Here is a 134674-nt window from a genome sequence, read left to right as displayed (position 1 = left end):
GCTTCTAGCTGACCCTAAACTGCTCCAAACAAGAAGATGATGCCAGCACTTGTTTGCTGCCCACACGGGATTGCCTTGTGGCTCATGCAGAGTTGGCCAGCTGTGGCTGCATGTTGCCTCCACCCTCTGTGATAAGCCACTGAGTCCCATTGACTCCTCCCCCATATTCTTTAGAGAGGAGCACTTGCAGGCCAACCATCTATTGCTTTTAGCATGACTTCTAAGCATCCTCATGCTAAGTGATGCTCTCCATGCCCAGAAGGAAGCTAAAAAGAAAGAAAATTTGAGAGTCCATCCCACCACACTATGCACCTCACAGGGGGCAATGCTGCTGCCCCAGCCCCAACGAGTAGAGGGGTGTTGGGTGGATAACACTGTGCTCACACTCAAGGGAGCATCTCAACATGCAGGCTCCTCCCTGGACACCCCTAGCACTTTGGTAGTTGGGATAGAGGGTAGCTCCTCCAAAACCCACTGTGGGAGGCCATGCCTGAATCCTACTATTCCAATTCTGTAGCAGGTGCTATTGGTGCTCCATGCCACATTGTTTTCCTTGTCTGACTTTGTATGCAACTCTGCAGATTTTCTGTCTCAAAACTTTCTCTAAAGCCACTGGGCTTTTCTCCACACAGGCACAGCAGTCCAGAAGTGCAGGGGCACAGGGACATGTTGACACTCTTGGGGACAACCCTCAACAAAGGAGGACAAACGTTGGAAGATAAACACCCTAGCCTCCTTGGAGGGACAGCTCTGAGCTCCTCAGAGAATCCCCAGCATGTATGGGCCCTAGTTGTAGGCCAGGTTCTCATGAACCTGAGAGTGAGTGCCTCCTTACTTTTGCACCCTAGGCAACTCTCTTGGCTCCCCCTAGTTGCCACCCTGTCCAGTTGCCCACAGCAGTAACTAGTTTTATGGGAGTTTCTCCCTTCCTTGGCCAATGCTCTCTGCTCCTTCACTATTGCTTCCTGGAATCATCTCCCAAATAAACTCCCTGCCCCCAAATCCTTGTCTCAGCTCCCACTTTGTGGGAACCCAAATTAAGACAAACCCCTCAGACATCTTCCTGCTCGGAATGAGGAAACCATTTTCCTACTGTCCACATCCCCATCTCCCCACCCACAGGCTTGCAGTAGATGGCTCCTGGATAAAGGGAATCTGGTCCCCTAGGTTATGGGAGGTGTCAGAAGGTCTCACCCAGAAGTAACACTGTCACCTCCAGCTCCCTACCCATCACCTGCATGCCTCTGACTGAAGAGATGGGTGAAGCTGCTATCTACACCCTCTCAAAGCACTACTGAAGACTGTGATTTTGGTGTTAACTTCCCTGCAACAAGTGAATCCCCACTTCCCCTCTCAACTCCTCTTTGTGGAATAAAAGGTTAATTACAAGCTCAAGTTCTAGCTTCTCACTGCATATCATAAACTGAGAAGATTCTCAATAAGTCTATAACCATCTATGGCCCCTTTTTCCATTAGTTTATTGTACTGGACTACTTTGGAATTTACAGTTTGTAACAGGACTCTCTAAATTGGGAAATTACCCAGTAGTTGTCATGGTTCCTTTTCCAGGCACACAACCTTACACTGAGTTGCTGTGGCCTTAACAAGTAGCTCAGCTTGTGCCACTCAGGGTAGCAGAGGACTACGGTGGAAACTCTCTGGCTTCCCCCTTGTTGTCCACCCCATAAAGAAGTCAGTGGACAGCCATTTGAACACGGTTTGGACAGTTGCCTGCCTATGATTGGCCAAAACTCTGTGATCACTACGAGAGTAGGTTATAGTCTATTTACATATCTGGTTAGTTCACAATGTACAGAAAAACCTTTAGGCTGAACTTAATATATGTAAATTAAGCTAAACTTAACAATTCCCCCCTGTTGGTCAATCTCCCAAAATTTGGTCAACCTCAAAGTTGAGAGGCTGACCAAAACTTTAAGCATTGACACCACTCTGTCACCACTGTAAATGGATTTATTTGGTCTCAGATCCCACTGAGAAATGCAGAACAGTGGGTTTTTATAATTTGGAAACCAGGAAACAGGATAATGGCAAAAAACTGGTTACTTCAGGTTATTTTTTATGAAAGTTAGAGCAGAGGGGATTTCTTTATTATGCTGGAATCTCCTGTTTTGAGGAGAAAAAAAACAAAACAAAACAAAACACTGGTCTGTTTTGGGATCTAGATGCTTCCTTAAAGTTTCAGTTTGATTACATGGCACTTAGCATGAGTGACTCCATTTTGGTTTGATCTGGTCTGTTGGGGCCTAGTCCACAAGCTCAGTCCAAAGCAATGACTCCCATAATTTTATTTAACGATTTCTCCCTTTTGGTCACCTTCTCATCTAGGTGAGAGTGTGACCAAAACTTAGGGCTTTAGCACTATTCCGTATTTGGGTTTACCGTATTTTTGGGTTTTCAGTCTCAGCACATAATCCATGGGTCATGGTGTCGTAATGATCACACATTTCTTTGAGTTTTGTCATTCCAGCTGAAGAGAGATCATCTGACATTCTACAGATGGCTACATGCAAACATTTGAAACTTTTGAGAGAATGCAATGCACCTAGGAGACCACTCTTATGACTATCAGGAGGGTTATAACAAGAGTTTGGAGTATGCTTCTTAGCCAGGTCCCCATGAACCAATGCAATTAAAATCAAATAGATCAAAGAATGAGCCAGAAGAAGAGTCTATTCGTTTTAACCAAGCAGCCTGTTCATCAATCCCCTGCAAGAAGTGTCAGCAACTGCAGATTCTTCCCTATTCAGCCAGTAGGTAATCTAGAGCAATTCTATTCTCTAGTACAACTTTGTCTAGTCTGTTCTGCAACCATAGCCTTTGCTGTAGAATCTGCTATAGAGCCTATTATGAGGAATTAATTTCTGATAATTGCTTCATTTATATTTATTCCAAACCATGTGAAAAGGGACCTAACAAATGATGCCCATGCAGAAGTGTAAAGGCCTCCCGGCAATGTTCTCTGTAACCTATGATGGAGGTTAAGAGGAGTATACCAATGTTCTGTTTCTGACTGATTATGGAGCAACAAATATACCCTTAAAATTCCTAGCCCACACTGGCTTTTCATCTTCCATCCATCAAGGCATAAATCTGTCCACATAAGGCCAGGCGCAGTGGCTCATGCCTGTAATCCTAGCACTCTGGGAGGCCGAGGCGGGTGGATCACTCAAGGTCAGGAGTTCGAGACCAGCCTGAGCAATAGCAAGACCCCATCTCTACTAAAAATAGAAAGAAAGAAATTATATGGACATCTAAAAACATATACAGAAAAAAATTAGCTGGGCACGGTGGCGCATGCCTGTAGTCCCAGCTAATCGGGAAGATGAGGCAGTAGGATTGCTTGAGCCCAGGAGTTTGAGGTTGCTGTGAGCTAGGCTGACGCCACGGCACTCTAGTCTGGGCAACAGAGTGAGACTCTGTCTCACAAAAATAAAAAATAAAAAATAAAAAAAAATAAATCTGCCCATGTATTAATATAAGGTTGGCTGTAAATTCCTCTAAAAATAAAAGAATATTTCATGGGTGCACACAAGGACCCTTTTCTAGTTGTATTGTTGTTTGTAGAGTCACAAGCAAGGAAAAATTAAGAGAGGTAAAAATTTCATGATGGCAGAGAAGTCTTGATCTGCGATCTTGGGAAAACTGTCCAAATCTAGGATGCCATTTGCTTCAGGGAAGAAACTTCTCTGGTTAGCTTTACCTTAAGGTCTCTGATGGGTGTACATTTCCAAGAGTTTAGAGCGGCCCTTTCTGAGTTGTGAGATTATGGATTCAAGGTGTGAGGTCCCAAAGTTTTGCTGCAGTGTGGGTGACAAGTGAAGTCTTTCTCTGATGTTGTTTTCAGAAGACCCAATCGCTGGGTTCTAGATTGTGAAGGATTTGATTGTCTTCAGCTGGTGGATCATGCAAAGCTTCCTTTACCTGATGAAAATACACTTTGGCATAATGCATTAAAGCCTTGTAGATGATATAGGAAGTACTATTATGAGGAACATAGGCCCTTTGTGACTATTTCGTAAGGGGTCACTTTATGTTTTCCACTGGAAGTGGGTCTGATTGTCATTAATCTGCAATATCTTTCACCAAAGCAATCCAGTCGATCAGTTACCTTTGCCTAATGTTATTGTATCTGTAACACCTTATTTAACTGTTTTACAACTTGTCCAGTAAAACAAGTACCTCTATTGCTGGAGATTTCCTCATGAGAGAAATATTTTCTAAAAACTTTTGCCCACTGTTATACCATTGTCCTTCTTGCATACATGGGAAAGCATCTATAGAACCAGAAAGCATGCATTGAAAATGGCAATTGAATAAAATCCTTCCGTAAGTGTTCAAACCGCTCATCAGGTAGTAGAACTGTACCTGAAGTTTTGTCTTCCCAGAATTACAGGTTTGACAAACATTGGTTATAAACCATTTTAGTGATTTATAACAGTTACCATGCCTGTCAAATTTAATATAATTTGGATCATTTTATCTCTTTCATGATGAGTCACAGAGTGCAGAGCTTTTAATAACGGAAGCTTTAAGGACTCAGGAAGGAGCAGGCAGCCATCCAGGCTGTCCATGAGTCCACACTTAACATTGGATTTATATCCTCTTAAATACAAATTTTGTTTCTCCAATTTAGGTACATAGTGCTGTATATTAAATGGGTTATCACAGGTGATTTAACTTGGACCATGGAGTTAATTTGAATTGCATATCTTAACAATTTCAGTACTGGCTGATTTAGCATTAAAATCTGACAAAATATTTCCTAGGTATTCAGTTAGCTTTTTTCCTGCTTGGGTTAGCAGTTTTATAAACCAGTCAGTCTCTCCATTAGAGTTCTGGAAATTCTTACCCAGTCCAAGTGATATAATCCTAAAGTTATCAGAAACTTATATTCGAGAGTGTTTGTCAGGGTCCTCTCTCTCCTTTCAATGAACCTCCCTGAATACACAACACTTTCGAATTGTAAATGCTTACAAAGAGATTTCAGAGAAAGCAATTAACTGTGGAAACAAAACTTAAAATGGTCATGGTTAAAGACACAATTGACAAGGAAATTTGGTTATTTCTGTGATAATAATTTAGCATAATAACCACAATTATAAGTGATAACATATACGAAGACATCAGAATTTTAAGAATCTCATACCATTTGGAATATATATTAATAATATATCTATAAAAATATAACTTGAAGAAGGTTAAATATCATTACTTATTTGACAATGCTTCCCATATAATTTGACATCTCAAATATATCTGTTTATTATCTCTCTTTTGGATGTGCAGGGGCATTTTGAAACATCCCAAAGTTAGGTTTTGGTCAAAAAGACTTAATTTAGAATTTGAAATTTGATTTGGGGAAGCCTGTCAAATACACTGAAAATTTAAAACACTTAAATCAAAATAGTATCACAGGTCACTGAAATAATAGTTATTCATTTAGCCAAAGTGATAATTAAAGGATTTTAAAAAGCAAAAACCTTTGACAGAGAGTGTAACAAAGTAGTCGCCCCTCCTCCCATAGATATGGAAGTGTAAAATTGAGAGTGGGGCATATGTAATAGGGAATGTCCTGGGGGGGAAAAAATGGCAAAAATATTTTCTGTCTCTTTGAAACTCCCCCCACTCTTTTTCAGAACCAAAACCTGTATCCCTGTGTCAGGCCACGAGGAGCAGGGGGAAGATCTTTTGTTCTTATCACAGGTGGCGCTAGCCCCCCAGGTGGGCAGCTGGTGGAGTTCACGGGCTTTGTCTTTGGCAGAGATGGGACGATCAGAATAGGTAACCACAATAGCCTAGAACTGAAGGGCCCTCCCTTTAAAAGCTCTATATTTCTGCCTATATTCAGGAAATTTGGATTTTGAGATGAGGCCTGCCATTTTTCCTCCTTTGCTGGCAAAGTAATCTCTTTCCTCCTCCCCAAAACATTTGTCCTCCTTCTTCTGATTTGGCCTTGTGGACGAGATCCGGAGTTTTCAGTAACAAAAGGAGAATCAGTTTTTCAAACAATCAAAAGACCTAATAAAAACAACATGAGACAGAATCTGTCTCTCTCTCCCTCCCCTCCTTTTTTTTTGCAGTTTATTCAAAAGGTGAACAAAAATGTTTTACTATCTCTTATTAATGCTACATGAAATTTTTGTTCAAAAGGTAAAATCAAATTTTATTTTTGTATTAGTGTATTATCAATACTAGAGTTAATTTTAATAAAACATTATAAACAAATCCATCCCATCTTAGCTTTCAACCACACAAGATTTCCATAAACTTTTTATATGTTCTTACAAATTTTTTTCTATTTTTTTCTTTCCCCGACTTCTTTTATCTATTTAGATTTATCTATATCACTTTTCCTTCATTTTGAGACAGGCTTTAAATAACTAGACAGCTCACATTTCCTTTAACAAAAACCACATCCTCATGTCTTTTTTATAACCTTCATCACCAAAAACACATCTTACTTTCTTCATACACTCTGTATATAATATTGTTTCTCTTATATCTAATAGTTTTAACTACACTTATTAACTACAATTTTAATTCATAGTAACCTTAATTTTCTGTGAAAAGCCTAGGAAATAGGTAACTTTGAACTGTTTTTTGTATTTGTAAATGAAAAGTATTTCATAATTTTTTAGAAAGATGTTTCAGTTTTTTTGTTTATTAACAGATCTAAATATATTTAGGTTGTCTCTACAATACAAAAATAAGATGCCAAAGTACATAAACTTAAACATATGTCTACTTAATGTTTTAGTATTTCAACTTACTTAGAAATGACTCAAACCTTTTATGATTATCTATTACGTAATTTAACATAACATGGCTTTAAGATTTTCAACTACTAAAAAGAATTTTGAAATGAAAAACTAATATCTTCACCAATCATCCTGGGTCCCACATGCCCCCATGATACCCAGGATGGCAATGAAGGGTAGGGCCTGTCTGCGTCCTGAATTTACACACCAGATATAAAGCTCAGGATAGAAGATAGAGCTGTGTAGATTATTCCTGGAGGATATGACCCTTGCCAGCATGGCCAGGAGGCATAGTTAGACCAGGAAGAATGGGACCATATTGAACTTGTCTCTGCTTTGGGGCTGACAGCCCAGGTTCTGAGGACATGCATTTGTCCCCAGGCCCAACCATGTCCACCTGTCCAGGCCCCAAAATCCAGAGGCTCAAAACCAAAGACAAGCTCACAGTACAATATTTGCAAGGTTTCAGGGAACCCCAGCAGACAGCCTTTACAGCTTTAGCTCACAGACAAATCAAGCAAATACCAAGAATATTACAGAAGCAGCAGTTTTATGCCCTTAAACATGTAGCAGAGACAGCATAAATCTGTCTGACAGTAGACCCAGGCAAAAATGTCTGAATTGTATTTAATGCTGACACAATTCTAGAGAATTTCCTATTTTATTTTACCAATAATTTTAAAACTAGCTATATTTATCAAATATTATCTTAGATCACATAGAAATATCACACACACATAACGCATATAGACATAAAAGACACACAGACAGAAACATGTCTCATAGCATTTATAAAGATTTTTCGTTTGCCAGCTTGCAAATGGTTTTTCTTTTCCCTGTTCAGACTATCAACCTTCCAACTGCCTATTTCATTGCCTTAAGCACCTGTTAGCTAGGCAACCCTAAATATGCACTTCTAAAGGGATGACTCAGGTAAAACAAGATAGAAAAGTTATATCTCAAAAGCACAGAGCTGAGACTTCAAGCATAAATATTATACCAACATTTGCTCAAACCAAAGGAGGGTGTAGGTAAAGGCCCAGTTAAGACAAGATGGCAAGGAAAAGCACCCTAAACAAAGATGACACTTGTTATGTAAATTTAAACTAATGGTCAGAGTTTCTAGTGACTAAGTCCTCCCTCTCTTCCTGGTGCACAGGCAGACATTCTTACAAATGCAGACATCCTTCATAGATGTAAATTTCTTTTACAAAAGAGTTTCAAAATAGACAGCTGAGTACCAGAAAGGTGTATTACGGAGACTGATTTAGTTCAATAGGTAGTGTTTTTAACTTAACTTTTTTGTCTTAACTAAACTTACTGAGTTCAAGGAGGAGCTCACTAAGGAATAGAGCAAAAAAGGCATTCTCTATGCCTGGACTCAGCTGGATAGCTCTTAAAAAGAAGCAAACCTATTTTACCTGAGGGTCTACCTTTCACAAACACTTTATCCAGTTTTCTTTTAGCCTTTGGGGAGAAATAGTAACTTAGCAAAAAGTTAAAAGATTTACTTTTTCTTATCAATTAGTTGCTTAAACTTATTTGCTTTTTGTAAAGAGTCTTTTAAAAAACCCAATAAAAATACTGAATTTTTTTTTGTTTTTGAGACAAGTCTTGCTCTGTCACCCAGGCTATCAGAGTACAGTGGAGCTATCATAGCTCACTATAAACTTGAACTCTTGGGCTCAAGCAATCCTCCTGTCTCAACCTCTTAAGTTGAGAATATAGGAGAATATAGCTGGGAATATAGGCACTAGGAATATACCACCATGCCTAGCTAAATTTTCTTATTATTTTTTGTGGAGATGGGATCTTGCTATGCTGCCCAGCCTGGCCTCATGCGATCCTCCCACCTCAGCCTTCCAAAGTGCTGGGATTATACCACACCTGGCTGAAATCTTCTGTCCACCCAGCTTACCATGTAAATGAGACAGCAACCACCTTGAACCATGAAGTGTTAGAAGCTGTGAATTAGGATGGTGGATTAGAAAGACAGAATTGATGGGTCCCTGATGAGCAGAGTCACCACACTCGGTCAAGACTGCCTATTTTCAAAATTAATTCACACGAGGAAGAAGTAAGCATCTATTTTGTTTAATCCCATTATGGTAAAGTTTCGTTAAAAGAACCTTATGTTAGCAGATCCACAGGTTTGGGAACTTAGTAGTGTACTGGGCAGCAGAACCTTCCCACAGCAGCAGTTGAATCTAGTTTGCGTTGTTCCAACACTTGCAGAACCAACCTTATCACGCTTCTACTCCCAGAAACACCTTCACTAGACAGCCAGAATCCCCTCCTTAAAGCCCAAGTTTCAGCTCAGCTCTTCAGGGCCCCTTTTCCCAGCTCTTTGCTTTATACCTCCAGCTCTATCTAATTATACCTGCTTCCTGTAGTTGCTACCTCTGTGATAATGTTCTCTTTTTACCTTTTCAATTACCTAGTTAACAGCTTAATAGCTAGTTAATAATTCTTTAAATTAAATTATCTCTATTAAAATAAGTAGTGAGGACTTCCAGCTTCAGCTGGGAGATACAGAAAGCTGAAAAGAGCATTGCTCCCACTCTTACAAGAAAAAAGCTAGAAATTAATGACTTTCTAATCCATGAGAGAACTGAGATCACAGGGAAAACAGTTAACCCACTATCTGGAGACAGACAGGCTCCTACAAGCTGAACAAGACCTGAACATTTGCTTACCTGGAACACATGCTGCTGAACACCATATAAGCCAGTGAGAAGACTCAACCAGAAATTTTTAATGAATTGTGAAAGACAAGGGTGAGGTAGCATGAAAGTGTAAAGCTCTTGGGGAGTGGAAGACACGCAAATAGGGGGGTTCACGTCCTCTTGCATCATTTTACTCTAGCAGCCCCCTCTGACACCGACAGGGAGGATTGGCAAGAGTCTTGGTAAAGTTCCCTCCACAGTGCTGCCTGGGGAAGGGGAACAGCAGCCACTGTCAAAACTCCACCCAGACTCATGTTCCCTATCTCCCCTAAATTAAAAAAAAGCCCTAGTCTACAGGGGAAAGGCAACAGAATGATAAACTGAAAGCACTGGTGAAAACCCACCACAGCCAGGGAAGACCATAAAAAAACAAAGCCAAACAAAAACCAAAATAAAACAAACCAGAAAAAGCCTCTGTCCTCATGGGAGAGGAGCAGAAGCATATGCAAGGCCTGATGTTATATGGAGAGTCAGGAACACCTTTGGAAGCCACAATCCAAAGTCTCAGTACCTGCCTAAGACTAAGGCTAAATCAATACATCAAAAACTATTTCCCTCCCCTGCCCCCTATGCCATGCTAACAAGTGACATGAAAAATAACAGTGAATACATCTGAGAGAGCTGAAAGAAATTAATTCCCTCTGAAGACCAGCAACAAAGGGAAAAACACAAAGCCAAGTGAGGAACAACCTTTAAACCTAGCCCAATTACTGACTATATTAACACAAATGCCCACACTAAAGGCCTAGCAAAAAAAAAAAAAAAAAAAGCATGTTCATCTCCAAGCATAAAAATATTTACCCCAATGTCTTCTGACCTATACAATATATCCAGCTTTCAACAAAAATATTGTGAGACACACAAAATGGCAAGATAAAACATGGTCTGAAGAGATAATGCAATAATCAGAACCAAACTCCCATATGACACAGAAATTGGGAATATCAGACTGAAAACTTAAATTAAGTATGAGTAATATGTTAAAGGCTTTAATGGAAAAGGTAAACAACATGCAAAATCAGAGCAATAATTTCAGTGGAGGTGGAAACTATAAGAAAGAATCAAATGGAAATACTAGAAATCAAAAACACAATAACAGCAATGAAGAATGCCTTCAACTTATGCATCAACAGATTCGAAACAGTTGAAGAAAGAGTCAGTGAGTTTAGAAATAGGTCAACAGAAATTACCCAACAGAAGCATTAGAAGTAACTCTAACAGTTTATTTGATTGGTTAACTGAAACTTGGATTCAATAGTGGCGTACATTTAATGAGGTTGAGATACTAGAATTTCTCTAGCATAATACTGAGGAGTTCACTAACATGAAATATGAGAGTGGATTTACTATGTGTGACCTGCACATCAACCCTTCCAGTATACCCCTCAAGATAGCCAGAGGACACTCCCTTCTGTAAGGCATTAATGAGGGGAGAACCAGCATCTTTGAAAGGCTCTGTAGTGGCTCTCCCAATTCAGGCATGATGATGGTATGTGCTGTCATTGACCTGGGCTCTATGATTTCAGTGGGACGATGGAATTCCAGAATAGCAGAGGCTAAAAGGCAGTGTTTAGCTACCTTAATTAAAAGATAAGAAGAGTGCACTTTTATGATAACGGAAGGCAGGGAAGAAGAGATAATCAAAATATTTTGAAACATAGGGATCTTTGAGGATGGCTAATTGATCACAATGCCTCAGGAATTAAAGAGATGAGAAGCCTACTAAAATGCATTTGATCTATTTAACAGGAAAAACTCCAGATCTAGTGTCCAGAAACATAACTTATGTCACTGCAATAAAGAGTCATAGCCTCTCACCAACTCTCTAAACCTTAACCAGTTCACAAACTGAGATCCCTTTTATTGAAGGGGACACAAGATCACCTTGAGAAAGGACCCTGCAGAATTTCTATAAGTATATACTATAAATATGCCACCAGGCTTTTTCCAAAGGGACTTGCATTCATTTACTATAGTAACTGTGCACTGGAAGAAAGGAAATATCCAGACTTTTCAGGATTTAAAAGAGACTGGCTCTGAATAGACACTAATTCTTGGGGACCCAAATGTCATTATGCTCTAAGTGAGAAAGTGGAGGCTATTGTAGGTCAGGTGATAAATGGAGCTATAACCCAAGTTCAAACCACAGTGGACCCAGGAGATCCATTGACATACTCCATGGTTACTGGATCTAGATATGTGTAATCCAATATAGTCACCACTAGCCACCTGTGGCTATTTAAATCTAAACTTCCATTATCACATTATCACTGAAAGTTGTATAATATAGCACTGATCTAGACCAGGGGTTGGCAAACTATGACCTGGGCCAAATCTAGCCAGTAGCCCTTTTATTTTTACACATCCTATGAGTTAATGATGGTTTCTACCTTTTTTAAAGGTTGAGAAGGAGGAGGAGGAGGAGGAGGAGACAACAAACTATTTGACTTAACATAATGGCTTCCAATTCCATCCATGTTTCTGCAAATTACAGGATTTTGCTTTTTTTTTTTATGGCTGAATAATATTCTGTGGTGTATATATATGCCACACTTTCTTTATCCATTCATCCATTAATGGACACTTAGCTCAATTTCATATTTTGGCTAGTGCTTCAATAAACAAGGGAATGCAGATATCTCTCTGGTATATTGATTTCTTTTCTTTTGAATATATACCCATTAGTGGAATTGCTGGATCATATGGTAGTTCTATTTTAGTTCTTTGAGGAAACTCTATACTGTTCTCCATAATGGCTGTACTAATTTACATTTTCACCAACAGTGTATGAGAATTCCCCTTCCTCCATATCCTCACCAACATCTATTATTCTGTCTTTTTCATAAAAGCCATTTTAACTAAGGAGAGATATATCTCACTGTGGTTTTGATTTGCATTTCCCTGAGGATTAGTGATGTTGAACATTTTTCATATACATGTTGGCCATTTGTATGTCTTCTTTTGAGAAATGTCTATTCAGATCTTTTATCCATTTTTTAATCAGATTATTTGTTTTTTTTCTATTGAGTTGTTTCAACTCTTTACATATTCTGTTTGTTAATCCCTTGTCAGATGGATAGTTTGAAATATTTTCTCTCATTCTGTGGATTGTCTCTTCACTTTATTGTTTACTGTGCTTTTCAGCTTGATGTAATCCCATTTGTCTATTTTTGCTTTTGTTGCCAATGCTTTTGAGGTCTTACACAAAAAAATCATTGCCCAGACCAATGTCCTAAAGCATTTCTCCAATATTCTTTTCTGGTAGTTTTATAGTTTCAGGTCTTAAATCTAAGTCTTTAATTCATTTTGACTTGATTTTTATATATGGTGAGAGATTTTCATTATTCTTCACATAGTTATCTTTGGTTATCTGGTTTTCCCAGCACCATTTATTAAAGATATTGTTCTTTATCCATTGTATGTTCTTGGCATCTTTGTCAAAAATGAATTGGCTACATACATGGGAGGCTGGGACAGGAGGATTGCTTGAGACCAGGAGTTTAAGACCAGCCTGGTCAAAGTAGTGAGACCTGTATCTTTTTTAAAAAAATAAAAAAACTAGCCAGGCATGGTGGCACATGCCAGGAGGCTGAGGAAAGGGGAGCACTTGAGCCCAAGAGTTTGAGATTGCAGTAAGCTATAATTGTGCTGCTGAAATCCAGGGTGGGTGACAGAGGGAGACCTTGTAAAACAATAAATAAAAAAGAAAATGTTTTGGCTGTAAATGTGTGGATTTATATGTGGGGCTTATGTTTTGTTCCCTTGGTCTATGTGTCTGTTTTTATGCCAGTACCACGCATATTTGGTTACTGTCACTTTTTAGTGTATTTTGAAGTCAGGTAGTGTGAAGCCTCCAGGTTTATTCTTTTTGCTCAGGATTTCTTTGGCTATTCAGGGTCTTTTGTGGTTCCATATAAATGTTAGTATTTTTTTCTATTTATGTGAAAAATGTTATTGGTATTTTGATAGAGATTGCATTAAATCTGTAAATTGCTTTGGGTATTAATAGCATTGTCATTTTAACAATATTAATTTTTCCAGTCCAAGAGCAAGGAATATACTTCCATTATTTTGTGTCCTCTTTAATTTCTTCCATCAATGTTTTATAGTTTTCATTGAATAAATCTTTCATACATTTGGTTAAATTGATTCGTAGGTATTTTCTATTCTTTGCAACTGTTATAAATGGCATTGCTTTCTTGGTTTCTTTTTCAGATTGTTCACTGTTGGCATATATAAATGCTACTGATTTTTGTATGTTGATTTTGTATCCTGCAAATTTTACCAAATTTGTCAGTTCAAATAGTTTTTTCTGGAGGCTTTAGGTTTCTCTAGATATAAGATCATATCGTCTGCAAACAAGGATAATTTGACTTCTTCCTTTCCAGTTTGGATGCTCTTTATTTCTTTCTCTTGCCTAATTTCTCTGGCCAGGACTTCTAGTATTATGTTAAGTAAAAGTGGTGAGAGTGAGCATGCTTGTCTTGTTCTAGATCTTAAAGAAAAGGCTTTCAATTTTTTCCCATTCAATATGATGTTGGCTGTGGGCTTGTCATATATGACTTTTATTATTTTGAGGTATGTTGCCACTATACCAAGTTTCTTGAGGTTTTTTATTATAAAGGGGTGTTGAATTATATCAAATGGTTTTTCAGCATCTAATGAAATGATCAAATGGTTTTTGTTCTTGGTTCTGTTAATATTATGTGATTTGTGTATTGAAACTTTCTTGCATCCCTGGGATGAACCCCCCTTGATCATGGTGAATGATTCTTTTAATGTGCTGTTGAATTTGGTTTGCTAGTATTTTGTTGAGGATTTCTGCATCTATATTCTTCTTTTTTGTCGTATTCTTGTCTGGTTTTCATATCAGGGTAATGCTGGCCTCGTAAAATGGGTTTAGAAGTATTCCTTCCTCTTCAAAAAGTTTTTGAAAAGTTTGAGTAGAAGTGATATAGTTCTTATTTAAAAGTTTGGTGGAGTTCAGCAGTGAAGCCATTAGGTCTGGTCTTTTCTCTTACAGGAGACTTTTTATTATGGCTTTCATCTCATTACTTACTATTGGTCTGTTGAAGATTTCTTTCTTCATGGTTCAGTCTTGGTAGGTTGTATGTGTTCAGGAATTTATCCATTTCGTCTAGGTTTTCCAATTTGTTGGCCTGTAAATGTTCATAATTATCTCTAATGATTCTTTGTATTTCTATCATCTCAAGTTTTTATTTCCCCTTTTTTGCTTCTAATTATATTTATTTGGGTTTTCTTTCTTTTTTCTTAGTCTAGCTAGAGATTTGTCAATTTTGCTTATTTTTTCAAAAAATCAACTTTTCATTTTGTTGATCTTATGTGTTTTTAGTCTAAATTTCATTTATGTCTACTCTTATCTTTATTGTTTTTCTTTCTACTAACTTTGAGTTTGGTTTGTTCTTGCTTTTCTTTTCCCTTGAGGTGTATAACTACATTGTTTATTTGAAGTCTTTCACTTCTTTGATATAGGCATTTATTGCTATAAACTTTCCTCTTAGTACTGCTTTTTCTGTATCTCATAGATTTTTTTGGTACATTATATTTTCATTTTCATTTGTTTTAAGAATCTTTTTAATATCCTTCTTAATTTCTTCATTGACCCATTGATCATTCAGGACCATATTGTTTAATTTCCATATGTTTGTGTAGTTTCCAAAGTTTTTCTTGTTATTGATTTCTAATTTTATTTCATTGTAGTCAGAAAAGATACTTCATATAACTCCTACATTTTCTAATTTCTTGGGATTTGTTTTGTGGCTTAAAATATGATATATTCGGAAGAATGTTCCATGTACTGGTGAAATGAATGTGTATTCTGCAGCAGTTGGCTGAAATGTTCTGCAAATGTCAGTTAAGCCTTTTGATCCAGTATGTAGTTTAACTCTGAGGTTCCTTTGTTGATTTTACTGAGAGTGGGATATTGAAGTCTTCTACCATTGTTGTATTGCAGTCTATCTCTCCCTTTAGATCTATTAACGTTTCCTTTGTATACTTGGGAGCTCTGGTGTTAGGTGCATAGATATTTATAATTATTTTATCCTCTTACTGTATTGACCCCTTTATCATTATATAGTCACCTTCTTTGTCTCTTTTTATAGTCTTTAACTTATAGTCTATCTTATTTGCTAGAGGTATAGCTGCTCCTGCTCTTTTTTGGGTTCCACTTGCATAGAATACGTTTCTCCATCCCTCCACTTTCCATCTATGTGTTTTTATAGGTGAGGTGGTTTCTAGTAGGCAGCATAGAGTTGAGTCTTGTTTCTTAATCCATCCAGTCACTCTGATTTTTTTTTCCTCAGAATATTACAGGGGTACAAATATTTTGTTTATATAATTTGCTTTTGTACAGTTTCAGTCAAAGTTATGAGTGTGTCCATCGCTCAGATAATTTGCATTGTACCCATTAAGTGTGAATTTATCCATCCTTTCCTTCCCCCTCCCACCTGCTTGAGTGCCATTAAGTTTTATTTCCATATGTGCATGTAAGTGTTGATCCATTAGTTCCAATTTAGTAGCAAGTACCTGTGATGTTTGTTTTTCCTTTCTTGCAATACTTCACTTAGAATAATGGTCTCCAGTTCAACCCAGGTTATTACAAAATTAGTTCACCCTTTCTTATGGCTGAGTAGTATTCCATGGTATACGTATACCACATTTTATTAATCCATTCATGTATTGACGGGCACTTGGATTGTTCCCACATCTTTGCAATTGTGAATTGTGCTATTATGAACATTAAGAGTACAAGTGTCTTTTTTATAGATTTTTTTTTTCCTTTGGATAAATACCTAGTAGTGGGATTGCTGGATTAAATGGTAGGTCTATTTTTAGTTCTTTGAGGTATCTCCATACTACTTTCCATAGAGGTTGTACTAGTCCCACCAACAGTGTATAAGTGTTCCTTTCTCTCTGTATCCACACCGGCACCTGTTTTGAGGGGGCTTTTTGATAAAAGCCATTCTCAGTGGAGTTAGCTGATATCTCAATGTGGTTTTAATTTGCATCTTCCTGATGATTAGAGATGTTCACATTTTTTCATATGTTTATAAGCCATTAGTCTAGGTTCTTTTGAAAAGCTTATGTTCATGTCTTTTGCCCACTTTTTAAAGGGGTTATTTGATGTTTTCTTGCTGATTTGCTTGAGTTCTTTGTATACTTTTGTTATTCATCTTTTTTTTTTTTTTTTTTTGAGACAGAGTCTCACTCTGTTGCCCAGGCTAGAGTGAGTGCCATGGCGTCAGCCTAGCTCACAGCAACCTCAAACTCCTGAGCTCAAGGGATCCTCCTGTCTCAGCCTCCCGAGTAGCTGGGACTACAGGCATGCGCCACCATGCCCGGCTAATTTTTTCTATATATATATTTTTTAGCTGTCCATATAATTTCTTTCTATTTTTAGTAGAGATGGGGTCTTGCTCTTGCTCAGGCTGGTCTCGAACTCCTGAGCTCCAACGATCCGCCCACCTTGGCCTCCCAGAGTGCTAGGATTACAGGCGTGAGCCACCGCGCCCGGCCTGTTATTCATCCTTTATCAGATATACAGCCTGCAAATATTTTATCCCATTCTGTAGGTTGTCTAGTCACTCTATTGAATGTTTCCTTGGCTGTGCAGAAGCTTTTTACTTTAATCAGTTCCCATTTATTTATTTTTTGTGTTGCTGTGATTGCCTTTGGGGTCTTCTTCATAAATTCTTTGCCTAGGCCAATATCTATAAGAGTTTTTTCCAAACTCTTTTCTAGAATTCTTATAGTTTCATGCCTTGTGTTTAAGTCTGTTATCCATCATGAATTAATTTTTGTGAGTGGTAAGAGGTGCAGATCCTGTTTCAATCTTCTACACGTGGCTATCCAATTTTCCCAGCACCATTTATTGAATAAGGATTCTTTTCCCCAGTGTATATTTTTGTCTGCTTTGTCAAAGAACAGATGGCAATATGAGGATGGTTTAATATCTGGGTTCCATGTCCTGATCCTTTGCTCTACATCTCTGTTCTTGTGCCAGCACTATGCTGTTTTGGTTGCTCTAGCCTTGTAGTATAGCTTGAAGTCTGATAAAGTAATGTCTCCCAACTTATTCTTTTTGTTTAAGGTTGCTTTGGCTATTCAGGGTCTTTTCTGGTACCATACAAAGCATAGAATTATTTTTTCTAGATCTGTGAGAAATGATGTTGATATTTTAATGAGGATTGCATTGAATTTGTAAATCAGTATAGACATTTTAACAATGTTGATTCTGCTGATCCATGAGCATAATATGTTTTCCCATTTGTTTACATCCTCTGTGATTTCCTTCCTCAGTGTTTCGTAGTTCTCCCTGTAGAGGTCTTTCACTTCCTTGGTTAAATATATTTCTAGGTATTTTATTTTCTTTGTTGCTATTGTGAAAAGCATTGAGTCTTTGATTTGATTCTCAGCTTGACTGTTGTTGACATATAGGAATGCTACTGATTTATGTACATTGATTTTTTTAACCTGAGACTTTGCTGAATTTATTTATCAATTCCAGGAGCCTCTTGGCAGAATCTTTGGGGTTTTCTAGATATAAGATCATATATCATCAGCAAAGAGTGATAGCTTGACCTCTTTTTTCCCCATTTAGATATTCCTGATTTCCTTCTTTTGCCTGATTCCTCTGGCTAGGACTCCCAGCACTATGTTGAACAGAAGTGGCAACAGTAGACAACCTTTTCTGGTTCCAGTTCTAAGCAGGAATGCACTCTGTCTTTTAAGGGGAGAATTGAGTCCCTTTACAATCCAGTGTTATAACTGATAAGTAAGAACTTACTACTGCTATTTTGTTGCTTATTTTCTGGTTGTTTTATAACTCCTCTGTTCCTTCCTTTCTTTCTTTCTTTCTTTCTTACTGTCATCCTTTGTGGTTACATGATTTTCTCTGGTATTTTGTTCTAATTTATTGCTTTTTATTTTTAGGGTATCAGTTACAGGTTTTTGCATTGTGGTTACTATGCAGCTTATAACAAGTTATTTTAAAGAGTGACAGCTTATCTTACAAAAAAGAACAAAAACAAACAAAAAACTATTAAAAACTCTACACTTTAACTCCATTCCCCTGCCACCTTTGACTTTGCCTCAATTTATATGTTTTTATATTGCTTATCCCTTCACAGGTTGATATAGCTATTCTGTTTATCATGGATTTGTCTTTTAGGCTTCATACTAGAGTTATGAATGGATTACACATCACAGTTACAGTATTGGAGGGTTGTCTTTGTATTTAATTTTATGAGTGGATTTTATCTCTTCAAATGTTTTCTTTTTGCACATTGGTGTTTTGTTTTGTTTTGTTTTCCCTTTAGCATTTCTTGCAAGACAGGTCTGGTAGTGTGGTGAATTCCCCTAGCTTTTTTTGTCTGGGACTTTATCTCTCCTTCATATTTGGAGGATAGCTTTGCTGGATAAAATATTCTTGTATGGAAGAGTTTATTTTTTTATTTTTCAGCACTTTGGAAATGTCATGGCGGGGTGCGATGGCTCACACCTGTAATCCTAGCACTCTGGGAGGCTGAGGCGGGTGGATCGCTTGAGGTCAGGAGTTCGAGACCAGCCTGAGCAAGAGCAAGACCCCGTCTCTACTAAAAATAGAAAGAAATTATCTGGCCAACTAAAATATATATAGAAAAAATTAGCTGGGCATGGTGGTGCATGCCTGTAGTCCCAGCTACTTGGGAGGCTGAGGCAGTAGGATTGCTTAAGCCCAGGAGTTTGAAGTTGCTGTGAGCTAGGCTGATGCTACGGCACTCAATCTAGCCCGGGCAACAAAGCAAGACTCTGTCTCAAAAAAAAAAAAAAAAAAAAAGAAATGTTATTCCACTTCCTCCTGGCCTATATGGTTTCAGTTGAGGAGTCTGTTACCAGATGAACTGGAGTTCATTTGTATGTTATTTGCCTATTTTCTCTTGCTGCTTTTAGGGGTTTCTCTTTGGTCTTGACCTTTGAGACTTTGCTTATTATATGCCTTGGAGTAGTATTACCTGGGTCAAATCTGTTTGATGTTCTCTGACCTTCCTGTACCTGGATATTTATATCTTTCTTAAATTTGGGAAATTTTTCTTTTATTATTTCTTTGAATAAGCTTTCTACCCATTGGTCTTGCTCAACTCCCTCTTGAACACCAATAATTCTTAGATTTGGTCTTTTGAAGTAATTTTCTATATCTTGATCTTCATTCCTTTTCATCCTTTTTTCTTCTTTCTCCTCTGATGTGTAATTTTAAATAACCTATCTTCAAACTCACTTTTTTCCCCCTCTGCTTGATCCATTCTGCTTTTGAGAGCCCCAGTAAATTTTTTAGCTCAGTAAATGTACTTCTCAGTTTCAAGGTTTCTGTTTGATTTTTGTTATTATTTCCATTTCTTTGTTAAATTTATCTGATAAATTTCTGAGTTGCTTTCCTGTGTCACCTTGGAGATCCCTGACTTTCCTTAAAATTGCTATCTTGAATTCTTGGTCAGAGAGTTCACATATTTCTATCTCATTAGGATCAATTATTGGTTCCTTGTTTTGTCCATTTAGGGAGGTCATGGTTCCTTGTTTGCTGTTGTTTCTTGTAGAATACATTTATGTCTTTGCATTGAAGGATTATTTATTCTAGTCTTCTCTGTTTGGATGGTTTTGGTTTTTATTGTGTATGTTTTCTTAGAGATTCTTTATAATTTACCTGTTGAATTTCTTATATTTTTTCCCATCAGGTCACTGCCTCCTTTTCGGCAATAGATGGCACCTTGAGTCCAGATTGGCCTCAGCTCTACCAAAATATCAGAGCGCTATCCATACAGAATGAAGGAGGTCTCAAAGGGGATATCCCATCATTGTAGAAAGGCTGGCTAGGGATTTGTACCCAGGGGACCTGTGGAATATGTCACCTACAGTGTGGTGCTGCAACAGCCACTATGATTTCATGTGTCCTTTGACCAAGTTACAGAGCAGAATTTTCAGGGCTGGGGGTGGTATTCCTGCCTCTCCCCTTTGTCTGTGCCTGTCCTCAGGGATATTTCTCCCTTTGGGCACTCACAATGCTTCCTGTGGGTTGAGGCAGGGTCAAGTCTCCTGCCAGGAAACCCAAGATGGTGGGGAAGCTAGTTGTCCAACTCAATCTCACTTTTTTCAGTATAGACCATGAGCTGGGGGACATTTTCCATGTGCTTGGTTCTGGACAGATTGGGAGAGAGGAGTCACAGATATGGAAATTCAATTCTCTTACCATCTGCTCAGAGTTTTTTCACTGTTCTGTGGCCCTGGGAACTTACCTATCTTCATATTTTAATTTCGAGATATTTCTGATGATAATCTCAGTGGTATATATTTGTTTTCTGTTTTCTGTAGGGGGAGGAGAGTGAAGCCAGCTTGCATCTATGCCACCTTTATGAAACCAAAAGTCCAAGACAGTGTTAAGAAAATGAAAAAACAAGCCAAATACTGTCAGAAAATATTTTCAAAACACAAATACAGTAAAGGACTTGGATCCAGAATATGTAAAGAACTCTCAAAACTCAATAATAAATGACAATATAAAGAATGGACAAAAGATTTGAACGACATTGCACCAAAAAATAGATACAAGAACAGCAAATAGGTACACAATAAGATGCTCAACATCAATAGTCACTAGGGAAATGCAAATTAAAATCACAATGATATACTCTTAAACACCTAGCTAAAAGTTTAAAAGACTGACCACATCTTGGAAAAGATGTGGAGGAAATGGAACTTACCACTGCTGGTGGGAATAGTGCAACCACTTTGGAAAATAGTTTGATAATTTCTTAAAAAGACAGACATACATCTACCATATAATCCACCCATTTCACTCTTTGATATTTACCCAAAAGAAAAGAAAGCCTATGTTCATTCAGAGACTTGGACATAAATGTTCATATCAGCTTTATTTATAATAGCTAAAAGTAGAAACAACTCAAATGTCCATCAATAGGTGAACAGATGAACAAATTGTGATACAACCATATAATAAAACATTACTCAGTAATGAAAAGGAATGAACTATTGATACATAAAACAATATGGATAAATCTCAAAATAATTAAGCTTAAAAGAGTCAGATCAAAAAAATAAAAATATATAGTATTATCTTATTTTTATAAAACTCCAGAGAAATGCAAACTAATGTGTAATGATAGAAAGCAGCAGATCAGTGGTTGCCTGGTGATAGCTGGGAGGAGGGCATGCAGGAAGGGACACAAGGGAAGGATTGCAAGAGGGCACAATGAAACTTTTGGAGGCAATGGATATGTTTACTACCTTGATTGTGGTAGCAGTTTCATGGATGTATACATATGTTAAAATTTACCAAATTGTAGACTTTAAATATTACCCTATGTGAATCATAAAAAAGAACTCATCACAGTAGCTGTGATCCAAGGATCAGTGTTTTCGTTGTCTATTGGTATGTAACAACTTAATGGTCTTAAACCATTAAGACCAAAACCTAACGGTCTTTTAAAAAATTACCTTTTAATTTGCTCATGAGTTTGTGAGTTAGGAATCTGGGCAGGGCTCAGCTGAGTGGCTCTTTTGCTGTATGTGGCATTGGTGGTGGTCATTCACTCAGCTGCATTCTTCTGGTGGTTGGGATGAGCTGGAAAATCCAAAAAGGCTTTATTCACATGTTGGCATCTCAGTGCTCCTTCAAATGGACTGTATCTCTCCACATGGCAATCTTGAGCTTCCTCACAGCATGGTGATCAGACTTTCTGTGCTTCAAAAAATGAAGGGAGAAGCTGCAAAGCTCTTAAGGTACAGTCTCAGAAATCACATGCCAACACTTCTGTTGCACTCTGTTAGTCAACTCAGGTCACAGGGACCACCCAGATATAAGAGGAAATAAAACATACCCCACCTCTCTGTGGGGTTTGGCAAAGAATTTTTAACCTAGTACAATCAGGAAGCCACTGTAACAGCTGCATATTGCTTATTTATACTAATAAATCCAATCACAAGTCACTGGATACTAATGATGATACAGAAAAGCCCAACAGCTCCCTGACCATACTTGCCAGGAGAAACAGCCAAAGTAATAGGAAGTTGGTTTCTGCTTTAAACCTGCTACTCAAATCTCGTACTAGCACATCTAATTGGTGGAACCTAAATTCAAATCTAGACATCTGTCTGCGAAAGAGTCTGGGAAATCTTGCTAACCTTCTGGCTTGGGTACAGAAAGGTGCACTAGGAGGATGTTGGAGTGGAACCTGAGTGCCTCATCCATTCTGTTCATCACAGCAGGGATAAGGGCAGTGTTCGAAGCATCAAACAGCTCAATTTTGCCTCTTAGTGTGATCCAACAAGTATGGACCAGGCACGTGAGCCAAGAGGCAAATGAAGGGCCACTCCCCGGTGCGCACCCCAGAGGCTTGGCTGCAACCATAGGACAAGGCATTTCTACTGGGTGTTCATCTGCCTGGGAGGGGCTGTCCCAGCTGGGGAGCTTAGATAAAGGTATTTCAGGAGAGGTTTAGACCCTGGGGATGGATGAGAGCTTTTCAGTAGAAACTTCTGAAAAACCAAAAGGCAAGCCCAGTGGTCACCCTGATCTTCCCCTAAAAAGGTCCACTGATAAGGATGTGGCCCTGAGGGTGGCCTGGGCTGAAGCCAGGCTCCCTGGGAAGTGTGGCCAATCTGGCCCCAACACTCCCTTCCCAGAATGGGAGCCGAAAGGGTCTGTTGCCTGCAGTGCTCACAAATTACAAGGCTTCCTCCATTCAACAGCTAAGTCCAGAGCAGCTCCACATGCCCACAGTGCACATTTGGGATGCCAGGTCCCCAGACCTGCCCCCAAGGACCCCAGCAACAGCCACCACCACTTACAGGCCCTGGGCAGGTCACTGTCGGTGCCCAGGCCTTTCTCTCACCATCAGAGCAGTGAGGAGGCTGGAGTGGTTGACGATCCGCCCTGGCAGCCCGGATGCTCCGTGCCGGGGAGAGTGGGAGGCAGCTCTTCTGTTCTCCTGTCAGCGTTCACTTGAGAAGCCTGCACTCTAGCCCCTGCCTCTTATCTCTTTCAGAAGCTGATATACTTGCAGACAAGAGGCAGCTTTTGTCAGCCGCTGCCAGTTCTGAGCATTTTCTGGCCCGAAGCATTGACTTCCAGTGAAAAAAACCAAAGTCTTCTGAATTCTCTTGTCAGGTCTGGCACCTTTGTTTATTCTCTTCCCTTGGGAGTGTGCAGGTGGCATGGGGTAGGCGGGGACAACCAGGACTCTTGTCAGTGCACAGAGGGAGGGAGCCCCAGGCAGGGGGAAGGCACCAGGAGAGGCTGAATCTTTCCTGGAGTGCCTCCGTCATTCATTATAGCCACATTCTTGCTGAATAGTAGAGGTGGAGCGAGTGGAGGATTTCAGAATCCCACGGCTTTTCTGGGGAAACTGAGGCCCAGAGCAGTCTCCCAGCTAGTCTACATAGCACTGGAACTTAAGTCAATGGCTCTGCTGGTCCCATGTCCAGTCCTTTTTCTGTGTCTGTGGCATTTTTATTTTGAAGAAGCTGTGGATGCTGGAGGAGGAAAGGAGCTGGTTGGGGGTGGCAGGGGGTGGCGGGGCTCAGGAGTTCCCCAAGTGTGGGACAAGTCCTCATTCACTAGCTCCCTCCCTGTCCTCCACCACCGAAACATTGGGGAGAAAATGTCTCATCAAAATGAAAAACAAAACACTCTTTTGTTTCGAAGTCCAGACTCCTGTTTCTGGGCAACGAGAGCCTCCAGTTCAGGCTCACGTGCAGAGCAGCAGAGACGGAACACCTCAAACGCAGGGACTGTTCCAGCAGTGGCTCTGACCACCGCCTCTTTAACAACCACAGTCACCGCGGGTTTCTCTCCTGCTCACACGCCCACCCCACGCACTCACACCTTCCTGAAGGAAGCACCATTTCTGTTCCAAAAGGTAAAAATGCCTTCTTTTTTGTTTTTTAAAATTTGTACTTATTTATAATTTAATTTACATTCAGGCAAATTCATTCTTTTTGGTGCGCAGTTCTGTGAGTTTTGACAAATGCAGAGCCACGAGCCACCACTTTGGGTGAGACGCAGAACACCCCCGCCCCTCCCCTGCGCCACCCCTGTGGAGTCAGCCCCACACCCAGCCCCTGGCAACCACCCGTCTATTTCCTGTGCCTTTAATTTTGCCTTCTCCAGAATGCCACACAAATGAAATGATAGCGTACATGTGACCTTCTGAGGCTGGCTTCTTTCACCTAGCCTAACAAATTTAAGATTCATCTATGTGGTGCGTATCAATAAAAATGCTTCTTAAAGAAGTATAAAAATAAAATGCTGGTGGAAACACAGTGCCCAGCCACAACTCCCAGCCAGCAGGAGCCTCCAGCTCTGAGCACAGCTCACCAGCTCCTCTGTACTCACATCACCTCCCTCCATCCTCAGCCCTACTCCTGTCCCTGACCTGCTCACTCATCTCAACATGCAGCCTGCCCGGAACCCTAAATTCCCAGCCCTCCCACCAGCACCCACCTGCTTCTGAGGCTGGCACATGGGGCCACACCGGGTGCTCCAGAAGCCTCACGGGGCTCCTTGACCCTGATCCACAAAAGAAAAACACAAATACCTACAGGGCCGGGCACATAATGTTAATAAACATAATACAACAAGGAATGGTAGGGACAAAAGAGACGTGGAGAGGGCATGTCCCCAATAAAGACATTCACATTATTATAAACTCTTTGACACACTCTTCCTGTACCCATCCCTTGACCCCAAAATACATCCATGGGCTGAATCCAGGCACCAGGCTCTGAATCTGCAGCCTCTGAATAATGTCTTGCCCCGACCCTCTTGCACTACTACCCCATCGCACTGATGTTAACTATAACAGAACGCAGGACAGCCATCCCACTTTCACGGAGGTGGCAGAACTCAGAGTGACCATATGTCCCCAGCAGAATGTGGTGGAATGTGGGGAAGAGGTTGCCCTATGTGGACTCGGGATATTTCTGTAGAATATGCTCCGAGCCGACACATCTGTCAGAAAGGCCGCTGCGTGGAAGGGATAATGCCAACACAGCAGCCTGTGCCTCTTACCCGACAGAGCTCGGGCCGGGCAGGCGTGTAGTATACAGACTCAAACACTGGCTCTTCCTTCCCTGTCTTCCGTCTTGCATCCACCAAGAACAACACACGCCTCCACATGCACCCGAGGACAGAGCGCCTGCTGCGGTGAGCTGCCCAGAGCTGCTCTCGGGATGGAGGTCCTGTTGTCCCTGCAGCTGCCAGGCTGCTGATGGCCCCCAGCGGAGCCCCTTTCTGAGCACCGCCCTTGCCCCGCGGGAGCTGCCTTGCCCAAGGTGACGGCCTCTCGTCAGGAGCAGCCCACGGCCAATGACCGGTTGAAGCGGAAGTAGAAAAGCTCGCTCACCCCCCTCTGGCCTCAAATTGGGACAACTCTGAGGGGTCATTCCAGCTCCACAGCTTCTGGAAGGTTTGGCTGAGGCCTTTTTTGCAACTGCATTAGAGTTCAACCCTGCTTCCCTCTGGTCCTGACGCGTGTTGTTTCCAAGTGCACCCGTAGAAACTTGCTGCATGCAAATATCCACTTCAGAGTCTGTTTGTAAGGAACACAATGGAAGGCAAAGGGTGAATAGGCTTTACATAACATGACTGTCAAATTCAATCTGTAAAACCTTTATTCCATTTTTAAAACACTTTCCCATATGTTACTTCATTTGCTCCTCTTAACGACTCAATGAGGTGGGTAGATAATGATCCCATTTTACATATGGGTGAAGTAAGGTCCAGAAAGGTTAAGTGTCTAATCCAAGGTCACATGGACTATAAGTGATGAATCCAGTGTAGGCTTCTGGTCCTGCAGCCCTGCTTCCTGGTCACTACAATGGCAGATTGATGGGCGAGGGACTGCATTTTATAAAGAGGAGATGGGCTAGGTGGTGGCAGGAGCCAGCTGCTATGGACAGCTGTGCTTTACACAACTTTGGGGTCCGATGCACAAGCCTAGCCATCAGAGATTTATGTCTACTTTCTCTCAAGCTTCCAGCAGATGGCAGTCAAGTGTCTTGAGGAAGGGGCGGCTCTTTCTCCTTTGCAGGCCGGCATCATTTGGACCAGCGGGGGCCTGGCGGAGGCGAAGGTGATCTGAATTGGGCTCCCTGACTGGTCCCTCAGATAAGAGCATTAACTTGTCTATTATCCAGGGGAAAAGGTGGGAGCCGGTCACCATCCCCTTTAGGAAGCAGGTCATGTCCTTGCCTTTGACCATGAATACATTTCTATTTTTCCCTGCTCCTTCTAAGACAGAGGGTCTCAACTGCTCAGGCATTCAAAATAAAGCAAGAATGCTGACAACACATGAGGGTAGCATCGGATTACTATTTTAAATTGTCTGGGGTAGAAACTCAAATGCAGGGCTTTCTTTAATCTATGGTGAATTGAAGACATTTCTTGAAACTTCACTAAAATCACAGTGAAATAATTTTAAAAGGCATAAACCCTACAAGAACACAATGTATGCCACAGGAGCCAACAGTAGATGTGACAACAACTTTTTGGAAATTTGAGCAGTAACTGCCTTGGCAGAGTGGGGAAGTCGGAATTCAAAGTGCCTGCAGAGGGAACAGTGCCAAAAGAGAGCAAGGCGTGCCCACCCTCCCTGAAACCCTGGAAAGTTCCCAGGACTCAAAGCATTGGGTGCCTTTGAAAATGGGTGACGAAGGGTGAAGCTAAAAGTAGGAGAGTTGGTAAACAGTCTGTATTAGGAACAACTGGGCTCCTAGGTCCCTCCCCATCCAACAACAATCTGGCCACAAATAGCAAAGAATCCTTTCTTATACATTTAAACAAAGAGTAAGAGAGAAGTAGGAAGGTATTGGTTCTGTGGTTCACTGTCTTTAGGGTCAACATCTCTGCAAATCTCCTGGCTTTACCTTCATGGCTGAGAAAGGTTTCATCAGCTCCAAGGTCATGTCCTCGTTCAAGGCAGGGAGAAGCAAGAAGAGGAAAGACAGCAGATACAGCTGCTCTGATCCTCTTTAATCAGGAAAGCAAATGCTTTCTCAGAAGCTGCTCTTCCCCAGCAGAGGTCTGTGTATGATCCTTGGCCATCATCGAGTTAAATGGCCACCACTGGGTACAGGGAACACTGCAGAGGCAAACACTCAGCTTCACAGCCCTCATGGAAGAGGCAGGCAAGGAAGAAGAGGGATGGAAATGAATGTGGAGTGGGCAGAGGTCCTTGACAGGTGAGCATGTGGATGATTAGACAGTGTCCAGTATCAAAGGTCTTTTCTCTCAGGCTGGTCAGTTTCTCAAAGTGAAATTCTCCAACCTCCTGCGTAGTGGGAATGTGCACATAAGAGCCAGAGTTCCAGCACCCAGCAGAAGCAGGGAACCAGGGTTCTCACTAGATCCCATACTTGCAGTAAGGCTCCCTGCTCCTGCTTCCACTGTAGCAGATGCCCCCTCCCAGAGGCCAGAGGGAAGCCTGCCTGGGGGAGGACCAACCTCCAGCTGGCAGGGCTGGGGAGGCATCTCTGGGTCTGCTGGCCTGTGGGTCACCTTTACACTGAGCCACCTGCTTTCAGCCCCAACCCGCACCTCCACCCTCTAAGATGCCTCCTGTCCCTGAGCATTAGGGGTTTCTGAGACAACGCTTGCTTCTTTGCCCACCTCCAACTCAGGAACTAGCAGAGTGAAGAGAACAGAAACGCAGGCAGTTACTACTCTTCCGTCCACTTACCATCTTCAATCTGTCTCCTCTAAGAGAATGGATAAAGTATGGTAGATGCATAGTACAGAACACTCTGCAGCTATCAGAAGCAAAGAGCTAGCTGCCTACACCACACCATGGAGAGAGCTCAGAAGCAGAGTGTTGAGGGAGAAACATAAGAAAAGGAATGAAATCTAGAACAATACCCATTTATATAAATGAAAAGCACACACACATAATTGGCCAATAAACCATGAAAAAATGCTCAATTTCATTAGTCATCAAGGAAATGCCAATTAAAACCACAATGTGAAACCTCTGCACACCCACTCAAGGGGCTAAAATGGAAATGACAAAAATACTAAGTGTTAGAGGATGCAGATGAACTCACACATTCACTGCTGGTGGAGTATATATTGGTAGAACCACTTTGGAAAACTGTCTGGCCATGTCTACTAAAAGTGAACACATGCTAGCCCATGAATCAGCAGTTCTACTCCCAGGTATGTACCTGGCACAAATGGGTACCTATGTTCACAAAAATTCATGTGCTAGAATGTTCACAGATGTGCTATTCATAGTAACCCCAAACTAGAAACCACCCAAACACCCATCAGCAGTAGAATAGATAAATAAATCTTGGTATATTCATGGAATATACATGGAATCCTACACAACGAGAAAAAGTGAACTACAATGAGCAGCAATGTGGATGCATCTCAGGAGCATAAAGCTGATTAAAAGAAGCCAGATATGAGAGGGTTTGCACCATATGACACCATGGTAAATAAATATCCAAACTAAGCGAAACTAGCAGAAGGAATTCAACATGAGCGCAATAGTTAACCCGGGGTGGTGATGGAAGCCCAGGCAAGAGGACTTCTGGGGTGCTATAATGTTTGGCTTCTGTGTGCTGGTTATACGGATGTCTTCAACTAGGGGAACCCCATTTGTGCCCTCTTCCATGTGTAGATTCAATAAAAGTGAAATATAAAAAGAAAAGCCTGAGGCAGTCAAGAAAGAAAGCACATTTGCACAAACAACGATACTACGATACTACGTATTTGAGGACCTTTATCTGTTAGAGACGCACCTGTGTGGGAGGGAGATGGCAGTGAGGGGTGGTAGCAGGGGGAAGAAATAAAATGAAATAATACAAGACGGGATGTGCAGGGATCCCCAGCAACAATGTGCTTAACCCAAATTTGAACTTGGGGGGGGGGGGTGGGCAGAATAAAGGAAATTCTAGTTTTCAAAAAACCTTTGATTGTTCTCTGACTGCTGACTACGTGTTCCTCTTACTGCTTTAAGTAAGTAGGGTCTGGCAAAGAGAAGGACGCAACCAAGTAACTGGGATCTTGGCGAGGGCTCCTTGTAGGAGGTGCCCATCTCCAGACGTCTGATGCCCTTTCCCGCACTCTACGACCTCTCTGGGACCACCAGGCGTGTTTTTAGGTCTGAATCTCCACAGGGTTAGAGCTCTGGTTCCTCATTCCCCGGGCTTCTCTCCCCTTGTTGGAATCCCGGTGCATGCAGGCCCAGCAGGCTTAGCCCACCTCTCCTGCTGGCAACATCCGTACTAAGGAGGAACGTGAAAACCCCACCTCTGCTACCAGCTCCCACCCCCAGCAACCCTGTCTGCTGCTTGGCCCAATGTCCCTTTGCAAGTGTGAATCTCCATTCTGGGGCCCAGGAGCCGGTGGTGGAAGATCTCAGGGAGGGGAGGACCATCCTGCTACTGCACTCTCCTCCCGCCTAGTAGGTGTGACTTGGGAAAGGCGGTCCCGAACCCGGGGCTGAAAAGTGGACAGTACCTGCACTTCTCACTCTGGCCGCTAGTGGGAGCTGCTGGACAACCTGAGGCCAGTCAGGCGCTAGAGCTAGAGAACAGATCTGTCCATCTGTCTGTCCACCAGACACCCCACCCAATTCAGGGCCAGAGGGTCCTGTGTCCTGAACTTTCCCGTAGACTGACTTTCTTACTGATTCCCTCTTGAAAGCACGGGGAGCCCCTCTGTATATACGTAAGGGGCTCTCAGGGACCCTGGAGCCCCACACTCAGGTCCCAAAGGGATGACCCCGTCTCCCCTTCTTGGCCCCTCCTACCTTTCCAAGATCCCCATAACAGAGAGTCAAGCCTCAGCCTCTGGGCTCCGGAACTCAGCATCTCAGTGCCCTCTAAGACCTCAGTACCGTTTTGCCTCCAAGAGTAGTTCCTGCTTTATAGGAGCCTTGAAAATTTGACAGGAAAATTGAATGCTGCTGGGAAAAAAGACAAAGACTGTGTGTGTGTGTGTGTGTGTATACACGCGTGTGTGCTCCTGTGATGGCTCTGGGCAGTGGCCACCACACAGGGAGAAGTGCACTGTCCCTTCCAATGATGTTACTAGCCTCCAGACAAAAGGTGGTGGCCTGTTTAAACAAGAAGTGTGCTCCTATGGGCTCTATGTATGTTTCCCTGTAGGTTGGCTGGGGTGTGTTTGTGGGCCGGGGTGTGCATGAACAGTTGTGTTTGTCATGTATGCCTGTGTGTCCACATGTGTGCTGCTGTCTCTCGGGGTGTGTGCACACCTATGACATTGTCAGTGTGACAGACTTTGTGTGTACATGTGTCTATTTCACCGTCAGTATGTGTGTCAAGGAGCAGGCTGTATGTGGCTCAGGAGGTGGATGTACGTACGTTTGCGTCTGTGTTGGCGTGGATGTGTGTGTTGGTTGCATGCTCGCTTCTTTCTGTCAGCATGTGTGTCAGTGTGTCCACGTAGGTGTCTACCATTGTGCAGATTTCTGTGCCGTCACTATCTATCCAGAGTGTGGCTCTGTGTAAGTGTGCATCTCTGTGTCAGTGTGTCAGTGGATATGTGTCTCTGAGTCATGTAGGTGTTGCACTGAGTTTGTCAGTGTCTGCCTCAGTGTCGGTGTGTGTCCGTGTGTCTTTCTGGGTCTGTGTGGGTGACCGTGTGTCAGTGTGTTTCTGTCTCAGCGAGTCTGTCTCAGTGCAGGCGTGCGTATGTCAGTGTCTCTCTCAGCATGGATGTCTGTATGGGACCGCGTGCAAGTGTCAGTGTATGTCCGTGTCCACGTGGGTGGGTGTCTGGTGTAGCGTTCCCAAGTCAGTGAGGGGGTGGTGTGTGTATACTCTGGCGTGTGCCGGTGTGTGTGCCAATGTTTGTGTGCCTGTCCATGTCCGCGTGGGTGGCTATCTGTGGCGAAGCGTCCTCGGGTCGGTGCGTGTGTACCCCGGCGTGTGCTTGTGTCTGTGTGTCTGTCTGCCCGTGTCTGCGTGGGCGGCTGTCTGTGGTGGGGCGCCCCCGGGTCAGTGTGGGGGTGTGCGCCCCGGCGAGTGCCGGTGTGTTCACCCTCTGATCGGGCGGAGCGCCACGTGCGGAGCCCTGGCGCGTTGCTCTGGGGCGGAGCCAGCCCGGGGCCCCAAGCCCCAGGCCGAGCCCAGGCGGGGCCCGCCCCCGACCCCGCCCCCAGTCCGAGCCCGCGCCGCCCGCCGAGCCCAGGAGCCCGAGCCGAGCAGCGGAGCCGAGACGGCGGCGGCGCCCGTGGGATGCGGGGATCGCGCCCCCGGGGCCGCTGAGCCTGCGCCCAGTGCCCCGAGCCCCGCACCGAGCAGAGTCCGCGCCGAGCAGCAGCTGCCCACCCCGGGGCCGGGCCGGGGGACCAGCAGGTGAGCGAGCGCCCCCGCGCCCGGCAGCCCCAGCCCGGCCGGAGCCCCCTCCGCCTGCCGCCGCCCAACTTTCCTCCCCGAGGGCCGGAGCCTCCAGCCCCTGCGGGTCCCTCCGATGCCCCGGGTTCCCCGGGCCGCTCCCTCCCCCATCAGTGCCCCCGGGGGTGGGAGGGGGAGCAGAAGGGGCGCAGAGCGGCCTGGCTGGAGGGGATCTCCCGGGCGGGAGTCTCTAATCGCCGCGCGCCCCCCTCCCCTTCCCATTCCTTCCGGGTTTCCCTGTGCGCTGTCGAGGGCCGGGGGAGGGGGAGCTGCGGCCCCAGCTTCCCGGCCATCCCTGGCGCAGGCTCCAGGAGGGTCTGCGTTTGGGACTCGGATTCCTAAGGCCGGAGACCCCAAGGTCAGAGTGGCGACTAGACGCGCAGTGAATGTGGTTCCAGAGAGCGGGGGACAGGGGGAGACTGACAGAGCAGGGCTGGGAATAGGGGAGGAGGCCAAGCACCCCCTTTCTTTGGGCCCGCGGAAACCGTCCGCTGGGGTTGTCCTCGTGGGATGAGATCTCTGCGCGTTCTGACTTAAGAGAGATCTCTGTGCGCCCTCACGGGGGAGATGTCTATGTGTGTGTCCTATCTCTGCGCGCTTAGACCACGAAGAGATCTCGGTGCCCTCTGACGCCGTAAAGTGGCTACATCTCTGCCGGCTGGTCTCTGTGCACCCTAAAGGGGGAAAGATCTCTGTGCGCTGAGATTGGGGAGAGTTCTCTGCCCTCCTTGCTCTGAGATGGACAGATCCACGCGCCCTCATGAGGGGCGGCTTTCGACCTCTGTGTTATTTGATCGTCTTTGGTGGCGCCCTGGGAGGAAGTGGGGGAGCCTAGTCTTGTCCCAGGGTTCAAGGGCTGGTGGGGGCCCGAGGTGTGGGGAGTGGTAGTGGTGGTGGGGAGGGATGTGGGGTATAAGGCCCTGGCAGTAGGCCTGCCTTGGAGACACCTGTTGGGGGGCAGCACATAGCAATCGGGAGGCCATGGCTGAGATAATAGCGGGACTCTCACTCTTCTCCTTGGTGCCTTGAGCCCAGCCTGGGGCCATGGGATCAGTCTCCTCCTGAGGTCCTGGGCTGGCATTCCATTCCCCAGATCTCTGCTCACCTCCTGCTGAGACCCCAGGCACCTGTCCCAGTGAGCCTAGACAACACCACCCAAACAGGCCATATCAGGGCACCTCAGCCCTTTCCCAGGTTCCCACCACCTTTCAGGAGCTAGAGGGATACTGAGCAGCAGAGACCCTGGCCACTGGGAGCCCAGTCCCTTGCTGCTGCCCTTAACTCCATCTCCTTGACCTTTTCTCCACCTAGTTAGAGTTGGGCAGGTTGCACATGAGTGGGCAGTAATGAGTGGGAAGGTGGAATGCGGATGGGTCAGGCTGCTGTCACAGGAGCATGGGGAGGGGAGGGTCAGAGCACAGCCAGGATGTGGAACACAGATTCTATGCTAGAATGCTCAGCCCCATGCTGAAAAGAGCCCCGTTAAACCTTTAACTCTCTCATCGCTGCCAGTTGTGCACGTGGGGAAATCAAGGCCCAAAGGGGATTAAGGACTTATCCAAGGTCAGCTAGAGAGTGGGTGGGGTGGGGGCACCACTCAGTGTGAACATCCCTTGAGATCTACTTCCTGAGAGCCAAGTCAGCCTAGAACTGACTCAAGAGGATCTAAACAGAAGGGGAACTGGCCCTGGGGTGCCAGGAACCAGCATTCAGCCCGATGTGGCATGGGCAGCTGCTGTGTTCTAGGGTGGTTGGCCTGTCTCTGTGTGGTGATCAAAGCTCCTCTGGAACAATTCCAGGATTGACTCACTCAGCATAAAGATCAAGCTGGAAGGAGTGGTGGGAAGCACAAGAGACAGATGGGGATGGCAGAACAGGGGAGGCTGGTGCCCGGGCAATCCAAAGAGAAGGGAGTCCCGAGGGCAGCCTGGGACAGTGGTAAATAGCAGTCTCTGTTCTGTTCATAGGAGGCTGGTTCCTGCTGACCCTTGGGAAGGTTATTGAAGGATGTGCAATGATAGAAGTGTATCCCCAGAGCCCACTCAAAAGAGAAGTGACTACCTTTGGCTCAGAGAGTCAAGGTTTTCTAACAGAAATAACCATCCACTGGGTTTTGAAGGGTGAATAGGAGTTTTCTAGGGAAGAGCAGTGCAGTCCAGCCACAAAAACCAAAATGTACAAAAGCACAGAGATGCGAAATAGCACAGTTATTTGCTGAGTGATTCATTGGGTCCCATGGTATGAGGTAGAGAAGCGCGGAGCTAAAGCCAAGGTCACAGTCACAGGGGCCCTTGTGAGCTCTGCCCAGGAATTGGGAATTTATCCTCAGTAATGGTACTAAAAATAGCTAACATTCACTGAGTGCTTTCTGCAGGCCGGTCTTTATAAGGCTCATCTCCCTGAATCCTTGCATCAACTCTGGAGGTGGGGATGGTAACAAGGGCCATTTTGCAGATGGTGAAACTGGAGGCCTAGAAAGGTTAAATAGCTTGCTCTCTGTCACACATCTACTGAGTAGCAGAACTTGGGTTTGAGCCCAGGTGTCAATATATCTGCCCTGTGCTATACCACCTCCCCAGCACAGACCATGGGTGCCATCAAAACAAAAGTCTTTCGATTAAAGGAGAGGGACTGGCAGGCTGCCACAGATAATAGAACCCGTGGCATTCCACCTTCCTTCTCCATTCACTGATATGCTGTTCTTCCATCCTTAACTTCAATGGCTCGCCAAGTGACATGTGCTGCCCCGTATCACTCTGTGAGAGGGGGAAGGGGCAACTGAAGTTTGGGTTGGCAAACTTGAGGAAGAACAAAGAAGTGATAGATGTTTCAAGGTTCTGATTTGAACCTGTAGTGCCTCCAGGGAGAGATGCCAACATCTAGCAGGTAGTTAGAGGAAGGATCTGGGAAGGAAGTGTGTTAAAGAATGAGATCGGGCTGGAGGTGGAAACTTAGGAGAGGCTGGTCATTGGAGCCATGGTGTTGAATGAAAGTGCAGACCTCTGATTCTCAATCCTGGTGACATTAGCATCACTGGGAAAGCTTTAAATAGAAATACCTATGCTTATGCTCCACCCCCAGACATGCTAATTCATTTGGCTCTGGGATGGGGCCTGGGCATCAGCAGTTTTGAAGCGCCCAGGTGATTCTACTGGGTGTGTGTAGAGGGTGAGAAGGAAAAGGGTCGAGTCAGGAGCCCAGAGGCACTGCAGCAATCGAGGCAGGAGAGGTCTGCGCAGAAGGCTGGGAAGGAGCAGCCAGAGAGGTAGGAGGAAAGCCAGGAGTGGGAGGTGTCGCAGAAGGCAAGGCGAGTGCATGTCCCAGGGAGGCGGGGAAACCCCTTGTTTCTTTCTGCTGAGAGACTTAAGAAGATACATTCTGAGAAGTTCGTGAATAGATAGAAAAAGAATGAATAATTTAAAAAGAAGTGTCTATTAGACCGAGCCACGGTGAGGGTGCTGGTGCATTCTCGGCGCCCACGGAATGTGGTGCCCAGTGCACACGGGTTCTCGTTGAATGAATGAATGACTTGGTGGGAATGGGAGCCAGGCTGGAGTGGGTTGAGGAGTGAGCAAGAGGTGAGGACGTGGGGACAGCATGTGTAGACAGCTCTTTCAAAGAGTTTGATGGTTGGAGAGGGAGGAGAGAGATAGAAGGGAGCTGGGGAGGGGTGCGGTCAAGAGAGGGTAGTCGGGAGAGCCCGAAGTGGACCCTGCAGGCATGTGTGTCCGTGCAGCGCCAGCGCCCATGTGTGGGCGCGTGTGGGGGAAAGCCTTTCCCTCAGAGCAAGGGGCCGGAGATCTTGCCGGCGGGGTATGCTGTTGTTAGGCCTTGGCCAGGGGCCGTCAGGGAGGCCCAGGGCGAAGTGACGCTTCCTGCGCATCTCTGAGGGGGAGATTGTGGTGGCAGGAACTATGATTTCTGGTGAAGCTGGGGGCAGGAAAGGGAAGGAGTCCTTGCTCTGAGGAGAGAAATCTGTTCCAGAAAGCTGTGTTTGGGGACGAGATGAGGTCGTCTACAGCAGGTATCCAGGGTGATAGAATTTGGAGGGGAGGAGCCAGAGTAACAGTCCTGAGGCAAAATACACAAGGGAGCCGAGGTGGGCAGCCGGTGGCCAGAGGCTGGACGCTGTGGGAGCGGGTGCCCTAGAGGGATGGCAGAGGCGGCAGAGTGAGCCTGGGACAGGATGCCCACTGCCTGCTGCCAGCCCAGGCCGGCCCAGTGCAGAGGGCTGAGGCGGAGTTCAGCTTGGGGTAGTGGGGAGAGCTGGACAGGACACCCAGCACCTTTGTGCCATGGAAGGTTCTAGACAGTAGACAAGACAGACCTAACAACTGCTTTCATGGGGTTTGCATACTAGTGGGGAAAGACAGACTAGGTGGTATTAAGCAGATAACTACAGAAGATAATTTTAGATAGTGACCAGTGCGATGAAGGAAATAGAGCAGGATGACGTGATGGAGTCACGGCAGTGGCTCCAGACTGGCCGGTCAGGGAAGGCCTCTTGAGGGAGGAGACTGAACTGAGACCTGAATAACAAGAAAGAACCAAACCTGAGGGGATCTGGGGAAAGAATGTTGAAGGGGAAACTGCAAGTGCAAAGGCCCTGAGGCTGGGACAAGCTCTGAGGGCTGGCTACTGTGGCTGGAGCCAAGGGAATGGGGTGGGGATGGGGAGGTTCCCTGCCTCTGTTTCTGACCCGCACCCTCTGGGTGGACTGCCCCTTCAGACTGCCCCTAGGTTATGCACGGCTTACACCACTCGCCTTGGCTGGCAGCAGTTCCTGGGAATGAGACTATTTTTAGACAGAACTCTCCTCTCCGTGGGCCTAGAACATACCGTGTCTTTTTAAGATGATCAATATGGAATGACGCTATTTATAGAGACCCCACGTCAATTCCTGGAGTCTAGGACCCCCCAAAAGAGGGAAAATCCAAGGACCAGGCCTTGTGGGGGTGGGCACCACAGCTGGCAGGACACTCGGGCCATCTAACTTATAGATTCTTTGAAATTTGTGTCACCTCCTCTGCAGTGCCTGCCCTGACCCCTTCCCTACAGAGTCACGGCCATGGGCTGAGGAGCCAGGTGCCCAGAACCTCTTCATTTTCCAGGGGGTACCTGGTGTGCCTCAAACCCCAACCGAAAATTTCGTTGTGATTTTTGAAGCCAGAGTCTGGTGGAACAGTTTGTCACCTCTCTTGTCCATTCCTTCCTCTGCTTACTATTCTGGAGGAGCAGAAAGGGATACTGAGGACCCTCAAGGCCTCCCCACTTCACCCCAGAAGCCAGAGAGAGAGACCTGCCCAGGACAGGGAGAATGCAAGTTTGGAGTTAGGGGCTCAGCCTCCCTGGTGGGAAGTCAGTGTGGCCCAGAGAAGCCAGGGGAGGCTGCCTGGAGGAGGTGGGATTGCAGCCCAGCCATGGAGGATGCACAGAATTTGGAGAGGTGAAAGGGATCAGATGGTGTCTTTGGACCTGATGTTGGGAGAGAATGTTTACGTTCTGAGGCTTGAGTTCTTTCTCTCCTCTTCAGTTTCTTCTCCTGATTAAATCTCCCAGGGAGGCAGTGGAAAGTCGTGTCCCAGGGGAACATTAGCGGAGTGGAGGGATGGAGCTGCTCTTGCAGCATTGGTGTGGGCCCAGGAAGGTCCCTCCCCCCTTGGAAATCCCTCTGTCGTCATCACCAAGGGTTTTGCTGCCCTCCTTACAGCCCTGGGGCCGGTGCTGGTCACCTCCCTAGGCTCAAGGTCACAGGGATGTGAGCAGAGCTCAGCCCAGGACTTCCCATGCCCTTGCCCAGGGAGCCCCTGTGCTTTCTGGGAGTGGATTTAGAACAGGAGGAAGGCTTCTCCTGGCATCAGGAGGATGGTGAACGCCTTTCTGGCGGGTATGAATTCCTCGAAGGCCTGTGTGAAGGAAGGACCTGGCTCAAGAGGCAGTTTTCAAAGAGATGGCAGAACAGGGAGAGGTAATCTGGCTTCAGGCACCACGTCAGTTCTCAGGCTACATTAGCCATCCCCCCACACTCAGGTGGGCTGGGAGGTACCCCGGATGATCTAAGATGGGGGGAAACATCACACCATGGGAGGGACCAGCCCAGCCCAATCAATGCTCCCTGCCTGCCCATCAAAGCCCCAGCCTCATCGACCAGGCTGAGAGCAGGAAAGTAGCCCTGACAAGCCCCTCAGAGCCAAGGTGCCTGCCCGGGACTGTGCAGCTCTGCTGCCTCTGGGTGTATTCCCTGGAAGCACCCCAACCCCTGAGTCCGTTCCCTGCTGGGCCCAGGGCCCCACCCGAAGGAGGCTGACTGGCGTGGGGGTGCAGGGAGGGTGAGGGCCAGAGGCCGCCCACCACAGCCAGACCTGAGCGGAAGAAGGCCCAGAAACCCAGCTGGCCATTTGCAGCGCCAGCCCCGCCACCGTGCTGGTCGGATGCAGCACAGACTGCCAGTTAAATAAAGCGACAGCTAGTTGCCAACAGAACTGGAAACCCAGGGAAAGCCCCCACTCGCTTGCTGAGCACGGGTGCCTATTAGATGTATCATTGCTGAGCTTCTGTTTCAGGAACTGCCTGAAGGAAGGAAAGAAAAAAACTCTTTAAGAATCCCTTGGGGCCTACGGTCCCCAGAGGTAGCTGGACTTTCAGGTCCCTTCCAGTCTTTACCTGGTATGATTGAATTAGGACTTGTCCTCAGATGGGTTATTCGTGTTCACAGTGCACTGCACAGGTAGCTTAGGTGGCACTTGACAACAAAATAAGATAAAAAACAATCTCAAAAACATTGCACTGAGCAAAAACCAGCCTGACACAAAAGAGCCGATAAGGTAAGATTCCATATATGTGAAGTTCTAAAATAGGCAAAACTAATCTATGGTGATAGAAATCAGGGCAGTTGACTGACAGGCACAGTGGAGAACATTCTGGGCTGAGGGGAACGTTTACTATATCAATTGGGGTAACAGTTACACAGGGAGCATGCATTTATCAAAACTCATCCAACTGTACACCTAAAATCTGTGCAATTTCTTGTATGTCATGGACACTTTTGTGGCACAGATTTAGTGTATTGGTGGACTGGCTTTTCCCCCTCTGGGCACCGAAAGGCCCTAGAGGATAGGCCTCCCAGGTTTCACTGAGGGCATTTCCAGCTCCCTCAGTGCACATAGTAGGTGCCCCATAAGTGCCCCAGTTGCCATGGCATCAGTGCGCAGTTCCCCTGTGAAGCCTTTTTCCAGCTCAGGTACTGAGAAAAATGAATTGGAAGGAACCGGGCTAGAGAGAGACTTCGGATGCGGATTGCTGTCTTTCGGGCACCCCTGTGCCATGAGGGTGTTTCCTGGGCCACAGGTGGGCACTTTCTGGCCTGACTATGTTTTGTGTGGGTGTGGCAGAGATGGTCCGGGGTCTGGAGCAGAACACCCCTGGTGACTGAGCCGGCTCTCTAACTCTGGGCCTCGGTGGTCTCAGGTATTAGATTATTCAGGTCCCCACCCTGGAGAGCCCGGGCCTGGGGCAGGGCCAGGCAGGCCTTGGCTGACAGTGCAGTGCCACTCAGCACAACGTCATAGATCCCCTGTGCACGGACCTGTGCATGGGTCAGGTGGCTCACAAGCAAGACCCGGGCCTGGGGAAGGGAGTTGCTGTGTGCCCCGTGGAGGGGGATCCTGAGTGACCGGGGGAGTTTGAAGTTCCCCTGGCCTGGCACCCAGACACTGCTCAACAGTCAGTGGGTTGAATGAGCTACCACCGTCCCTGACCCCCATCCTTACTGTGGGGAAGGGGCCCAAAAGAAAAAGCATCTTTAGGGGAACAGAGTAGCTACCCCCAGGCCAGTTTATCTTTGGGAGGTGAGCTAAATGCAGGGCTCAGGCCAAAGGGCCAGCTCTCCCCTCAGCGCCCACCTCTGGAGGGGGCCTCGTCTCAGGGACCCCTGTTTCATCCCTGCCTGGGGAATCACTTTGCAGAGCCGAGCAGCAGAGCTACAGTGGGTGGGGTTTTCCTGTCAGCTGAATTAGCCTCAGCTTCAGCCTGGGTGTTGGAATAAATGAGATGCAAATGCATGTAAATGAGGGCATCCCCGGCTTCTGGGGTGGGTGTGTTCGCCTCCGCCTTTGGGAGGGATGAGGGTGATTCTGCAGGACTTCCCAAGATTGCAGGAGGCCGGGGATCAGGACAAGAGAAGGACAGGCCCCTCAGACTCTCCCACCTCCCCCAGAACCAGGGTCTGGACTGGACAGGGTTAATGCTTATGCAGCCTCAAAGGAGTGGAGCCTGCAGGGAGCCGGTTAGCTGAGGCCGTGCCTTTGATCTGGGAGCAGGGACCTGAATACACAGGCCACCAGCACCAGCTGGCACCCCCGCCGAGCCTTTGTCCAAGCTGTTAGCCCAAGAGAGAGCCGAGACTGTGCAGATAATTGCCTGGGTGGGAGGGATGGTCTGAAACATGCTGTCGACCCCACCCCTCCCTTTCCACATCCCACCATCCCAACCTGTGGCTTGGGCCTCCACAGCCACCCACAAGCACTGCCAGAAACCAGGGATCCTTCTACCCACCCCCCACCCTTCTTACACCTCCCCAGCCCCACCCCCACCCACCACCCCCAGAGGCGGGCCTGCCCGGCCCCAGAGCAGGTGGAATTCTGTAAGGGTTTAGGGCCTGGTGGCTGGAACTCTGTGGCAGTGCCATCCAATAGAAACATAATATGAACCGCAAATGCAAGTCATGTATGCAATTTAAACTTTTCTAGCAGCCACATTTTAAAAAATAAAAAGAAGCCAGTGAAATTAATTGTAACACATTTTATTTAATCCAGTATAATATATCTTGTTAAATATTATCTGTTTAATGTAGTCAATATTAAAAATTATTACTAGTTGGCATTCCTTATTGTGCTAAGCCTGCACACATCAATCCACACTGGCCACATTCCAAGCACTTGGTTGCCACACGCCATGCGGTGCATAGCCAGGGAGCCACACCGTCCACCAATTTGGAGAGGAAAACTGCCGGGGAATCGGTTCTGTCAGAGAAACTGCTGACTCTTTGGACATGGGCAGAAATCGGCCAGGTCTCCCTGGGAGCATCTGCCCATGCGTGGGCACTCGGCTGTGTAGGGGGAGGACCAGCCTCAGATGAGGCAACGGGGTCAACTCAGCCTTGGCGTGAGGGTCACAGACTTGCTCAGTCCAGGCAGGTGGGCACAGGGATGCCACAACCCTTCCCCCAGCTCTCTGTGTCCTCAGAGGCGGGAAGCAATGTAGTGCAGCGGTCAGGCTCCCAGGCCTGGCTTCATGCAGACGGGGCTCACTTCATCTCTCTCGGAGTCACATTTCCCGTCTGTAATGAGGATAGTAACCTCCGTCTTCCCAGGATTGTTGCAAGCATGAAGTAAGGTGATCCACAAGCAGCCCTTAGTGCAGTGCCAGGCACGTGACGAGCTTGTGACACTGCTGAGACGGCCCTTGGTGTGGTGCCACCCCCTCTCAGAGGCAGGGAAACTGAGGTCCAGAGGGGACCTCGTCACGGTGTCAGTTTGTGTCTGGGCGATAGGACTGACCCAGCACTCATTTGTCCCTTCGTTCCCCAGGCCCTGCTGTGGGGGGCGAGGGGAGAGGCAGGCGTGGAAGCGGACTGCTGTGCTCTGGGATGAGGCAGGTGGGGGGATTCCAGTGTGCCAGGAGCACAGGGGGACGAGCCAGCCGGGCAGAGGGCCGGTGGGGGCGATGGGGAGGGCGCTCTGAGCTGGATCTCTTGTAAGAACAATAAACAATAATGCAACAGTAGCCACAGTGGCAGTAGCGGCTGACATTCGTTATGCACTTGCTGTGCGTCAGGCATACACGACTATGAGTTTTATGCCTCACAGCAGCCCTGTGGAATAGATTCTAGTATTAGTCCCATTTTACAGATGGGAAAACTAAAGTAGAGAAACATCAATTAATTTTTCCACAGGCAGAAGGCAAATAAGTGGCCAGGGCCCAGATTCACGCGGGCAAACTGGCTTCCAAGCACAGCCCCAACCACTTCCACTCCCCTGTCCCACATAGAAACTGGAAGTCTTGAAGAAGGGCAGTGGGGAGGCCAGAAAGGGAGGGAGAGTGGGTACGGAGCCGGGTTCCCTGGCCCGGGACGTTTCCTTGTTGCCAGTCTCTGCAAATCTGGGTGAATTTCCGTGCCAGCCACCACGGAGTCTCTTTGCTGATGACTTTTCTTCATTTCCCCATAATCACCTGTTGATTTGGGATCTGACATCTTGGGAAGAAAAGTATTCTATGAAGTCATTTGTAGCACCATGTACACAGTGGGTGCTGACTAAATGCTCACTGAATCATCAATTAATAAAATGAGTCTGTGAGTTGAGGTGTTGATTAATTAACATATTCTCAAGGAGGAAATGCAATTGCTTTACAAGGGGCCTGGCAGTCCTGATGCAAGATTTAGGGAGTGAGGCCCAGAGTGAGAGAGGTCTCTGCATTTGGGCTCCTGTGGATGGCTGGGGTAAAGTTCTACCTTGTCAAGCTTCCCCTAATCCCATTCTCCTGTCCCTGGTGGTGTTAGTCTGGAAGCATCCAGACTCTTCCCAGTGTGCCCCTCCAGTCTAAGTGGACAGCGTGGACCCTGTGCTCACCTGTGGAGTGTGACCAGGGTGTGATCAGGGAGTCTCTGGCTTCGAGAAGTCTCTTCTTCAGCACTGAGGGGCAGGCAGAGGGGAGTGCGGCGGAGCCAGGCAAAGGTGGACTGCATGCCTGGGGCCCGTGGGACTGCAAGCCTGGGGTGGCGGGTGCTCCAGCCCAGGTCACCTGGGCTGCAGGGCAGGAGAGAGGAGCACAGAGCAGAGGAAGACGGCAGAGATTTTCTAGGAAGCCTGGGACCACTTCCACAGAGTGCTTTGCATAAATTTACATGGCAAAGAATATTCTTTGCATGCTGTGTTCCAGAGGCTCTGATTCCAAGGCGACCAAAATGCCAGAGTGATGCTAAAGAGTGCCTGCCTTTGGGATCAGGGATGGGAGTGGGCAGGAAGCAGGAGAGTCATGTCAATTCGTGCCTCACCCTAGGGTGACCAGCAGCCCTGGTGTGTCCTGGGCTGAGGGGGATCCTCGGATACAGGAATTTTAGTGCTAAAACCGGGAAAGCCCCGGTGAAAACCCGAATGAGTTGGTCACCCCACATCCATCCCCACCCCAGACAGTCCCCATGGCTGCACTCGGGCTGCCAGGCGGTGTATCCCACATCATAGCACCGTAACCGTCGTTGACTGAGCACCAGCTGTGTGCCCTTTGCGTTCAAGAAATCCTCCTTCAGGAAGGCCGATTGAGAGGACAGCACGGAGATCCCAGTTTCTGATGTGAACAGTCAATAATCTCCCCCACGGCGTCTCTGCCCTGATGTGAACAGCCAATACAGCCCAGTGGGTAGGAGGAGGGACCGCCCCTGCCCTAAGAAGAGGCTTCCATGCTGTTGGGGAAGACCTGCAGAGGCCAGGAAGGGGCCAGAGCTGGGTGCGGGGCACAGAAGAGGGAGGTCAGCGTGGGTGGGTGGGCAGTCAGAGAAGGTGTCCTGGGAGGAGAGCAGGAGGTGACTCTGCCATCGTCAGAGAAGGTGTCCTGGGAGGAGAGCAGGAGGTGACTCTGCCATCGCACCAGGCGGGGAGAGTGTGTGGGAGTGTCTAAGTCCTGGAGTTGGGGGCTGCACCGTGCGATGGAGGCAAAGAGGGAGGCACTGCCGTGGTCCACACAGGGGCGAGGAGGCTTGTCCCAAGGCAGTGGCATTGGCATGGCGATGGTGGTGTTGCGTGAGGCTTGGGGGTTGGGGCCGGTGCCAGAAGAAAGGATGTCAGGAGGAACCAGTTTGAAAAGGAGGATTCCCATCTTGCCCCCACTAACTCTCAGGAGCCAGCGGGACCCAGGGAGGAATGTGCCCGGTAACCAGAGGCTGATGAACTTGGTGCAGGATGCAGTGGGGGGGGGGCTAGAGTAAAGCAGAAAGGACAAGGGAAACTGGCCCAGTAAGAGTGGTCAGTTGGAAGCAGCTGCCCTGGCCTGTTGGGCTGGTGCAGAGGAAGAAGCTGATACAGATGGAGCAGCTGTCCTGGGCACGGGAGAATCATGAGGTGCTGGCATCTAAGGGGAGAGTGGCTGTGGTCTTGGAATCAGACCAGGTCCAGCCTCCCCTGCGCTGTGCGAGACAGATGCCTCTTGTTCACGTGTTTGCCTCTACAGCCTTCCGCAGCTGGGCGTGAGTCCTTCCCACAAAAGCTGGGGTCTGACCTCCTCCTAGGCCTTAGGGGTGAGGCTGAGGCTGAGCCCAGAGCATCCTCAGAAAACCCCTGAGCCTTCCTCAACCTGGCAGCACCGGAAACCCTGCAGCCAGGGCTTAGCCAGGCTTGGCCGCAGCAGGGCGTGGGCCCTGAGCTGCTGAAGGAAGGGCAGGGCCAGAGCCAGGTGCAGGCGGCGGGAGAACAAGGGAGGAACGGATCCTGCCCGCCCACCAGGAGCCGCCTGCGGGACCCAGAGACAAAGGACGCTCCTGGTGGGTTTACTTTGGAACCTGAGGCAGCCTGGCCCTGGGGCACAGGGAACTTCATCTGGAATCTGCTTTCAGCAGCTCCCCTGGGTGGCCCATACCTCTCCCAGGCCAGGGCCCCAAGGGTGTGGGTGCTGTGCTGGAGGCCAGCTGGGTAAGACCCTTCTTAGGACTCAGGGCCTCATCTCCAGGGCTTGAGATGGAGAAGATGGGGAGGGTGTGGCAGTGCTTGGACACATGAGCCTAGACATCTGCTCCCTGGTCTCTGTCTGTCCCTGAGGACCTGGGACCTGGCTCCGGGAGGTCTCTCTGCCTCTCCCACTGTGGGACTCAGAACAGGATTTCTCAGGCCTAAAAATGGGGCAGACTGGGGTCCCAAGGCCAGGCTTTCTACTGGGAGAGTCTTTCGTGCTATTCTCCACCCCTACCCAGAAATGACACAGAGTCCAGATGAGTCAGAGCCGGCAGCCAGAGGAGAGGCTGAACCCGCTGTGTGGGGAGCACGGTGAGAGAGAGCACCAGAGAATCCCGGAAAATACAAGGAGGGTCACCTCGTCCACCTTCCTCACTTTCCAGATGAGAAAGCAGAGGTGTAGGGGGGGCACCCCAGAGTCAGCAGCTGAGCAGGGACCAAGCGGGCTCTTAACCTTTCTCATCTAGCTGGGTGAAGCCCATCTCAGAATTGCATATTTCAAGACAAAATAAAATGCATAGGATTAAAAAGGAAACCAATTGTACTGAAATATAGCTCTCAGAACACTTAAAAACCAATTTTTGATAGAGTAATGTATGTGCTTCTTTATTGATGCTTTGAATAATAAAATCTAGCGGTGGGTCTAAGTACTATAATTTTGAAGTCTTGATGAGCATTAGTGATATCTGAGATAGCAGCAGCAACCGTAATGGGACAGGGAAGTAACTGCAGTTTCTCTGGGTCGCAGGTACCGACCGCTAGCACTTCTGTTTCATTACCTACGTTCATAATTGAAGGAAATGCTAAATTTGAGTTAGAGGTTAAGGAGGAGATGCGATTTCTCCTCTGAATCCTTTCCCCACCCCTCCAAGGGGTCTGTTAAGTGCCATTAAACTACACAGACAGCCTGAACTCACCTACTTGAGTTAGCAGTCAGGAGAGTGGCTCCCTGGCGAAGGAGGGGAGTTAGTGACCGGGAACCTGGTCTAAGAGACAGGGAGGAGCCTCCTTCTTTGTCTAGGTGCTGGTTACCAGGTGTGTTCATTTGTGGAAATTCATCCACCTGTGTGCTTCTGTACACCTGTCTACATGAGCCATTTATTTCAGTACAGATTGAAACATTGTTACGAGAGCAGACCCGTGTGCAGGTGCAAGCTTGCACGCACTCACACACACTTGCCAGTGTGCACTAGTGAGCCTCTGCAGGTCTATGGACGTACACGTGTCCCCAGAGCCCTTGCAGGCATATGGACACAGATGGGTACAGTGAGACAGAGAACTCTATTTTTAGGAAATAATTCCAAGCAAAAGAGGTGGCTTCCCAATTCACAGAACTAGTGATTGCTCACAGTGGAGAGGGTTGCCCTGCAAGAAGCTGCTGTCATCCAGGCTGGGTTTTTTTTAAAAAAATAAAAAGACTAATGATTGCATTGTTTTTTGTAAAAATAATGCAAGCTCATCATGAAGAATTCAAGTCATGAAGAAAAGTACAAAGAAAAATGTTTAAAATTACCCAAATTTCCATCAGCAAAAAAAAAAAAAATCCCCATTCACATTTGGCGATGAGTATTGTGTTACAAATGTCTGTCTGTTCACTCAAAAATGGAAGGTAGACAGGGAAATGCTTTTATAAAATGGGAACCTACTCCTTCACCTGCTATTTTTAACAAAGATGTTCCTTTAACTTGATTGAAACAAGAAAAAGATGCAGAGGATGGAGTGGCTCTCAAAGTGCAGGTCCTGCGACTTCTTTCCTGCTTCCCTTCACGCATGCCGTGCCGCACTTCCCTGGGGATCAGAGGTGCCCTTTGGAGGCCTGGCTGTATTGTGTTTGCTCACTGTTTACCTGTCCCTTGGCCAGGTGCCTGCTTCATGGCAATCCACTGTGCTCAGGGCTGCGGCCCTGAGGTGCAGGCCCTTTGCTAGCCATGTGCAGGGGTTGGTGCAGCAGTAGCTCATTGGGGTCATTGGTGTTTTGCAGGAGTAAGATCAAGGCAAAGCTGGCCCTTGGTTGACAGAAAGGGATTCTGTCCTGGCAGAGATCTCCAACAGGTGTCCTCCCTTTCCCCTTGAGTGGGTGCCTGGCCATTCCTGGGTTTGATGTGGCAATTAGCAGACACAGCCTCCCGGCTTGGTGTCACATTCAGGAGCTGCTCCAACCACATCCTGTTTTGGTGGGTCAGGCGGGAGTGCATTCTTCTCCCTCCGTGTCATGGGCAGAGCGTGTTCACACCAGGTACTGGATCACTGGGGGCCACATTCTCCCAGTTTGGCCTCACACGCATGTGCCGGCTGGATGTCCTAGTTGATGAGTGGTCACCATTTTCCGGTTCTACTGTCACTTAGGATCAGATTTCATTTGTTCACATTTGGGAGGGGAGGAGCAAGGAGCAGTGTGAGGAGCCAGAGATGCTCCATCAGCATTTCCTTTTTTTTTTTTTTTTTTTACAGTATAATTCAATTTATTGCTAGACTTTTATCTGGTTGTTAAAAAAATCTGTACGGATGCATACATTTAACAGCGGGGGGTGGGGGGTGGAAGGCAGCCAGAAGAGTAAGAGTTATCTTCAAGTTACCTAAAGTGCCAGGCTAATTTTATACGATATTTTAACCTTTCCAAGAAAGCGAAATAACTCAGATGGGCAAGGAAAACACTTCTCACCTTTTGCACCAGATTGCTTTGGAGGATGTACTCTGGGGATTCCTTTGAGATCCTCTCATTAGGGGCTCTACCCTAGCTGTGTACACCAGGGTGCCAACATCTGGATGACAACCCCCAAATTGTTGTCCAGCTGTTTCCAGAAACCCACAGGATTTTCCTGTGTCTCCATGTCAAACACAGGTGTTCCATCAATTGACACCTCCCGTGCCCCAAGTGAAGTCTGGGCAGCCTCCCCTGCACAGGCACTTGGTGCTTTGGGGAGACCAGACAACGTCACCCACTGTTGGGTCCCGCCACTCAGGCGAGGAGTCTGCCTTCCACAGGCCTCCGGAGTTTCCTCCAGAAGTGCAGGATTGAGAGGAGGAGCAGGATTTGTGCCTTCTGATGTCCTTACTCCTCACCTGCGCTTGTTCATCATTCCTTCAGTCATTCCTTTGTTCAGGACCAGCTCTGCTAGGGATCCGGGATTAAAAGATGACAGCCCCAGCCCTGCCCCATGGGGTGTCCTTCCTCAGCCCAGGGTGTGTTGACACCAGCTGTGGAAGTGTCTCAAGTGATGACAGTTCAGGAACCCAAAGGCGCGAGCATTTCCTTTTGTGCTGAGTGGTGCAGAGCAAAGGTGCTTTGATGACACAGTCGGTCTCGCCTGTTTGCATTCAGACGTGCTATTGTCCGGATCAGAAAGGAAGGGTGATCTCGCTGCCCGTCCCCATGCACGCCCACAACCGGGAGGGCTCTGGGTTTACCCAGGCCAGCGTGGGCCAGATGTGCCTGTGGAGTGGTTGGCATCCTGGGGTCTGGAGCAACTTGCAGACGTGTCCTTCCCTGTCCCAGCACAGCCACTCCCCAGCAGGCCTGGCCCCTGCCCTGGCCCTGGGCGTAGCATCAGGTGCATTGTCTGTGTCTTCCAGCTTCCCCACAGGCAGTGTGAGCAGAGCCTGTGCCCAGAAGCAGGATGAGAAGATGGCAAACTTCCTGTTACCTCGGGGCACCAGCAGCTTCCGCAGGTTCACACGGGAGTCCCTGGCAGCCATCGAGAAGCGCATGGCGGAGAAGCAAGCCCGCGGCTCGGCCGCCTCGCAGGAGAGCCGTGAGGGGCTGCCTGAGGAGGAGGCTCCTCAGCCCCAGCTGGACCTGCAGGCCTCCAAAAAGCTGCCAGATCTCTACGGCAACCCACCCCGAGAGCTCATTGGGGAGCCCCTGGAGGACCTGGACCCCTTCTATAGCACCCAAAAGGTGACTGCCACCCACCCCCCACCTCGCCTCCCCTTCCATGCAGCTCCCCATCAGTGGAGCGGACGGAGGGGGCTCTGCTTGGGGCGGGTGCCCCTGGGCTTTGGGGGGATGAGTCACAGGTGATCTGTATTCCAGCCACCTTAATTTTGGAGTTCTGCAATTAAAGATAGGAATTATGCAGCCTGAGATGCTAGTTTGGTGCTTTGAAGAAAAGAGAGGCAACACCAGTTGAAGTCCTGCCTCCTGTGGAGCACCGTCCCTAGGAATCACCTGTGGTTCGATTTGCACCCCTGGAGGACTCCTCCCCGTCCCATGGTGTGTGTGTGAATTAGAGTCAAGCCGAGTCCCACCCTGAGTTTGGGCCTCAGAGCACATCATGTAGTCCCCTCCCCTAACTAGGGACAGCATGTACCCCCATACCCACCCCTCTGGCAGCATGGAGAAATCACCAGCCATTGGCTGTGCCAGCTGGCTCAGACTGGGGCCACAGTGGCAGCTCCCTGGCCCTGTGGGCAGCAATGGGACCAGGAAGACCAGTGGGAGATCTGCAGGGGGCAGAGTACTGGGGGCAGGCGGGTTCTGCCATTGTCCATCCTGAGTGTAGGGAGAGGAAGTGGATTTTGTCCACTAGGACAGGGTGACTCAGGCTTCCTCAGCGTGGCTCCTACCAAAGAGGTGACTACCCTGCCTGAGCCCCCCGCCCTGGCCCCTGCTCTGGCCTGCATGCCCCAGCCCTGCCCTCGGCCAGGCCACGGGTATACAGGGCTCCTGTGGGGGCTTGGTCTCGTCCCCCGGCTGCCTACATCTGCAGGCCTCATGCTGGAGGGAGGCGGATTTGAATCTGGGGGAGGTCTTTCCCAGAAGGCTGAGTACCAAGGAGGCACTCGCTGCTCATATTATCTCAGTCGGCACCAGGCTGAGGAAGGGCAGGTGGGGCGAGTGAGGTCAGCGTGAGGGTGAGGGTGCGTGCGAACGTGAGCACGTGGTGGGTGTGAGGGTATGTGGCTGTTTAAGGCCAAGAGCCTGAGGGTGACATGGACACATCTTTGCCTGAGTGTGTGCACACGTCATGTGTGAGTAGGTGCAGGTGTGAGGGAAAAGCCCACCCAGTCTGCATAAACAGCAGGGAGAGGAGGCCGTGAGCCGAGTCCTGCTCCCAGGCTCCCAGCTGAACCGCCCCCTGGTTCAAGTAACTCAGGTGTGGTCAAGGTCGTGCATTGGGGCCACAGTTGGGGTCAGAGTTAGGCCAGGAGGTAGGATTAGTCAGGGTGGGCAAGCCTAGGTCGTGGTTGGTCAATAAGAATTGGGTTGGGGTTCAGCCACTGCCGGTAGTTAGTGAAGGTTATGGTGAGAGGATGGGTGGCGATTAGGCCAGACCTAGCTGGGACAGGCAGGCGTCACGGCAGGTGGACCTGACTGAGGTTGGGATCATGGTGGGGCTGGGCTTTTGAGGGCTGGTGGCAGTTGAGCCTGGGAGGAGCCAGGGACACCTTCTCTTCTGTCCCTGTGTCTGGGAGTGCTTGCACAGCAGCTGCAGGGAGGATTCTGGCCTCTACCCTTCTGTTCCCACTTACTGACCCTCGGCCTCCACGCCTGCAGTCCTGCAGGGTGACAGAGGCAGAGCTTTCGGTCCTAATCTCTCTGGCCGACTTGTCTCCCCAGCCCCAATTAAGTAGATCCTTGTCCCCCCAGCTCAGTCTGTAGAGAACTGAGGTCCCAGAGCTGTGCCCACCGCACGCCTGGGCAGGTGGGGGTGGGCTGCTGTGGCCCAGACTGGCGCCGCACGTGCACGTGGCTCAGCCTCCAGCACCCGTCCACCCCGTGTCTGTAGTGCCCTGTAGAAAGGCATCTTCGGGAAGCTCAGGGAGGGGCCCCTTTGGGCTGCTCATGATCCCCCCAAGAGGGAGACACTACGTTGTTCCTCTGGGGTGGGGTGAGGCTGACGTTTGCCCTGGACTCTGGGAGACAGGGCCCTGGGGACAGCCGTCTCCGAGGCTGGTTCCGTCCTTTCCTCTTCCCTTCTCCCCACCCATAAGTCTTCCCTGCTGGCCCAGCCCGCCCCAGCCATAGCCTCACTCCCTCCTCCCAGGGGCTGGAGGGAAGCCGTGCAGGGTGGGCAGGGGTCAGCTGAGGGAGACGGGGAGGGAGGGGGCATCACTATCTTCTGGGCCTCTGCTGTGACGGCAGCCAGGCAAGGGTCATGAAAGGCCCCTTCTTGTTGGGACTGTAATTTTGAAACTAAACTAAATCTCAACCAACCTGACATTCCCTTAAACTAGACCTCCCCTCACCCACCCGTGGGCAAGGCAATAAGGATCCACTGACCTGCTGAATGTGCCCCTGCTGCCCGCCTTCCCCCGCCCCTGCCCTCCCCAGCCCTCTGCCACAGTCCCCGGGCTCTGAGCCAGCAGCTGCCCCCAAAAGCCTCTCTCCACAAAGACCTAATGCCACTCTCTGTCCACAGACCTTCATCGTGCTGAATAAAGGCAAGACCATCTTCCGGTTCAGTGCCACCAACGCCTTGTATGTCCTCAGTCCCTTCCACCCCATCCGGAGAGCAGCTGTGAAGATTCTGGTTCATTCATATCCTTTGCAGTTAATCCCTGCTGGGTGCTCCCTGGGGGCCCACACTGGAGATGTGCACAGGGTGCTGTCCCCCACCCGCACCCTAGCGTAGGGCCGAGGGTGGTGCTGAGTTTCCTGCTGGGCCTCCGACAGGCAGCACGGTCATTGCCTGGGAGCTGGCTGGAAATTAGAGCCTCTGACCCTACTCCAGACCTACCAAGGGATCAGCATCTGCATTTTAATAAGATCCCTAGGGGATTCCTGGACACATGGAAGTTTGAGAAACCCTCCTCTGATTCTTGTGGGGAAGAACAGCCTAGAAGCTAAGCTACTGAGGATCCCAGAAGAAATGAGACCTGTCAGTGTTCCCTGGCTCTGACATGGGCTCCAAATGTCCCCTCCCACCACACACCCTGGGCCCTCCTCCTCCCCACCCACTCTCAGGGACCTTCGAGCAGGTCACCAGGGCTCCACCAGGGAAAAAGCGTTTCCCAGTAAAGAGGCCTCCAGTTTATTCACACGTGGGCATCTTTCAAGGGAGGCAACACTTGCTTTTTGATTAGGTGTTGACAAAATGTTTGCAGTTTTAGAGTATCTCAAAGAACTCTGGTTAGCGTCAAATTATATAAACCACAGCCTAAAAAAGCTCTGGCCTGCGGAGGGGAGCTATCAGACCGATGCAGTATAACGGGGGATCTGGAGAAGCCCTCGCTCAGGCAGCATGTGGCATGGGGCACCAGGACCTACTCACACCTGTTCTCTGGACTTCAGATGGGACCTTTCAGGGAGGGCAGTGCCAGCTGGGAGGCATCAGTATTTTACTGTGCGGGCAGCCCTTTCTTTGGCCAGTGGCAGCCAGCTCTGCTGTTAATCTAAGCAGTGCTGCCGGGCTCCGCAGCAGGACTGACTGTGGGTCTGGTGGGCTGGCCTGACAGCTCCCCAAGGTCCCCCAAAGCCCCTACTCTGAATGGGCCTTTTCTGAGGCCAAGAAAAAGATGTCACCCATTAACCTCTGGACAGGGCAGGAGGCTTCAGGAACACAGCTGCCTAGTGAGGGACTAACTAACCAGGACTGAGACTGACGGGTCAGGGGCTTTTCCGATCCAGGCAGGGACACCTGTGCCCCATTGCCTGACCCTAACCCCACAGGTTAACTGGAGGGGCTGGGTGCCACTTTGTTATCTGCATGCAGACACACAGTAAGATGCATTCGTCCAACCTCAGGTCTGTTCTCCCTCCTCCAGCTCACCCCTGCCTTCCATGTGGGGGTCCTGAGACACATGCATGTCTAGGGAAACCCTCCCCCATGCATGCTGTGGCCATGGCTTCAGCAGAGTGGTCTCTAGGGTGGGCAGATGCTGTGGAGAGGGGCTGTATTCAGGGGCTGCGTGTCATTCACAGCTGCATCTTACTTTGTGGGACTGAGTGCTTCTGGATTTCATGTGGAGCCATCCTGTGACAGTTCCTGCACTCCCTGTGGTGTCAGGCACTTAGCTGGGCACCCTGGGGGTATCGAGCTGAATAAGACCCAGTCCTGGCCCCTTGGGTATTGTACAGTCCCCTACGAGTAATAAGGCAGCTACACAAATAGCTGTCATTCCTGCCAACACGTGGTCATGGCCTGGTGAGGACAGAGCAGTAGGGGGAAGAAAGGTGAGCTTCTTTCTTGCTCTGAGCCTGCCTGTGGCTTCACTCCAAGGGCGTGGCCTCTCTGAAAGCATCCTCCAGCTCTCACCTGGGGCTTCTCCTCCAGGTATCTAACCAACCCAGCTCTGTTTGGCAGCCACAGAAGCCTCCAGGGAGGCAGCAGCCCCAGGGCTCCAGCAAGGCCCTGGGCTGGGCGTGGGGCAGATGCGAGGCCAGGGAGGCTGTGGGGGCGCTCGAGCCTGGCCAGACGGTCCATTGAGCAGTCGCTCTGAGGCTGGGAGGTGCTGGTTCCACCTGGCAGGACTCGCCCTGAGGACCCTGATCTGACCTGTGTCCCCCAGGGCAGCTGCCCCAGGGAAGTGCTGAGCGTCAGTGCGGCCCTGTACTGGGCTCCTGGTGACTGCCTTGACGCTCCGCTGCCTGGGGATGGGAGCACATTGCTGGCCCTCAACAGCGCCACGTAGTGGGCTCAGCGGGCACTGAGGGGAGAAGAGGCCTAGGTCTGTGGCGCTTGGGAGCAGCCCCTCTGCACCCTTGAGGCTTGACTTTCAGGGCGTGGTGCAAGGATGGTAACATCGGCATCCTGGAATCTTGTAGAAATTGCCGAATCCTGTCCCCCCCCAACCTGTGTTTTAGCGATGTCCCCATGTGTACACTGCCGTAGGACGATTGTTGCCAAATGTCAGTCTGTGAGGGCCACCTCAGTCTCACCTGGGAGGTTTGTTAAAATCAAGATTCCTAACCCTTTCGAGACCAGAATCACCGGTGTGAGGCCTAGTAGTCTGCAAGCTCACCATGCATTTTTTTATTGAAATATACTTCATATACCATAATAATTTACCATTTTAAAGAGCACAATTTGGTGATTTTTAGTATATCCATAAGATTATGCAACCAACACCAGCTACTTCCAGAACGTTTCCATCACCCCAGAAGAAACTCTGTACCCATCATGAGTCAGTATGCATTTCTAATGAACAGTCTGATTCTATGTTTTGAATTCTGAACTTTTGCTCTGCCTAAATTTTTATATCCATTCAAACATGTACTAAGTCCCACATGTGCAAAGTTTTGTGCAAGGCTCTTTGGGAAGGGCAGGTGGAGCAAAGACAAAAAGGGAAACGAGGCCGGGCGTGGTGGCTCACACCTGTAGTGCCAGCAACTTGGGAGGCTAAGGTAGGAGGATCATTTGAGGCCAGGAGTTCAAGCAACATAATGAGACTCCCTCTCTAAAAAATCTTTTGAGGCCGGGCGCGGTGGCTCACGCCTGTAATCCTAGCACTCTGGGAGGCCGAGGTGGGTGGATTGCTCAAGGTCAGGAGTTCGAGACCAGCCTGAGCAAGAGCGAGACCCCGTCTCTACTAAAAATAGAAAGAAACTATATGGACAACTAAAATATATATAGAAAAAATTATCCGGGCATGGTGGCGCGTGCCTGTAGCCCCAGCTACTCGGGAGGCTGAGGCAGTAGGATCGCTTGAGCCCAGGAGTTTGAGGTTGCTGTGAGCTAGGCTGACGCCACGGCACTCACTCTAGCCCGGGCAACAAAGTGAGACTCTGTCTCAAAAAAAAAAAAAAAAAAATCTTTTGAAAAATTAGCTGGACATGGTGGTGCATACCTGGAGTCCTAGCTACTGAGGAGGCTGAGGCAGGAGGATCCCTTGAGCCCAGGAGTTCAAGGCTGCTGTGAGCCATGACTGTGCCAGTGTAGTCCAGCCTGGGTGACAGAGCAAGATCCTGTTGCTAAAAAAATGTAAAAATAAAACAGAGTAACCTGGTGACTTGTAACAACCCAAGCGCTCACAGACTGTAGTGAGTGCACAGTGGTACAACTTGGCTTGCTGTCTGCTCTATGCTTGCAATGCATCCCTGGGAAGTTGCCGAAAAAGTAAATATGGGCATGTAGAATGATTTTTCTGTCCTATGTATTTTTGTTATACTGCTGCAGAATGTGTTCCTGCAGGGATTAAATAAAAGAAACCAACTGAACTCCACATTCCACCGCAATCGCATTCAGAGAGGCCTCACGTTCACACCAAGAAGCATTTGCTTTCCTGGGTGCATAGGATCTGTTCACAAAATCCTCCCACGTTTCTCTACCAGATTCAAATGGGCAATCAAACCGTGTGTGTGTGTGTGTGTGTGTGTGTGTGTGTTCATTTAATAGCACAAATACATGAAGATGCACCCCCCCCCACACACACACACACAGTTAATTCCCTTCTCTTTGGGAGTTTTTCGATGCCCTGGGATCTGTAGACTTAGAAAGCCCGAGTGTCGGGCACTCCTCATAATCCATGCAGGCAGTCCTCGCTGGCATTTTAATCATGAGGCTGGGAGTGGGTGTTTGGGGACAATGACATGACAAGATTGAAGATGTTCAGCTGAGCTCAGGCCTGGAGAGCTGGCCTTTGCCTCTGCCCACACAAGGGACCAGTGCGTTCATCGGCCTGAAATTACCAGGCATTGCAAACAGGTGTGCTCTGGCCAGAGTTCAATTGACTCATCTCTCCAGTGCTGGCTGTGTGCTGGGCTCCATGGGGAACCTGGGTATGCTTTGGGCAGAGTCACACGGACCAGGGGCTCAGTGTGGTAGGAAGAAGTCTCATACACATGCATACAGACACACAGAGGAATGACTGAGAACTGTGTGAACGCCATGCTCGGAGCCAGGCGAGGACTGTGAGCAGTCAAGTGGCAGAGAGATGAGAAGCCACCGAACCTCACCCTGAGCCACTGCTGTGTCTGGAAAAGACAAAAGCCAGATAGACAGCTCCTGTCACTGCCCACTGTGGGACCCTGGCCCTGGTGGCAGATTCAGAAGGGCTGTGTGCCCCGGCTCTTCCCTGAGTCTGGGTGTCCTAGTTCTCACCTCTGGGTCCAGCCAAGTCCTCCTGTCCAAGGCAGCCCGTCCACTCTGCTGCAGAGGGACCTGTTCTCCACTCTAAGGAGGGCTGTGAGTGGTCCCCTAGAGCTGAGAGGGGCTTGGCTCTACAGAGAGTGGTCCCTCCAGTCCTCAGTCCACCCGCTTCACCATGGCCAGCTGGGCTGACTGGTTGCTGGAGGAACCCTGGCACACCTTTGATGCTTGTCTACATGCCTCCTCCAGGAAGCCTTCCTGCCCAGCCCAGCCAGAGGTGTGTCTGGTTTCTCATAACATCCCATGGCAGAGCATTTTGAGGATGTGACTCCACTCTCCCTGGCTGCCACCCAGGGCCAGGCACACATGCCCAGGTAGGGTTTGCTCTTACAAATGACAAATAATTTCCCCCCTCCTCCTGGTGGTAATCTCCTCGACTTTGCCAGAGCCCTTTACTTCGTTTGGTTTTCATACCGCCAGTGGATGGCAGAGGCCAGGTGTGGACCAGCATACCTGCTTGGCAGGTGAGAGTCTGAAGCAGTGTGACTCACGCAGGCCCTCCAGTCTGGAGGCGGGAGAGTGGTCCTTAATGTCACCGTGCAGGGATGGTGCAGCAGGGGACTCGGAGTAAGGCCCAGATCAGGACAGCCGGAGCTGGGGCTGGCTCTGCCATTGATCAGCTTTGTACCCGGAGTAGTTTCCTGCGGCTGCCGTAACGAGTTACCACAGACTTCATGGCTTAAAACCAGACAAATTTATCATCTTGCAGTTTTGGAGTTCAGACATCCAAAATGGTTCTTTCCTCATCATTGGGCTAAAATCAAGGTATCAGCAAGGCTGCGTCCTGTTTTGGAGACCCCAGGGGAGAGTCTGTTTTCTAGGCTTTTCCAGTTTCTGGAGGCCATCTGCGTTCCTTGGCTCCTGGCCCTCCTTATCTTCTAGCCCGCAGTGGCCTGTCGAGCATCACCGCACTCTGGTTCTGACCCTCCTCCCTCTCCCCTCCGTCCTTCATTTATAAGGACCTATGTGATTACACTGGGTCAAACCGAATAATCCAGACTAATCTCCCCATTTCAAAATCCTTAATTTAATTACATCTGCAAAGTCCCTCTCGTCATATAAATGAGCACATTCACAGTTGCCAGGTTTCAGAGTGGCCATCTTGGCGGGGGGGGGCGTCATTCTGCCCACCACAGTGACCTTCAGCTTATCCTCTTGGTGCCTCAGTCTTACCACCTCCTGAGACGGAGACAGTCCCCACCACATAGGGTTGTTGGGAGAATCGAATTAGTTAATGGACACAGAAAGCAGAGCCTGGCTCAATACATATTCACTCTTAGCATCACCATTTGCATATTTCAGGAATCATCTGGAATTCTCAGTAGACTGTTTAGCAATGGATCCACCGGGATGAATTAAGATTGGTCGAGGGGCTTGTTAACCGTCTGCCCAGTGAGGAAAGCCTTGGCGCGTAGCCCGAGTGCAGGCCGTGTGTGTGTGTGTGTGTGTGTGTGTGTGTGTGTGTTTGTGTGTGTGTGTGTGTGTGTATGTGAGAGAGAGAGAAGGGGAACCGAGATGAGTATCTGATCCTGCCTTGGAAGCTGGGGAGGGAGATAAGCCTGGCCACGGAGACCCTCACACAGGCAGAAGGCTGGGCAGATACCAAGCTGAGGGAGGGACCCCGGGCCTGGAGTGGTGCCCTTTGGCCAGGGAGAAATCGAGGCTTCCTGGAGCCCTGGCATCAGAGCTGAGCGGTCCTGTTGGCCCAGCCATGGTTTGACTAAGGGGGGATTCTCAAAGCCTGATTCCCTCTCATCTTAGAAGAGAAATTGGAGAAATAACCATAGCTGGAGGCTGGGTGTGGGATACTGATTTCCCGATTGCCTGGATTCCCTAGAAGGAGGACCAGAGGCGTGGAGGGCGTCTATCTGGTTAGATTCCTTAAGAGGCCTCCCCCAGCCCCCGTGCCCAGCCAGGGCGGTCAGCACTCTCGCTTGGCCTGGTCTCCCATCAGGCGAGATGAAGCTGTGCTGGGGAGGAAAGAGGGAGCCCCTGGAGCTCAATTACTGTGGCTCCGGGTGACCTGTGGGAATCGCAGGTTTGCAGCTTTGCATATGGGGCTGAGGCTGGGCCGTGTTGTGTCCCTGGGGGTAGCCACGGGGAGTGGGAGGCCCAACCTCTCCTCTGGGGCTGAGGAGGGGATTTGTGAGGGCAGCACATTGTCCCTGCTCCGGGCCAGGTCCCTGGGGCTGCCCCAGCCCACCGGAGTCCCAGGGTCTGCCCCTTGCTCCTCTGCAGGTCTCGCAGAGGTAGCGCAGAGGTGAGGCAGGGGTGATGCAGGGGCGGAAGAGATCTGACTAGATGGAGCCTTGTCCGGCCTGAAGCAACAGCCAGAGTCAGGGCCAGAGCCTGGGGCAGCTCAGCTCAAGGCCAAGGGCCCACAAGGACGGCCAGGGCACAGTCCCGGCATTTGAAGAGCTCCCCTTTCAGTGGGAGACAAATGGGCATTGCCATTCAATGAGCATCCACAGCCAAAAAGAGGGGTGCTGGATACCCTGGGGGTACAAAGGGCTAGGGGTGGGAGGGGTCCTGCTGGGGGGCTTGTGAAGGTGAGCAGGGGTTCCCTAGGTGGAGAGAGGGCAAGAGTGAAGGGCAGTGCAAAGGAGGGAGCAGCCGGAGAAGTGGCCTTTGCCTGCTCAGGGCCCGGGTCCTGACCAGGTCTGTAGCCCTTTGGTGGCAGAGCAGTTCTGCAGAGAAGTCCCAGGCAAAATCCTAGCTGGGGCTGCTCCCCTAGAGGTGGAGGAGAGAGCTTGGATCCCTGCCACCTTGGCCTTCCCCTCCCCAAGGAGCAGTTTATAAATGTCTCCCTCTGATGTGACCGAGGACAGCCCCCCCCCGCCCCCGACTGTGGGTAAACACCTGGGGGATCTGGGGGTCCGCTTTCCTCCCTCCCCTCCCAAAGGTGTGGTGTCAGGTGTCTGGGGCCTCTTAGGTACTGTGGAGCAGGGCAGGGGCCCAGCTGCAAGTGCTGGGGAGGGGACAGAGACCAGCCTCAGTAGAGAGGGGTTGGCATGGACTGGCCACAGCCCCCGTGTCTCCTCGGAAGCCCTCTTTTATAGATCTGGCGGCACTGGCCTGGCAGTGATGACCCCAGAGGCAGGCCGCCCCCGTGCTTGGCTTTCCTTGACCCCTGCGCCACGCTCTTCAGCATGCTCATCATGTGCACCATCCTGACCAACTGCGTGTTCATGGCCCAGCACGACCCTCCCCCCTGGACCAAGTATGTCGAGTGAGTATCTTCAGGGCCTCTCCCCTCCACCTGGCCCTCTCCCTTCCTTCTCCACCCTGTGCCATAACCTCTAAAGTCACCCCAGAAGAGAGCTGTGTCCCGGCCCACAGACTTACCCACCGGGAGCAGGGGGGCTCCTTGCTCAGCCTCTACCCTCTTTTGCCTTTCCCAGTCCTGCAGTGGGCTTTAAGTTGTGCCCTCGGGGAGGGGGGGGGAGCCCTCCATGTTGGCACAGTGGGGGGTTTCTCCGTGCCATTCTTAAGAGGACGGAGGACGTTAGAGAAGGCTCTGAAGTCACAACAGTAGTTTACTGAGCACTCAGTGCATGCCAGGCTCTGCCATAGAGCAATAAACATCATCTCCTTTACCCTCATGGCCACACAACAGGGTGGGTACTGCCACTATCCCCATTTGACAGATGAGGAGACTAAGCCCTAGAGAAAAAACTGACCTGATGCTGTGCAGCTTGGAGGTGTGGCCGCCGGGAGAAGGCCTGGGGCTATCCCCGCTTCAGTAATACACTCTGCCACCTTTTCCTCCAAGTCCTGCCTCCTACCACCGTGTGCACAGTTTTAGAAAACTGCTTCTGGTCTGTGCTTCCCAAACAAAAGTACCTCACCTGGAGGTTCTCAGCAGACTTGATAGGCCCTTACTGCATTTGGCTCCTGTTTTCATGGGACCACCAGAATGTCGGGGCAGCCTCCCTGACTAAATACAGCAGCTTGCCTGGTCGTTCTCTGTGCTCACACAGGACCCAGCAGCGCTGTCGGTGCTGGTGTGTCCAGCTGCTCTGAGACCTGGGGTGGGACCCTCCCCTTTCCAGGCCTGTGGGCCACAGTCCCAGCATCCAGGCATTTTGGATTCCCAGGCTTCCCCAGGCAGAGAGAACAGCTTCACACTGGAACAACACCCCAGTCTAGCCCAGGGTAGCCCTGCAGGTGGTGAAGATGGGCCATGCTCCTCCCGTTGCTGGCCACTAAGGACCCACAAACTCCACCCTGTCCATACTGTCATACATACTGTCCTACAGCACAGACCCCATGGCCACCATATGCCTGTGGCACACATGGACCCCAGGGCCAGGGTGAGGAAATAGATAGGGGGTCTCCTTGCACCAAGACAACCGAGAGAGAGTTCAGATGGGCACATGGCAGCCACTTGGTCATACAGGAAAAACACACGGGAAGATGGGTTAGGTAGCCACATGTTTAGAGCAAAGCTCCATCCCCAGCTCTGCCAGGGGGTGTTGCAGACGGCCCTGCCTGACAGCGCCTGGCCAGGGGAGTTGCATGGGGCTCACACCATGTGGAGAGCCAGGCCCGTGGCTTCAGCCTCCCTGAGAAACCCGCCGGCCTCTTCTTCCCAGGTACACTTTCACCGCCATTTACACCTTTGAGTCTCTGGTCAAGATTCTGGCTCGAGGCTTCTGCCTGCATGCATTCACCTTCCTTCGGGACCCGTGGAACTGGCTGGACTTCAGCGTGATTGTCATGGCGTAAGTGTCTCCCTCGCTGTGCTGTGCTGTGCTGTGCTGTACCAGGCCAGGCCACACCGGGTTGGGGGTGTGCATGCCCCTAGGCCCTGGGCCACCCGCCCTTCTTGGCTTCCCCACTGCAGTCCACATGCGGCTTGCACACAGGCTGGAGGAAGACAGGGTGGAGGCCCTCTGCTCATCCCGGTGGGGAGAGACAGGTCCACAGCAGCGCAGCCAGGCCTTGGTGGTCAGGTCCCCTGGCTCGTCTGTGCCTCCACGGCAGCCTGGTGCTCATGGGACATCATTAAGATTCTGGGTTAGCATCCTCTGCCCTTTCCACCAAGAGAAACCAATATTCCAGCACTGACCTGGATTCCAAAGTGATTAAGAATGAAATCTCAGTAAAGCAAAGGAGCCTGGAGGAGTGACCAGGCATCCCCAGGAACTCACACCAGGTACCCCGGTGTATCTGCTTTCTCCATGTTTGGCACATTTTAAAGCACCTGGTCACTAACAAAATGCAGTGGGTCCTCACACCAACTAGAGAAGTAGGCTGGATGAGGGTACTTAGCCCATTTTATAGAAGAGAAGACTGATGCCAAGGATGCAGAGGGAGCCAGCCAGAAAGCGAATGTGACCCCAGGCCTGCTGCAGCCCAGGCTGAGGCCCAGCCTCCTTGCCTAGGAGGAGACCCTCGCCGAGGGCCCAGTGTTGAGGTGGCACCCCTCCCTGGAAGGATCAGGCAGCAGACGCCAGGCTCTGGTGAGAGGACTGACTGAGCAGGGCGGGCCGCCGTGCAGACGTCTTGAGCAGGAGCTCCGCCATCAAACCCTTTCTGAAGGCTGAGGACACAGTGTGTGCAGGGCTGAGCTCCGCGCCTCGGCAAGGGTCATACTCCCTGCCCTTCCAGCCCCGCAGTTTCCCCACGTGGGAAAGGACAGTGCTGGGCTTGGTGGTATCAGAAGCTCAGTTCAGCCCCCACTTCCTAAGATTCTTGGATTCACTGAATCCATCTATTCATGACAAAGTCTTTGTTTAACTCCAGACGTGAGCATCCCTGAGCTCAGCCATGCTGTCAGGGAGAGAGGACAGAGAGGGAAGCTGGATCCTGCTGATGGGCATTTTCAAGCTAGATGGAGAACGTGGTAATTCAAAGGTGCATCAGAACCTCTGTTTCTAGCTACACTGTTTGTGAGCCGACTCCAGACCTCCATCTTATGGGTGGGAAAACTGTGTCTCAAAGAGACAATACCAGCCGGGCGCGGTGGCTCACGCCTGTAATCCTAGCACTCTGGGAGGCTGAGGCGGGTGGATCGCCTGAGGTCAGGAGTTCGAGACCAACCTGAGCAAGAGCAAGACTCCATCTCTACTAAAAATAGAAAGAAATTATCTGGCCAGCTAAAAATATATATAGAAAAAATTAGCTGGGCATGGTGGCGCATGCCTGTAGTCCCAGCTACTCGGGAGGCTGAGGCAGGAGGATCGCTTAAGCCCAGGAGTTTGAGGTTGCGGTGAGCTAAGCTGATGCCATGGCACTCACTCTAGCCCCGGCAACAGAGCGAGACTCTGTCTCAAAAAAAAAAAAAAAAAAAGAGACAATACCCCTTGCCCCAAGTCCAGTGTAAGTGTAGGCCTGGGTGGAGCTGTGTGAGCAAAGGCAAGAGTGGTGGGAGTTGAAGTTACAGGCTGTTGGGATGGGGGACAGATCGTACCATCCACCTAGGTCATGGTCAGAGCCAGGTGTGTTGGGAGCCACTGGTAGCCAGGAGAGGATCATGGCCAGAACCAGGGTCCAAGTGGAGAAGGGGAGAACTGCTCAAATTCTGGATGCACTTTGCAGGTAGGACCGACAGGAGACTCCACAGTGGGTTTTGGTTGGAGCAGCTGCTGGGTGGATGACATTACCATTTGTAGAAATGAAAAGTTAGAGGGAAGCGCTGGCCGAGGGAGGAAGGGATCAGAAGTCTGGTTTGGAATGTATGATGCTCGAAAGCATTCAGGGTGAGATATTGAGTAGGCAACTGGATATACCAGTCTGGAGTTCAAGAAGAGTCCAGGGTGGAGATATAAATTTAGAAGCCATCGGGATACAGATGGTATTTAAAGCCAGGAGTCCGGATGTGATCACCTAGGAGCGAGTGCAGCCTGTGGCCTGAATGTGTTGTGGGGCACTCCAGCGTCTCCCGGGCAGGAAAGAAGACGGCACTGAGGGAGCCAGCCAGGGAGGGCGGAGGAGAACCCAGAAAGAGTAGTGTCCAGAAAGCCCCCTGGGGAATGTGATTCCACTGGAAACACAGCACAAGGAGGCTGGGGAAGATGATGACTAAGAATGGACTGTTGGGTTGACAGCGTGAAGGTCACTGGTGCCCTTGACAAGAGGGGTTCCACTGAAGGGACGACACATACCTGGTTCAAGAGGGTTTGAGAGAGACAGTGGAGGAGAAGACGTATGGCAAGGACAGATGTCTGTTTTGTGGGGTTTGCTATAAATTGGGACAGAAAATGGTGTAGTTGTCAGACGAAAACCTGGGTCGAGGGAGGACTTTTGAAGAAGAGTGATGTCTCTGTTGGCTGGTGGCAATGATCCAGTAGAGGGGACACTGCAGGAGCAAAGCCCTGAGCAGGCCCCAGCAGGTGGGAATCGGTGCTGAGTGGAGCATCCACCCGAAGAGCAGGGCAGACGGAATTTCAGGTGGAGAGGGAGGTAGATTGGTAGAGCTAATGATGAGAGGTGAAGGAATTTCTCTTCTGATTGCTTCTATTTTCTCAGTGAAATGAGAAGCGTAATCATCAGCTGAGAGAAAGTGGAGAGGCAGGTCTGAGGTTCGAGAAGGAGGGAGAACGGTTTGTGTCAGAGCTGGGAGGTTGTGCTGACTTGGGAATGCAGTGGGATTGCCAGGCCAGGCCTGGGCTGTGGGGTGCAGGGCAAGGATCCGTAGGACCCTCAGGGCTGGGTGTCCCAGGAAGGGAGGGGGCTCTGGGCAGGGAAGGAGACGCGTCTGTCTGAGCCTTTCCTACCTCCCCATCCTGGAGCCTGAGCAAGACAGTAGTACCCTGGAGATGGTCCTGGACCCCAGGGAAAGTCGTCACCCTGGGCCAGGCTTTGGCCTGTGCTCAGCCTGTGTCTCTGGGAGATGCTCTGCGTGACCTCAGGCCCACAGCAAGTCCTCCTGTCCTGCCTCGTGGGAGAATCCTGGTCTCATTCCCCAAGGAATTCTGTGGGGACCCGCTCCTTCTGCTCTGAATCTCAAAGCAGGTGTGCCTCCCGCACCACGGCCTGCTGGCCTTCACGCTGTTCCAGAACCAGGTGACAAAGCAGAGCAGGGCCTCAGAAGCTCAGACAACGTCCAGTTTCCAGGCATCTCATGGAAGTAGAGCATTCACGTCCCGTAGGGCTGCATGGACCCACTGGAACGTCAGCCTTGGGGTCTTGGCTGCACTGACCCGGCAGCTTTGATTGACAGTGATCCTACCTTATGAAAATCAATTGATGACTGCTTCTGAAACGCATCCCGTTATAGATGAAATGGTTCCATGACACGCAGCTCCTAAGATGATCGAAAAGAGTCTTGGGTGGCAGAAAAGTTCAATTCAGTGAAACTCCCTATCTACCCTCCATTACCCAGATGGAGAAACTGAGGCTTGGAGAGAACCCACCACTTACCCAAAATTACAGAATGAATCAATAGCAACACTGGGACTAAAACCTAACTCCCAACCATGGGATGGATGGAGAGGTACTCCAAGTCTGAGGTTTCTGGCCAGGTTTCAACCTCATCCTTCACCCCACCCAACTTAGAGTTTGTGAGAGGGCCCAGGGTAGGGGTGCTGTGTGCCTGCCCGGCTCAACTTGCACCCCCCAGCCAGAGCTCTTCCTGTGGCCCCCCTCACTGCTGGGCATTACCTGCTAGTTAGCACAGCCTCCCACCTCCTGGGGTTGTTATGGAAACCAAACCTGGAGGCAGGGAGGGCAGAGAGGAGGGGTGGCAATCCCCACTGTAGCTAGCAGTGTGGGCCTCACCATCGCCAGCTAAGGGTGGGGCAGAAACGAGGCGAAGGTCTGCCATCCTCGTGGTTCCTCGGCCTCCAGAAAGGCTCCCCCTGTGCTGGGGCTGGTGAAGGGGTAGCATTCTCACCCACCACCTCTTCCTGTGCCAAGGCCGGCCATCCCTCCCCAGCTGTCTGCCCCTGGCCAGCAGCTTGGCTGTAGTGGGAGTAGATTGACTTGGAGGAGGGTTTTGCCAGCCTGAGAAGGGCAAAGCTCTATCCTCCCCAACGCACATACATGCCACCCACCCTCACCACCTCTGAAACTGGCCCTGTGCTGTACGAAAGGTTCCTCCTGGCCTGCCACACTGAGAGGCCCCAAGAGTGGCCTCAGTGGGGGCCTGGAGTCCCAACATGGGAAGCAGCCAGTCACCAAGTTCTGGGCACAGTAAAAGAGACAGCAACTGCCATGTCACAGACGTGGTCCAAGACACTCTGTGCCCTCACCCAGCCCTGCTCCTCCTTCAAGACTTCCTCTAACTCATGGTTGCTTTCCTATACACACACACACACACACACACACACACACACACACAGGCCCATCATCCCCACTCCTGTTCCCAGCCACTTGTCTGGCTTTGCAAGCCTGCCAGGAGCACAGATATGGTCCTCCCCTATTCTGTCACCAGCCTGTCCTTGTCACCTTGGGATCCCAGCTTCTCTGTGCTTGGCATGAGCTGCCGAGGAGGCAGACGATGAATGGAGGGCAAGCATTGCCTGTGCTGGGGGCACTGACAGTGGGGCAGGCTCTACACCGGGACAGGCAGATACAGGCAGAGCCCAAGCTAGAGATGGGCAGGGTGTTCATTGGAGACACCAGGGGACAGACTGGGTCTGTAAGGGACAGGAAAGAAGCAAGGATGGCCAGTTCCCTCTGAGCTGCACAGCACACCATTCACTCCCTGTAACCAGAAGAGACAGCCTTAAAACCAACATCCTGAGCAAGGGAAGCTGTCGGCCCAGGCCACACGTGGTTGACCTGCGCCAGGAGATGGGGCCCAGAGCCTCCAGCAGGCTGGAACCATGGCTTCCGTGGGATGGTAGCAATATTCCAGGCCCAGGCCGGGCGCGGTGGCTCACGCCTGTAATCCTAGCACTCTGGGAGGCCGAGGCGGGTGGATTGCTCAAGGTCAGGAGTTCGATACCAGCCTGAGCGAGACCCCGTCTCTACTAAAAATAGAAAGACATTATAGGGACAACTAAAAATCTATATAGAAAAAATTAGCCGGGCATGGTGGCGCATGCCTGTAGTCCCAGCTACTCGGGAGGCTGAGGCAGTAGGATCGCTTAAGCCGAGGAGTCTGAGGTTGCTGTGAGCTAAGCTGACGCCACGGCACTCACTCTAGCCTGGGCAACAAAAGTGAGACTCTGTCTCAACAAAAAAAAAAAAAAATATATTCCAGGCCCAGCCTGACAGTCCTGTGGCAGCACCAGGTCTGGATGGAGACTGAGAAAAGAACCTCTCAAGCCTGAGAGAAGAATGTGGGACAGAGGCCTGAGGGTCTGAGCCATCGTGGAGAATATAATAGCTATCAAAAGTTGAGAGGGAGCTTGGACCAAATTAACAGGTGTCTATGGGCCAGAACAAGGGAGGTGACTTCTGCTCCCCAGTGAATGATGGGGCTTCCTCTAACCGCTGCACTGGAGAAAGATTTGCAAGATGAAATGAGTCTGGGAGATGGAATGGAGCCACACCAGAGAAAGGTCTGGTATAGACAGAGGAAGGAAAGCTCTGGGCATGTGTCTGCTGACTTCCCATCGCTGTAGGAATATGGGAGTAAAGAGGGAGCAGGCATGGTCCACAGGACCCATGAAAATGGAAGGGCCTCTCAAGTGGACATAGAGGAAGCTGGTGTCAGCCTAGTGTCAATGAACCAGGCTGGACCCACTGACCCCAGGACATTGAGTCCCTGAACTCAGTGTGCTGAGTCCTTTCCTATAGACACCCATAGCCTGAGGGAATGCAGAAGCTCTGGACAGAGTGGAAGGGCCTGGAGACCCAGCCTGCCCAGCAGAGTGAGCCCAGATGCACTGTCGGCCCCCCTCACGCTGACCCGCCACCACAGGGCTCACATCCTGGCTCTGACAGCACTCACGCCCGGATCAGACACACTTGCTTAAACATCACACACCCTGAGTCCAGTGTCCTTTGTTAAACACCAGACACCTTCGGTTAAATGTCAGATACCTTGGATGTGAGGCCTTTGGTTAAATATCACAAGTCACTTGCCACTGTCCCGACGGTCACACACTGTCCATCCACCTCTCAGACATCCTCTTGGTCATGTGGCCCATCCACAGCATGTCCTCACACTCTGCTTGGGCAGGTCCCTGCCCCCAGAGACCAGCTCCTTCCTCCTGTACTGGTGGGGACCAGAGATGGATGACTTTCCGAGTTCCAGGTGGGGCCCCCACGGCCACTCAGCCCTGCTGAGCATCACTTGGACCTGAGCAGGACAGAGCCCAGGAGAGCTGCCACCTCCCAAGGCCACTCCTGCAGAGACTCAGGGCCATCCCTAGAGGACACCAAGGGGCGGGGTGAGACTGGAGGTGGGCTTGCTGAAAAGGAGCCAGTGCCACCCTAAGGCCCCTCATCTTACTGTGTTCTCTTCTTGGGCTGCCCCTGGCCTGTGAGTAGCTGAAGAACAGATATTCATGAAACCTGTCTTCCCATCTTCTAATGCCTCTGTCTTGGGAACTGTGTTTCTTCTGATGAGTACTCAGGCCACCTCCACTTCGTGACTGCAGGGACTCCTGACCACTCCCTGCACAGAGAGATTTGTGGTTGGAACGAACAAGGGCAGCCCTCAGAGGCCCAGCCACCCTCTGTGCTGGTCTCAGCCAGGGCTTCAGGCTCCCACGGATCAGAGCAGCCAGGCATGAGCTGATCACAGACCACAAAAAATATGAATCAAAACCAGGACCAGAAACCCATTTGCTGCCTGTATTGCCTGACCTGAGCCTCCTGGGAAACAGGGCTTCCCTCTTCACTCCGATCTGTCCCCGGCCTCAGACCCGTATATGGTTTCATGCCTTGGTCCCCAGTGGGGTGGAGAATGTGGCAGAGTGGTTGCCTCTGGGTGCTGGGTATTCATGGCACCATCACCGAGAGAGCTTGCTGTGTGGACGTCCTTAAGGCACCCACGCTGAGGTCGCGTGTCGGCAGGGTTGAAATCAGGAAGGAAGCCTGGGGGAGGCCCTGCCACGGCCAGCCACGGCCTCCCGTGGGAAGGGGAGAGGGAGTGGGCTGGTTGGGGAGGGCAGCAGAGGTTCTGCTTTGTAATTCCCAATAACTGTGGTTTGATTCTGCAGGTATGTATCAGAAAATATAAAACTAGGCAATTTGTCGGCTCTTCGAACTTTCAGAGTCCTGAGAGCTCTAAAAACTATTTCAGTTATCCCAGGTAAGATGCCCGGGTTTGCCTGGCAAATCTCAGCTACAAGTGACTCTCTCTCTGTCTCCCCCCACTCCCTGTCCTCCTCTGACCGTGTGTCTCCTATTGGCGTGTTGTCATTGTCTCGTGTGTGAATTTCCCTTGTTACAGATACACAACTGAATTTGTGGACCTGGGCAATGTCTCAGCCTTACGCACCTTCCGAGTCCTCCGGGCCCTGAAAACTATATCAGTCATTTCAGGTGAAAATCAGGTTAAATGCCAAGGCTGGAGGGATATGCCTGGGCCTTTCCAGCCACCTGGGAGCCAAGGCAACCCTCCAGGAGGCCCCTTCGAATGTGCCTGTCACCAGAATACCTTTTCCAGAGCTCAGATGTGGGGCTGTCCCCCCAGAGCCTCAGAATGGGCTTCAGGCTGCCCACCTTGGCAAAGCCCACTCTCACAGACACCAAGTGGCACAGAGCACTCCACTGGCTGTGTGGACATCCTTACACTGAACCCAAATTCTTCCAAACTGAACTCAGCTATTTGAATAGCTAAAAGCTTGTACATGAATTGTTTCAGCCTGAGGTGTCATCCTCTGATCAGGAAACCAAAAGAACTATTGGAGGGAACCATGTACACACCCAGAACAAAAAAGGAAAACTCCGGCATGGTCTTTTATGACCAAGTGCCAGTCCCTGCCGTGTGCTCCCTCTGGCGATATATGCACAGCCGGAGCCACAGCCCCAATTTGTAAGACGGAGTAATCTGTGGACAGGCATCACTGGGCCTTGGCGTCTAACAGCCCTCGCTGCATGGTGCGGTAGAGGTTTAGCAAACCGTGCATGGTAGCCTCAGGAAGAAATTCTCCTTGACAGATGTTGGCAATTGTACCTAGGAAATCTTCTAAGCCCAGATGGCCTCTCTAGAAACCATTCTGCCCATCCATCCAGGAAAACTCTCAAAAGACTTGGGTGATTTCTGAGCCAGACTGTGTGATGTGCCGGTGCCTAGGTTGAATTTTACCCAGGAGACTGCCCTGTCCTAAGTCTTTACTTCCTCTCCCCAGGTTCGAGCGAATCCAAACTCAAAGATCCTCCTGTTTGGAGGAACTCGCTCTGGAAGGGCAGTGCCCAGAGGCTCCTTCCAAAAGGCTTTTCTGAATGCAGCCCACTCAGAACTGGGGAAGGCTGTTTTAAGAAGGTGGCTGGGGACAGGTTGCTTGCCACCGTTGTGGGGAGGTGTCAGAGCTGCAGGAAGCATTAGTTGACTGGATGGTAACATCTACTCCTGACTTGGAATGCTCGTGGTTCCCGGGCCTGGGGCCTGCATTTGGCTATCGCTGCCCCCAGGGCATCGGGCCTCTGCCCCAAGCATCCTCTGTAAGGAATTCAGACTCCTCCTGGTGGGGCTAATTATCTTATAAGTAAGCCCCCAGCTATGCTGTGTTCAGTCCGAGCCTTCGGGCCTATGAACCCCGCATGGTGTATGTACAGGGGCTGCTTCTCCCCTTGGCCCCCCACAAGTGGCCCAGACTCCTGCCAAGGGCTAGCAGCAAGGGGGGTGGTGTGTGCCTCCTGCCACTCCCGTGGAGCCATCCCATTGAGACGGGTGTCACAGACCGTGGTGCGCGTGCACTCACACACGCACACTCACACACGCACACACACGTGCTCAGAAGCTTCACAGTCTGTCCTTGAGGGCCCCAGGGACAGACTCACAGGCACACCCCCCACCAGAGTAGATAAACACACCGACCACAGGACATAATAAAAGTCATATTCCAGCCTGTTTTATATACAAAAAATGACGAAGGGAAATATTTCTCGGTCCTGGGAGAAAGGGGGAAGCCCACCAGCCTCAGCCCGGCCCTGTGAGGTCTCCTCAAAGCTGCCAGCAATGCAGGGAGGATTCCAGACCCCAGAAGTGGTCACTAGCAGAGTGCCACGGTCAGCGTTATGGAAGCCTGGGGAGGAGGCACCTTCTGAGCTGCGTCTTAAACAGCCCTCATCCTCTCCGTACCGCAGCCTCCTTTTCCATAAAATGGGACTGAAATCAGAATGGCCGGTTTCCAAGGGCTGCTCCACCCAGCCTGTTAGGACTTCAGTGGCAGGAGGATTTCCTGGCTGCTCCCCCCAGAACTGTCCCTTTCTGGATCTCTTTAGAATCCTGCAACTTCACTGCAGGACCATTCTTGCCAGAAGTGAACTCTCAGCACTGTGAGAAATGTTCAAAGGGGCCGGTTGCCCTCGGCCACTGTCCCCACAGACCAGGTCAGGGGTGCCTTGCCGGCCTTGAACGGGACACTTTAGGACAAAGAGACTAGCCTGACAGCCAAGGCAGAGCCTGGTCTGGGCAGCGAGCTGCTGCCCACCACCCACCTTCACTTTGTGCCCCTAGAGACTGGGGCGGGGTCTCTAGACCCAGGAAGCAGAGCCAGACACGGCCCACCAAGGGGACTAGGAGCTTTGCCCCAACGAGGAGTTCTGGGCTCTGCAGGGCTCTGCGTCCCACCAGCAGCACCACTCTGGGCCCAGACCCCTGCGAGGTCCGCCCACTGCCCAGGCAGTTGCCAACATCTGCCAGGACGATTTCCACAGAGAACCTTGAGTGCCTCTGAGCCCCTGGCGGGCGGTGGCATTGGCAGCACCGCGGGGAGGCGGCCTCTCCTCCCCCCGCGTCTGCTCCCCACTGCCGCCCTGCCTCTGGGTCACAGGCTCGGCAGCAGCAGGCACTGCCACGGGTGCTCCTAACACATTAACCGGCTGGATGATGGATGGATGGAGCTTAATCTGAGATCTGGCCGCTTGGGAGAGGGGCAGGAGGGGCAGGCCCTGCGCTGGCAGAGGTGCCCCCTCGTTCCCCATGCTCTGCTCGCTCTTGTCCTAGGACGGTCGCTAAGGGTCAGACTGGACGCGTCTACACGTGCTTTTCTGTCTTTCTGCTGTGTGGTGCTGGCTTCCGCAGGGAGCTGAGCTATGCAACTAATAGGTCACAGCCTCTCAGCTGTGGGGAATGGGGGGGACAGGGAGGATCCCAGAGGGACAGGGCAAGCAGGAAGATGCCATGTAGGTCAACCCCTCCCCTGCCCCGAACCTTCCCCAAAGGGGCCCAAGCCAGAGTAGGCCCCTTAGGGCATTACCCACCATGGCTCTGCCAGACCTTCCCCCCACCCGCTAGCACACACGCATACACCAGCCCCGGCCTAACCCCAGACCCTGGGTCCCCAAGTTTCCTTCACACAGTCAAAATGTCATGTCATCACAGAGAGCTGGTCCCAGCAGTGGAGCAGGAGGACCCCCTACCAGGAATGCTGTGTCTCTCCCCATCTCGGGATCAATGTTGAGGTCCTTGCATTGCCCTGGAATGGGCTGGACCTCAGTCCCCTTCCCTGTGGACCACGTGAAAAGGGGTGGGCCTGGCATACCTCGGGACCAGTCCGAGGGGGACATGCTCTGAGTGTGTGTTTCCTCAAGAAAACAGCATTTTCCGCAAAGAGGCCCAGGCCCCCTCTGAAAATGCAGGGCCAGACTAGACTGCTGCCCGAGGAAATTAGGACAGAACGTAGCTGGGAAAAGGAGGGGTTGGGCCCCAAAACTCCAAGAGAAGCCTCCCTCACTCTGTCCCCACGTCAAGGTTGCCCACGCTGGCCCCACCCAGCTCAACTCAGGACCCCTGGGAGGCCCAGTGCCCTCCCTCGGGCCCGGCCCCCCGCAACGGAGTGCAGAGCACAGCGCTCCAAGCTCGTTCTCGCCCTCCCCAGGCCTGAAGACCATCGTGGGGGCCCTGATCCAGTCTGTGAAGAAGCTGGCTGATGTGATGGTCCTCACGGTCTTCTGCCTCAGCGTCTTTGCCCTCATCGGCCTGCAGCTCTTCATGGGCAACCTGAGACACAAGTGCGTGCGCAACTTCACGGAGCTCAACGGCACCAACGGCTCTGTGGAGGCCGATGGCCTGGTCTGGAAATCGCTGGACCTCTACCTCAATGACCCAGGTACGGACTCGCTCTGTGGCCAGGGAGGGCTCTGGGAGACAGACCATCGGCGTAGGGGCACCTTGCACACAGGCCTCACCGGAGGGCAGGCCTCCAGGTCTGAGCAAGCCCTACCTGATCCCTGGAGGCCCAGACAGAGGACAGAGGGGAGCAGACTGAGGCCTGCCTGGTGAGTTCCCAGGCCAGACAGGGAAGCAATGCTTGAACAACGGGAAGGATGGAGTTAGATGGAAAAGAAGATGGGGGAACAGCAGCTGTAGCATTCAGAGGTGAAACTGACCCTGGACTGTTGGAAGGGCGAGGAAACCGGCTGTCTGCAGGGCAGTGTCAGCTTAGGGAAGGGCGGACATGGGGCCTGGGTAGTCGCTGAGCTTCAGAGTGGAGCCCACGCACCTGGCCTGGGATTTCCCAGTCAGCCTCAGTGTTCTTCGCCGGGATGCTAATTCCGTACATGTGCACCTCAGAACCGTGCGAGAAGGTTGGAACAAGCTCAGTGATTGTGCAAAGTCACGTGAGCCCCACGTGTGGTGTCACTGCCCGTGTTTTACCTTCCATTCTCGTGAAGGAGCGGCCAGCACCACTCTTGACTCGCACCATCGGTCTGTTTCAAAGGTAGACACTGGAGCAAGGCAAGATTCCAGGCCACAGGGACCCCAAGAGCCATTCTGCAGTTAGGGCCTCTTACGTACGCTAGCAATCCACTCTGGAAAAAGAAATGTAGAAAATCAATGAGTAGATTTGCTTATGGTTCAGCTGTGGCCTTACAGCAGTGGTTCTAAAACTTCCATGTGCACCAGAGTCACCTGGAGGGCTCCAGAAAACAAAGACTGCTGGGCCCCACCCCTGGAGTTTCTGAGTAACTGAGTCTGGGTGGCACTTGGGAAGTGGCATTTCTAATCAGTTCCCAGATGATGCTGATGATGCCAATTCGAGGACCACACTTTGAGAACTGCTGCCTAAGATGAGGGCAAGTAATGGGGAATGATAGCCAGAGAGGAGAGGACAAATGAGGGGGTCCCGTGTCTCATCCAGTGCAGCCCCAGCCCCATCTGAACAAACCACAGTGTTGCTACGGTGACTGTGGCAGGCATCCCTCCCACCATTTTGTGCAATGGAAGGGATCCAGAGCTGGGCAGCAGCCTGCCAAGGCCACACAGCAACTCAGCGGCCAAGCTGGAACTCTGCCCAGATCCTTGCCTAGTGGTCAGGGCCCCCTGAGTGGTTTGGGGCAGGGTGCAGAACCTCCCTGTGGGGACAGCTGAGGCTCTGCCCAGGACTTCCTGTCTCTTCCGAGCATGTGGGGACACTGGCAGCAGAATGTCTGCAGAGGAGAGGAGGAAGGCCGGTAGAACAGGCCTGGCCAGGCAGAAGGCAGGGGACAGGGCAGAGGCAGAGAACAGCAAGGAAGACCACCATTGGTAGAGACCAATGTCTCTACCTCCCCAAAGCCCTGGGCACAAGGCGGGAACCCCAGGGGTCTGGGCCACACGCGCCCCCACCATCTGATGTTTCTCTTACAGAAAATTACCTGCTCAAGAATGGCACCTCCGACGTGTTACTGTGTGGGAACAGCTCTGACGCCGGGTATGTGGCACCCACCACCCAGGGTCCCCTTGCCCAGGCTGGGTAGTCTCCTGGTGCTTTCCCAACTGACCGTGCTTTCTGTTTGTGCCCCTGACCCCAGTGAGGCCTTCTCTTGTCTCCTTCCCCTGCCACGACCCTGGCAGCTTCCCCACCAACCCCAGCACAGAGGAGACAGCTGGTAAAGAAAGGTTGGGGACAGACCTGCAGGGATGGCCAACAGAGTCCCAAAGATGGGCTGGGACTGGGGGACAGCCCAGGATGGCCTACAGGGCCCCTACCAGCCCAACCCTGGTTCTGTTCCCTTCCAGAAGCTCCCCAGGGCTGCTCCCTCCCACCCCAGTCTTCCCTTCCTCCCATCTGTCCCTCAGGGGTAAGTGCAGCCAGAGCAGTCTGGCCTCTCCCAGGAGCCACGAGCAGCTTCCAGGGCCCTGTGCACACAGGACAGGGGCAGTGTGGCTGTGCCACGGGCTGGGAGGGCGATGGGCACACAGGCTCACCCTTTGGGAGCCATGCTCTGTGGAGTTACAGTCCTACATCTCTGAGGGTGAAGGTCCGGAGCCCAAGTTTGCTGCCCCCGTCCTATTGTTACGGAGATTGTCTGGAGGGCCTTGGGGCATTAGCACGGTACAGAGGTCCCTTGGCTGCATCCTGCTACTTGCCAAGTCGCTGTCTCTGTCTCTATCTCTCCCTCTCTCTCTCTCTCTCTCTCTCTCTCTCACACACACACATACACACACACACGTGAATCCAGCCCAGCAGCCTCTCTCTGGATCAGAGGCTGTCGCTTCCAGCTCTGTGAACTGTGGATCTGCCTCACTGAACCAGGGCCTGTGTGCAGTCATGCACATGGGCTCATGGCCCTGCCTTTGCGCTGGGTTCATTCTGTCCAGCTCAGCTAAGCCTCACTTCTCCCTCCACCCCTGTGTGCTGCGCCATGCTCAGCTCCCCGTGGGAAAGATGGGAGGAGACGTGAGCCACTTCCTCTCTGTGGGGAGAGGCAACTCACACAGCGGCTGGGGATGGTGTGTCATGTGGGTGGAAGGGAGCTGGATCGCAGCTAGTGGAACACAGATAGGTAGGGCAAGAAGGAAGACGGAGTCCTGGGTGGGAGGCACAGCAGGAACAAAGTCAGGGAGGCAGAACCCAGCAGCGTGGCGCTGGGTTTGTGAGGCTCAGCCTCACGGAGCAGTGGGGCATATCCCAGGGAGACAAGTCAGGACCAGTGAGAGTCTTAAGGGCAGAGGACCCCTTACAGCATGGAACAATCTCTGTATCTGGCCACAGGACATGTCCTGAGGGCTATCGGTGCCTAAAGGCAGGCGAAAACCCTGACCACGGCTATACCAGCTTCGATTCCTTTGCCTGGGCCTTCCTCGCACTCTTCCGCCTGATGACACAGGACTGCTGGGAGCGCCTCTACCAACAGGTGCGTGGGTGCCCGGGCCAGCAGAGGGATGCCAGATATGGGCTCAGGGTCCAGGCTGCACAAGTGACTAGCCAGAAGTGGCCCCAGCAGCCTCCTCACTGGCAAGAGCTGTGGAGGGGACAGGGGACAAGGACCCTTGTATCTGAAGGAGAGTTGTTTAACAAGCAAAGAAATTTTCTTATTGCTGGTGACCAAATACCAATCCCTTCATATAGGACATTGGCTACTATGTGAATGGGACACTGCTCCACCCCATAGGATGGAATATTCTCCCTCTCTAGGCACAACATTCCCTCTAGTTGGGTGGGACATTCTGCCTCCTTCCATGAGTGGAACGCTGCCCCCTGTATGTAGGTGACTCTCCTCTGTAGGTTAGCCCACATCCCTCTCTATAGGTAGGACGTGCTCTGCCCCACTCCTGAGACTGTGGCTGTTTGAACCCCTGGCACAGCCCGATCGAGTGACTTGGAAATGCCATAATCTAGAAGGGACCCCAGTGGGATGACCTCTACCCCCTTCCTCCCCCAGACCCTAAGGTCCGCAGGAAAGATCTACATGATCTTCTTTATGCTCGTCATCTTCCTGGGCTCCTTCTACCTGGTGAACCTGATCCTGGCTGTTGTTGCCATGGCCTATGAGGAGCAAAACCAAGCCACTATCGCTGAGACTGAGGAGAAGGAAAAGCGCTTCCAGGAGGCCATGGAGATGCTCAAGAAAGAGCATGAGGTGGGTGAGCAGTGCCACCAAGGAGCTTCCAAACCAAACCCTTCACCTGGATGTGGGTGCCTGTAGGCACGGTGCATGCTGGGTAGACCTGGTGCCTGTAGGCACGGTGCATGCTGGGTAATGCTGGTGCCTGTAGGCATGGTGCATGCTGGGTAAAGGTATTTCCTATGACTGTGATGTCTTCTGGGTAAAAATTTGGAAGCTGTTGGGTAAAGAAAGTGCCTCTTAGGTGCCTGCTAGGTAAAAGTGGCGCCTGCTGGCTAAGGTAGGCCCTATGAGTGTGGTGTATACGGGTAAACTTGTTCCCTGTGGTCATCGTGTCTTCCAGGTGAAGGTGGTGCCAGCTGGGTAAAACGGTGCATGCTGGGTAAAGATGGTCCCTGTGAGCATGGCGCATACTAGATAAAAGAGACCGATGTGTCCCTGGACATAGTTTATTCTGGTCAAGGGATGCCATCTGGCAAGATACCGAGGAAGGGCCACGGTCAGAAAATAAACACCAGTGATGCCACCCTGGCCACCCACAGGCTCACCTTGTGGGGCAAGTGCTCTGTGAGGTTATGTTCCCACACCTCTTGAGTGTGAGGGCATCCGCAGTCCCCTACATGGTGGATGCTGCAGGCTGATTACAGAGCAAGCTATTAGAAGCCAGGCTGTGGGCATCCACTTGTTCTTCTCACTGCCCCGTGCCACCTCCTCCAGCACCCTTCTAGCCAGCTGAACCTTCTGGAAGATCCCATGCCCTCTAGATCTGCCACTTCCCCTGCTCATCCTCACCCCTCTCCCACCATTCCCACACACTCCCCTTTTCAAGGGCTGCCCATTTCAGCCACTCCTCTTCCTTCCTGGATCTTGATCTTTCTCAAAATATTCAGGGTCTGTCTGAGCCTATCTCTGTCTGATGCCCTCATTTTGGGGTAAGTGAGCAAGTCCACGTACTGATGGGGAAGACCAAGTCACTGAGAGTTGCCTGGACTGCCTAAGCCTGAGGCTGCACAAAGTCTCAACGACCAAAAAGACATCCCTTCCTCCACCCTTTTTCAGGCCCTCACCATCAGGGGTGTGGATACCGTGTCCCGCAGCTCCTTGGAGATGTCCCCTTTGGCCCCAGTGATCAGCCATGAGAGAAGGAGCAAGAGGAGAAAACGAATGTCTTCGGGGACAGAAGAGTGTGGGGAGGACAGGTTCCCCAAGTCGGACTCGGAAGATGGTCCCAGAGCAACGGTAATCCCCAGCCGAGGTTGCGGCCCTTCCGGGTGGATCTGGCATCAAAAGCCCATCGTGCTAGGCCTCTGTACAGTCACAGCCCCTATGGTTGCTCCCAAGGAGAGCAGCCCTGGGCTCTCTCCCAGCCCTTCCCGTTTCCCATGTCCATTCTTAGAATGGAGAAGCCTAGGCAGAGGGTCAGGGTGGGTTTGGGTGTTATGATATCCCCATTCTGGGGCCAGCCCCCAAGAATTGGGGCTGCAGCTGGGGGACGCCCTATGGTTTGGATTGTCTGGAGCCCAAGAACATGTCCGTGTGAGTGAGGGGCACAGCTGAGTGCCCCAGCTCCTGCTCAGGCCAGGCCTGTCTGCAGCACCAGGAGCCTTCCTGCCTCCCTCTCCCTGCCTTAGCCCCACCCTCAGGCCCAGATGAGCTTCAGGCTGAAAGCCCCAAAGGCTTAGACTTAAGGTGAGTGAAGATCCTAGAAGATGCAGGATTACATGTCACCCTACAAGCCTCCCCGCTAAATATACCCACCTCAGCCCACCTAGTTCCTGCGTGGCCTGCAAAAGCTCTCAGTGCTCTGAGAAGTTGAGCTGGGTTCCGTGCCACAAGAGATAGGCTGGGAGCATGTCGTGTGAGGAGCTGTCGTGCTCACGTCCCCTCTCCCTGTGTCCTAGAATCGCCTCAGCCTCACCCACGGCCTCAGCAGGACTTCCGTGAAGCCACGCTCCAGCCGCGGGAGCATTTTCACCTTTCGCCGGCGAGACCTGGGTTCTGAGACAGATTTTGCAGATGATGAAAACAGCACAGCAGGGGACAGTGAGAGCCACCGCACATCACTGCTGGTCCCCTGGCCCCTGCGCAGGCCCAGTGCCCAGGGCCAGCCCAGTCCCGGGACCTCAGCTCCCAGCCACGCCCTCAATGGCAAAAGGAACAGTACTGTGGACTGCAATGGGGTGGTCTCCTTGCTGGGAGCAGGTGACCCTGAGGCCACGTCCCCAGGGAGTCGCCTCCTCCTCCACCCTGTGATGCCGGAGCGCCCCCCAGACACGGTGAGCCAGCCCCGAGATGCAGGCGCCAGGGCAGAGCTGGTCTCCCAAACTGGTCACTAGTGCCCAGTCCAAAAATACTCATCAGATATTTATCGAGCACCTAGTGTGTGCTGGGCTCTGGGGGTGAATAAACCTATAAAAAAAAAATCTCTGCCCTCACAGAGCTTCCATGCTAATGGCAGCAGACTGAGAAAAATCAAAGAAAGAAGAAAAACGTGTGTATATCTGTAGTACATATGGCATGTGATGGTGCTGAAGAAGGATGATAGTTAAATACTTCCCAGCTGGTAAGGCACAGCGCTGAGAAGCCACGCTGGCGCAGGCCCTGTGCCGTGCCAAGTGATTCCCCCTTAGAGCTGCTGCATTATGGGCAAGCAGTCCAGGGAGCCTGGGAGAAGGGCCAGAGTAGTGAGGGGACACTGAAGGGGTTCTGGGCAACAATTATGCACCAAGTTTGAAATAGTTCAGTACTTTACCAAGTAGTAACTCAATATCAGCCCAGGTAATAGGTGCTGAGGCGGGGGGAAGGGGAGCGGGAACCCCTGTTCTTTAGGAGGCATTTAAACAAAGAGCAGAAGGAGGTAGGGGTGGGAGCCAGGCTGCTGTCTGGAACTAGGAGAGGTGGTAAGAAGAGTGGTCGGTCAGCACCCAGACTCCAGAGACACACCGGGTTTGAATCCCAGCTCAAAACTTACTAGCTGGAGGGTGTGGGCAAGTTACCTTACTTCTCTGTGCTTCAGGTCTCTCATCTATAAGATGGGTCTAAAAACCCACCTCAGGATTGTGAGTGTCACATGGGTAAATACGGGGAAAGGACTCAAGACATACATGAGCAGTGTGATATTGTTACATCATAATACCATATCCTCATTACCGTCAGCTGGGGAAGCATGTTCCAGGCATAGAGAGCAGCACGTGCAAAGGCCCTGCGACAACGCGTGCCTAGCCTGTTGGAGGGAATGCCATGAGGTCACTGTGGCTAGAACAGGGGGAGTGAAGGAGAGAGGAGTTGGAGTTATCCGGGAAGGGACTGGCCAGATCACGAAAGGCCAGTCAGAGCTTTGGTCATTCAGTCAATCCAGTGACAGACCGATGACTGCTCAATCAGCCTTCAAGTGTCCTTGCTGACCCCTCCCCACAACACAGCGCCCAGAGCAGCCCACCCAGGAAGAAGCCAAATGTCTGGCTCCGCCCCCACACCTGAAAGGAGGTGGAGGAGGGCAGACTTTCTGAGGAAGCTGGGACTGATGGACACTTGACAGGAAGGTGGAGGAGGAGCTGAAGCTCCAGCTCAGGCTCTTGCTGGAGCTGTGGGACTTTGTACAGGTTAATAAATCTCTTTGTGCCTCAATTTCCTCATCTGTAAATAAAAGTCATACTCACGTCAGTAGGTTGTGGTGAGGAGGGTTCAAACAAGGTCGGGTGCTTAGACCAGTACTTGCCTTATGTTCAGGTCATGGTTCTTGTCTATTGATATTACTGGTTTGAGCGAGTAGGAAGGAGTGAAGACTCCTGTGCACGTGCAGGATGCCTGAGGCCTTCACCGTCCTCTGCAGCAGGGTGCAGAGGGGAAGGACATGGTGCCCATGGGGCCAGACCACAGCCTCTAGGTAGGGCTGGGGAGGCCCGGCCCACCACCAGCAGGGTTCCTGGCTTCCAGGAACTCGAGCCACCCAGGTCCAGCCTCAGCCTCAGGGATTCAGGTCAGCAGCCAGGGGCGCTAATAGAATTTCCTAATCTCATTAGGGAGAAAATCATCTCATTGTGTTGCACACGTCAGGAGGAATCCAAGTTCAGACACTTCATTACCAGGAACTCTGACTTCACCCATTCTCACTTCTGTGGGACCCATTTGTAACCTTAAAGGGATTAACAGGCCAAGACATCTGCAAAGTTAAAGGAATTAGTGAACCAAGATGGAGACATCTGAAAAGTCAAAGAGATTAGCAGGCTGCAGGCCCCTGGGAATGCCTTTTCTGCTTCCCTGCCGGGTCCCCAAGGAGACATTTCTGCCAGGTTCTAGTCGGAAAGCAAAGCACAGTCGGGCGCATGGTGGGTGCCTCACCGACACAGGAGTGGGAAGGAAGGACCGGCCAGAGGCAGCTCATGTTTAGTTTATCCAGATGGGAGGTCGGGGGAGGGGTGGGCTGAAGATTTACTTTGTCCCCTGCCTGTATAAGACTGCCTGGTCCCACCAGCAGTGTATGAGTGTTCCTCTCTCTCCGCATCCACGCCAACATTTGTCGTTTGGGGACTTTTGGATAAAGGCCATTCTCACTGGAGTTAAGTGATATCTCATTGTGGTTTTGATTTGCATTTCCCTGATGATTAGAGATGTTGAGCATTTTTTCATATGCTTCTTGGCCATTAGTCTATCTTCTTTTGAAAAGTTTCTGTTCATGTCCTTTGCCTACTTTTTAATGGGGTTATTGAATTTTTTTCTTACTGATTTTCCTGAGTTCTATATAGATTCTAGTTATTAGTCCTTTATCAGATGTATAGCATGCAAATATTTTCTCCCATTCTGTAGGTTGTCTATTTGCTCTCATGATAGTTTCTTTGGCTGTGCAGAAGCTTTTTAATTTGATCAGGTCCCATTTATTTATTTTTGTTGTTGCTGTGATTGCTTTTGGGGTCTTCCTCATAAATTCTTTGCCTAGGCCGATGTCTGTAGGAGTTTTTCCAACGTTTTCTTCTAGAATTCTTATGGTTTCCTACCTTAGGTTTAAGTCTGTTATCCACCGTGAGTTGATTTTTGTGAGAGGTGAGAGGTGCAGATGCTGCTTGTAGCTCCGACTTGTGGGGTGTAACGGCAATATATGTAACCTAAACATTTGTACCCCGTAAAATTTTGAAATAGAAAAGAGTGCCCAGAAAGCCCGATGCAGGTGGGAGAAGCATACTGAATTGCCATTCTTTTTCTCCCTCCACACATCACATCTTCATCCTCACTTCCCCCTGGTGGCCTAGCAAGTTAGGAGCAAGGCTAGAACTCTAACCCAAGCCTCCTGATTGATCCGCAAGTATTTATCCATCCAATATTTATCTGGTGCCGGCCTGCTGTATCGAGTGCCAGGCAGTGTTTGAGGCTCCAGGGGTATAGCAGTGACCTCTTGGAGTTTACATTGTAGGCAGCAAGACAGACAGAAACTGACAAGTATTTTCAGGTAGCAATAGGGTCATGTTTTAAAAAGTTGCTAAGGGGAGGGACGAGGAGAAGGGCTGTTAGAATACACAGGGAAGGCCTTCCCAAGGAGGTGACATTAAAATTGACAGGCAAATTATTTTAGGGAGCCAGCCACAAAGATATGGGGGAATGGTGTCCCAGGTAGAGGGAATAGCAGGTGCAAAGGCCCTGAGGAGAAATGGGAGTGACGTATTCAAGGGATGAGAGGAACTGGCAGGTCTAGTGTGCTGGACACATTAGGGAGGGATGTGGGTTTGGTGAGTTAGAATTTGGACTGTGCAGGGCCTTCTAGGCTATAGAAAAGTTTGACTATACACTGAATAAGGTGGGGAGCAGTGTGGTCAGGGGAGTTGTTGAACAGAGAAGTGACATTATTGGATTTACTTTTGAAGGGAATCCCCTTCTGCTATGCAGAGCATAGAGAGAAGAGAAGAGAAGAGGCCAGTTGGGAAGCTGTAGCGGGAGTTTTAGAAAAGAGATGGGGAGAGCTTGCAGTATGGTGATGTATCAGCCAGCGAGTGCCACCATGATGCTATGGAACAAACCACCCCAGAAGTCAATGGCTAACAACAGGCCTTTATTCTCACGCTCACGTATCCGCAGGTTGACTACAATTTGGCAGGTCTAGGTGGGGCTCGGCTGGGCAGCTCTGATCCAGAGTGCACGTTGGCTGGAGTAGGTGCCCTGCTGGGGGTTAGGCTCAGGGCTGCTCCCCGTGTGTTTGTTCTGAGGCCAAGCGGTAGCAGCTACCTGGGGAAGCTCTTTCCGTGGAGGATTCCTGGAGCACAAGAGCAAGGCACCGAGCCCCAGCCCCTTCGAGGCTTCTGTTCACATCCACTAACACTGGCCAAAGCAAGTCGTTCACCACAGGGGCAGGGAAGTCTACTTCACCCACAGCGCAAGGGGAAGGAGAGGAAACATTTGCTCAATGATAACCCAAACCATCGTAGATGGTAAAGAAGGAGAAGGAAGAAAGTTGGGAGAACGTAAGACGTGCTTGTGAGTTAAGCTGGACAAATTCATGGTTGCATTGGACCTAGGTCAGTACTGTTGCCTCAGCCACCACAGCCGTCTCAGGTGCCTCTGCTTGAATACTTCCATGACCAGGAGCTCACTACCTCCCTAAGCAACATTTTGGAGCAGTCCCACCTGCGGCAAAGGTTGACCTTAACTTGAGCCCGGATTTATTTGGTGCCCACCCCAGGCCTGGTTTTGCCACCCTGGGTAGCCAGGGTAGCCCATCTTCCCTCTGTCCTACGGATATTGTAGAGCCTCGCTATTGCGTGCTCAACAGCCCGATCCGTTCAGCAGGCCCAGCTCGGCGCATGGGCTGTGGCCATGCAGGGCCCTGCTGACATGAAGGCTCTGTGGGCCCTCCCTGGTTGTACAGGGACTTCTGAGTAAGCCTGCAGAATGCCTGACTTCCACCTCCCTTCATCAGAGCACTCCACCCCTCTGTGTTAGGTCTGGTTCTTTAGAAAAATGGTGCATGCACATTGAAAACAAACCCAACGGTGCAGAAGTACACACAGTGAACAGGGACTTCTCCCTCCTTTTCCCCTCCCCACAATCCCATTCCCTAAATAATGATTTGGTGTGTATCTTAGAGATCTTTTCCTTGCTTTTTCATCAGACTGTCTTCGAGATGCTCCTCCCACGGGAGTACACACAGAGCCACCTCATTGTCTTTATTGTCTGTGTCAGGGTCCAGAGTTGGATTGTATCTATACTTGATTTTAATATTCTATTGATGGTTTGTTTTTTTCTTGCAGTATTAGGAACAGTGCCTCAATGAACATCATTTATGTACATTGTTGGTTCATGTGTATCATTACTTATGAAGTTGTATTACTAGACGAGGAATTGCAGGGCCTATTTAAAATTTTCTTGGTAGATCCAGCCAAACTGCCTCCAAAAAAGACATGGCTCCCACCAGCCATGTCTGAGCATTGTGCTTCCTGCTTCTATTATTGGCATCTTAGAGCATGTTAGTTTTGTTTTTCTTTTTTTTCCAGCTGCTTTATGCTCTTGACTCCAGGGAGCTTGTGGTCAATTAAGACTTCCAGATCATTTTTGCATGTACTAATGTATGTGACACCACTAGCTCAGGAAGGACCTGTGATACATGTAGTTTCCTGACTACACTCAGGAATCACTGCTGATGAGAAGTTGTGAAAAAGAAAAGAGAATGAAGGAGATAATTGTTGGCAGGAGGGGTGGGGGGACTTATTAACTGCGGGGGAGTTGGGAACAGAGAAGCCCAGCATCCAGTGTCCCATCAAGACCTCCATCCTGTCCCCCTGTGGCCTCCCCAGACTGAGTCAGGGGCTGGGGGCAGGACCCCCATCCCCCGGCTGACACATATCTCATGGTCCCACCCAGACCACACCGTCAGAGGAGCCAGCCGGGCCCCAGATGCCTACCCCGCAGGCTCCGTGTGCAGATGGCTTCGAGGAGCCAGGAGCGCGGCAGCGGGCCCTCAGCGCAGTCAGTATCCTCACCAGCGCACTGGAAGGTCAGCACCCCACGTGTCGTCCCAGCTCTCCCGACTCCTGCTCTGGGCACCTTTCTCCCAGCCTGAACCAGGCACCCCCTGTCTGTCTTGGTCTGCCTCGGATATCCCCACAACTGTCCTAGACTTTTCTGTCCTGCCTAACCTTGTATGAGCCCTGCCTGTCCTTAGGTGTCTTCTCATCTGTTTCACCTTGTTCTTTCCTGGGCATCCCCATGTCTGTGTTTCTTCCAAACACTCCCACATCTGTCCTGGCCTGTCCTAGGCTCTTATCGGTCTCATTCCGTCCTCTCCCAAGCATAGCCATGTCTGTCTAGGACCATGCTGTTCCGGGCGTACCCATGCCTGTTCCGGCCAGTTCCCAGCCATTCCCCTATCTACCTCACACTATTCCAGGCATTTCACGTCCGTCCCACTGGTCCTGCCCTAGGCAACCCCACATGCCTTCCAGTCTGAACTCGGCACCCTCATCCTATTTCCTCCTGTCCCTGATGTATTTTCATCTTTTCTTGTCTGTCCTGGGCATCCCCCCATCTGTCCTGACACATCCCAGATGTCCACATCTGTTCCTACCTGCTCTTTCCTGGGTGTTCTTATGTCTGCACTTACCTGTCCCAGTTACCGTCTCATCATTTTCAGCCTGTCCTCTCCTGACTGCCCCACATGTACGTAGGACTGCTGTCGCAAGTGATATATTTGTCCTAATCTGTCCAGTCCCAGCTCTCCCACATCCGTCTTCATCTCCTGTCCTTGTGGCCCTCGTCTGTCATATTTACAGAGTAAGGAGCCAGGACACAGGCCACCCATTTCCCTTAGCCTTCCCCACCCCGCTCACCGTCCTGCTGTCATGTAGCAGCCCTGTCATCTCCCCAAGTAAGTGATAATCTTTCCTGGAATGCCACCAGATACATATGACTCAGTCAATAAAAACAAACCTACTCACTGGCTGTACCTACCCCCAGAGCTGGAGGAGTCTCACCGCAAGTGTCCGCCATGCTGGATCCGCTTCGCCCAGCGCTACCTGATCTGGGAGTGCTGCCCACTGTGGCTGTCCATCAAGCAGAAAGTGAAGTTCCTGGTCACGGACCCATTTGCTGACCTCACCATCACCATGTGCATCGTGCTCAACACGCTCTTCATGGCGCTGGAGCACTACAACATGACAACTGAATTTGAGGAGATGTTGCAGGTCGGAAACCTGGTAAGGGCCACATGCAGCTGACTCGTGAATGGGCGTCCTGGTGTGAGGGGCTCTCAGCCAGCTGGCACAGCTTTCATGGGTAAGGGGCAAGGGATCCTAGACATAAAAGGATCTTTTGACGGTGGGCATTGTCGTGGAAGACATCTTGGAGGAGGGAAGGAGTCTCAGGGTCACCTCCCAAGGACCTGAGAAATGTAGATCTGGAGTTGGAGGTTGGGGTTAAAGATTTATGAAGATGCCCAGAGGCTAGAAAACAAAAATGAGTCAGGGGTAAACCTGAAATGTGTGAAGACATAAGATTTGGCAACTAGTAGATGGAGGAGGAGAATGTGTGCAGAAGGAGGCTGTTCTCTCGTGGCCAGGGCCTGTGTAGACCAGCGTCAGTGCTCTTGGATGGGGCAAAGGATGGGTGGATGGTTGGACAGAAGGAGGAAGGGTGGCAGGGAAGGACAGAGGGCCAGATGGATGGATAGCTGGGTGTAGTGAGCAAATCAGGCAGAGTTAGATCTGAATTCTGACTCAGCTCTTACTAACTATGTGACCTCAAGCGTATTACTTAGTCTCAGGAATTGGCACAATAAGTATTTGTTGAATATAATAAATGCAAAATTAGTATGACAGTATCAACCTCACAGGAAGCTAATGAGGATTGAATAAGATAATGTGTGTAATGTGGTTGGCTCAGAGTCTGATAAACAATAAGCACTCAAAATAAATGTTAGCTGTGCTGTTGTTGTTGTTGTTGTTGTTAAAGAGCCTGTTCCTGGAAGTCAGAATGTCTGGATTCTAATTCTGATTTTTTTTTTCTTGAAACCAAATCAAGTTCTGCCTCTTGACTATACAGATGGGGAAACTGAGGCCCAGGGGCAGAAGGGGTGACAGGAGGGGCAGAGTTGGGCATGCAGCCACTGTCTTCTGACTCCTAGGGACAGGGCCGTATTGACTCTGTGCAGGTAAACACAGAGGCGGCCCTTCTCTAGGGGGTGCTGGGGCAGAGCTGGAAAGAGCCCACTGGCCTAAGAAGCTCCTACGACCATCACTGAGGCTGGGTGGGGGAGGAGGACCTCTGGCCGCTCGGTCTAAGCTCTTGGTTACTGCAGATCCAGCCCTGTCTCAGGCCCAGCTATGACTATGGGCTCAGGGGGCCCCACAGGCAGGTAGGTCTCCCAGTCTGTGGGGCGTGAGGATTTTCTTCTCTTATTACTTTCTAGACCCAGGACTCTAGAACATTCTCTGCAGTGTCTATTCAAATTTTTTCACCAATTTGATTCCATTTACTATAATCTTACTTTTTTTTCCTTATTCTGTATGCAAACAAAAAGGGAAGCTGTATCTCAGTCTGTAGGTGTCTCATGGCACTGGATGTATTGGGTGGTCTTCAGGTGGTGTTTCAGTTGATTCTGGTTTTACTGGACTGTGGCCATGGGGTCAGACTGAGCAGCAAGCTGCGTGTGATGAAGGGCATCGAAGGCTTCACTGAGCAGCAAGGTGCTGAATTGCAGCTGTATTAAACTTGTGCTTCAGTCACTAATCACAGGCAGTGTAGTTGGGTTATAGCTATCTTTTGTCATATTTGAATAGCTTTATTGCTAGTACGTAAGTTTTGATTTTCTTGCATCTAAAATATTCTAGGTGGTTCAAATATTAAGTGTAAGTAAACCAAACCACAAAAATAAGCATGGGTAAATAATCTTGGTATGGGAAAGCCTTTCTAAAGCATGTCTCTAAAGACAAATTCCATAAAAGAGAAGATTGATGGATTTGACTAACTTTTTAGCCCATCACATAAACAAACATAAAAGGCAAGTGAAGCTTTTGTTCCTAGCAACAGTATGGACAAGAAAACCAGAAAAGTCTCCTATTCTGAAACAATTAAAAATATAGCAAACATTCTTTTGAAACGCCTAGCTAAGCACATGAGAAAGTGCAGTAGTCCCCCTTATGAGCAGTTTCACTTTCCCCTGGTTTCAGTTACCCACAGTCAATCTCATGGTCTGAAAATATTAAATGGAAAATTCCAGAAGTAAACAGTCATAAGATTTAGGTTGTATGCCATTCCAAATATCATGATGAACTCTCACATCATCCTATTCCATCCTGCCCAGGGATGTATTTATCCCTTTGTCCAGCATATCCACACTGTGCGTGCCATCCACTCGTCAGTCACTTAGTAGCCATCTCTGTTATCAGATCCACTGTCATGGTATTGCAGTGCTTGTGTCCAAGTAACCCTCATTTTGCTTAATAATGGCCCCAAAATATAAGAGTAGTGATGCTAGCAATTCAGATATGCCAAAGAGGAGCCAAATAATTGCCAAAGAGAAGTTGTTAATCTCTTATCACACCTAACTTATAAATCAAACTTTGTCATGGCTGTGTATGTATAGGAAAAAGTATAGTATATATAGGGTTCGGTGCTATCCGTGATTTCAGATATCCACAGGAGGTCTTGGAATGTGCCCCCCATAGATAAGGGGGGACTACTGTAACAAAATCCACAAGAGCCAAAAACAAAGAGGAGTTTACAAACCATAGCAGTAAACATGTGAAATGGTTCTGTAGTTGCCCTGGGTGTGGTGGGGAGGTGCTCATTTGGGTAATCTGGAGGCTTGGATTTTATGAGCACATAGAGACAAGACACTCAGCCTTGGGACAATGTGAGTAGAGGCTGGAAATGAGTAGCCCCATAAAACTAATATGTCCGGTAAAATGGGGAACCACAAAAAACCTGCACACTGACACTGGGAGATGATAAACAAGCCCTGTCTTAGCCAAGGCTAGAAGGAGGAAAAAATCCCTAGAAGCTGCAACTATGGATTTGGCCTTATACAGATTTGGGATTCAGATTTATATCCGAATGGTTCTGCAACCTATGCCTAAAAAAGTAACTTATAAAGTGATCCTAGGATAGTATCTTGGGATCCCTAAAAGAGAAAAACATAAAATTCCTCTGGAAGGACATACATTTAACCCAGGCCAAACTGAATTTCCCAAATGACAAAACACACAAGGAAGTATTCCACCATGAGCAAGAGTCAGAAGGAAGATACACACACACACACACACACACACACACATACACAATCAGATTTATCCCCTTAAAAATGTCACATTGTAGAACTGTTGAATAGAGATAATAAAATAAAAATGTTTGTAGTAACAAAAGACATAAAAGAAAGGATTAAAAACACAACAGAACGAGCCAAGCATGGTGGCTCATAACAATAATCCTAGCACTTTGGGAGGCCAAGGCAGGAGGATTGCTTGAGGCCTGGAGTTCAAGATTAAAAACATAAGAAAGTATAAGATGACTTTGGAAAACAGTCAAAGAAAATCTCTAGAAATGAGAAATATAGCCACGGAGAGTAAAATCTCAATGTACAAATTGAATAGAACATTGATACAGCTGGAGAGATAATGAAATGAATATAAATTTAGATCCAAGGAAGTTGTGCAGAATGTAGTGCAGAGAAATGTAGGAAAGAAATAGAAGAAAAAAGAAAGGAATAAAGTAAAACAAATCTGACATTATTTTCCAGATTATGTTGTTGTTTATATAGATAATCCAAGAAAATCTGCAGAGAAGCTATTACAACTAATAAGAGCATTTAACAATATTAGTGGGTACAGGCTCATTATACCAAATATTCCTCCTAGTAGTCACCATCAATAATGAATTGGAGAAAGTAATTTTTTAAAGTCAATACTTAAACTCACAATAAAAACTAAGAAATCTAGGAATAAATGATCAAAAGATATATAAATTTTATATGAAAAAATTATGAAACTACTGAAAAACATAAAAGAATACTTAAATAAGTGGAGAGATATGCCATTTTCATGAATGAAAGTCTGAATATTGTAGAGATATCAGTTCTTCCCAAATTAACCTATAAATTCAGTGTAATTCCAGTGAAAAATCTCAATACTTTTTTTATGGAACTTGACAGGGTAATCCTAAAATTCATATGAAATGTAAAGCCTATCAAGATAGAGTAAGGAATAAGTTGGAGAATTTACTAAAATATACTGAGATATATTATAAAGCCAAAACAGTATAGCCTTGGTGCAGAGATAGAAAAATGGATCAGTGCTACAGAATTGAAACCCCGGAAATAGAACAATATATACTTGGAGACTTGATAAATAACAGAGATGGCATTATAAATCAGTAGGAAAAGGATGGACTGTTCAATAAATGATGCTGGGAAGAATGGTCATCTATATAGAAGAAAATAAATTTGGATCCCTACCTCACATCATAGTCATAAATTAGATGCAGAGGAATTGGTTTTAACACCTAAATGTGATAAAGCAAAACTTTAAAGCTTTAAAAGAATAAAAATGCCTACACAATGAGTGCATTGCGCACCGTTTGGGGAGTGGTAACACTTGAAGGTGCTGACTCGGGAAGGGGGGGTGGGGAAGGGAGGGATATATACCTACATGATGGGTGTAATGCGCACGACCTGGGGAACAGACACGCCTGGAGCTCTGACTTGGGGGGAAAGGCAGTACAGGAGCAACGTATGTAACCTGCAATTCTGTATCCCCCATAACAAGATGAAATAAAAAAATAAATAAATAAATAAAAATAAAAATGAAAAAAGAATAAAAATAGGAGAAAAAGCTTTAAGATCTTGGGGTTGGGAATGCCTAAACAATCCAAAAAGTTTATGCTATGAAAGAAAAGATTGCTAAGTTCACCCACATTAAAATTTATGATATCTATACAGCAAAGGATATTACAAACTAGATGACATCACCACCACAAGCTAGAAATTGATATTATGGAAAGTATTTAGTAGAAAGATGTGAAATCCAGATAATATTGAACACTTACACATCGATAAGAAAAAGAGGCACAAGCCAGTGATAAAAACACAACCACAACGATGGACAAAGGAAATGACAAGCAAATCACAAAGGAGGAGATTTGGATGGTTATAAACAAATGAAGAGAAACACAGAGGAATAGAAATTAAAGCAATATTGAAACACTAATTCTCACCCATAAGAGAATCAAAAATAAACTTCTGTGTGTAGGCAAGGATGTGCAACAGTGGGAACTCACAGTTTGTAAGAGTGTGGATTTCGTACAGCCATTTTGGGGAGTATTGTACAATGTCCAGTAAGTCACAGATGTGCACACCCTATAACTCAGGAGTTTCAGATGTATATATTATTTAGAAAGTCTCACACATCTGTACAAGGAAACATGTAAAAGAAAGTTCTTTACGGCATTGTTAGTCACAGGGAAAATTGAAATCAACATAAACATCTATCCGTCCATTTTAAAAAGTGGATACATAAATTGTGGTATATTCTTAAATGGAAATACTAGACACAAGTAGAATGAATATGTATAAATGTATCAATATGGATAAATCTTATAAACATGATGTTAATAATAGAAGAAACTTGAAAGAGAATATGTACAGCATAGCCCTTGTTTTTTTTTTGTTTGTTTGTTTTTTGTTTTTTTATTTCAGCTTATTATGGGGATACAAAAGTTCAGGTTATATATATTGCCCATTTATATAAGCTTACAATAATTCAAAACTACCATGTGTTATTATTATATATGTTAAAAATGTAAAAACATGTAGGATGATAAACATCAAATCTGGGGCAGTGATTACCTTGGAGTGAATGTGGTACTATATAGGTGGCTTCAGTTTTATCTGTGATGGCACGTGGTGGAAGCCATCATTTGGGTCAGTGGTTTAACATCTCTGCATCTCAGTTTTCCTGTCTATAAATGCAGGTGCAAAAAATAAAATAAAATAAAATAAATGGAGATGGGAGGCATACAAAAATTAAAAAGAAAAAATATAAATGGAGATAATATAATATCTCATAGGGCTACTGTGAAGATGAAATGATTTGCTATATGTAAAACACTAGAACAGTGCCTGGCTCTTTCCTCCACCCACTTTAGACCCCTGCTTTGTAAGGAAAAATAAAACAAGATCTGAAACAAATATGGCAAAGTGTTAATATTCAGCAGAGTTTGGTAGTATGTACAAAGGTACTCATTAATTATATTATCCTATACCTAAAGTATACATTCTTGAAGTATTTTTAATTTAAAAAATACAATAAAGGTAAATGACAAACCAGGAAAATCATGGCAATACATATAGTAGACAAAAGGGTAATATCCTTAATATATAAAGTACATTTATAAACAATACCAGAAAAACAAACACCCTAATAGAACAATAAGCAAAGGGTATGATCAAACAATTTCACCAAAGAAGAAATACAAAAATCAAAGAAATATGGTAAAATCAATACAACAATGTCTTATTGGGTTAGAAAAGTTGGTGGAAATGGAATACCCAGTATTAGCATAGTTAAAGGGAAACAGTTACTCACTTACAGCTCATGGAATTGGTTAAAACCTGTCTCTGAGGATCATTTAGCAGTATGTGTCAGAAGCTCTAAAAATCTTCATTGGCGATACAACTTCATTTCCAGAAATCCATTCTAGGAAAAAAATTCGACAAGTTGTTTTAAAACATATATGTAAAAGGATATTTATTGTGACACTGTTTTTAATAGGGAAAAAAGGATGCCTATCACAGGAAAATTGTTAAACTAATTTTGGCACATCTGTACAGTGGAATATGCCACAAATATTTAAAATAAAAGAAAAAAAATGATGCTGTAGATTGTGTTTAATTGGCATGGAAGGATGTTCACCAGGTATTATGTTTTATATGTAGGTTGACATGTGTAGAGTATGATCCCATTAAAGATATATGCCAAGGTCAGGGAGAGTTTGGAGTTCCCCCGCTACCTGGAAAGCCACCATTAGCACTGATGGTCTAGTGGCCCTCCTGCCAGGAGTCAGGGGGAGTGGGTCACCATGCTCAGAGTCTCCATCTGCCAGATCCCAGCGAGCCTATAAAACATACAGGGTTGTTTATATCTGAAGGCACCCCCTGCCTGGGTCTGGAGCTCTTGGCCACCGTCAGCAGTCATAATAAATGTTGCCGACGATAACAATAATTGCCCTCTCATACAGAACATCCACTTTGAATCCACTAGCTCTAACTCTTAGAAACCTCCTATGGAGTTACTGCTATCCCCATGTTATGTATGAGGACACTCAGGGCTCAAAGAGATGAAGAAACTGGCCCAAGTTCACTCAGCGACAGACCCCGCTTTGGACCCCGGGTCTGACTGCCATTCTCTGCACATCTTAAACCATCGAGCTCTGATCCACGTGGCCTTTGGAAGGAGGATGTCTGGTACCAAAATTTATGTACTTCTCAAGCTTAGAAGTAGAATTAGAATTAGAATCACCTGGGAAATTTTTTAAAATCCCCAAACCTGGGCTAGTCCAATTTAACAGAATCTATGGACTCAGGCATCAGTATTTTGAAAGCTCCCTAGATGATTCCAGAGCACACCAAGTTTGAGAATACATGTTCAAAAATAGCACTTCTTAAACTTCACGAGTCAAAATGCAGATTCCGATTCAGCAGGTCTGGGGTCTTCCAAGATTCTGCATTTCTAAAGAGCTTCCAGGTGATGCTGTTATTCCCAAAGAATCTTCTATCTATCACCTCCCCAAAGGAATTCCCCAAGAGCTTCTTCTGTCTTTTTTTTTTTTTTTTCCTGATCCCTGGTTCCAGCTACTATCTGCTATCTTGCTGCCAAAATAGCTGGGAAACTGGGCAAAGTGAGGTGTGGGGCCTTTCCTGAGCTCCACTCTCCAGAAATGAGCAGCAGCACTGTGGGTGTACCAAGCAGGCCTGAAGAGCACACCTCATGTGCTCCTGTCACAGCACTTGGCACAGCAAGGGGCAGCTGGCTGTGGTCACGGCTGCCTGGCCTCCCACACTGTGGGCCCCTTGACCATGGGGGTCTGTTGGCCGAGGCTGGCAGCCTGGGGCTGATGAACCAGACGAAGCTCGGACACTGGCCACTCAGGAATGTTTCCAGAAGGGAAAGGGGGTTGCCTTAAAGGACGGCACTGGGTTCATTTTCTTATTCTCAAACTCATTAGCTACATGACCCCAGACAAGTGACTTAACCTCTCCGTGCCTCAGTTTCCTTACCTGTAAAATGCAGACAGTGTTACTTCCCTCACGGAGTTGTTGGACAGATCAGAAGAAATAGCACATGCAAAGCGTTCTGGCCCAGGACTTGGCGCATTGTCAGTCCTGGAGAAACGGTGGCTGGTTCTTCTTACAGTGGAACAGTTCACCATGTGGATGAGGAGGGAGGGCGCACCAGACAGCAGGAACAGCACGGGCAGAGGCCATTAGTGTCTGTGGGGATGTGCAGATTGGGCACGTGTGGGGAGAAGGCACTTCCTGCAGAGATATGGACTGGAAGGAGTCTGGCGCTGGGTCATGTCTCAGGTGCCTTCTAGGGCTGGGAGGCTGGGAGCCCGCTATGAGCCCAGGCTATTAAGGCCAGGCTGGTGTTGCACTTGGGGAGCAGCCAAGAAGGCTGGAGAAGCGATCTGCCCCCAGGGCCTGTGCTGTGGCTGAGCAAGCCCCCGCTGGGAGCCTGGGTGCAGTCAGAGCTGGCAGGGTAGGGGGAAACCCTGTGGAGCAGGAGGCAGGGGGCAGGGTGCCCCTGCTGGCCAGAGGGTCTTTCCACCCCAAATGCCAGGAACCCCTGATTCCTGCTGCCTCCTCAGGTCTTCACGGGGATTTTCACAGCAGAGATGACCTTCAAGATCATCGCCCTCGACCCCTACTACTACTTCCAGCAGGGCTGGAACATCTTCGACAGCATCATCGTCATCCTTAGCCTCATGGAGCTGGGCCTGTCCCGCATGAGCAACTTGTCGGTGCTGCGCTCCTTCCGCCTGGTATTGGCTGGACCCCCTGCGGGGAGTGGGCAGGGAGGGCAGGAGGGGGCTGGGCACACCCTCATGAGGTCACCAGTCAGTCACCCCTACTGTCATCTGTCATGCCTTCACCCAACAGCCATTTGCTTGGTGCCCCTGGGTGCCCAGCCCAGTGCTGGTGGTGTTGGGTGGGGGTGCAGAGATAGACTGGACAGGAGACATCCCTCCCAAAGGGCAATTGGGGTGGCCATTCTGATGATTCGCAAAGCCACAATGACCCCTTGAGTCTTTACAGGATGCAGGTTTGACTACATCCCCATTTCACAGATGTGGAGACTAAGAAAGGTGAAACAAATTTCCCACAGCCACATGGCAAGTAACAGGTGGAGCCAGGTCTGCTCACACCTCATCCAAGGTTCTGCCTGCTGGTTTCTGAATCAGCATTTTAAAAATTTTAACACACACACAAACTCCCTGGGGATCTTGTTAAAATGCAGATGGTGATTCCGCAGGTCTCAGGTGATATCAGAGCTGCTGGTCTCTGGACCACCCTTGGAGCTCAAAATGCCTGAGAATTCCAAACATGGGCTGGAGGTATGGTCAGGGGAGGCTTCCTGGAGAAGGTCCTGAACACTGTGTGTGGCTCCACTGAGGGATGTAGGAGGGCAGGATGGTGGAGGCAGTAGGGAAAGCCAAGGCTGTGGGTTCGAATCCTGACTCCACTGCTGTGAGCCAAGGGACTCAGACAAGAGGGGTTGGCTTCTTCATCTGTCAAATGAGGTAATAGTGCTGACATCGTGTGGTTATTGGGAGTTCTTAAATGAGTTAATCCATCCTAAGCACAAGGCCTGGCACATAGTAGGCATTCAATAAATGTTAAGCACCTGCCCCCTTTCTCTGTGATAACTGAGAGGAGAGAAAAACAGAGGCAATTGGATGAGTCAGAGATAGTTGGAGCTGGCCTGAAGGATGCCTGATGAGGATAGGTCAAAAAGAAGAAAGGCATTCCATGTTGGGAGAATCTAACTGGGCAGTTCCTGGAAGTGAGACTGAGGCAGGTAGGAAGCTGGTGTGGGGATAGAGAGAAGAGATGAGTTGGGGAGATGAGGCTGGAGCTATTGACCCGACTCCCAGAGCGGTGCCCAGAGAATCTGCCCTCAGGCTGTGGAGAGGAACAGTAGTGCATGCTCTTGGAGAAATGGGGAAAGCAGGTGTCAGTGACCTCCAAAGGCTCCCGGGGCTTTCAGGCAGGAGCCGGGGAAGGTAAGGGCATCCATGGGCATCGGGAACCCAGGGCCCCTCACAAGGACCTCTTCTCTTCCTCCTCCCCTAGTTGCGGGTCTTCAAGCTGGCCAAATCATGGCCCACCCTGAACACACTCATCAAGATCATTGGGAACTCAGTGGGGGCACTGGGCAACCTAACGCTGGTGCTAGCCATCATCGTGTTCATCTTTGCCGTGGTGGGCATGCAGCTCTTTGGCAAGAACTACTCAGAGCTGAGGCACCGCATCAGCGACTCAGGACTGCTGCCTCGCTGGCACATGATGGATTTCTTCCATGCCTTCCTCATCATCTTCCGCATCCTCTGTGGCGAGTGGATCGAGACCATGTGGGACTGCATGGAGGTGTCTGGGCAGTCATTGTGCCTGCTGGTCTTCTTGCTTGTCATGGTCATTGGCAACCTTGTGGTGAGTTGGCCAAGGGCCTCACACCCACACACTCACCCACCCATCCGTTCGTCCACCCAGCTGCCTACCAACCTAGTCATCCATGTATCCATCCACTCACCCTTCCTTCCATCCACTCCCTCACCCAGCAATCTATCCATCAGACCATCACCCACTCATCAATCTCTCAACCAACTATCTACCCATCATCCATCTGTCTACTCATTTACTCATCCTTCCATCTCTCTACTCACCCATTCATTCATCCACCCACCTATGCACCCACTTATCCATCCGACTACGTACTTATCAATAATCTATCTATTTACTTATTTATTCTTTCATCTGTCTGCTTATTCATATATTCATCTATCATTAGCCAAGCAGGGTGGCACATGCCTGTAGTCCCAGCTACTTGGGAGGCTGAGACAGGAGGATTGCTTGAGCCCAGGAGTTTGTGGTTGCTGTGAGCTAGGCTGACGCCACGGCACTCTAGCCCGGGCAGCAGAGTAAGACTCTGTCTCAAAAAAAAAAAAAAAGACATATATTCATCTATCTAACCATCCATCCACGCCTCAATTACTTACCCATCAACCAACCCACTCATCCATCTGTCCACCTTTCCATCAATCTAGGGGATTGGTAGTTACCAATCCTCCCATCCATTTATCCAGTCATCATCCATCAACCCCCACCTACTCATTCACTCATCTATCCATCCATTCATTCATCAACCATCCATTTATCTGTCCATCAACCACCCATTCATCAACCTCTGTTCATTCACCCACATACACACACACATCCATTTGCCCATCCATCTATCCACCCATCCATCCCTCTATTCTCCATCACTCATCTATCTGCTCATTCATTCATACCCCTCCACTCATTCATCCACCCCCATCTATCTATCAATCCACCCGTGCATTCACTCATTACCAGTCCCATCCATCATCTCCTCATCTATCTGTCCACCTGTCTACACGCTCACTCATTGATCCACCCATGCATTCACTCATTCTTCATTGCATCTTATTCATTTATTCATTCACCTACTTATTTACCTATTCATTATTTACTTATTTTTATTCATTCATGTATTTATTTACTCATCTACCCATTGTTTTGTTGTCATTTACTATCAATGAATTTTCACACGGTTTTTCAGTTCAGCTTAACAAACATTTGCTGAGCCCCTGTTGCATGCAAATCATTGTGCCAGATGCCGTTGGGCATAGAGAGGTAAATGTGGCTCCAACCCTGACATTACTCACTCTCTTGGGAGACTGGGAAGGTGGGGAGTTCAAATAGGCCTGAAATAACTCTCAGACTGGTCAGGGTGATCAGAGACATTAAGGAGGAACCCATGGGTGCTACTCCCCTTCAGCCAGGTATTTCAAGGAAGGCTTCCTGGAGGAGGGTTTACAGCAGACCTGATAACAGGTAATTCTAAGCAGGGTGAGCAGAGCCCAGGTGACGTGGGACCCTGTAGGAGCTTTGTATGTCACCCTGAGCAGTTGTGGTTGGAATCCCTGCTGTCCCATCGTGCAGGGCCCACACCTTTGCTCCCATGGCCACCTGTCTGTCCTAGAAGGTGCATCTTGCCTTGCATCTTTACAATGTGGGGAATTCTGGAATTGAGAGAGCAAAGCCTAAGTGCCAGAGAAGGAGCCTTAGGAAGAGGCAACTCAGTGGTTCAGGCAGAAGTCAGTGTCCCCTGTGGACATGAAGCCACCTTCCAGGGTGCCCAGGTGGCCCACACACGCTCGGCCATCATACCTGCATTGTCTGGCTCCTGCTGTAGCTGTATGTCTCTGTCGTGAGCAGCTCAGAGACTCATCAGCTCACAGAGAGATTTCAGGTCCACTTTTCCAGCCTGCTATGGGGCGAGTGCTATGGGCTGTAGATTTCAGAGCCTTTCCCCAAACCTGCCTGCTTTCTCCTCCCATGTGCCCTAACCCAGCCAGGACAGGACAGGCTACTTTGGGGTCAGTGCCCCTCAGGCCTCAAATGTAGAGCCCTGAGCCCAAAGAGGAACCAGGGCATCAGTCAATGCACGGTGCCAATAGAACCCAGTTCTTTGGCTGCTACCACAACCCCCTTCTGTCCCCTCAGAGTGGCTGCCCCTTGGGGTGGAGCCTCGTTCAGCCCCTGGCCCAACCCCAGGTGCCACCAGACTCTGTGTCTCTAAGGAGAATGGCGTTTGCGAGCACTCAGCCCAGGGCCGGGCTGAGCTGCCCTCACACACATACACACACACACACACACACACACACACACACACGGAGCCCTGCGATTTCCCAGCGGATCTGCCTGGGGACAGAAAGATTAGAGGCTGCTGGAGGAGGGAAGCGAACGCCAGCCCACGCAGCCCCCTCCCCGGCCGCCTGAGGAGTTGGGCTGCTGCCTGGCGTGGGTGGCAGCAAGATTGCCATTGAAATGGGAAGCGATGATCAGGCAGGGGAGGAGAGCAGCCGCATGACTGACGGGGAAGCACCAGAAGAGGCCGGACTTCTAAAGCCGAGCGAGGGAAGCCCTAGACTCCCGCGTGGGCTGATGGGGCTGCCCAGGCGCCCCCCTGCCCTGCCCCCAGCCTTGGCCCAAGGCTCCTGTAGGTCAGGGGATGTAGGGGCAGGTGTGGCTGAGGGCTGGTCGGGGGAGGAACCAGAGCGGGACACCAGGAACAGAGGCGGGCCATGCGGTCTGAGCCACTGTGGGCAAAGGCCAGGGGCCAGGCCAGAGGTCAGTGTAGACAGCAGCTCTGAATCGCGTCACATGCCCCACCCCACCCCCAGTGACGACATAAAAAAGGCTACCAGGTGTCAGACGTGCTCATCTCTCCATAGAGACAGGGTGGGAGCGCCTACTCTCAGCTTTATGTACTGTCCACATGAATATGGGTTACTTTTAAACCAAAGGCATGTTTCCGAGGCCGCTTTCATCAGCATTCTCATTCCTGGATTCCTGATAGGTGTGGAGCCCCCAGGGGTGGGGGGGGGCGGGGAGGAGCTCTCTTAGGGGCTCATGAGAAGCCGGAACAGGGGCTCAGAGTGGATTTCCAAGGAGAACTGTGCACCCACCCTCACATGCCACCCTGCCATAAGGGCTCTTGGGAGGAGGAGACACCAAGCGCACAGTGGGCCTGGTGGCCTGGGGATGCTTGGGGCCGTCTGACTCCTGCGTGGGAGCCAGCGCACCACCATCTTAGTTGACCCCCCATGAAACTGGGAAATGGGCCCAAGCCCAGCCCCTTGCCACACAGCAAAAGCCCTCTTTTTAAACAAAAGCTAAAGCTTCTCTCTTGCAAGATGGCTTGACAACAAGCAGTTGTCCAGAACCATCCAAAGGCAGAGGGGTTATGCATATCCTCTCCAGGATCCGCGTCCCCAAGCCCTAATAAACGACCCAGTAAAGTGAGTGCCCTGTGGGACCTCTGAGCCCTCAGCCCCTCCGCCGACTCCGGCAGCGCATCAGGCTTTCTCACTCACACAGGCCTTCCACGCGCCGCCCTCCCAGACAGCCGCCTCTCTGAGGCCTGGCCCCACGGTTAGCCCAAGTGCCTGAGGGCTGCCCGAGCCTTCCTGGCCTCTTTTCCTGCCATCACCCGCTTCTCTGCCCAGGCCTCTGTGTCCCTCAGCTGGAAAGCACGGGCGCAGGTGGAGTGTGGGGCTCAGCAGCAGTCCCAGACCTTTGCACACGGAGCCGGCTTCTGTGGGGAGCTCAGGGGCAGATCACTACCCCTCCTTCACCAACAGACACACAGGCCCCTCCCCAGGACACCCCCAAGAGCTCCACATTGCTTCTGGGTGGGATTCTGTCTTGTCCCTGCCTGGACTCACACTTCCCAGGGAGGAGCACTGTGCCCACCATGACCCCATGCCCCCGTTACTCCCAAGGCAGCAGGAGGAGGGAAGGGAGGGAAGCCTGTGTGTACAAGCAGCTGGTGCCGGGACAAGGCTCTGCCGCCTACTCCTTGTGTGACCCTGGCCAACCCCCTTGCTGGGCCTTGTCCCCATCTGTAGGCATTGACACTGGATGAACACCTAGTTCTCCCGTTGAACCTGAGTCAGGACACAAGGACCGGGTTCTGAACATCCTCAATTCAGACTGTGTCTGAGCCCTTAGAAAGAGGGATTAGAATTTTCTTTTATAGCCAAACCCTCCCTATTTAAGAGAATGAGAAGTTAGGATCAGGGTCCAGGGCCCTGGGTTCGAGCCTCAGAGGTGTCTGTCGTAGGCAGTCCTTAAGGTCTCTGGGCCCCATCATGGAACTGAGGCTGCACATCCACGACATGGCACAGGACCTGACCCATTGCCTCCGCAGGTCCTGAACCTCTTCCTGGCCTTGCTGCTCAGCTCCTTCAGTGCAGACAACCTCACAGCCCCTGATGAGGACGGCGAGATGAACAACCTCCAGCTGGCCCTGGCCCGCATCCATCGGGGCCTGCGCTTTGTCAAGCGGACCACCTGGGACTTCTGCTGTGGGCTCCTGCGACGGCGGCCCCAGAAGCCCGCAGCCCTTGCCTCCCGTGGAGAGCTGCCCAGCTGCGTGGGCAACCCCAGCTCCCCACCACCCCCAGAGGTGGAGAAGGCGCCCCCGGCCCGCAAGGAAACACGGTTTGAGGAAGGCAAGCGGCCAGGCCAGGGCGCCCCTGGGGATCCAGAGCCTGTGTGCGTGCCCATCGCCGTGGCTGAGTCGGACACAGATGACCAAGAGGAGGATGAGGAGAACAGCCTGGGCACCGAGGAAGAGTCCAGCAAGCAGGTGAGCTCCCACCCCACGTGTGTGCAGCACGTTCATATAAGGCCCAGTGCTCTGCTGTCCCGGGGACCCAGCCTGTTCAAAGTGGCTGCCCCTGCCAGACGGCCTGAGCGTGGAGTGGGCTGGGGGTAGAAGGCCGCCCCCCCAGCAGCCGGCCTCTCAGAGGGGTGCCCAGACCAGCTTTCAGCCCTCTCTCCCTGGCCCCGTTCAGGACGGGACATGGGGAGGTGCTGTCCTTCCTTCCCTGCCTGGTCCGGGGAGCTAATTGTACAGACAGAGACACTGAGGCATGGCAAGAGAGAAAGGCTCACCAGGAGTTCCTCATGAGTCTAGGACAGAGCCCCCGGCCCCAGTCCCCACACCAACCATCGTCCCCCCAGGACCAGCAAGGTGGAATGTCTCAGTGAGGGAGGAGTGTGGCGTTCTGACCTCCAGACTGCCCCCTCCTCCCTCTCCCAGGGCTAACTCTGAGATTTAAAAATAAGCATCCCTAAGACGGAGTGTCAGGGACAGCACTATCTTATCTTCCAACCTGTTATTTTTAACACTTGGGACCAGAGTCTGGGCAAAGCAGACAGGGCCCCCCCACTTGCTTTTCCCTTGGCCTGGGCCAGGCTCAGATGGCTTCTCCTCGGGTCTTTGGGTCAAGCAGCGAGGAGAGGCTCTCTGTGGAGTCAGGCCCACCTGGCTGCTTCCTCTGGCCTGTGCTGGGTGGGCCTGGCCGTGGAGAGCAGCCACTCCCCACGTCTGGAACTTGATCTGAGGCTCCGGGCTTGGTTTCACGTCCTCCTGCCTCCCTATTGTCCCAGAGGCCAGCCTTGGCCCTTTGAGTCAGGTTGCGGGGTGGTGGCCATGTCTGTTGGGGGAGGGCGGTTGGCGTTGCCAGGACCACGGCTGCCGATTATCTCCGGCACAGGAGTGGAATTCCAGCTGCCCCTGCATTTCCTTCTTTCCTCTTTGAGCCTGTTGGCTGTGGCTCCCTGGGGCCCGTGTGTGTGTGTGTGTGTGTGTGTGTGTGTGCGCGCGCGCGCGCGCGCACATGCAGGCAGACGGGGGTGCCATGGGAACTCATGGGGGAAGTCAGCATGTCCTTCTGAAGCAGAGCTGCCAGCGTTTGTGAGCTGGGCATCGTGGCCCGGCTGCACCTTCCAGAGAGTCAGGAAAGGGAGTTACGGCAGGCTGGCCGGGGCTTTGTCTGGCTAGAGGCCCTTTGCCTGGACCCACCAGGAGCCTCCCAGCTGCCCATTTATGGCCCCTGAGGGAGGGGTCTGCAGTGAGACGGAGGCCTCATGAGGAGGGCAGGAGGCAGCGCCCCGGTTGCATGAGCAGGGCCTGAGGGCCACAGGGCCAGGGCCCTGGAGACCCTCTGCCTGGGTGCGTGGGCACAGCTCATGGGCTGGGGTCTCTTCAGCAGGAATCCCAGCCTGTGTCCGGTGGCCCTGAGGCGCCCCCGGAGCCCAGGACCTGGAGCCAGGTGTCAGAGACCACCTCCTCCGAGGCCGAGGCCAGTGCGTCTCAGGCAGACTGGCGGCGGCAGCGGAAAGCAGAGCCCCGGGCCGCAGGGTGCGGTGAGGTAATACACACCTTTGTCCCTGAAACCGGCTGGGCGCTCCTGCTTGGGCTGGAGCCAGGCTGTGACAGGCTCAGGACATGCCTGCATTTGCTGTTGGGAGCTGCCGCTGTCACGGGAAGCGTGGGAGACCAGTCTGCAGAGGGGAGGGTGGGCGTCCCTGTCCTGACGGGGGGAGATGGCGCAGGGCCCATGGTCTCAGGGCAGTTCTGAGAGCAGCCGGCCCGGGACTCAGGACTAACCTCCACGTCCTCACATTCTGTCTGTGTTTTGGTCCTGTTTGGCGAGCGTTTGTCTTGTGAATCTCCTCATCCAGAGGGGACTTCAAGGGAGCTCTGAGAGCAAGTCCTTGCCACACTGGCCACCAGCTGCTTCTTAACCTGCAGCAAAGCAGAGGCCACAGACAGGAGGCCACCCAGCCTACCACTGGGTTTTGTTCTGGCCACAAAAAGGTTTTACTTTGAATTAGCTACTACCATTTAAAACTCGGTAGCTTTTATGTAAAAGTCTGCATTTCTGGCTTCTCTTGAAAAGTTGGAAGAGGTGCTACCCTGCCAGAGACAAGTGGTAGCCGCCTCCTGGATGCTGGTGGAGCTCTCTGATTTGCCACAAAGCCACCTGCCTGGCTGCGTGCCCTCACCTGCTGGCTCTGTGAGCATTGAGTTTGCAACCTCTGAGCTGAGGGCTGGTGGCATTGCTGACTGTGCCACCCAGCCTCACTCACTTCAGGCCTGTGGAAGGTGGCAGTCACATGTTCAGAGAAAGTGCATGGTGGCTATTGTCTGCAGACCTCGCTTCTCAGTCTAGCACTTGTGACTTCTTCCTTTTGTGAATGGGCTCGCGGGAGGCTTTGCGCTCATGGCCAGTTTTGGAGTGTGAGGGCATAGTGCAGTCATCGTCCCAACTGTGCAGGTCACGGTCCTCCCCCTGGATGGTCTGTCACTTGAAGGCATGTGGGAACAGGAAGACACCAGGGAGGCAGAAGGTCACAGGAGAGGAGGGGCTCTCTTACCAGAATGTTGGCCTTTGAACGAGTTCTGTAACTTCTTCCTTTCTTCAAATCAATTCATGGTGGGGCCTGTGAGAGGGGGCGAGAGATGGGCTGGGGTTTTCCTGGACAAAGGACTCCCCCGTCTCGCCTGCAGTAGGATCCTAAGAACTTGTCCTCCCACACGACAGCCCTGGTGTCTGGAGAGAAAAACAGCACGAAGATCTCCCCTGGCCTGCCGCTTTCACGGCCCAGCCCCTGCTGACCCAGCTGAGCTGGAAGGGGAAGGGCGGGGACCCTCCAAGCCGTGGGGGACCATGAAAGGCAGAGCCTCACCCCTCTGGCCACGGATCCACTCTGCACCAAGCAGCAGGCTCTGCTTCCCCCCAGAATCCAGCCCTTCCCCATCGCAAACCTCAAAATTGCAAAGAGGACATTGAGACTTCAGCAGAGTGACTCGCCAAAGGAGGAGAGGAGAAGACAGCGGTGGGAGCACAGGCATGCCCAGGAATCCAGACGGGCCCATCTCTAACTGCAGCCCGGGCCTGAGCTGATGAGAGGCGGGGCCGGCGGGCTGGGGGGCTTGGCCCTGGCCTGCAGCAAATGGCGGATCTCTTTCACGGACACCCCTTCCTGGCTTGGGGTCATGTTCCTGGAAGCGGAGCTTGAGACAGAGATTCCTGTGCAAATGACTTGCTGAGGGGCTGCTCTCAGGAGAAACCTTTAAGGAAGTAAGAGAAGCAGGATGAGGCAAAGGGAGAAGCTACTAGAATGCATCTCAGCCAGGGTCTGCCTCAGCCTGGTCCCAAGGGGAGCTTTGGAGCATGAATTGCACCACAGTCCCGTCCCAGCTCAAGGCAGGAGCTGGCTGGCCTTTTGTACTCCTGTGGGAGTCCATCACTGGTGTCGGGCACCCCTCAAGGACTGCAGCTCTCTGGAGGGGAGGCCAGCTAAGCAGCCAGCGCTCACAGGGGCTGGGAAAGAGTGCACTGCTCTAGCAGGGGGACTGGGCAGGGCCCTGAAGTGGCCACGGCAACACCCTTAGCCACCTGCACCCACAAGTGACACACACAGACATTCACAAGGGCACATCGACATGCACACACCTCTTAGTAGCCTCCCTATAATCAGCTTATCAAGGTCGCGGTGCAGACCCCTGCATGGCTGGCGGGGGGAAGGTTTCAGCACCCTGTCAGTCTTACTTCAGGCCTCTGCCCCGGACACCAGCACGCACAGGAACCGGGCAGAAAGTATGGGCTGGGCCGCTGGCCTGTTGTCTTCGTGTCTGACCTCGCTGCCTACATGTGCCCGTGTGATGCTGGGTCTGACTCTGTTGTGGATGTGGCATGCCTGTTCCCACTGCATGTGCCAAGCCACCATGATGTGTCCAAGTCCCAGTGTGTGTCCATGTTGCTGCCCCATGCCTGTTTTGTTCCCAGCAGTCCCCATCCCCGTGTTTTCCCAGAACCCCTCCATACCCCCTGCACCCCAGCCCTAGACTCCAGCAGACCAGAACTGTGGACCCAGGAGCCCCGAGGTCCAGCCTTGGCTCAGCCCTGACTGGCCCCAGGTGGCTCTGTGGCAGGTTCCCTGCCCCTCACCCCGGACCACAGATCCCAGTGTGTGCAGGGGAGGATGGTCTGGCCACCTCCCTTCAGGGAGCCCCAAGTTCCCCCAGACTCTGGGCGCCAGGCTGAGGCTGCTCAGCCCACCCCACACCCTGCCCACAGATCCAGGAGGACAGTTACTCCGAGGGCAGCACAGCAGATGTGACCAACACTGCTGACCTCCTGGAGCAGATCCCTGACCTCGGCGAGGACGTCAAGGATCCAGAGGACTGCTTCACTGAAGGTACTGGCCTGGGCAGCCCTTTGCCCCAGTCTCAGTCCCACCCTGGGGCCCAGAGCCGTGTGGCACCCTCACCCTGACCTGGATGTCTGCCCACCTCGTCCATTCGTCTGTGACCCTGAGGGTTCCTGCATCTGCCCGGGGAGTCAGCCACACCAAGGACTGGTGACACTGTGTTTGTGGTGTGACAGCACCACTGTATGCCCACACGGCAGCAGGGCCTGACTCTAATTCACCCCTGGACCAGCAGGCCCTGGTATGGCGCCTGGCACATAGTAGGCCCTCTGTAAATACTTGATGCAGGTGTGACATGTGGCCATATTGATGATTGGCATCTGTAGCTTTTATGAATGTATGGTATATTTGGAGGACAGCTGGGGATAAAATGAAGGTTTGCAGTGGGGGCTGTCTTCGGGGGGGGGGGGTCTTCCTTTCCCAAGGCTCAGACATTGCAAACATGGAGAAGCCCCAGGGACAGAGCACCCCAGGAGTTCCTGCCATTTCCCCAGGGGGAGAGTTTCTCAGATGAGCAGAGGACAAGCTGGAACCCATCCCAACTGCAGCCTTGCCCCTGCCGAGACCTACCAGGCTGTTCACCCACTCCCTGGGTGCTTAGTGCATCCAGCCCCGCCATGGAGTGCCTGCTGAGTGTGTGGCCCCGAGGGCAGTGCCCACAGCCCTCCCCCCACCATGTGGCCCTTTGCTCATCATTGTAACTCAGCCATTTCCTCAGCCACCCAAACTTTTGCCATTAGACATGGGCATTTGCATGGGCCTGACCTGGGCCTGAACTGGGCCTGACCCTCAACCTCTCCCATAGGCTGTGTCCGGCGCTGTCCCTGCTGTGCGGTGGACACCACACAGTCCCCAGGGAAGGTCTGGTGGCGGCTGCGCAAGACCTGCTACCGCATTGTGGAGCACAGCTGGTTCGAGACATTCATCATCTTCATGATCCTGCTCAGCAGTGGAGCACTGGTACCCTCCCGGGGATGCAGGGTTGGGGCAGGGAGGGCTGAAGTAGGAGGGGAGGGCAGGGAAAGGAGGACTCCAGCTGGAAAGCCAGACCAGAAACCGGGGCAGAGCCTCTGCTGGAAATGTGCTCCCCAGGCCCCCAGAGCAGGGAGCAGCTCACAAGCTCACCACCCAGGGCACGTACAAAGCCAGAGCAGGAAGGGCTCACAGAGGCCATATGTCCAGCCCCTGCTGCACAAAAAAGAATGATTTGCCCCAGGTCACCAGCCTCCCACCAGAGGTCTGGTGACACACCCACCTGTACACAGCATCAGGTGTCCTGTTAGGCTGTCTCGGTCGGCTTGCATTGCTATAAAGGAATACCTGAGGCTGGGTAATTTAGAAAGAAAAGAGGTTTATTTGGCTCTTGGTTCTGCAGGCTGTACAAGAAGCATGGTGCCAGCATCTGCTTCTCATGAGGGCCTCAGAAAGCCTCCACTCATGGCAGAAGGTGATGAGAAAGGATAGGGGGCGGGGAGAGAGAGAGCAGGGAGGTCCCAAACTTGTTAACAATTCAGTCATTACCATGAGGATGGCACCAAACTGTTCATGAGAGATCTGCCCCCATGACCCAAACTCCTCCCACTGGGCCTCACCTCCAACACCTGGGATCAAATTTCGACATGAGATTTGGGAAGGTCACACAAACCAAACTGTAGCACAGGTCCTTAAGATGTAGTTAACAATACTGGCTGATAGTAGTGTCTGGATCAGCTTAGTCCATGTCTTCTAAAGGCTTAAGGCGATACCATATAGTTCACACATCATTGCATTTAATCCCCACAACCACAACCCTTTGTGGAAACATTAACTTGCCCAGGGTCTGACCACTCAGGAATGGTAGATCTGGCATTGGAACCCAGGCAGTTGGATTCCAGAGTCCTTTGTCTTGACCTTCCACTTGTTCCATAGGTCTTTTCTAAGCTCTCCTTGTATTAATATCTAGCCCTGTGTATCTAGCCATGGGGGAGCAACAGGAAGAGGGGACCCCAGCTCTGGCCTCAGAGGCTTCCAGTCTACTTAAAGGAACCAGATTCAGCAGGTTCAAGATAGTCAAAGTCCAGCACAAGAAAGAGTGGAGCAAGAACAGAGTGGAGGATTCATTATGGGAGGTGGGGGGAGCTGGAGCATCAGGGAAGACTCCCTGAAGGAAGCAGATGGAGCTGGACTGTGGGGGACAGGGAAGTATCGAGGCTGGAAGGAGCAGTGAGGCCCTCCAGGGATGCCCCATCTGGCTCCTAAGCAGCCTGCTCTGATCTCTCAGAGCCCTTTTAGAGAGAGATGGGACAGCCCTGGAGAGGGTTCTGGAAGGTGCTGATGAGCAGGGAGACGGGTGATTAAGAAGGCAGAAGACATGGAAACTTTCCTGGTGCAGGTAGAGGAAACACCTATATTGTTGGGGAGGTAAGAACCCCATGGATGCGCAAGTAGCAGGGAATGCTTTGGACCACGGAGTGTGAGAAAGGGCACTTTGATCCAAGGCTATGAGCCTTCACTCCATGCTGCCTCCTCCTATGGGGACAGGCCATGGGGAGGCACTGTGACTGTCACTTCTAAACCTCAGGGCATCCCACCCCACCCCACACTGTCACTCGCCTGTTTCAGAGTGGGCCTGGAGCCATGGCTTGCAGCCTTCCTGCTGTTTTACCATAAGCAGCTAGAGCCAAATCTCTGTAGGCTTCAGAGAAGGATGATTTGACAATATGTTAACGAGTTTTGTTTTTAAACAGCCACAAACAAGGGCAGCCAGAGCCATTTAGTCTGGGCTGTGGAGGAAAAGCTCAGCCTAGCATAAGTGAGGAGGAGTTTTGGCAAGCATCTGGTGAATCTAATCAGGGTAGACAGCCAAGCACTGTTGTTAAAAACCATGTCAATGATATATTGAGAAAAAGAAGTCTCAGTGTGTTATTTAAAGTTATAAACTTGTTCAACAGAAAGCAAACTATATCCCTTCCAAATTGCTGAGGGAAAAAAATTTTAAAGAAAACAGACATCTTACAGCAAAAGATAGAAGAAAAAGAAGCAATAAGGAAACAAAATCAGAAAACAAAAAATAATATGGCAGAGGCAAAATCATACATGTATTTTAATAATAAATGTAATTGGATTAAATTCATCTTTTAAAGAAAAGGACTCTGAATAAATTTTAAAAAACAGCTATGTGCTCTCAAATGGCAAACCTAAAATAATGTGACTTAGAAATATCAAAAGTAAAATAATAAGGTAGATTAGGCAAATGCAAATAATGACAACAGAATCAGGGTGCCTTCGTTTGTTGAATTGAAGGGTAAAAGCTTAAGATAAGACACAGAGGGTCCAACCTGTAATCAAAATATAAGTGCAGGGTATCCCAAAACTTTCCATATATAAGGAAAAAGAGAAATTGTAGCTAAATGTACCATACCTTTATTTATAAAACTTTACAAAATTTTTCCTTTGTATGGATACTTTTGGGACACTCTGTATAATGAATATATTTTCTTGGGATTGCACACAACTTAAATGTATAAAACAAAAACCACTGGAAAAAAACAAGTGACAATAGTACAATACTTACTAGGAGATTTTACCACACTTCTGTTAGTTCTTGATGTTCAAGTAGAAAGAATAAGACAATTAGAGATCTAAAAAATATGCACAATTAATAAATTTGACATAACATCATAATAATAAAAATAATAGCTAACACTTAAATAGCACTCACTATATGCCAGATGCTATTTCAAGCATTTTACAAACATTAATTCAATTCTCACAATAACCCTATGAGATAGGTACTATTGTTAAGCCTATTTTACAGGTAAGGAAAGTGGTAGAAATAGCAAAAATAGAAGGATTAAAAACAAACACCAAAAATGTAAATGTCATTCTTTTTTTGCAAAGCCCATCACTTCAGAAGTAAAAGTCATACTTTGACAAACCTTGAGTCAAACAGAAAGTAGCTTGGGGCCAGGCGCGGTGGCTCACGCCTGTAATCCTAGCCCTCTGGGAGGCCGAGGCGGGTGGATCGCTCAAGGTCAGGAGTTCGAGACCAGCCTGGGCAAGAGTGAGACCCCGTCTCTACTAAAAAAATAGAAAGAAATTATCTGGCCAACTAAAATATATATAGAAAAAATTAGCCAGGCATGGTGGCGCATGCCTGTAGTCCCAGCTACTTGGGAGGCTGAGGCAGTAGGATCGCTTAAGCCCAGGAGTTTGAGGTTGCTGTGAGCTAAGCTGATGCCACGGCACTCACTCTAGCCTGGGCAACAAAGCGACACTCTGTCTCAAAAAAAAAAAAAAAAAGAAAGTAGCTTGGTGGTAGGTTCATGGATGTTCATTTAATTAATTAATAAAAAAGAGCCATTCATGGACCAAAGATGATAGTGTGCTGTAAATCAAAGGTTATGATTTAACAAATTCTGTCTACCTGCATTCTAGAAAAATAAGAAAAGAAAAATAAGGTAGAGAAAAAACTATGGCAGGAAAATAACAATATTGAGAATACTGCATGTGGGATGTAGCCAAAATTGTAATAAGAGGAAAATTCATTTACTTAAACACTTTCATTATTAAATACAGAGAACATAAATGAATCATTTAACTCAAGAAATTAGAAACATAATAACAAAATAAACTTAGGGAAACCAAATGAAGTAATTAATAAAACAAAAACATGTATTAATGAATTATAAAATAAATAGTAAAACTAATATATAAAACTCAAAAGCTGATTCTCTGAAAAATTAAAACAATCAAATAGATATCCACTAACTAATCTAATTTCTCACATCTCCAAGGGCAGATTCTTTCACATTCTTAAGGAAGAAAATAATCCTAATCTTATTTAAAACATTCTAGTGTGTGAAAATAGATGGAAAGTCTATAAATTATTTTTTATGAAAGCTAAATAATGCTGATTTTTTAAAACCTCAAGTACACGAAAAGGAAAATCTAGACCAGTTCTCATACTTTATACTCCATACTTACAAATAGTAATGCAAAAATCTTAAACAAAATACATGCAAATAGGATCTAGAAATATATTTCAAAGATTAAATATGTCACATTCTAAAATGTCAAAATGGTACTACATTAGGGAATCTATTTATATGAACAGGACAAAGATGAAAAGCCATATAATTATCTCAATGAATGCCTGACTTTTAAAACTCTGATAATAAGAGAAATAAAATATATTTTCTTAATTTCATTAAAAACTTTCTCTCAAATTAACTTCTATCATTATCATTAGTAGTAAGAGCACTTGAAACATTTCCATTAAAGTCAGAAATAAGAAAATGTAATTTAACTACATTTTAGCTGTTGTTCGTTATTTAATAATAGTTTTGAGGTACTAGCCAGTGCAATTAAGAAAATTAAACACATGATATAAAAATTGGAAAATAAAAGAATTAAAGTCAATCCAAGTAGTCAAGTATAAAAACAAGAGTTAAAAATAATAGAAATCTATCACTATTTGTAGATAATATGACTACCTAGAAAAAATTTTAAACCTATTAACAACATTATATGACCAGCTGTAAAATAAATTGTTGCCATTATTGCTGTTTTATACTAAGAGAAACCATTTAGTCACAAGTGACATTTCTCAGATATTCCTTACATGCCAAGCACTGTAAGCATAAAACAACTGGGAATAAATATAACAAGAAATGTGTAAGAGATACATATAAACTATAAAACTTTGCTAAGAAGTATGAAAGAAGACAAATAGGTAAACATACCATGGTCTTGGGTAGGGAGACTTCATATTAGCTCCTAATAGAGTCAGTGCAATAACAATAGATTTTAACAACATTTTTGTGGGAATCTGACAAAACATTGCTAAAGTTTGTCTTAAAAATTATTTAAAATATCCCAGGAAATTCATGTGATACCAATTCAGGAATATACAGAGAGCAGTAAAACCACATAAAGAGGTCTGAAATCAGTGTGAGTAAATACAGAAATGTAGTATCATCATAAAGTTGACTTCTAATCAGTGGATTTTAAGTGGATTACTTAATAAAGTGCTGGGACAGTTGACAAGCTACTCGAAAAAGTTATTAAAATGGCTATTTACTCCTTACCAAAATATATCTGATTTTTAAAATTGTAATATAAAACACCAAAATGACAAAGTTTAAAAAAAAGAAGAAAGAAAAGAAAAGAAAGGCCATTTTTTTCCAGACTTGGAATAGGAAAGAGCTTTCTTACCACAACACCATAAAGTTTACTAAATGAAAATTATAATAAATGATGTAATCATATTAAATGATATAATAACAAATGAAAATGAAGTCTAGAACTTCGGTACAGTAAATGAAAGTAAACAAGATTTAAACACACAGAACAAACTAGGATAGTGTTATCAAACAGTTAATGTCCCCAAATAAACCAGATGCTTACGTAAAAAACGCAAGAGGTATGAACAGGTAATTCAAAAGAAACACTGCAAATACGGAAAAGGAAAAGGTTTTGCCGTCACTGGTAATAACATAAATTAAAATGCGATGAAAGACAAGTTTAATTCACGAGGCTGGGAGGAGTGAAAAAGGAGAAACAGCACCAGTGTTGGTAAAGAGGTGGGCAGAGCCGCCTCTGTGCGCTGTAGATAAAGTGTAAATTTGTGTCCCCTTCAGAGGGCCCCATTCTCAACCAGTACCAAAAGCACACCTTCGGCCCGTCACTCCAATTTATCCTCCACAACAATCAGACAAGGTGCTCACTGCAGTGTTGTTTCCACTGGGGAAAAACTGGAAACAACTGAAATGTTCATTAATAGAACTGTTGGCTAAATAAATAGTAGTAGTGTATACAAATAGTGAAATATCATGCAGCCTTTTGAAAGCCTTTTGAAAGAATGTTCACAACATATTGTTTAGTGGGAAAAATAATTTCAAAGCAAATATTTAGTATATCTTATAAAACTGTGGTGTGTATATGTGTGCATGTATTGAGTGTGTGTGCTCACAGACACACAAATACTGTCAAAAAGAACATTTACCTAAATGTTATCAGTGGTTGCTTGGTATCATGAAATTGGGGACGCCTTTTACTTTCTTTTTTATAATTTCTACATCATTTAATTTTTTATGAGAAGCATACTTGGGAAAAATACACCTTCTTTTTATCTTGAACAAATCCCAAAGTCCATCTGGGGACTTGAATTATGCTGTTGTGCTTGTCCACACTGACCCAGTTAGCCATAGGTATGCCTTAGCAATGCCTATTCGGGCACTCCTGACAGCGCTGGTCCCTGGATCACTGTGTCTCACAGAGGCCCCCAAGTCAGACAGGGAGGCCCAGCAGTGACAGGTGGAGGCAGCTCCCCAGGGCCCTAGTGACGTGTTCCGTTGCTTAGATGGGGAGCCTCAGAGCACACTGTGGACGGGGAGAAGTAACTCGAGAGGAACAGATACAGATACAAGAGGTGGAAGAGGGCAGCTGGGAGCCATGGGAGTTGCTGTGTTGGCTCAGGAATTTGGGTTTAGGCAGAAATGAGGAGGTGGAGAAGGACTTAGAGCTCCCAGCGTTTTAGAAACTTTGACCCCTAGATTCTGAGGATTGCAGGAGATTTGACTTTGTCTACTCCTGTGTTTCCTAAACTTCATGTCTACAAAGCACTTTTAATATCTCTTAAATTTTTGCTTTCAAACAACTCTCACTGTTTTCTGTTTATTTAAATTTATTGTAAAGTGAAACTTAATCATTATTATTAATTAGAAACCAATATTATTTCCTATGAAAGTAGGTAACTGTATAAAGTAAATAGAGAAAAAACAAAATGGAGGGAAAACAAAAAAAGTTTTATGTTATTTCCAACAGAAAGCTGTGAGCCGAGACTGCACACCCTCTCCCCTTATTAAAATGGCAGATTGGGGCCAGGTGCGGGGGCTCACGCCTGTCTGTAATCCTAGCACTCTGGGAGGCCCAGGCAGGAGGATCAGTTGAGCTCAGGAGTTCGAGACCAGCCTGAGCAAGAGGGAGACCCCGTCTCTACTAAAAATAGAAAAATTTGCAGGTTGTGGTGGCCAAAGCTTATAGTCCCAGCTACTCTGGAGGTTGAGACAGGAGGATCACTTGAACCCAGGAGTGTGAGGTTGCTGTGAGCTATGATGACACCACTGCACTCTACCCAAGGCAACAGAGTGAGCCTCTTGTCTCAAACAAACAAACAAAAAAAAGGCAGATTGGCAAGTTTTAGAAAGATCTTAAAGGTGCACCAGCCCAAAACTGAGACTTGCTCTGTAATGTGAAGGGGGGCATTTGTACTGGGCGTTTTGCCTTACTGTCCACCTGCCACATAAGACAGTGTCTCGCCCCACAATGGCACACACCCCACCCTGGAGGGCACACTAATGACCGGGAGGACCCCCCTCCACTGCATTTCTCCCCTCCCCGCCTCCTGGGCAGCAGCTGTTGTTACAAATGGTGCCCACTGCAGGGTGGAATTGGCAGTGTTCAGGATGTCATGTCCTTGCCCGGCCTTGTCCGCAGGCCTTCGAGGACATCTACCTGGAGGAGCGGAAGACCATCAAGGTTCTGCTGGAGTATGCCGACAAGATGTTCACCTATGTCTTCGTGCTGGAGATGCTGCTCAAGTGGGTGGCCTATGGCTTCAAGAAGTACTTCACCAATGCCTGGTGCTGGCTCGATTTCCTCATTGTGGACGTGAGTGTGGGCACCCGAGGGGAACGGAGGAGGGGAGGCCCACTGCCAGTGTGGGAGAGCTGAGACAGAGGGGCGGGGCGACCGGGCCGACAGGAGTCAGCAGGCTGAAGTGCACATTGGGCTGTGGGGCAGGCGGAGGGGAAGGAGGCAAGGAGTCTGACAGACCCAGGCCCTGCCCTCAGGGTCCCCAGCCTGGGAGGAAGAAGAGAAATAGAAGAGCAGAGTCCTGCCATCGGAACCTGCAATTTGGAGCCAGAGCAGTGGGAGACCATCAGAGAGTAGTCCAGGAAGGGGTGTGAGCCGGGGCGGGGGTGGGGGGCTCACCTGCTCAGGTGGCCAGAGAGGGAGGCGCGCAGACAAGCTGTACTGTAGCATCAGCATGGCAGATTGCGCAGTGTCTGTCAGGCCCACCAGACAGCTGGCCGGATCAGAGCCCCTGTGCCCACACAGGGGGGACAGAGTGAGCCACAGGCCAGAGGGGAGAAGGCTGGTGCAGCGATGGTGGGAAAGCAGAGAGATCCTCCGGCGCGGGTAGAAGGTACCACTTGGGACGGATGAGGGAGTTGGAGTCCCCGTGAGAAGGAGGACAGCCCCAAGCACCGGCTCGGGGTTCTGTGTTGCTGCCCTGGAGATCAGGCAGCCGTAAGGGCTTCCTGCCTGGGTGTGTCCAGGGAGGGCCGGGGCAGGAGGTTGGCAAGTCTTCTGAGCATCCAGCGGGCAGCTACAGTGGGCAGCTCCTGCCCCACAGCTAAGGCCCCAGGACACTACTGAGTGCCAAGCGGGCTGAGTGCAGGGGCCCTGAGCACTGTCAAGCGGGAGAGTAGTCAGTGGGGAAAGAACGAAGCTCAAGGCCAGGCACAGTGGCTCATGCCTGTAATCCCAGCACTCTGGGAAGCCGAGGCAGAAGGGTCGCTTGAGCCCGGGAGTTTGAGGTTGCTGTGAGCTATGATGACGCCACTGCACTCTACCCAGGGCAACAGAGCAAGACTCTGTCTCAGATAAATAAATAAATAAATAAATGACGAGGCTCAGGGTGCAGAGCAGCCCTGCGTCTGTGCTCACTGAGGGCACAGGGAGCCACGGCAAAGGCGAAGGGCTCAGGAGAGTGTTTCTCAGGGTGGGTCCCACAGAACAGGATGGGGGATGGGGCCAGGACCTGCAGACTGAGAGGGCTTTCCAGAGGGCACCAGGTTTCTCAGTGGCTCTGAGCTTGGCACCGGGCTCTGCACACCAGCAGGGGCTGTCCTTCCTGCGCTCAGTCTCTATGCCCCACTCAGAGGCCAAAGGGAAAGGCTCAGCCCCCAATAAGCCTGGCCAGGGTCCAGGCCTGGGCCACCAAGCCTGTGGGGGGCCATGTGGGAGGGGCTCCTTGGGCTAGAGCATAGGCACAGAGACACAGACCCAGGTGCTTGGACCTCCACTGTGGACTTCTTTCTGTCACCCTGTGGCTGAGAGGATGCTAATGCTGGGGTGAGGGGTGTGGGGTAGAGAGAGGGAAGGGGGGAGCAGTAGATGCCCTGGCAGCCTGGCCCAGCCCTCAGAGCCTTCCTGAGATGAAGGAGAGGACCCTGAGGCCTCCATGTAGAGGGGCCATGGGAGGGCCTGGGATCCTGGCAGCTCAGCCTCGGGCTCCCTGACCCAGCTGTTCGTGCAGCTTCTTGGGAAGTTGGGCCTGCTGGGGGACGTCCCCAGGGCAGGCGAGAGGGAATCTGCAAAGACTTCTGGGAAGCCCACCTACCAACCACCTGCCACACACCCCCTTGGGGAGCTCAGAGCTGAGGCCAGGGGAAGGAAACTGTCCGTGCCTCCCTGCGCAGGCGCGAGGTAGCAGAACGAGCGGTGGGGAAGACGGCTGAGGCTCGCAGTACAGAGGAGCCTTGGCCGAGCACGAGCAGGAGGGAGTGGGTGCTGGCATGCAGCCTTCTGGACACTGGCCCTGCTCTCACGCACCCCCACCCCACCCCTGTCCCCACACTTCATGGGAAAGTTGGTCTCAAGCCTCAGAGTCTAGGAAAGATGTTTCCAGGATCAATTCATGCATTTTTTTTTTCAGTAAATGCTATTGAGCACCCACTACGTGTAGACACTGTTGTAGGTGCTGGGGATCTCAGGGGACAGATAGACAAAAACTCCTGCCCACATGGAGGAAGGTGACTACAAACAACAAACATAACAAGCCAATTTTATATTATGTTAGAAGTGATAGGTACCATGGAGCAAAAGGAAGTAGGGAAGGGAAGGGGATCAGGAGTGCCAGGACTCAGGGGGTGGGCTGGAGGGGAGGGTGCAGGTTACAGCTTTAAATAGGACGGCCAGAGCAGGCCCCTCTAGGTGAATTTGAGCTGACTGGAAGTTGGGGTTAGCGGGGCAAATGTCTAGCAGGACGTCCCAAACAGAGGTTGGAACAGCAGTGCAAAGGTCCTGTGGTGGGGACAGGCCCGGTTCACTGGAGGGACCGCAAGGAGGTCAGGGTGCCTGAGCAGAGGCAAGTGCGGGCGCTGAGAGGCCAGACTGCATGGGAGTGGGTGGGGTGCAGCCTTCGAGAAAACACGGGCTTTTATTTAGAATGAAATGGGGAGGGAGTGGAGGGCTTTGAACAGAAGGGTGGTGTGAACTGACTTACGTTCTGAAAGGTTCACTCTGCCGTAAAGGCAAGAGGGGGAGGGGCACAGTGGAAGCAGAGTGGAGAGTTAGGAGGTTCTGGCAGTAATCCAGGGGCAGAATGACACTGGCCTGGCCGGGCTGGTGGCAGTGGAAGTGGTGAGAAATATTTGAACTTCTGATGTATTTTGAAGGCAGAGCCAACAGGAAATCCTGATGGGTTAGACGCAGGGTATCAGAGACAGAGAGGAGGCAGGGATGACGCCAAGGATTGTGGCCTGCGCAGTTGGAGGGATGGGGTTGCCATCACCTAAGACGGGGAGACCATGGGCGGAGCAGATGGGGCAAGCTTTGGAAAGAACAGAGACCACAGGGCGGCCTGTTAGAAACTGGGCAGGCAGACTGGCCGGACTCGGTGCTCTGGAGGCCCTGCCCTCCAGAAGAGGTGCCCTGAGAGGCGGCCCCTGCCTCTCCAGGCAAGGGAACCCGCAGCCCGGCATCCTTGAGGGGTGAGCTGGGGTAGCACGGAAGCTGATCCCAGGAGTCTTCCTCCCGCAAGCCTCTGCCCAGCCCCTTCCCACCTGGAGCTGCCAAGCCTGGAAGGAGCCTGTGGGACGTAAGCGCCTGCCCTCAGCCCCTCCCACCCCAGGCTACCTGAGCGCCAGGGTGGTGGCAATGGTGACTGCAGGGGAGGTCAGACAGGAAGCCGTGTTCAGCCTGTGATCACAGGCCAGTGGTGAAGTAGGAAGGGCGTAGCTGCCCATGGAGCTTTAGAAGGATAAAATCCAGAGTAGAACTGCCCCAGTGGGGTGGGGCAGAGGGAACAGAGAGCTGAGGCTCCCGTTGCCACCAAGTCCCCACCTGTGCTTTCCTCCTTTGAAGATGTTGCACTGTTGCCAAGCCTGACTGTGGGGACGTGCCTAGGATTGCCTGTTTGCTCACACTCAACCCAGGACTGCCCTTCCTTCCCCAAAGAGGCATCTCTAAGAAGAGACAGGCCTGAGAATTTGACTTGAAGGAAAGAATGTGGGACCAAAAGCCCAGGCTTTGTGCCCTTGCTCTGCCACACCAGCAGGGTGGGTTTGGAACTCACTTTTCTCATCTGTAGAACAGGGATGATGCGTGCAAATGCCCTAGGGTTAGCGTGGCTGTGACAGAGCATGCGTGTGAAGTGCACACAGCAGGTTCTCAGTAAAGGTCTAAAAGCCAGGACACTGCTGGGCTCCAGGAAGCCTGGCCCGTGCACAGCAGCCTGTGAGGACAATCCAGCTTAGGAATACTAAAGATTGGACTCGGAGAGGCCTGCTGGCTCTCACACACCCAGCCCTGGCTTAGGGGGGCCAGGAGTCCCACCTTCTGTCTCTAGAGCTATCCCTCTCCTCGCACCTCCACTTTGCCTCCCACAGGTCTCACTGATCAGCCTGGTGGCCAACACCTTGGGCTTCGCTGAGATGGGCCCCATCAAGTCACTGCGGACTCTGCGTGCGCTCCGTCCCCTGAGAGCCCTGTCACGATTTGAGGGCATGAGGGTAAGAGAGGCTGCTGCCTCCCCACCAGGAAGGCAAAGGCATATGTTCTGGAGTCACCTCGGTCTGTCCCCCTCACCCCCAACCAGGGCTTCCAGCCTTGGGGTTGGCCTCTTCCGCCATCATGATCGCAGGGTCCACGCCCCACCCCACCACCACCTGTAGCCAGGGAGTTCAGTCAGTGGGGGTCTTGATAAGGGCATATGCTCTGGGGACCCCAGGAACTGAGCCTCCTCTCTGTCCCCTGGAGGTGGTGGTCAACGCACTGGTGGGCGCCATCCCCTCCATCATGAACGTCCTCCTCGTCTGCCTCATCTTCTGGCTCATCTTCAGCATCATGGGCGTGAACCTCTTTGCGGGGAAGTTCGGGAGGTGCATCAACCAGACTGAGGGAGACCTGCCTTTGAACTACACCATCGTGAACAACAAGAGCGAGTGTGAGTCCTTCAACGTCACTGGCGAATTGCACTGGACCAAGGTGAAAGTCAACTTTGACAACGTGGGTGCTGGGTACCTGGCCCTTCTGCAAGTGGTAAGTCCCAGAGAGAAGGGACTTCCTTCCTCTCACTGGCTCCCCAGCAGCACGTGGCTTCACCCGCCACGTGGGCAGGCGGGGACAGCGGGGCTGGATCTTCACAATAGAGTCACAGTGCCCAAAGGAGGCTAAGGACTTTCCAGGGACTTGGCTCCTTGGGAAGTCCCCAGACTTTCAGCTCTAGAGCAGATGGTCACATTCTCCAAGATGCGTGGCATGGGGCCAGGTCAGCACTGCAGCAGAGCCACCCCCCAGCCAGTAGTCAAGTTGACCTCTTCGGGCTTTCACTTCGGCAATGTAGCAGCACAGGTTAAAAATGAAAGACCACAGACTACCCAGAGCCTGAACTATTAGCGAAATTGTATCTCTGGCCACCCTCTGTTATAAAAGGTAGTGTTAGCACTTGTGTTGTTTAAAAGAATATGTGTATTTCCATCTTTGATGTGCAAGATGTGTGATATTTAAAAACACACACAGTCCTTCGAGAGTTTCCATTGATTTTGCAAGTATGGTGGCTTCAGTGATTATACCACATGCCATAAAATTAGCGTTGACAACGGAAATGCAGTCAGAGCCATAATGCATAGAGCTGCAACTTGTTCGTCTTGCTAGCCCAATCTCAGGTCCAGACACCTGTCTCTAATCCTGAAAGCAGAGGGAAACTCAGTAGACTCTCACCTATAAACTTTTTGCACTTCTGTTCACACCTCCACCCGTCCCTTAAATCCCAGCAGTAGTCCCACAAAGACTCCCCTGCCAAACCCAAAGGGCTATCCATCCCCATGACTGTCCCTCTGAATGTCAGAACTTTGAAAGGAAAGGCCCTCTTTGTACACTGAGAACTGCTCACCTTTCCAGACAGAACCACTCAGTGGCTGAAAAAAATTCAGTCACAAGCATCTCATAACCTTGGGTGGTCCCCAGCAGTCCCAAAGCATTTCCAGCCCTCTATACGTGAGGGCCTCTTGACACGGGGGCTGCAGCTTGCCTTCTATGGACAGCCTCAGCTTCCCCCTCTGCCCTGCCTGCCTCATAAGAACTCTTAGACACCGAAAGTTTGTGTAGCTGAGCTGGTGCCTTGAAAGGAGGCTTGGGGCAGGATTGGACTTTGCCAAGGACACAAGTGAGACTCCACTGGGCATTCAGTCTCACCACCAAGCATGTCTCTTGGGCTCTTTCTGAATCTGCATAGCAGCCCAGACTGGGGCAGACAACAGAGCCAGCACCAGGGCTTTCTCGTTCAGCCTCCCTCTTTAGCCCCTTGGTGTGGTGTGCTAGAGCCAGCTTGTGCCAGCACACAAGAGCTGAGTGTTACATTTTCAGTAATTTTGCAAGCTGGTTATTAAACATGACCATTATAAAAAAAATAAATTTTATAAACTTATAATTAACTAAATGATATTAAAAAATGTAATAAATACTGAAAACTCATCATTGCTTTTTATTATCATCTATGCTCTTGAGGACGTTTACATCTATTGTATTAATAACTGGACAGTGGAAATACTATCACGCTATGCTCCTGCGCATCTCTTCCCAACTCCGTGTACAGTAACATGGCACCGGGAACTTGAAATTGACCATGGTGGGAATATTTACACCAGAGAAATTGATAAACAACAATCACGGCTTTTTCTTCTTCTGGAAAGTCAGTTGTTAACCATTTACCAACACTTCACTGGCAAAAGGACCCCCTTAAATACAAGGAAAGGTTGGGATTCTTCAGGGACTTCCTGTGAAAGTCCATGGAGTAGAAGCCACATGGTTCTCTGAGGTGCATGGTGGGGGGACCAGGTCAGCACTGGGGGTGACCTCAAGCCAGAACAGAGAGGCCAAGCCCCACTCCTCTGCCCCCGGCACCCACTGTCAGGACTCTGTTGTTCTAGAATCTGAAATGAATGTGGATCTGAAGGGCAGACCTCCTTCAAGCCGTGGCAGACTCTTGGCTGTAGGGCCTTCTGGGAGTGTCTGCTCAGCTGCTTCCCCTCCACCTCCAGCCCCAATAAGGCCTTTCTCTGACTGCCCAGACATCTGGACATTGCTGAAGGGGTGGGGTGAGGCTGCCTGCTTCTTGCCTCTTATAGGAGGCCCTTTCCCTGGCCTCATCTGTCCACACGGGAGCCCTAAGTAGCTCAAGCAAGACGCAGAATTAAATGAGTGTTTTCATCTTGTCTTCTCCTTCCAGGCAACATTTAAAGGTTGGATGGACATTATGTATGCAGCTGTGGACTCCAGAGGGGTAAGTTTCCCACCAAATCAGACACCTGAGACTTCTGGCTGCTTGGCCACCAGGGAATCAGTGTCCACATCCAAAAGCCCAGCCGTCAAGGGCAAGATCTCACGTGGCAACCTGGGGTTCAGCCTTTCTGGAATGCCCAGGCCTGCCCCTGGGGCAAGCTGCAAGGTCTCCCAAGAAGTCCCACAATTCTCATATGTCTTTGAAATTAAACTCACAGTAGTTTACTGAACCTCCCCCAGGAGGATGGGGTGGAAGCAACAGAGATGCAGATCAAGTTTCTTCTTTGTTCTGCGCCCCACCCAACTGTCCTCTATACTCCAGCCTCCCAATGGCTCGGGCTAAAGCCACACACTGACGCTGTGCCCAGCATACTGGCTGTCCTCACCTGCCACTGTCCACCTTCTCATCTCTGTCCCCACTGACCTCTGGCCTGGCTCTGTACACACACACACCTCTGGGCTGGTGACCTTCCTCTGGCCACACGCTCTCCCCCACAGGATGCAAACCCCAGCCAGCCCCTGCCTCCACCCCTCCCCCCATCTGATCCCGAGCCCCCAGTCTGCCTGACCTCACTGTGCGATTTCTCCCTCAGTACGAAGAGCAGCCCCAGTGGGAGTACAACCTCTACATGTACATCTACTTTGTCATTTTCATCATCTTCGGGTCTTTCTTCACCCTGAACCTTTTCATCGGTGTCATCATTGACAACTTCAACCAACAGAAGAAAAAGATACGTAGAGCACAGGCTCCCACCTGGGCTGGGCAGGGCAGGGCTGGGTGCCGGGGCATTGAGGAGCCATTCTGGCTCCAGGCCCCATCTCACCTTCCCTGTTGGGGACAGTGCTCTTCTTGCCCCTGCTGGAATCAGGCGGGGAGAGGGTGTGTCCATGGATGTAGCACGCCTAGGCTTGTAAGAATGTAGGAAGGGGCTCTAGTGGGAAGCCCTACTCCTGCCCTTGTCTGCCTGAGAGACAAGGCTGCTGAGAGAAGCTGGGGTGAGGGTTGGGGCTGTTCACCTGGTCCATGATCAGAGGTTGTGGATGGGGCCTGTGCAGAGGCCCAAGGTCTTCGTGGAGCCCCCTCAGAGGGGCTGTGATTGGGTTGCAGGCAAACCCAGGCACAGAGGACTCCTGGGCTGGCTGAGCTGGGTGAAGGGGCCACAGGGGAGATTGGATTTGCAGGTCACAAAGCCAGAGAGATCTCAAGGTGAAGGGGGACAGGGACCCTGGATAAGCAGGTTTGGGGAAGACTCTCTGGTGCAGGATGGGCGCATACTTTCTCCACCAGGAAAGGAAGCAAGGAGGAAGTTGACCCTGGCATCCTCACCAAGGAGGCAAAATCCCCATGGCCTCCATGCCAGGGCCTCTGAGAGCCCCCAAATGAGGCTGGTACCTGTCTCTCTGCACTTAGGGGGCCAGGACATCTTCATGACAGAGGAGCAAAAGAAGTACTACAACGCCATGAAGAAGCTGGGCTCCAAGAAGCCCCAGAAGCCCATCCCACGGCCCCTGGTGAGTTAGGCTCCAGATTCAAGGGGAGTGGGGAGGATCTGCTGGGGGCCCTGGGGTACTCCTGTGCCACACAGCCAGCCAGCAGGGCCTCGTCAGTCTTTCATCCCATCCTACGGGTACTATCAAATGTCTGACCACAGAGAGAGGCCTTAGCCTCACACAGACAGTGAGGAAGGCATGAGAAGGCTGTAGCGTCCAGGGGACACTCCCACCCACAGGGAGCACCCTGCCTCTGAGTAGGCCCCCTGCTTCCCTTCCAGGGCTCAGGCTTTCCCCAGGGAAAGCAGAGCAGGCTTCACAGCCCCTAGCCCCATTCATAGCCTCATCCTTGGATCCCCAGAACAGTCAGGGAGCTGTATTTCAGGGTCCCCTGGTGAGTAGAGCCAGAAGCTCTGCAGAGCTGGAGCCTCTGCTAGGCTGGCTCCTGTGGCCCCATCAAGCCATTCTCCAAAAGAGTGTGTGTGGGGGTATGTGTGTGTGTGTGTGTTGGGGCACGGGGGGGAGGGAGTTCTCAAAGAAATTAGATGATGTTACCTAAATCACTAGCTAGTAAGTAACAGCCCCAGTTTTTTAATCCAATTCATCAATTTCATCTGATTCTTTCTTGTTCACTATGCTTGGTTCTAGATTAGTGGTGGGGGGTGTTATTTATAATTTTATCTCTTCCCCAAAGTAATCTGGGCTGATTTACAATTAAAGACACATATAAATATAGTTAGTAGAATAAATAAAATCAATTCCATAAAAAGAGTGGAAAAAATATATTGATCTGAAGGCTAACACAATTACTAGGGTTAAAGTTTAAATTTGACCTCAAGCCTTCAGACTGTGGGAACAAAAAGAGGAGCACAATGAGCAGTGCACTAAGGTAGGGCAGGAGAACCCTCTCTCTACGAAGCCATCCGGGAAGGCCTCACAGAGGAGAGAGCCTCAGGGCTGGGCCCTGAAGCCCAGGGAGCTTTTCTGCAGGAGAGCCAGCTATTTCTCTCCGTGTGACTTCCTCCTCCCTGTGCACCATGGCAGTGGTGGGCTTTGGGCTCACCAGCAGGTGGAGTGGGTGGCTGGGTGGGTTGTCAGGCTGTGGCAGCGGCAGGTGGCTTGCGGCCGGCCTGAGGACCCTGCTGAGCCCGTCCCATGTGCCCCTCCTTTCAGAACAAGTACCAGGGCTTCCTATTCGACATTGTGACCAAGCAGGCCTTCGATGTCACCATCATGTTTCTCATCTGCTTGAATATGGTGACCATGATGGTGGAAACAGATGACCAAAGCCCTGAGAAGGTCAGCATCTTGACCAAGATCAACCTGCTCTTTGTGGCCATCTTCACGGGCGAGTGTATCATCAAGATGACTGCCCTGCGCCACTACTACTTCACCAACAGCTGGAACATCTTCGACTTCGTGGTTGTCATCCTGTCCATCGTGGGTGGGTATGCAAGTCAGCTGGACAGAGAAGCCCTCCCCAGGCTAGGCCTCCCTTAGCCCTGGGCTTCTACTTCATGCCAAGAACTACACGAGCCTCCTTCATTCTTTTTTCTCTGCATTTCTCACCCCTCCCCTCACACACACACACGCACACACACACACACACACACACACCCCTCCAGGGAGAACTTGTCTGGAAAGGCCCACTTGGGCCAAAAGGGCCAACCTGGCAGAGGACCCAGCACCTGCTCCAGGCCCCACCCTCCAGAGGACCCAGGAAGCCAGTTCTCTGACTGCTGGGGGAGCCTCAGGGATGAGTCTGGGGAAGGGAGTGGGCACGGCGAGGCTTTCTCACCCCCCCAGAGGAAAGCGTGCACCCCGAAGGCTCACTCAGGAGGTGAGTCCCCCAGGATGGGAGGTAGGTGGCCCCCCAGGGTAGAAACTGTCCGTAGAGGTGGAAAATTCTGGAGTCTAACCACCAAGGTGTGTGCCAGGCCCCGTCAGACATCACCCGCTTACGCAGTTCACCCTGTAAAGTCAGCACGGAGGGAGGGAGGTCATATAACTGGGGGGCAGCAGAGAGATGGTCCTCACCCTGTCTGTTTGACCTCAGAGCCAAGATTTCTTTTCTTAATATAACAGCTTTATTGAGATGTAATTCACATATCATAACATTCACAGAAAATCAATGTAAAATTCACTTTGAAGTATACAGTTCGGTGGTTTTCAGTATATTCACAGAGCTGCACATTCATCACCACTATCTAATTTTTCTTCACCCCAAAAGAAACTCTACCCATTTAGTATTCACTCCCTCACTTCTCCATTCCCTTCAGTCCCTGGCAACCGCTAACCCAACATTTCCAGGGACGGCCAAACTGTTTTCCAAAGTGGCTGCACCTTGGTACATCCCCGCCATCAAGGAGGATTCCAATTATCCCACATCTTCACCAACACTAGTTGTCTGCATTTTCTTATGGTAGCCACTCTGGTGGATATGAAGTGGTATCTCACTGAGGTTTGGGTTTTATTTCTCTGATGTAATGATGCTAAACATCTTTTCATGTGCTTATTGGTCATTTGTATAATATATCTTCCTTGGAGAAATCTCTATTCAAATCCTTTCACTGGCTTATTTATCTTTTTATTGTTGAGTTGTAAGAGTTCTTTATATGTTCTGGATACTAGGCCCTTATTAGATATGACTTACAAATAGTATTTCTCCCAGTCTGTGGGTTTTTTCATTTCTTCGTGGTGTCTGTTGGAGCACAGAAGTTTTTAATTTTAGTGAAGTCTAATTTGTTTATATTTTTTCTTTCATTGCTTGTACTTGGAACCCAAATTCTTGGGGTTCCAACCCACTGGGGTGACTCTGACTTTTGTCTTTCTGCCATGTATGGCCTCTGCCTCTGGTCAATGCCGAGGTAATGCAGGGGCAGGGCAGGCACCGCTGTTGCTGCAGTGATGGACAGATGGGCAGAAGCATAAAGCAGGGTCAGGAATGCTGTAGGGAGGGGGCCCAGGCAGGGGTGAGGGTGAGATTGTGCCGTATCAGACCAGAGAGAAGCTTTAGAGAATGCAGGAATGCCAGCAGTAGGAATGGAACCACTAGGGGACAGTCTCAGAGGCCTCGGGAGGTGCAGCATGTACTTTGGGATCTTCTACTGGTCCCGTGCTTGGGCCATACCAGAGAGGCATCGTTAAGAGGTCAACTTGGAGCCAGCATGTCTGAGTCAAATCCCAGCTTCTCACTCACTAGGTGGCAACTTGGGTAAGTTATCTCACCTCTCAGTTTCCTCTTCTGGAAAATGAGGGATGATGGTATCAGCTCACTTCCTAGGGTGATGGGAAGGATTAAATGAAATGATGGCTATAAAGTGCTCAGCCCATTGCCTGCTTGACATTAAGCACTGGCCATATGTGAGCCAGTGGCATTATAGGAGGAGTCTGGAAAGGGCACTTGGGCCAATATGAGACAAGTTTGTTTCACTCTTTCTCCTATAATTTATATCCATGCCCCTTAAAACTCCAAACCCAGGTAGTCACTCAGACTCAGGGGTGAGGAAGCCCTGGCAGGAAGCAAAGTGGGGAGGGGATAGAAACCATCACAGAGAGGCTGAGAGAAGACCCTGAGGCATGTCGTGTTATCAGGGGAGGACTGATTTCTGGGCCAGTGTTTTCTCCCTCTTCAATGTGCACATAAATCATCTGGGCTTGTTAAAACACAATGGCTGGGGGTGGAGCTGAGATTCTACGTTTCTAATAAGCACCAAGGAGATTTCAAGGCTGCTGGTCCTTGCACCGCGCTTTGAGTAGTGATGAGCAAAAAGGCCTGAGTTCTGGTCCAAGCTGGGCTGCCAAGGTGCCCAGCAGGCCCCCTCTGGCCTCAGAACCATGATGTGGACGATGGTCCTAGAACAGCTCTATGGTGCAGGTATACCTTGAAGCTTAAGGAACAAAGGGGCTGAGAAGGCACTTTGTAAAGGATGTGGGTCCTCATTTTCTGCATCATAGATGCAGAAATGGAGACTCAGAGAGGCAGGAGGAGGCAGTCCTAGCATGCCCAGTTGACCCAATCCTCCTGGAAGGGCCTCCTCTCCCTGGCTCCTTGCTGTACAGAGACCTGCCCACCCCCACCCCCCCACCCCCCCACCCCCCCAGTGATGCTGGCTGGAGGGAGGACAGAAGTGCCCTCAGTGGCCACAGTCTCTGTTGTTTCCCACAGGCACTGTGCTCTCAGACATCATCCAGAAGTACTTCTTCTCCCCGACGCTCTTCCGGGTCATCCGCCTGGCCCGAATCGGCCGCATCCTCAGACTGATCCGAGGGGCCAAGGGGATCCGCACGCTGCTCTTTGCCCTCATGATGTCCCTGCCTGCCCTCTTCAACATCGGGCTGCTGCTCTTCCTCGTCATGTTCATCTACTCCATCTTCGGCATGGCCAACTTCGCTTATGTCAAGTGGGAGGCCGGCATCGATGACATGTTCAACTTCCAGACCTTTGCCAACAGCATGCTGTGCCTCTTCCAGATCACCACGTCGGCTGGCTGGGATGGCCTCCTCAGCCCCATCCTCAACACGGGGCCCCCCTACTGTGACCCCAATCTGCCCAACAGCAATGGCTCCCGAGGGAACTGCGGGAGCCCAGCCGTGGGCATCCTCTTCTTCACCACCTACATCATCATCTCTTTCCTCATCGTGGTCAACATGTACATCGCCATCATCCTGGAGAACTTCAGCGTGGCCACAGAGGAGAGCACCGAGCCTCTGAGCGAGGATGACTTTGACATGTTCTACGAGATCTGGGAGAAGTTCGACCCAGAGGCCACCCAGTTCATTGAGTATTCGGCCCTGTCCGACTTTGCCGATGCCCTGTCTGAGCCGCTCCGGATCGCCAAGCCCAACCAGATAAACCTCATCAACATGGACCTGCCCATGGTGAGTGGGGACCGTATCCACTGCATGGACATCCTCTTCGCCTTCACCAAGAGGGTCCTCGGGGAGTCTGGGGAGATGGACGCCCTGAAGATCCAGATGGAGGAGAAATTCATGGCGGCCAACCCATCCAAGATCTCCTACGAACCCATCACCACCACACTGCGGCGCAAGCACGAGGAGGTGTCGGCCACGGTCATCCAGAGGGCCTTCCGCAGGCACCTGCTGCAGCGCTCCATGAAGCATGCCTCCTTCCTCTTCCGGCAGCAGGCAGGCAGCAGCGGCCTCTCTGAAGAAGACGCCCCTGAGCGAGAGGGCCTCATCGCCTACATGATGAATGAGAACTTCTCCCGGCCCCTTGGCCCACCCTCCAGCTCCATCTCCTCCACCTCCTTCCCACCCTCCTATGACAGCGTCACTAGAGCCACCAGCGATAACCTCCAGGTGCCGGTGTCTGACTACAGCCGCAGCGAAGATCTCGCCGACTACCCTCCATCCCCAGACAGGGACCGGGAGTCTATTGTGTGAGCCTCGCCCCAGCGGGCCAGGGCACACTGAGAGGCAGCCTGTCGCATCGTGGCAAACCTGAATGCAGTCACCAACCAGCCTGGGCCTTCCTGGCTTTGAGCTCTAGGGGCGAGAGATGAGCCTCAGCCCCGCGGACGACGAGGCAGAGTTCCGTGGTGTCACGTGGGCAGCCAGAGCAGTTGAAAGAGCTGACCTTTCAGGGCATCCTGTCCCTGAAGGCCCCACACATACCCGCGGCCTGGTCTGCTCAGGCAACGCCCGGGGGCTCTGAAAAGCAACTCCGTCCCAGCTGCTGAGGCGAAATATAAAACTGAGACTGTATATGTTGTGAATGGGCTTTCATAAATTTATTATATTTGATATTTTTTTACTTGAGCAAAGAACTAAAGATTTTTCCATGGACGTCGGCAGCATTTCACGCTGCCTCTTCTTAACCCTGAACAAGAGCGTCTATGGAGCAGCCGGAACTCTGTTCTCGAAGCAAAAGTGCAATGCAGTGTGGCCCCCACAGGCCTTCACTGTCCCAACAGGGGGATGGGGACCCCTGCAGCTTGGGCTGAGGTGTCAGGAGGACTGACCCCCCCCCCACACACACACACAGAGGCCAGACACAGGCCACGGGGGCCCAGGGTCCCCTCAGGCAAGTGTCAGGCAACCACCTCTGCCCCCAGCCTAAGGGAGATAGGTGTCTCCACTGGCCCCCACGGATGGCGTCCTTGTCAGTGGGGCTCACCCTGGCCTGTTGTCTCCAAGGTCCCATTTTTTCCCCTGTGTTTTTATGCAGGCCATCGTGGGATCAGTCCTACAAAAATAAAAAGCTTCCAGAGAGTAGCCTGGGTCCCAGGGCTGGCCCAAGGCACTGATACTGCCTTTTCTTCCCTCCCACAAGAGTATTAACCTTCACACCGAGGGGCACGAGGGAGCCAGCCCCACTCACAGCCTGGCATACTGCTTGTCCTTGCGGCCGGAACCCGGCAGGCCCTGCCCAACAGGCCAAGGGGGGGAGAAGGATGAGCTTCGTGGGTTTGAGCCTGAGAAGTTCAACAGTGCTCGGCTGCGGTGGCCCCTCAGCCCGTCTGAAGAGAGGAACCTGTTGCCGTCTCCCAGGGCTCTCTCTGGACCTTCCTGCCTCTGACCGTGTGGAGAAGAGATTTCTGTGTGGTCCCCAGCCTCTCTCAAACGCGGTGGCCTGGGAAGGGGGAGGGCAGCTTGGCCCTGTGCAGGGAGGGGCCTCGGGATGGTCAGGCCCAGTTCTTGTGCCCTGGGAGGGGGACGAACCATGGGCCCCTTTGGGAGATGGAACCGTGTGGCCTGGACCAGCCCCTCTGGCTCAGCCCGGGGTCCTGGTGGCACCCACACACAGGCCCTCCTCGGGGCAGGGTCCAGGATGTCCCATAGGTCTTGTGAGAAGGTTTTTTCAGGGAAAAATACTTTTACTAGTCCAATTACCCCAGGACCTCTTCAGCTGCTGACAATCCTATTTAGCATATGCAAATCTGTTAATGTAGAGAACAGCTGGTGGAGCGGGAACAGGCAGGGGCTCGGCTGCCCAATTCCAGCTCTCCAGCAGAGCCACCTCCGCCGGGCGGGCGTCCGCCTCGCCGGCCACCTCAGTCTCACCCGCCCTCTCGGGCTGGCTGCTCCTAACCTACCTCGCCGAGCTGTCAGAGGGCTGGACGTTTGCGACACTCACGGCAGTGCTGAAGGGGGGCATTGCCAGCGCATAAAGTATTATGTTTCTTCTTGTCACCCCAGTTCCCTTGGTGGCAACCCCAGCCCCCAACCCACCCCACCCCCAGAGATTTCTCTTGTGTCCCCTTTGAGTCCAGTGTGGGACTCGGTTTTAACTGTCCCAGTGACACTTCTCTGAGTGGAAATCTTATTTTTGTAGATCTCTGTGCTTTGCTCTCAAGGCTTGGACAGGCGTGTGCCCGTCCTGGGCACTCACCGCCCGCCGCACAGGCAGGAATGCGGTTGGGAGGCAGGCCGGGCTGCCAGCCCAGCTGGCCGGAAGGAGACTGTGGTTTTGCGTGTGTGGACAGCCCGGGAGCCTAGAGACAGGTGCCCAGGGCCATCTGCAGACAGTGTGGCTAAGGGCAGGGACGAGCTAGACCCGACCCCTTAGCTTTTAGCATGGCTCTCGTTTTATTTATTTCCAGAACTGCACAGTGGCCAGCAGGAGGGGAGAAGAGGGTAGGAAGGAGGAGGGGGGACAAGCATCAGTGCCAGATGTTGTCTGAACTAATCGAGCACTTCTCACCAAACGTCGTGTATAAATAAAATACATATTTTTAAAACAAACCAATAAATGGCTTACATCACCTGGTCTGGGCTCTGTTCTTGTGCTGAGATTTGACAAGGGCGGTGGCAGAGGCCCAAGGAGCCCGTGAGAAGGGCTCATCCTCACCAAGTCTGGAGAATGGTGGTGCTGGGGGCTGGGAGAGGGAGAGTCCCAGAACCCCGAAGGACTTTCGGTTATCTTCCCAGGAAAATGGCTGGGAGTGTGGGCTGGTCCAGGATGAGTGGGGTGTGGGCAGAGCACTGTGCCCCCCAGGAGAGGACACCTGGATCCTGCCTTCTAGGACTTCCAGTCGGAGCCCTGAGGCGGGATGGACAGTACCCATGTGTCAAGCCAGGGGCAGCTCCCTGGGCAGGCAGAAGCTGTGGCTGCCTTGGACCTGTGACATCTGACACCGGCTTCCTCCTTGGTCCACTGCACCTCACTGCTGCAGCCAGCCCAACACTCGCCAAAGCACGCTGCCAGCACGTAGGACCTCCTCGTCGTGGCTGGGTCCAGCAGCGCCTTCTTGGTCCTCATCTTGTGTGCGCCCTGCAGCATTCCACTTGGTTCCAGCAGCCCTTTCCGGAATCCTCTCCCGCCCCGGCTCCTGTGGCACCGCCCTCTCCAGGGTTTCCTCCTGCTTTGCTTTGCTTTTCTTCAATTATTTGAGTCATGGTAAAATACACATAACAGAAAATTTACCATCTTAACCATTTTTAACTGTACAGTTCAGTGGTATTAAATACATTCCCGTTGTGCAACCATCACCACCGCCCATCTCCAGAACACTCTTCATCTTGTAAAACTGAAATCTGTACCTAGTAAACTCCAACTCCCCACTCTCCCTCCCCTCCAGCCCTTGGAAGCCTCCGTTCTACTTTCTGTCTCTATGAACTTGACTAAGTGCCTCGTATAAGTGGAATCATACAGTATTTGTCCTTTTGTGACTGGCTTATTTCACTTAGCATAATGTCCTCAAAGTTCATCCATGTTGTAGCATATTTTCTTCCTTTTTAGGAATTTTTTCAGGAGTTTTTCAGAACTTTTCAGAATTTCCTTTCTTTTTAAGGCTGAATAATATTCCATTGTATATATTTTGTTTATCCATTCACCTACAGATGGACACTTGGTTTGCTTCCACCTTTTAGCTATTGTAAATAATGCTGCTGTGAACATGAGTGCACAAATATCATTGAGATCTTGCTTTCAATTCTTAGCGGTATATACCCAGAAGTGGAATTGCTGCATCACATGGCAATTCTATTTTTACTTTTTTGAGGAATACTGTTTTTCACAGTGGCTGTACCATTTTCCCTTCCCCCCAATAGTGCACAAGGGTTCCGATTTCTTCACATCCTCATCAACACTTGTTATTTTCTGTTGTTTTTTTTTAATAGTAGCCACCCTAAGGGATTGGAGGTGGTGTCAGCTTATTGTAGTTTTATCTGCATTTCCCTAATGATTAGTGATATTGAGCATTTTTTTCTGTGCTTATTGGCCATTTGTGTATCTTCTTTGGGGAAATTCAAGTCTTTTGAATTGGGCTGGTTTTTGCTGTTGAGTTTTGGGAGTTCCTTATATATTCTGGACATCAATCCTTTATCAGATATAGGATTTGCACATGTTTTGTCACATTCTGTGATTACCTTTTTACTCTGCTGATACTGTCTTTGGGTACACAAAATGTTTTAATTTTCATGAAGTCTAAATTGTCTGTTTTTTCTTTTGTTCCCTGTGCTTCCTCCTGTCTTACCGAGTGCCCTTCTTGCTTCCTTTGGGAGAACGTCCTCCAGTGTCTGGCTAATGTTCAAGTTCTTTAGGCCTCACGCCCTCTGCCAGGAAGAGCGTGGAAAACACATTCTCGTCCCCTCTGTGGTTTGGACGAAGAATCTTGAGTCTTTATCCTGAGCCGGGGCCTCTCCCTGCAGCCCCAGGCCAACATGTCCCGCTGTCTGTTTTGGGCATCTCCAGAGCTTTCAAGCTGGCATCCAGCATTGACTCTGCCGCGCCCAGGGCCTGTCTGTGGAGGCGCTCCACGGGCCGCCGTCCGCTGCTCCCTCACCCCTCACCTCCTTGCCTCCTGGTGTCTTCAAATCCCACCACTGGGCTCCATATTGTTGCCCTTCCTTGGTTGAAGCCAGCACCTCGCCTCAGGGACACCACCAGGCCAGCTCCTGCCTCTAACCTCATCCCTTCCAAACTCTCCTCACTCTGCTACCAGAGGGCTATTTTAATCCAAAGTAATCACCCCCTGGACAAGACCACTCACTGGCCTCCTTCTGCCTCGGGATCAAGGCAAACCCCTCACGGGGCCTCCAGCCTTGCTAGCCTCTAACTGCACCTCTCTCCAACCCCTCAGAGGCTCGGCTCGCCCTCCTCCCAGCCGTGCCAGCTGCTGTTCCCCTACCCAGAACACTCTTCTCCTTGCCACTCTGTCCTCAGGCCTCACCTGAACGTCCCTCTGCTGAGAACCTTCCCTGACACGGACCAGCCCCTTCCCCACGACAGGCCCTGCTCCTGGTCCCTCCCCTGCCGCAGCACCCAACACCCCCCACAAACGCCCGAGGAGCTGGAACGCAAGCAAACATGAGCCCTGATGTAATAGAACCCAACCTTTATTTCTGTCCTTCCCTGTCCCCTTCAGATCACCTTCCCCAGCCTGGATGAAAACCCAGGCAGATCCTGTAACTTTTCAGCTCAGTCTGGGGTAAAAGAACAGCAGCCTACGGTCACTTTACGCTGTCAATACAGTCTCAGCCTGACCTGAGAATGGTCAGAGACAGGGTGGCGGGTGGCTTCTCCCCAGACAGGCAGACGGTGCCCTGACGGCAGCACACTCTGCAGTCGCCCGCACTGCAGGCTCCCAGGGCTGGAGTCAGCGCACGCTCACCCGTCCACTTGAGCTTTCTCATCCTCTGTGTCTCCGAGTTCTCTGAGAAGTTCTCTGAGAAGCCTCCCGAAGCCCCCTCACAGGCTTGGGTTTAGAAGGTGGCACACGCCCCCCACAGCCCTCCCCAGGGGAAGGCTACAGGGTCCTAGAAACAACACAGCAACAGCTCTTGCCAAAGAAACTGGCTCCCGGGTTCCCTCAGCCCCCTGCTCTCTCAGACCCCTTTTGACGTCCTCGCCATGAATATGCCTGGCACCATTTTCCTTGTCAACAGTCTTCAGAAGAGAGATGTGTGTGGTATTGGTCCCTTGGTCAACACTGGGACAGAGCAGTCCACCCCAAGCTCCTATGGCACTTGGTTAGTTGTCTTTCTCCAACCAGAGGAGAGCTTTTCAAAGTGCAGGCCACGTCCCAGAGAAGTGGGCTACAACCACCTTTTGTAAAAAGAATATCCGAATTTAAATAGCAATATATCCTGTGTGGAAAGGGTGAGCGTTGTTTTATAAAACTATTGTTTCAGATATACACAGAACTCGGGTGGGTGCCTGTGTGTGTAGCCTGGTGAGTGGTGGAAAATGAGTTTCATATGAGGAATCCCAGTGAATAGACTTTCAAAGCAACATGAGGGTGGGGTCCATGTGCGCATGACTCACCGTCACACCCGGGCCCCAGCTCGGCAGCTGGCACGTGCTAGTGGGTCAGTGGCGGGAGGGGTGCGTGAGGGGAGGAGAGGGTCCGAAGCTGCGACCCCACCATGAGCTGTGAAGGGGGTCAGGTCTCCTCTCGCACAAGCTCCAGGGACACTATCTCCTCGGTTTGGGCCAGCGAGGTGGCTTCCCCCTTGTCCGTGAGGCCAAGGCTTGGAGTTGGGGGTTTGGGGCCCCTTGGGTGGGGTCTTCCCTGGCTGCCTGAGGGGGGCTCGCCAGCTAGAGATGTGGGCAGCTCACCTGGGGGGAGCCGTGAGGGGCAGGGCCGGGCTGAGAGGAGGCCTGCACTTGCTGCAATGCCGCAGCTGTCACTGGGCACTGGCGGTGAGGCTGGGGTCCAGGCAGCGGGTGGCTCTGTGAGTGACGGGTGCCGGCTCCTGTGTCAGAGGGAAGGCACGCAGCCCAGAGATCTCAGCCCTTGGCAGGCAGAGAGATGCTCCTGCACAGACGTCAGCTCTCACCCTCAGGCCATGGCGTTGGCAGCTCCCTACCCGCGTGCCAGCAGCTTCTCCACCGGCAGCTCTGACAGCCACGAGACTTGCGTCCAGAAGGTTGGACAGGGCCGGGGACACAGGGGCCAGGCACTCCTACCAGCGGAGACAGCAACTGAGAGCAAGGCAAGGGCATGGCGGAAGATGCCAAAGGGCAGCCACCAAGGGGCTCAGGGAAGCTTCCAGAACTAGTGTCTCCCGGCCCTGGCTGCTTCCCAGGATCTGTCTGTGCTGGCACGGTGCCTCTGCACCCCACCACTGCTCTGAGCACTCTGCGACCACCAGCCCAAGGGCTGTGCAAAGCCAGGCCAGGCCTGTTTGTTCACAACATGGTTTGCAGCCCCTCCCCGGTGCCTGGCCCAGATGAGGAGTCAGGAATGTTTGCGGAAGAAACACATCAATCAGCCAATTCATTCTCTGCTGGGGTCCCCTGGACCCTCTCCCCCATCTGAACCTTTCCTGTCCTCTGAAGTCGCCTGCCCTTTTCTCACCAGCAGTTCCACCCTCCACTCTTTGTTTTTCTGGAGAGAGGTCAGACCCATGGCCGTTTGAGAGTGTCACCCAGATGGAAAAGCACATGCAGATTCACACACAGGCACTCCTGCACACGCAAGGCGTGGAGGCCGAAATCAGGGTCTATGTCCGGGAGGAAGAGGAGGAGGAGGGGCACAGGGAGATGCCTGAAACCCCAGGAATGAATCTCAGGCTTCCTGTCCCCAACCCCCTCGGGCCAGGGGCCTCAGGGCATTCCCAGGGACAGACACAGGCACACAGGCCAAAGGGGAGTCAGAGGGTGGCCAAGGGACTTGTTCAGAAATAATGCTAAGGCTGGCAGCTGCCAACCTCCATCTGGGGGTGACCCCAGAGGGACCCCAGGGGCCCATCAAGAGGCACCACCCTCTTGCGGGTATCCCAAGCCAGCATGAGCGGCAGGGGTCGGGGCAGAGCCAGCCTGAGCCCAGCACGTGTAATGACCATCCTGACAAGCACTTCCTCCCATGCCAGCTCACGGGGCTGGCATCCCCGGGCAGCTGCCAGGCACCTGCTGTCGGAGAGAAAAGCCCCATCATCCCAGCCTTTGTGCAGAGATAGGCCAGCTCAGATTCCAGAAAGGCATGCGAGGTCAGAGCAGAGCCCCCTTCCCCGGATGTGGGCTGACCGGCCAGCGGTATGTCCTGTCCTCCTGCTGCCCTGCTCCGTGCCAGCCGCTGTGTGAGGCAGCGCGTCAGGGAGCATGTGCTAGGATAGATACTAGGCACGACCGGCCAGGGGCTGACCTTGCCTCCAGTATTTCTGCTTGGAGCTGTCTCTCCTTGGGGACCATCTGCCTGCCTCTCACCTCTTAGGCGGCACCCTTTTTCCTGGAAGGCTGGGGACCAGGCCTCTCCTGCACGCGAGGCTGTAGGAGTTGCTGCAAGGACAGAGGAGGCAGGGAGGGCTTGCCCAAGAGGAGAGGCTGGTTTAACAGAGGTAATTGGGC

General features: G+C 50.4%; 1 protein-coding gene across 9 annotated transcripts; it reads left to right on the top strand.

Annotated features, from left to right (window-relative positions):
• Positions 1-31744: 31744 nt before the first annotated feature.
• Positions 31745-126825, top strand: SCN5A (sodium voltage-gated channel alpha subunit 5). Of its 9 annotated transcripts, none has more exons than XM_069473453.1 (27): positions 48272-48556; positions 51021-51139; positions 58828-58917; positions 60284-60412; positions 67984-68075; positions 71579-71809; positions 73330-73393; positions 74678-74819; positions 75348-75545; positions 76590-76769; positions 77432-77806; positions 83376-83508; positions 84468-84706; positions 93369-93542; positions 94855-95211; positions 99518-99958; positions 101367-101528; positions 104244-104364; positions 105182-105336; positions 112855-113028; positions 117036-117158; positions 117406-117687; positions 119876-119929; positions 120522-120659; positions 121336-121440; positions 122593-122863; positions 125588-126825. In XM_069473453.1, the coding sequence occupies exons 1-27, from the start codon at positions 48284-48286 to the stop codon at positions 126823-126825; spliced, it is 6060 nt and encodes a 2019-aa protein (XP_069329554.1). In that variant the 5' UTR covers positions 48272-48283. The 9 variants fall into 9 exon arrangements, with proteins under 9 accessions (XP_069329555.1, XP_069329554.1, XP_069329548.1 ...); XM_069473447.1 differs by having other exon boundaries at positions 48284-48556; positions 101370-101528; XM_069473446.1 differs by having other exon boundaries at positions 48284-48556; positions 120522-120663; positions 121340-121440.
• Positions 126826-134674: the final 7849 nt, after the last annotated feature.

This window comes from Eulemur rufifrons, chromosome 7, assembly GCF_041146395.1.
Source record: "Eulemur rufifrons isolate Redbay chromosome 7, OSU_ERuf_1, whole genome shotgun sequence".
Taxonomy (NCBI): domain Eukaryota; kingdom Metazoa; phylum Chordata; class Mammalia; order Primates; family Lemuridae; genus Eulemur; species Eulemur rufifrons.
The sequence above is the reverse complement of the archived record's forward strand: the minus strand, read 5'-3'. Positions and strand labels throughout refer to the sequence as shown.

Bases quoted from the DNA above. Each gene is read 5' to 3' on its own strand.
- SCN5A (XM_069473453.1), top strand. From the start codon at position 48,284: ATGGCAAACTTCCTGTTACCTCGGGGCACCAGCAGCTTCCGCAGGTTC. The intron at 75,546-76,589 runs GTGGGTGAGCAG...ACCCTTTTTCAG, and splicing joins TGCTCAAGAAAGAGCATGAG to GCCCTCACCATCAGGGGTGT. The intron at 104,365-105,181 runs GTACTGGCCTGG...CCTCTCCCATAG, and splicing joins AGAGGACTGCTTCACTGAAG to GCTGTGTCCGGCGCTGTCCC.